Raw genomic sequence first — 122142 nt, forward strand, 5'->3', positions numbered from 1 at the left:
GGTGTCCTCCTTGGGCCTATTTTTCCTGTACACACATTTTAAATGGTCTGGATTGCCTGGTTCAACATATGCAATGTGCAATACTTCAATGTCACTATGTAGACCTATCAACTGGCGTTTCATTGCCATTTGCACCACCGTGTGCTGCAATTTTTATGTGTGCTAGGAATGGAAGTTATACATTTTGAATAAAATATTTAATATAATGACAAATAGAAGAAATTGCATTATATTATCTCTAGGTGTGCAGCTGGCACCAGAAGGTTGTTAGCCATGCAGATTCGCTCAGGCTAATTTCCTGATGTACATGATTTTACCTGAAATGATCACTGCCACAATCTGCCCCAGGTAAAACTGCTTTACATATTTGTGCATGAGAATATTAAGCAAATTGATCTAATTTGTATTCTATCGTTTTTCAAGTTATTTTATAATAACTTTGCATGCATAGGACATTGTGTGATGACATAATGAATGGCCAATTCCAACCAACTGAGGTCTTCCATTTGCAGCTGGAGGCCCCAAGACTAAGGTCAGTAGTTTACATAAACTTATTTGGTATTATGGCATTGAAGGCCGAGCTTACTCACTTAATAGAATCCTGACAGAGGCATTCTTATTGTCATGAAAAAAAATGTTCACACAGAGAGTGGTGAATCTCTGGAATTCTCTGTCGCAGAAGGTAGTTGAGGCCAGTTCATTGGCTATATTTAAGAGGGAGGTTAGATGTGGCCCTTGTGACTAAAAGGATCAGGGGGTATGGAGAGAAGGCAGGTACAGGATACTGAGTTGGATGATCAGCTATGATCATATTGAATGGCGGTGCAGGCTCGAAGGGCCGAATGGCCTATTCCTGCACCTATTTTCTATGTTTCTAAGATGATCCAGAGCTAAATGTAGTGTAGGAGAGATTGTGTCCATAGACCTATATAGTGTCACGGACGAGGACTCCAAATTCTATTTCACCAACCCTTCAATTAACCCAGTGCCAAAGATGTTAACATTCCTTTCTACATAAGAAATAAGCAGTGTCAACATACGCCACACATCATCACTGAAGGTTAATTTATCAAGGAAAAAGTGTTGTAAGCTTTAAGATTAAGTGAGGTGTAAGCAAACAACATATTTTAATTATTATATTTGTAAAATGTAGAAGCAATGCTTCAACTAAAGTGGAGAAAATGGCATGTTGCGATTTTCACAGTCTCTACACATTCCAAGCTCTTTCAACGGTGTGAACAGTGATTATTCCAATTTTAGGTAGCTAAACCTTTCCCCACCCCTTTCTTCTAGCCTTACCTCGCATCCCCCGCGCCCCACCTGCTTCTCCCCTCCCACTACATTCTTTCCTCTAGCCTCATAATTTGCAACTCTTCAGCCCTTTTGTCTCACACCTTTTGTCTTTTCATCTCTGGCCATTATCCAACCATCTGCCTATCAAAACCCTTCCTCACTTGCATTCACCTATTAATTGTCAGGCTTTGTTCTGTCACTTCTCTCTTCCAACTTTCTTACCCCCATCCCGCCACACATTCAACCCGAGAAGGTTCCCAGACCAAAACATCATCTATGTTCTCCAGAGATGCTGACTGACCTGCTGAATTACTCCAGCATTTTGTGTTTCCTTTTGTAAATCAGCAACTAGAGTTACTTGTTTCTATCATTCCGATGTTAAACTGCTGACATGACCTTTCATTTCATGTCATCTGATCAGTCAAGTTGTTAACCAGTGCCCCCATAAACATAGAACTATTGCTTCAGTGAGGCAAAAAAAATTGAATTGCTGGAAGTATATTTAAACTGGTGGCTGTTTAGGTTATTCTTGGGAAGATGCCGGGTAATCTGAAAGGCAAAATCCAACCAAAAAATGGCTTTCTTTCTTTCTATCTAGTTATTAAAAAAAATGTTTGGTGATATTTATTAACATTTTATATGAAGTGTGAGATCTGGTAATGATTCATTTCATACCTGTATGTCTGTCATTATAAATATCTATTTCTGATTTAGTTTTACGTTATTAGGCAAAATATGCAAGTAGAAGTTACCTGCAGTGAGGCACCCTCACATTAAATCTTCACCGAACATATATCATGGTAGCACAATCATATTTGGCAGATTACCTTTCATCATGATTTCTGGATTTCCTTAGTCTAGAAATTCAAATGAAGCTAAATGGGAGATACCCGTAGGTGTTGCATCTGCATGCTCATAACGGTTTCAGTTGTGATCTTATTAATGCAACTTTAAATAACCGTAGCCTCATGTACTGCTAAAAGCATATTGCACTTCTCCATAGCAGAAATTATGGCAACCAAACCCCATTATGGCATCCGGGAGAGGGAGAGGGAGAGGGAGAAGGAGAAGCCAACAGTTTCTTCCAGAGCAATTTGTTCTGATTTCCTTTACAATTATTCAATGATAAATCGCATTGAGGTTACTCTCATTCAATAGGCAACTGACACAAGAACTGGTTCAGACTTGTAAGGGCAAATTATGTTGGAAGACGCCTGGAAAAACTTGCAATGCGATGGAAAACATTACTGAAATGGTCGCTGAAATAGTTGCATTTCGCAGTGAAAAAGATTTTTCATTATTATTGCAATGCTAAATAAAAATGATATGTCTTTCGAGACCACATTGACTTCCTAGGTCACCATCTCAAATATTTCTCCTTTGAATTTCTATTTCCACATATAAAATGCCTCATTAACCCATTTATTTGAGTATTTATCTGTAAGAAAGAATTGCAGACGCTTCCTGTTCCGCCGAGTTACTCCAGCTTTTCGTGTCTATCTTCGGTTTAAACCAGCATTTGCAGTTCCTTCTTGCACGTGTATCACATGCTCTGTATGTATACAGCCTATCATACCTGATGCTTAAAGAACTGTCAGGGGCAATCATTACCATGCCACAATATAACATAATCTGCTGATGGAAAGATGGAATTTTGGAAGCACTGTTTATGTTCGGTGTCTTTCATCTATCATTGAACATGCTGCTTGCTGCATTTTAAATCCTGGAAATGTGAGGCTGCCATTATGAACTCAGACTGAAAATGACAAGATTCCCAACATTCAATTGATTCAGTGTTCATGTTACTTTCATTTTTGACTCCAGATCTCCTTACTTTCCTGTAAATCACAAGAATTTCCGCAGAGATGGAAGTAATGTAATATCAGTTTGATTGCACAGAATATTTTCAAAAGCACGACATCTGCAGAAGAATGGTGGAAAGATCAAACATTGTCCTGACAGGAACAGTTTTAAGAGATGTATAAATAAAAGAAGAAAAAAAGTAACCATGCTTCTATGAAGCTTTTCATACCCATAGGACACATTGAAGCGCAACACACCCTTTCAAAATGTAATCAGTATAAGAATGTGGGAAATATGGCTAAATCTAAATCTTTATTGTGTGTTCCTTTTTTTTTAAAAATCATGCATTTTTTGATGTAAAGGCATTAAAAAGCACTGTGACATGATATCATAAACACGATTGAAATAGCCAGTTGTGTCAGTTGCTCAGAATCAAGGAGAATCTTCAGCACAGGTAATTCTAAGATAACACCCACACATTTGCAACCGATCCATGCAAATGTTCAGTGGGCAAACATCTGTAAATGTTGTCGCCTTTCCCATATCCCCCTTCAGCCCCCCCCCCCCCCCCCATTGTATTCCCTATATTCATTCCTTACCTATATTTATTCCATTCACCTACCCACACATTTCACCTATCAGAATCCTATCCCCATCCGGTTCCATCAGTCTTCCATTTCTACCTTAATGGTTACCCTTAGAACCTTCCTTACCAGACTACAACAGTGGTAGCCATCGAGTCCCTGTTCTCTCACCCACCAACAGCTATCTCCATCTCTTTCACCCTCCTCCCTCCATCCGATTGCATCTTCCTTTATTTTTCCTTGACTGCTTCTACCTTGCCTCTTCATCCCAATTCCACCCCTCCCCATCCAGCTCCATCTATCCCTTTATCCTTCACAGCTCCTCAGTCCACCTTTCACCTACTGGTCCCTATCACCCCGCCCCTCTTTATATTAGCCCTGTAGTATCTAAGTCCTGATGGAGGGTCTCAACCCAAAACGTCAATAATTCCTTGACCTCCAGCAGTTTGGTTTTTGTCCAGATTCAGCATCTGCTGTCTCTTGTGCTTCCACGTGTAATAAGTGCATGGAGAAAGGGTTCAACAGCAGGTGATTAAGGGAATTTCGAAGATGGAAATAGTCTTCGTAATGGAGTGGAAAATTGGACTAAATCTCAGCTCCATGTCTGGAAGTTGTCCGATTCAGGTCGATTAGAAATTACTGGGAGCTGATTTTAGGCAACTACCAATGATAATATAAAAGCAAAAAATGCTGATGCTAGAAATTTGAAATGGGAGTGGAAAATGTAGGAAATATTCAGATGGTCAAGCAGCATCTGTGGACAGGGAAAATAAATTAATGTTCTAAGTTGAAGATTTTTCACCAAAACAGAAAATGCTCTCCTACTTTGATCTCTCGGTCTTGAGCTACTGGACTATTCCAATGAAGCCAAAAGACTCAGGGAACAGTACCTCCGTCCGGTGGTGCAGCCCTCAGAATTCAACCAATTTTAGATAACAATCCTTTTCTGGTTTTATTACAAAAGATAATAAATTCACTCCCCTTCATTTGGATTGTAAAATGTTTCCTCTCATTCAATATTGGATGCAAGGTAATCAATGTTAGAAATCTAGAGTGATGTTCGGAAGAAAGGGTGAAGTGACATCTATATAAATACTAGACTAAGTGGGACCCGTTGGGTCCCAGCATCACAGGAGGGCTGGTCATCCAACGCAATATTCCACCTCTCCACCAATTCTAATATTGGTGGCGAGTTGGGGGGGGGGGGGAGCTTTCTGGAGCGCTAGTATGGGTGTTGTGGGCTGAAGGGACTGGTTTCCAGAGGGCTAGTATGCAAATTGTGCACCAAATGGATTATTGGGCTGGCATCAGTCAATCAAGCCTGTTGTGCTGGAAACTCACTCACGGCTGGTGGGTAGAACAAGACCCGGAGCTTGGCCTTGCATCACCCGACGCGGCGTTAATGGCCGCGAGACAATTGCCATCGCCCGCCGGAGGCTTTGACTGACATCGGGAGGGGAATGGGGAGTCCAGGGGTGAGATAAGTTTTTTTGCCTTCCATCACAGCGAGGAGGAGATGCGCTGTGATGGATGTCTGTGTAAATTGTGTTATGCCTTGGGTCTTTTTTTCTTGTGTGTATGACTGCAGAAACAACATTTCATTTGAGCCTCTATGAGGTTCAAGTAACAAATAAATTGTATTGTGTATTGTGTAGGCTGGTAGTTGACTCAAGGCTAATCCGTGAAATTCTATTTCAAGCAGGGTATAAGGCCACCAAATTCAAGTGCAGTTTCTTACCATTTGAAGTAGGGTGCAAAGCCACTAAAGACAGCGAGTCATGACCTCTCCCTACTCCATCTTGCAGAGACAGAGCCACACCCACATTCCCGGGTTTTATAACCCCTCCCCCCCCCGGAAAAGGTGTGGCTTTCATGGAGTGATTGACAGGAGAGAGATTCTCAACATTTTTAAAAAAACTAATAACACTTTTATTTTTCATTGATGGGAAGAATTCTCTGCACCTGCTCAGCGGAGGGGGGACTGAGTAAGATGGCCAAAAATCACAGCCGTAAGTGGTAGCGTTTTATCTAAAATCAATATACAGTGCAAACAGGAAGTAAGTGCATTTGCAGTAGTGCCTTTTAACTTCAAGCCACACCCAAGCCATCATTTGCAGTAAGTAGTGCCTTTCAACTTCAAAGCTCCCAAGCCACCATTTGCAGTAAGTAGTGTATTTCAACTTCAAGCCATACCCGCCATCATTTGCAGTAAGTGGTGTCTTTCAACTTCAAGCCACACCCAAGCCACCATTTCCAGTAAGTAGTGCCTTTTAACTTCAAGCCAAAGCAACCAAGCCACCATTTGCAGTAATAGTGCCTTTCAAATTCATGCCAATGAACCCACGCCCCCCATTTGCAGTTAGTAGTGCCTTTCAACTTCAAGCCACACCCAAGCCATCATTTGCAGGAAGTAGTGCCTTTCAACTTCAAGCCACCATTTGCAGTAAGTGGTGCCTTTCAACTTCAAGCCAAAACAACCAAGTCACCATTTGCAGTAATAGTGCCTTTCAACTTCAAGCCAAAGCTTCTAAGCCACCATTTGCAGTAAGTAGTGCCTTTCAACATATGGGACTAGGGGAGATTATGTGTTCGGCACGGACTAGAAGGGTCGAGATGGCCTGTTTCCGTGCTGTAATTGTTATATGGTTATATGGTTAACTTCATGCCACCATTTGCAGTATGTAGTGCCTTTCAATTTCAAGACACACCCAAGCCATAGTATGAACCATTTTAAAACCAATAGACAGTTTTTTTGCAAGCTTTAGAACCAATAGACATTTTTTGTAAGCTTTAGAACCAATAGAGACATTTTTTGTAAGCTTTAGAACCAATAGACACATTCTGCAAGCATTTTAGAACCACTAAGATCACATTTGAGTTGACATGTGTTCAGTGTTATTCATAGCTCAGAGAAACATGACCCTCTGCCTTCCTCCAGCTTGCAGACACTGATTGAGGCACACCACTTCCTGGTTTTATAGTCCCTCCCCCTTGCCGCCAGCGGGGGCAGCAGAGAGAATGGGGAATTTTGTAAAAACATAATATCTCCGTCATTTTTAATCAACGGGAAAAATCCTCGGCACATATGCGGCGGAGGGGGGCTCTGAGCAAGGTGGCCAAAATTGATGGCCGTAGATGGCGACGTTCTCTCGGAAATCGCAGCACAGATGGCCAAAACCGGTCAAGAACAGACTTTTAGTAATATATATATATATACACTAGACTAAGTGGGACCCGTTGGGTCCCAGCATCACACAGGAGGGCTGGTCCCCCCAATGCAATATCCCACCTCTTCAACAATTCCAATATTGGTGGCCAGTGGGGGGGGGGGGGGCTTTTTGGAGCGCTAGTATGGGTGTTGTGGGCTGAAGGGACTGGTTTCCAGAGGGCTAGTATGGACATTGTGGGCCGAATGGATTATTTGGTTGGCAGCTCAGTCAATCAAGCCTGTTGTGCTGGCAGCTCACCCACGGCTATTCCTTGAAATTCCATTTCAAGCAGGGTGCAAAGCCACCAAATTCAAGTGCAGTTTCATACTATTTCAAGCAAGGTGCAAGGCCACTAAAGACAGTGAGTCATGTTCTCTCCCTCCTCCATCTTGCAGAGACTGAGCCACACCCACACCTGTTTTTATAGTCCCTCCTCCCCTCCCACCAGAATGGGCATAGCCATGGCATGATTGACAGGAGAGAGAATCTCAACAATTTTTTTAAACACTAATAACTATTTTTATTTTCATGAAAAATCCTCGGCACCTGATGAGCAAGATGGGCTCCGAGTAGGCTGGCCAAAAAGCACAGCCGTACATGTAGCGTATTTTCTAAAATCAATATAAAGCGCAAACAGGAAGTGGTCAAGATTAGACTTTTAATTATATAGAAGGCAAGGCAACTTTAATTAGGCAAGGCAACTTTAATTAGCCAACACAGCTTTAGCATTTCCAAACCAAAGGCAACACAGCTTTAGCATTTCCAAACCAAAGGCAACACAGCTTTAGTATTTCCAAACCAAAGGCAACACAGCTTTAGTATTTCCAAACCAAAGGCAACACATCTTTAGCATTTCCAAACTATATTTTCAAACCATACAAGGGCACTGACAGGTCAGTAAAACCACTCACAGTTTAGTAGACATGTGTTCAGTGTTATTCACAGCTCAGCCCGAGAAGCATAACCCCCTTGCTCCCACATCTTGCAGAGACTGACTGAGGCACTCAACACTTCCGGGTTTTATAGTCCCTCCGGAAGGGGCGTGGCCGACAGGAGAGAGAATCTCAACATTTTTTAAACACTAATAACTCTTTTATTTTTCATGGATGGGAAATTTCCTCTTGTCCTGCGCAGCGGAGTGGGACTCTGAGTAAGATGGCCAAAAATCACAGCCGTAAGTGGCAGCGTTTTTTCTAAAATCAATATACAGAACAACAGGAAATGGTCAAGATCAGACTTTTAGTAATATAGATAAGAAGATGTATTATGATGGCTTCAAATAACAAAGGAAAAAGGAGGAGCCCGAAGGCTGAGGCTCCTCCATTTTCCTTCCTTCCTTCTCCCCGCCACCCCCTATCGGTCTGAAGAAGGGTTTCGGCCCGAAACGCTGCCTATTTCTTTAGCTCCATAGATGCTGTTGCACCCGCTGAGTTTCTCCAGCTTTTTTGCATAACTTCGATTTTCCAGCATCTGCAGTTCCTTCTTGAACCCAAAAGTAATTTGCCAACAGCTATTCGATAAAAAAGACTGAAACAAAGTAACAGCCTGGCAATGGAGATAATAGATGTTAAAAATTAAACAGAAGTAAAATACAAATGAATAATTTAATCCCGCCATGAGGTTAAAATAGGTTTCAGGTTAACTTTTATACCATTAGTAAATGGTATAAAATTAGTAAAATAGGTTTCAGGTTAACTTTTATACCATTAGTAAATGGTATAAAATACAGTCGTGTGGTTTGCAAATAATGTTAACTCCTTAAAATGTTACTTTTGTACTAGCACAATTAATGATTTTCAAATGACCTTTGGGAAAGAAGATGCTTAAGTGACACAAATCCTAAAAAAACAATTAAAAGCAAATAAAAAATCATATGATACCCAACCTCATCCACAATTTCGTCTATGGAGAACTGCAGAGATTCAAACACACTGCCACCTGATCTACATACGATTCCATACAGCAATAGAAACAATTGTCTAGATATCAGCACAGATACCAGTGCAGACATCTTAGCTTGGAAGCATACAATCTCAGATGTTAAAAAGCCTTTACGAAAACAATAGTGTCTTTGGTATAAGCCAGTATATACAGTTCTTTGTTATTATGTCTCCTATCCATGTTTTCCAGAGATGCTGGCTGACCAGCTGAGTTCCTCAGTTTTAGGTTTGTTTTTCATGGTTGATTAGGAGATGGGGTATAAAAGGTAATGCATATTCATTTTCTAGATAGACACAACATGCTGGAGTAACTCAACGGGATAGGTAGTATTTCTGGATGGAAGGATCCCTTCTATCCAGAGATGTTGTCTGTCCCGCTGAGTTCCTCCTCCAGCACGTTATGTCTTGATAATAACTTCCCATGACCGTCCCTCTTGCACTGACCCAGTCTGCTGTGGGGGGGGAGAGGACGTCCAGCGCTTCGGTCTTGTGATGTCCAGCGGGCGGGGCTCGAGCGCCGACCGTGGGGTGGGGGGGAGAAGGAGAAGAGCCCGCCACCTCGGTAGTGAGGAGTCGAGCTAGGCCGGGCCAGTCCAGTCCACAGACAACCGGGCCAAACTTGCAAGAAGCACCGCTCCTCAGAGCCAGGAACTCCGCGTGGCGGCACCCTTTCTGCATTCCGAACAGCGAAGAGGGCGGGAAGCCGAGGAGCCGGCGGACAACCTGTGATTGAATCTCCATGTGAGTGAGGGCAAGGAGTTATGTCGCTGGTCGCCGGGCCCAGTTGCTGCTGCTGCTGCTGCGCTTGGCGGCCTCGGGCAGGGGAGGGGAGGGGCGAGCCATGGCTCCCCAATGCACAGAAACTTCACCCCCAATGATTAACCTTTCATCAAATTGTTAATCCACGAGAAAAGCTTTTGAACATTACAACAAACCATGAGGCAAAACATTACTTTGCACTCAGAGAATGGTGGGTTTGTAGTGTGAGCTGCCGGACGAGGTAGTAGAGGCAGGTCAGGTGCTATAACAGCATTTAAAAGGCACTTAAACAATTATGATGTGAACGATTTAAGGGGATATGGGCCAAAGGTGTGCAAATGAGACTAGCGTTGTTGGGGTATCTTGGTCGACAAGGACAAGTTGAGCTGAAAGGCCTGTTTCTGTGCTGTGTGTCTAGAACACTTTCTAGCTTTGGCCATTTTCATTTATTAGTTGCAATAATACAGGTAACCAGGATAAATTAACCTTTAAAGCAAACGTAGCTCAATTAATCTTGAATCTCGCTATTTTGATGTTAAAGAGTGTTGTCATCATTTATGCACATGGCTCTTATATCACAATCACAATAATACTTTATTAGCCAAGTATGTTTCGCAACATATGAGGAATTTAATTTGTCAAGTCGGTCATACAAATAAAAAACAACGGAACACACAAAACACATTTTAACATAAACATCCATCACAGTGACTCCTCCACATTGCTCACTGTGATGGAAGGCGAAAAAAAAGGTCAATCTCTTCCCTTTGCTCTCCCGAGGTCGGAGGTCTCGAGCCCTCTGTTGACGGAATGATCTTGACTCCCGTAGCCAGCGGCAGGACCTCCGTGTTGAGCATCGTCAGCTCTCCCGTGCCGGACGATCGAACTCCGTGTCGGGGCTGGTTGAACCTTCCGTGGATGGAGCTCCAGACATCCACGGCCTCTCCTGAGACTGAGCTCCCGATGTAAAGTCCGCAGGCCGCGCCCAGGTAAGGGATCGACTACGATGTCAGTCCACGACCCACGGTGGGGCCCAAGGTTAGTCCAAGGAGGCCTCCAGCTCCATCGATGGTAGGCCGCGGAGCGACTGGAGAATGCGATCCAAAAATTAATCGCATCTCCGGCAAGGTAAGAAATTGAAAAAAAAGTTTCCCCCGACCCCTCCCCCGCCCCCAACATAAAACAAACCGGAGGACATTTACACGGACTTTTAACACGCTGCCAATCGTGCGGCGCCCCTATTTGCTAACAGTTCAGCTCTGGTTGGAATATAGAAAACAGTACACCACACAAACAGACCACATGATGCCAGTTTAAACTAATCTTTACCTGTATGTGATCCATATCCCTCCATTACCTGCATATCCATGTGCCTATTAAAAAGTCTTAAATGTCACATATTTGCCTCCACCGCTAACCCTGGCAGCTCATTTGCAATTCACCCCACACTTGGTAAAAGAAATTTGCCCTACACATCTCCCTTAAATGTTATACCTCTAACCCAGTGGTTCCCAACCTTTTTTTGGCCATGCCCCACCTAATCACCTCTAAAATCCTGATGCCCCTCCCCATGTGGTGATATATAATTCTTATCATTTAAAAAGTGAACTCCGTTTCAGCTGAAGAAGCTTAAAACGCCAATACCTTGGTTTAACCAAGCTTCAAAAGAACATGGCATCCATGAAAAAGAAAAATGAAATAAACAAAAGACAGTTAAAGTTCTGAGCAAGACCATAAAGACCTTTTTTTACCCCCAAAAAATTATTTACTCAAAATAACATCTGAAACATAAACTACACATGTTTACCTGATGGAAAATCCAAAAAAATTAAAATCGAAAATTTGGACCCAGACCTCCTCAGTCGCGCTCAATTGCCCCCCTTAAAAATCAAATTGCCCCCCTGTGGGGCGTACGCCCCACGTTGGGAACCACTGCTCTAACCTTAAAGCATTGCCCACTTGTCTTTGGCATTTCCACCTGGGGGGAAGGTTCCCAATCTCGGCCTCATGATGTACAGCAGTGGGGCTCGAGCGCCAGCCATGTGTGGTGCCATCGGTGATTGAACCGTCCGTCACCTCGGAATGAGGAGCAGGCCCAGGCCAGGCTAGTCCAAGAAGCAAACTTGCATGAGGCTTGCAAGGACCCTGCTTCTGAAATTTGGTTATTTGACTGATACAACAACATTTTAGAAACAGAGTAACACAAGCACCCAGAACTACATCTGGGTTTTTTTAGTTTTTGAGATACAGCGCGGAAACAGACACTTCGTTCCACCGAGTCCGCACCAACCAGCGATCCCCGCACATTAACACTATCCTACATACAAACACACTAGGGACAATTTAGACATAGACCAAGTGAATTAATCTGCAAATCTGTACGTCTTTGAAATGTGGGAGGAAACGGAAGATCTCGGAGAAAACCCACGAGGTCACGGAGAGAAAGTGCAATTTCCGTACAGATAGCACCCATAGCCAGGATCGAACCCGGGGCTCTGGCACTGTATGGCAGCAACTCTACCACTGCGTCACCATGCCACCCACTGCACCACCATGCCGCCCACAGTGTTTAGTCATTCTGGGTGTTTAGTCATTCTGACTGGAAGATAGATTTTCAGGCATAACTCTTGCTCTGCTTAACTGCTACGTACCTTGGCTCATATAAAGCCTGGCAACTAAAGGGACACAAGGCTTTTTGGAAAAGAAAAGTGCTTTTCACCCTGTGCCAGCAGAATAGAATCATAAAACACAAGAAGGCCATTTGGCCTCTGCTGCTTGAAAAGAGCCACCAGCCCACTTCCCAGCTCTTAGTCAAAAGCCCTGTGGGCAATGCCATGCCAAGTACTTTTTAAGCATGCCAAGGATTTCTATTTCCATAATTTTTCAAGCAGTAGGCCCTACTCTGAATGAATTTATTTATTAGCCTCTAATCCTTTAGCCAATTACCATTAGTGCTAAAAAAAGGTCCTTCCCATTCACCCTTTCGATGGCTTCTAAATTTGTGTGCCTAACTTCATAGAGTCATACAGCATGGAATAGACTCTTCGGCCCATCTCGTCTATGCCAACCAAGATGCTCCATCTAAGCTAGTTCCATTTGCCTGTGTTTTTTCCTCATAACCCTCTAAATCTTTCCAATCGTATCTCAATTAAATCCCTCCTTAGCCTTCGCTTTTACAACGAAACAAATCCCAGGAACACCAAATTTCTTTTAATGCTAAATTCTCCAATTGTGGTAAAATCCTTGTCAATCCTCCCCATATACTTTCTCATACTATCATATTCTTCCTGTAATGTGACGAGGACCTGCATGCAGTAGTCATTCTAGCCTGATTATTATATTTTATTTTATGCTTTAGTAAATAAAGGAAAGTTATCCACATCTCTTTATAACCACCTTGTCTACCTATACAGACCGTAAAGGAATAGAGGTATCCTTTCCAGCAGTTTTAATAACACTCCCTTCCCATATTAACTTACAGAATTCTGTTCCACAGTTTAATGGGACTTGAATTCATGGCCTCCGATTGAGTGTCATATCAAAATCATGCCATTCAGTAATGTGTTATAAATGTCTTCAAAAAGAATGAATGTATGAGTTGGCTATCACTATTCCTGCCTTATGTTCTTAACAATAAATGTAATGCTATTCATTTGCGAGGAAGATGACACACTCCCAATTTTAAATGGTTTAGATGAAACAAATGTTGGAAGTGTGAAATGAAAATAAAGCAATAAACACAGTCCCAATAAAGTGCATGTGAACATTCAGGTACAGACTTCTGACCTAAAAGAATAACCTCTCCTTTCAAGTTGTCTGTAATGTTTTTTTGTTTTGTTTTTCTTTTACAGGTTTGCTTTCGGCTTGAATAATGAAGAATTTTGATTCTATTTGAATTAGTTTAGAGGAAGTGGTTTTGCATGCAAGATGCTTGAATTTGAAGAGGATTGTTTGCTCCCCTTGGATTCTTTGTTTTTTGAAAAGCCTTCACCAAGAAACAAGTGCGTACCCTGTGTTTTACCTCATAAAAATTCTTTATGTTGGCATATGCTGTCTAGAGATCAAACATGCCAAAGACCCAAATTACTTTGAACTTGGCCTGCTTCAGCTGTTATGACATATTCAGTTAAGTTCCTGCTGAAACATAGAATATACCATAGCTGAGACATGGTAAATACTCCCAAAAGTGACATTGACCTGACAACACACCAAAGCAAGTCAAGTTAGAAGATCACAATTGATCATATTCCTCTCTTGCCTGCAGCATGTTCTACCAGTGTTTTCAACTGACATACATCAGTTTAATTACTATTTTTTATAACTTAGCTTATTTAAGCTGGTTTACAATGGAGCTGAAACATAATTAGCCCGAGTAGATTCTGTAATTTAAAAGACTGCTGCATATTTGTACAGTTTTCTGCATACTTTCATTGGGATATATACCACTTTATTTAACACTTCTGCATCTTCATTGCTCCAATCTTGTTGACAACCATTTACATTTTTTTCCATATTTTTCTACATTAGTAAATTAACAACACATAAATAATTTATGTTGCATGAAGCTCTGGGATATTTTTATAAAATTAAACTATATTTAAATACCAGTCGTTGAACAACTTGTGAGCCCATTTTTTTCAGATCATCCTTCTCTACACACATGAATTGATTTGCAGTATCAAAATTGATAGAAAGAGGAACATAAGTTATTTTTCATGAATTCTAAGCCAAATTATGTGATGCTAACGACAACAAATTATTTTAGATGGTGCAAGATGCAAACCACTGGTTAGCCGCAAAAATAGGATGGCCAGGTTACATTTTGCCAAGAAGTACTTAAAAGAGCAACCACAGTTCTGGAAAAAGGTCTTGTGGACAGATGAGACGAAGATTAACATATCAGAGTGATGGCAAGGGCAAAGTATGGAGGAGAGAAGGAACTGCCCAAGATCCAAAGCAAACCACCTTACCTGTGAAACACGGTGGTGGGGGTGTTATGGCCTGGGCATGTATGGCTGCTGAAGGAACTGGCTCACTTATCGTCATTGATGATACAACTGCTGATGGTAGTAGCATAATGAATTCTGAAGTGTATAGACATCCTATCTGCTCAAGTTCAAGCAAATGCCTCAAAACTCATTGGCTGGCAGTTCATTTCCACAGCAAGACAATAATCCCAAACATACTGCTAAAGCAACAAAGGAGTTTTTCAAAGCCAAAAAATGGTCAATTCTTGAGGGTCCAAGTCAATCAACCGATCTGAACCCAATTGAGCATGCCTTTTATATGCTGAAGAGAAAACTGAAGAGGACTAGCCCCCAAAACAAGCATACGCTAAAGATGGGCTGCAATACATGCCTGGCAGAGCATCACCAGAGACAACACCCAGCAACTGGTGATGTCCATGAATCGCAGACTTCACGCAGTTATTGTATGCAACAGATATGTAACAAAATACTAAACATGACTACTTTCATTTACATGACATTATTGTGTCCCAAACATTATGGTGCCCTGAAATAGGGGGGGGGACTATGTATAAACACTGCTGTAATTTCTACATGGTGAAACCAAAATGTATACAAATAGTCTTTATTAAAATCTGACAATGTGCACTTTAACCACATGTGATTTTTTCTATTACAAATCTCAAATTGTGGAGTACAGAGGCAAATAAATAAGTGATCGGTCTTTGTCCCAAACATTACGGAGGGCACTGTATCGTAAAAAACAGAGTAGGAGAAATTTGAGGAAATGTAAATCTATAGTGAGACCATGCTTGATTATAGCATTTTATGAGTTGAGAATGATAACTGTCAGATTTGCAGTGTTCTGGACTTGAGTTGGTAGTCATAACGATGTTGGCATTATTCAAAGAAGACATAGTAAGATGAATCTGATGAGGTTTGTTAAATTAAAAAATTTCCAAAATTATTTAGTTTCAATCACTGTAATATGTAATATGGCCCCACACTGCCTCCATTTTATCTTACCTGATGTCGAAACCTGTATAGGTGGGTTTTCACCCATAAGCATTCCCTGCGGTTGCAAGGGAAAGTACCCGGGGAGGGGGTGGTTTTGGTGGGAAGGGACGAATTGACCAGGGCGTTACGGACAGAACGGTCTCTGCGTAAAGCAGTAAGGGGTGGAGATATGGCCCTTTGGAGGTGGCGAAAATGTCGGAGGATTATATGTTGCCTCCGTACCTCCCTGGTCAATTCGTCCCTTCCAACTGCAGGAAATGCTACACTTGTCGCTTTACCTCCCCCCTCGACTCCATCCAAGGACCCAAGCAGTCTTTCCAGGTGAGGCAGAGGTTCACCTGCACCTCCTCCAACCTCATCTACTGCATTCACTGTTCCAGGTGTCAACTTCTCTACATCGGTGAGACCAAGCGCAGGCTTGGCGATCGCTTCGCGCAACAACGCTCTAAGTTCGCAATAACCAACCTGATCTCCCGGTGGCTCAGCACTTCAACTCCACCTCCCATTCCGAATCCGACCTTTCTCTCCTGGGCCTCGTCCATTGCCAGAGTGAGGCCCAGCGCGCAAATTTACACCCCAGCGGTATGAATATTGACTTTTCCAATTTCAGATAGTTCTAGCTTTCTCCCTCCTTCTCCCCCCTTTCCCCTCCCACAAGCTTACTGTCTCCGCCTCCACCTTTCTTTTTTCCGCCGCCCCCCGACATCAGTCTGAAGAAGGGTCTCGACCCGAAACGTCGCCTATTCCTTCTCTCCATAGATGCTGCCTCACCCGCTGAGTTTCTCCAGCATTTTTGTCCACCTTCGATTTTTCCAGCATCTGCAGTTCTTTCTTAAACAAATATTGGTAAACATTCATAGTTCTGCACTAGCTCAAACCTATACCATTCATCATTATTTTCATATTCCTCATGATCTCATGCCAATCTATATTACTAATCTCCCAAACTCTGTAACCTTTGAAATAATTGTGTTTTCTAATTCTGGTCATTTGTACAAATGAAAAAAGAGGCAGAATGATTTATGTATAGAATTTCAAAGCTTAGGCCTTGTTGGAGCTTGCCAAGATCACTGGCGATAAACTGAGGAGCACAGAGATATCTCCAAGCGATATAGAGCTGCCAAAAGTAGCCTTTTGCTTCCTCATTTTGGTTCACATATCTGTATGCTGTTTAGTTTAGAGATAGAGCGCGGAAACAGGCCCTTCAGCCCACTGGGTCCGCACCGACCAGTGATTCCCGCATATTAACACTATTTGACACACACTAGGGACAATTTTTACATTTACCAAGCCAATTAACCGACAAGCCTGTATCTCTTTGGAGTGTGGGAGGAAACCGAAGATCTCGGGGAAAAAACCCACCCAGGTCAAGGGGAGAACGTACAAACTCCATACAGACAGCACCTGTAGTCGGGTTCGAACCCGGGTCTCTGGCGCTGCAAGCACTGTAAGGCAGCTATTCTACCGCTGCGCCACCGTGCTGCCCACCTGTTATTTGATATGGTGTCAATTTTTGTTTGCTAAAGCTCCCCAAACTACTTTGCGATATTTTGTGAAAAGGAACATCCGAGTTTTCGGAACGTAAAATCCTCATTTTTAAAAACTTCTCTAGTTCTACAATTAGCAATAACTTTGTAAAGTTTTGAATACAGTGAGTGGTAAAAATATCAGTTTTTTGATTAAACGGAACAAGTACTATTTAAGTGGAGATGACGTTCCAATTAACTTCATCTAATTCCTTTTTCAATAATACTGAGGTGAAGTCATGTAATAATTTAGGAAAGCATTTATTTGACAAACCAAAGTAAGAGTTGTATTCTTAATATTTTGTTAGGAAACTTGTCTATAAAGAAACATCAAGTTGGCAGATATCCCCACCACCACCAATTTCCGAATTACCAGCTGCTCAGGAATTGCAGGAAGAGCTAGAAAGGCTAAGATCATCAGGTATAATGTAGAGATTTAACATTTCAAAATCCCTTTTTGTATTTTTTAAAATGTATTGCTATATCTGTAATTTTTGAATGAATTTTAAAAATCATTGTTCAGCTATTTCCATTGTTTACCAGTCACTTCACCCTATTGTTGACCTTGCTTTCTTTGGAGTAGAAAGTAGAGTCAGGCAATTATATTGTAGTGGCTAATCAAAATTATGTCCCCTGAAGAACAAGTATTTGTAATGGATATTATTTATAAAAATTGTATTAATCTATTTTTATTACTTTTAATCTATTTTTATTACATTGATAGTTAATTTATTACAATGTTCATTTTTTTGTTGTTCTTACTGTTGAGAGCTATCAAACAGAGTATCATGGTGACACAACAGTTGGAACTGCCTCCTTCCAGCTCCAGAAATGTGTTCGATCCTAACCATAGGCATTATCTGTGTGTGGAGTTTGCACTTTTGCCTGTGATCACATGGGTTTCCACTGGGGGTCCTGTTTCCTCCACATGCCAAAAACTCACTGGTAGGTAAATTGACCACTGTAGATTATCCTCTGCAGTAAGAGTCAAGAGTGTTTTATTGTCATATGTCCCGGATGGGACAATGAAATTCTTACTTGCTGCAGCACAACAGAATATGTGTATATGGAAACATAGTGCATAATGGGGGTAAGAGAAAAAAAAAACAAAAGTTCAATAAATAACAAATATAGTGCAATAATAATAGTCTTTTGCAGTTCAGAGCTCAGAGCTTATTCGTTGTTGTGTTTAATAGCCTGATTGCTGTAGGGAAGAAGCTGTTCCTGAACCTGGACGTTATAGTTTTCAGGCTCCTGTACCTTCTTCCTGATGGCAATGGTGAAATGGTGTGTGGCCAGGATGGTGCGGGTCTTTGATGATTTTGGCTGCCTTTTTGAGGCAGCGACTACGATAAATCCCTTCGATGGTGGGGAGGTCAAAGCCGGTGATGGACTGGGCAGTGGTCACAACTTTTTGTAGTCTTTTTCGCTCCTGGACGTTCAAGTTGCCGAATCAGGCCACGATGCAACCAGTCAGAATGCTCTCTACTATGCACCTGTAGAAGCTTAGGAGAATCCTCTTTGACATGCTAAATCTCCGTAATCTTCTCAGGAAGTAGAATCGCTGATGTGCCTTCTTCATAATTGCATCAATGTGCTGGGTCCAGGAAAGATCTTCGGAGATATGCACGCCCAGGAATTTGAAGTTATTGACCCTCTCCACCATCGTCCCATTGATGTGAACAGGATTGTGGGTCCCCATCCTTCCCCTACCAAAGTCCACAATCAGTTCCTTGGTCTTACTGATATTGAGAGCCAGGTTGTTGTGCTGGCACCATTTGGTCAGTCGGTCGATCTCACCTCTATACTGTGATTCATCCCCATCTGTGATTCATCCGACAACAGTGGTGTAATCGGCGAACTTGATGGAGTTCACACCATGTCCAGCTACACCGTCGTGAGTATAGAGTGAGTTGAGCAGAGGGCTGAGCACGCAGCCTTGAGGTACTCCTGTAATGATTATCACTGAGGATGAAGTGTTTCTTCCAATTCGAACAGACTGTGGTCTGTGGGTGAGGAAGTCGAGGATCCAATTGCAGAGGGATGCACAGAGACACAGTTTCGTGAGTTTTGTAACCAGCTTGGAAGGGATGATGGTATTAAATGCCGAGCTGTAATCGATAAACAACATCCTGACGCAAGTGTTTTTATTGTCCAAGTGGTCCAATGCAGAGTGAAGAGCCAGTGAAATTGCATCCTCCGTTGACCTGTTGTGGCGTAAGCGAACTGTAGTGGGTTTAGATTCTTGTCGAGGTAGGAACTGATGTGCACCATAACCAACCTCTCAAAGCACTTCATCACCGCAGACGTTAGTGCCACTGGTCGATAGTCATTGAGGCACGTCACACTCTTCTTGGGCACCGGTATTATTGATGGCGTCTTAACGCCTCCTGATTCATAATAAGTAAGTCAGTCAATACAAACTGAAAGTTTGAATGCACCAATATAGGAAACATCAGTTTTAAAATGCCCATTTTAACCTCAACAATCTAATTTTTTTTATTCAATAGATTGTCCAAATTGAATTTTGGAAATGTTACAAATATACATTAGGTTTGCACGGACACTTAAAAAAATCTGGTATTTTGTTTTGAGACTTTTTGATATAACGTTTTGAACTTCAGACAAATAGATTATATGTTTTTCCTAATTTCTCAATCTATATCCGAAATATACTGTTGTTCCCCGACTTACGTTATCGGTGTTTTACGTAAACTCGCACTTATGTAAGCAATTCTTTAAGCCCATTCCTTTGTTTCAGAGTTGTGTGTCTCTGTAGCAATGCAAGCGGCCATTTCCGCAAGTCAGTCAGCGGTTTTCGCGGATGCTCCCACGTGTTCTCCAGGTTGGAGTTCCCTTGTGGTCTCCCACTGGTACTACACAGTATGAATAGTAAATTCCATTTCCAACTCGCATAACATCTGACTGCCCGCAAGGGTCTGCGGGGTCATAATCCTTACGTGAGTTGAGGAGCATCTGTGCTGTGCATTTAGAAACATAGAAACATAGAAATTAGGTGCAGGAGTAGGCCATTCGGCCCTTCGAGCCTGCACCGCCATTCAATATGATCATGGCTGATCATCCAACTCAGTATCCCGTACCTGCCTTCTCTCCATACCCCCCTGATCCCCTTAGCCACAAGGGCCACATCTAACTCCCTCTTAAATATAGCCAATGAACTGGCCTCAACTACCCTCTGTGGCAGAGAGTTCCAGAGATTCACCACTCTCTGCGTGAAAAAAGTTCTTCTCATCTCGGTTTTAAAGGATTTCCCCTTTATCCTTAAGCTGTGACCCCTTGTCCTGGACTTCCCCAACATCGGGAACAATCTTCCTGCATCTAGCCTGTCCAACCCCTTAAGAATTTTGTAAGTTTTCTATAAGATCCCCTCTCAATCTTCTAAATTCTAGAGAGTATAAACCAAGTCTATCCAGTCTTTCTTCATAAGACAGTCCTGACATCCCAGGAATCAGTCTGTGTGAACCGTCTCTGCACTCCCTCTATGGCAATAATGTCCTTCCTCAGATTTGGAGACCAAAACTGTACGCAATACTCCAGGTGTGGTCTCACCAAGACCCTGTACAACTGCAGTAGAACCTCTCTGCTCCTATACTCAAATCCTTTTGCAATGAAAGCTAACATACCATTCGCTTTCTTTACTGCCTGCTGCACCTGCATGCCTACCTTCAATGACTGGTGTACCATGACACCCAGGTCTCGCTGCATCTCCCCCTTTCCCAATCGGCCACCATTTAGTAAGCGTCTGTTTCCTGTTTTTAGATAACCTCACATTGTCCACATTATACTGCATCTGCCAAACATTTGCCCACTCACCCAGCCTATCCAAACCCTGCAGTCTCCTAGCATCCTCCTCACACCTAACCCTGCCCCCCAGCTTAGTGTCATCCGCAATCTTGGAGATATTGCCTTCAATTCCCTCATCCAGATCATTAATATATATTGTAAATAGCGGGGGTCCCAGTACTGAGCCTTGGGGTACCCACTAGTCACTGCCTGCCATTGTGAAAAGGACCCGTTTACTCCTACTCTTTGCTTCCTGTTTGCCAGCCAGTTCTCTATCCACATCAATACTGAACCCCCAATGCCTTGTGCTTTAAGTTTGTATACAAACTGGGAAGTTGTCGAAAGCCTTCTGGAAGTCCAGAACACCACATCCACTGGTTTCCCCTATCCCGCTACTTTACATCCTCAAAAATTCTATAAGATTTTTTTTACCTTTCGTAAATCCATGCTGACTTTGTCCAATGATTTCACCATTTCCAAATGTGCTGCTATCCCATCTTTAATAACTGACTTAGCAGTTTCCCCACTACCGATGGACTAACTGGTCTGTAATTCCCCAAAAAAGTGGGGTTACGTTTGCTACCCGCGCAATCTTCAGGAACTACTCCAGAATCTAAAGAGTTTTGAAAGATTATTACTAATGCATCCACTATTTCTGGAGCTACTTCCTTAAGTACTCTGGGATGCAGCCTATCTGGCCCTGGGGATTTATCGGCCTTTAATCCATTCAATTTACCCAACACCACTTCCCGGCTAACCTGGATTTCACTCAATTCCTCCAACTCCTTTGACCTGCGGTCCCCTGCTATTTCCGGCAAATTATTTATGTCTTCCTTAGTGAAGACGGAACCAAAGTAGTTATTCAATTGGTCAGCCATATCCTTGTTCCCCATGATCAACTCCCCTGTTTCTGACTGCAAGGGACCTACATTTGTTTTAACTAATCTCTTTCTTTTCACATATCTGTAAAAACTTTTGCAGTCAGTTTTTATGTTCCCTGCCAGTTTTCTTTCATAATCTATTTTTCCTTTCCTAATTAAGCCCTTTGTCCTCCTCTGCTGGTCTTTGAATTTCTCCCAGTCCTCCGGTATGCTGCTTTTTCTGGCTAATTTGTACGCATCATCCTTAGCTTTGATACTATCCCTGATTTCCCTTGTTATCCATGGATGTACTACCTTCCCTGATTTATTCTTTTGCCAAACTGGGATGAACAATTTTTGTAGTTCATCCATGCAGTCTTTAAATGTCTTCCATTGCATATCCACCGTCAACCCTTTTAGAATTAATTGCCAGTCAATCTTGGCCAATTCACGTCTCATACCCTCAAAGTTACCTTTCTATAGTTTCTAAAGTTCATTTATACAGAATACATATTTTTTTTCTTCAGATTTATGATATTTGCAATATTTTCATTACGTTGATCGTTAATACATGTATAATATTTTATTTCCGAATTTTAACAGCTGTAATTTTCACTCTCATTATATAGATTGTTTTACCAATATGATCTCAATATTTTCTGAATTTTAAGTTTTCTTCAGGAACCAGCGCAGTTTCATGTAACTATAGTCTGCCCTCAGAGAACTATTTAATGTTCTTGCAGTGGCCCCCAGTGGTTGGAAAATGGGTGAAGAGCTGTCTTTGTTGAAAATTAACTGTGATGACAAAATTCAGATTCTCTCCATGCAATAGTTAATCTAATGAAGTGTTCTGGAATTTGAGACAAAGCCAAATATATATTTTTCACCCATTCTGACAATATCAACCTCTTAATTTATTATATTTAGGGTCAATGTAGACTGCATGTCTGCCCCCTACAGATAATGCTTGTCCTTACTTCCAATCAATTCTTAAAAGACTGCTCATATTTGTACATTCTGGAAGAAACGCAGCACTTTCTCTGGTTCAATGTTCGAACATTTTATAATAGTCTGCAGTGACAGACTGTCACTTGATAGCCAAATCATGCCCCTTATATTGTCAATCAGAGAAGGGCTTTTCAAACAGCATGCTAAATTCATAGTACTGGCTTAATTATCATATGATCAGTGGATTTTATGATCTCAAGATTCAATGACGAACATAACAGTTTCATTATATTTCTGAGATGATGGAAAATCAAAGAAAGACTGGATCGACGGAAGTAAATTTGATCACGGCTATCTTAGTTTTATTAGGAACACACTTAACAAAATCCCCTGTTCAATAAGTAAAATAAATATATGTATAGAAACTATCAGGCAGGGTTTGGTAGTTAAAGCACCCACTACGACTGTAATCTATATCCTTTGACTGCAGTGATATAGCTCATTGATACCACTTTGCAATTTTTATTTGAATAGACAATTACATATACAGTAATGTAAAAGCTACTGCCTCCTCCAAGGCTTTTGTATGATGATTATTATTCTGTACTTATTGCAGGATCAAATGTAATTTATGTCCTATACGTAAATCTTTCCAGGCTGTTTCATTTTTACAGTGTTCTAATTCATGGGTGACAATATGTGCACGTCTACGTTTTACAATTGCAATGATTGGAGCTCAAAGGGCAGATCGTTTTTTCAGCCTATCTTGCACCATATTGAAATGGCTGCCTAATTTTTGGTGGATTATGCCCTTTGAAAAATTGACATAACTTTGCAGCAAAGTTAGTCTTTAGTCTTTAAGCTGGTTGCTTGCTGTGGCCCCTCATAAAATGTAATTATCTGAAAGACTACATGCCTTAATAAGGGAAAAATATTGTTTTAGGATTCATCAGGTTTAAAACAATCTGTTTAATTGAATTGAAAAAACAGAAAATCCATTCAAGATGCACAAAATGAACCATATGCTTAAATAATGCTCTGTTTGACTCAAGTCCCATGGTATTCGCGCGTTTCCATAAGATTGCCCTTCTAGTTAAATAAAGGTATCATATCCAGCAGACAGCAGGATACTTTGATTGTGAATGGACAGTGGCCAAGTTCACTTATCCATGCAATGCATTTTTTTAAATTCATTTGTAAGAAGTGCATTTGATAGCCCAGTCAGCATCTAATGACATCATTGATGCCTTTGAGAAGCTCATGAGTTATAGAATCATACAATACTAAAACAGACCCTTCAGCCCAACTCATGAATGGTGACCAGGTTTTATAACTGGGCTAGTCCCACTGTTTCAGTTTGGGCCAAACCTTCGCGATCCATTCACCTGTCTAAATGTCTTTTAAATGTCACCATTGTTCCCATCTCTGCAGCTTCTTCTGGCAACTTGTTCCATTAATGCACAACCCTTTGTGTGAAGAAATTGACCCTCAAGTCTCTTTTAAATCTTTCCCCTCTCACCTTAAATCTTTTGCCCTCTAGTGCTAGACTCTCTACCCTGGGTAAAATAGTGTGACCATTCACTTTGTCAGTGCCCTTCATGATTTTGTATACTTTTATAAGGTCACCCATCAGCCTCCTACGCTCCAAGAAAAAATACTAGCCTACCCTGATCTGCTTTTAACTCAAGACTGAGTCTTGTTAATATCCTGGTTAATAGCTTTTTCACCTTTTCTAGTTTTATGACATTCTTCTCAGAGCACGACAACCAGATCTGCAAACAATTTTCCAAATGTGATCTCACCAACATTTAGTGCAACTGTAGCATGATATCCCAAATCCTTACTCAATATCCTTACAGATAAATACATGCATATCAAACATCTTCTTCACCACGTTCAAGAAGGAACTGCAGATGCTGGAGAATCGAAGGTAGACAGAATTGCCAGAGAAACTCTGCGGGTGCGGCAGCATCTATGGAGTGAAGGAAATAGGCAACGTTTCGGGCCGAAACTCTCCAGCAATCTTGACTAACTTATTTCCTTCGCTCCATAGATGCTGCTGCACCCGCTGAGTTTCTCCAGCAATCTTGTCTACCTTTGATCAGTCTGAAGAAGGGTTATCGGCCCGAAACGTTGCCTATTTCCTTCGCTCCATAGATGCTGCCGCACCCTCTGAGTTTCTCCAGCAATCTTGTCTATCTTCTTCACCACTCTGTCTACATGTGCAACCACCTTCAGTGAAAGTGAAAATAAGTTGTCACCTTGAATCACTGCAGTTTTCAGGTTAAAGTATTTCTGCAGTTTTGGTGGTTAGATAATTACAGGATTTAGAACCACCAATTATGGAAAACTGGCAACATAGTACCTAGTCAGTGTTGTGTGTGATTTGGAGGGGAACTTGCAGGTTGTCTTATTCCCTGGCCTTTTTAATGGTAATAGGTTAGCAAAAAGGACAGGAGGTCGAGGGCTTGGGAAGTGCATTGAAGCAGCCAACTTGGGTCACGCAATCATTTTGTTGGTGGAGCACAGTATGCTTTTGAGCAGAAAATTTATATTTAAGATGGCATACATGATATTTTGCCCCAGGTGGCATTGGGCTTCTTGAATGTTGTTGGGTTCTTCTCAATTCTCAGCCAAATATTCCATCTCATGCTTCATTTATGCCTTCCAAATGGAGCAAAGTTTGTAGGGAGGCAGTTGTCACGAGATGCTAATTTCTGATTTGTTCTTGCATCATCAACTGCATGTATTTGGTTGATGTGTTTTTTCTGGTTGTTCGTGAATAACCTCAGGATAGTAGGAGACTCTTCAATGCTAATGTCAGTGGTCAAGTTTAGATGTTACACTCTATTTGGTGGAAGATAGTGTGGCATGAATGTTACTTATCAATGTTGCTTTGGTTTAACTACAGAGGTATGGAATGTTTCATTGTCTGAGGAATGTCGAAAGAGCACAAGAACATGAAATAGGAGCATGAATAGGCAATATGGTTGCTGAAGCCTGCTCCATTACAAAGTAAGAACAAGGCTGATCTGATCTTGGACTAGGCTTCACTTTTTAATTATTCCTCATAACCCCTGACGGGTCTAAAAATGATCGCATCCTATGCAGTGATTCAATCTCCACATCTCTTGAAGGTGGAGAATTCCAGAATCATGGCCATCTGATAGAAAATAAACCAGCTCTTCACCATCTTAAATGTACAACCCTTTATTCTGAAACTATGACTCCTAGTTTTAGATTCCACCAGCACGGACCTCTTAGCATCTACTTTGTAAATCCTTCTCAGAATCTCAAATGGTGCCACAACAACAACCTCTCGGTCAACATCGACGAGACGAGAAAGACGAATATGTGACTTTAGAAAGGGGAAGTCAGGAGACCACATGGCAATTTTTATTGGTGGGTCAGTGATTGTGAGCGTTAGCAGCTTCAAATTCCAAGGTGTTCACATCTTGGATGGCCTATTCATGAAAAAAAACCTCCCACTCCGATTTCCTATTCAAAGTTGCAGTGTGACTGTCCCGAATGTTGGCACAGAGATGTGATTATGAAGAAGGCATGCCAGTACCTCTACTTTCAAAGAAGTTTAAAGATACTTGGTTTGGCTCTGAAGGGCACAGTCCTCTCCTCTATTGAAAGCATCTACTGGTGGTGCTGCATCAAGAGGGACGCATCTATCATCAACGATACTCGCCATCCAGGTCATGACCTCTTCTTACTGCTTCCATCATGTGGAGGCACAGTAGCCAAAATCCCACACCAGCAGGTTCAGGAACAACTACATTCCTACAATTAACAGATTCTTGAACCAATCTGCACAACCCTTATCCTAACCTTGGTAACAGAAACTATGGTCAATTCTTACTTTTTTTTAACTAATTATGTTTTTGCACTCATCATTATTTTTTGCACGGTGTTCATTGTACCTGTACGTTACCATACTCGTGCATATGACAATAAACTCAATTTGCCTTGAGAATGTGAAGGGCTGTCAAGAGTTGAAGAGTTATACCATTGCAGTCATAGAATCATACAGCATGGAAACAAGCGCTTTGGTCCAATTTGCCCATGCTGACCAAGATGCCTCAACTACACGAGTCCCACCTGCCTATGTTTGGCCCATGTCCCTCTAAATCTCTCTTATCCATGCACCTGTCCAAATGTGTTTCAAATTATGTCTGTACCTGCCTCAGCTACCTCCTCTGGCAGCACGGTACAATGGGTTCAATAGCTTTCTATGCCAAAATGATTTAGTCCATGCCCCCCAAATCAAAAGGAATTATCACTTATCATTTTTCTTTTTTTCTCTTTTTTGTATGGCTTTGTAAATATTTGATTAGTGTATAAATGTAAATAATTTAGTGTACATATAGCTGCTGGTGTATATATCGTGTACATATAGCTGCTAAATTTGTATAAGATAATTATAAGCAGTTGAATAAAGGGTGTGAATTAATAAGCTTTGGCTTCTTCCTGCTTTTCGGACACCTACGATTTCATTTATTTATAAATATTGTTTATGACACTTTATAAATATTCTTGTTTTGTTTTTTGTTTTTTGTATGCTGTTTCACACTTGCTTTTTATTCTTTTATTCTGTTCGAAATAAAGAATTAAATAAAAATAAAAATAAATTGACTAAGTTATTGGTGAGTAAGTCCCACTTCAAGGCAATGTCAACAACTTCTGTTACAATTAAATATAAACTGTTCGGCCCATTGATTAAAAGTGGGTTGAGAGGGCCATAGTTAACTCAGTTGGAGATGTCTTGCTTTTTGTAGACAGGTCATGCCTTGTCAATTCTCCATATTGTAGAGGTTGACCTTTGTCTATGGAACTGATGTACTATAATGCTGAAAACTATTCTGCACTCTGTATCTTCCCCTTAGCTTTATCTATGGTATGGAGAGTTATGGTCTGAACGCAGGTGTATGGGACTAGGGGAGAATACTTGTTCGGCACGGACTAGAAGGGTCGAGATGGCCTGTTTCCGTGCTGTAATTGTTATATGGTTATTGAGTTTGACGATTATATTTATGTATGGTAGATTCATTCTGTTTGGATAGCATGCAAAACAAAGCTTTCCACCATACCTCAGTACACATGACAAAAATAAACCTAAACATAAACCTAAACCCTAGATGTCAGTGTTCTAACTGTACTGAAACAGCTTGGCCAAAGGTGATGCTGTTGCTATAACAGAAGCCTTCAGTAACATGACAGAGATGTTGTCAGGCCCCATAACCAGTACTTTCTGTCATTTCCTGAAATCAAACTTGCTTTCAGATTGTGAAAGAATGCACTTTAGGAAGGTGTCAAGATGAATAATTCACTCAACACTTCCGGGTAACTGCAAATGCCTGGGTTTCAGCAACTAAGTTACAGAGAAAGGTTGAACAAGTTAGGGCTTTATTCTTTGGAGCGCAGAAGGTTAAGGTGGACTTGATATAGGTTTTTAAAATGATGAGAGGGATAGACAGAGTTGACATGGAAAAGCTTTTCCCACTGAGAGTAGGGAAGATTCAAACAAGGGGACATGACATGAGAATTAAGGGACTGAAGTTTAGGGGTATCATGAGGGGGAACTTCTTTACTCAGAGAGTGGTAGCTGTGTGGAATGAGCTTGTTGAAGGTGGTGGAGGCAGGTTCGTTTTTATCATTTAAAAAATAATTGGATAGTTATATGGATGGGAAGGGAATGGAATGGTCTGAGCGCAGGTATATGGGACTAGGGGAGATTATGTGTTCGGCACGGACTAGAAGGGTCGAGATGGCCTGTTTCGTGCTGTAATTGCATGGTTATAAATGCTTCACTTCAATTTTGAGCATTAACATGCTGGGCTCCGCCATCTTTGAGGATTGGTCAATTTTAGGATCCTAATCTCCCATAAACTGATCCGTTGTCTGTCAGTGTATGTTGTCAACTACGGAGGTTTGTTCTGATTTATTTGTTTTGGGATTGCTTTGCCCTGTCTATTGCATACCGCTATTGCTAGTTAAGCTCCATTTTAATTGTCTATTACAGGTTCAACGGTTGGGACAACATTTTTAAGTACAGGTAGTTCTGCTATAACCTGATAGTTGTGTTCCTAAGAAATCTCGTGCTATAGAAAATCACATGATACAACTGTCAGTGAGGAAAACATGGTTAGGGGCTGGAGAGTATCAGATTCATAACAATAAAGTTATTTTTCTCTGCAGAATTTTCAGTGAAGGTATTTTTACCAATAATAAGTTTGTTTATGTTACTGCAAGCTAAAAATACTAAAGACTGCATGTTACATTGTTTAATGGAATGATACTGCAGAAGAGTCAATAGAATTGATCACCTATTTGTTTAAGCATAATGCAGATGATTTTATTAATTTAATATAAATCTCACAGTTGGTTTGGTAGAATTTGTAATTTATATATATGGATTTTTAGTCCAGAGCTCTAATTACAACTCAGTAAATTAAGCACTATGACATAGTCCACATCGCTTGTGCTATCCAGGAGTTTGGGATTTGGGGGAAATGGCTTTTTGAATTGTTGTCTATTTTCCACAGCAAAAATAATAAATACGTTGTTTATTCCGAAAGAAAGTCCTTGTCATCTATTTGAGGTTTCTGGGGGTAGTTGACTGACTGATTTGACATGCAGCGCCACATCTTGATTGTGTGCTGGTTGAAGAATGGGCATCCAAAATAATAGACAAGTGGGTTCATGATTGTGCATCTTCAATCCTTGCTCTTCTTCCAAATTTAGTGGTTCCCTTTGAACTCCCAAAGGAGCTTCCATTTTGTTTGTGTTTTTTATTTTAGTTTGAAAATATAGCATCAAGAAGCAAACAGAAATATTATATATAATGGAAATGATAATGACAGTCGTCTTTTAAGAGCTTTTTTCCATGGGTCAAGCTGTAGACATGTGGCAGCATTAATTAACAAGCGTAATTATTGCTTTCAGTGAGAAAACAATAAAGAAACCACAATATCAATAAAGGATCTATTTGAATAATTGTATGAGACTTGAGAGGTTTATGCTGGTCACCACTGCAGACGGAAAAATATTGGAGTTTCTCCTGGCCAGGAAATCCAGCCCACTGAATCGGGCATGCTAGTCTAAATGGTCAGATTTGTATCCTGCCCTCATACCAGCAGGACCTTGTATTGTATTATCCGTGTGATGATGATGTTGAGGAAATGCAGCAGTGCAAACTGATTATAGTTTAACTTTTTTGCCCAAATTCTTCTTTTATTAAAATGCCACTATGCTTTGGGACTATGCCACGCTACAATTCAATTTTGGGTGTTTTACTGTATGTTAACTGGATTCAAGGGTATGATGTCTAAATATGAAATACATCTACTGATAGTAAAGAAGAACTTGCCAAATGCTTGATGATAAGTAGATAGAATAGCAATGTTACAAAATTTTGAGATTTAAAAAATCAAGTCTGCAATTTATCCCATCAGATAAAGCATAACAATAAGTTTAATTTGACACCTAATTCACTTTCATATCTCAAGTAATAAAAATGTTATGGCCATTTTCATACTCGGAAATTAGCATCTTGTTCCCTATTGATTTTCTATGGACATAACAAAAAAGCTGTGATCGTGGACAGTCAAAAGCCCATAACCTTCTTAAAAATTAAGAGAACTGAATGAAATTTTCAGTTATCATAGATTGAAGCATTCTGAAACAAATATAAAATAATCTTACTTGGATTACCTGAAATTAAAGCATATAATTAGTTAGTTACCCAATTGTAGCTAATTTCAAACTTCAATTACTAGATCTAAACATCTATCCATTTCTTAATAAATGATTAACATTTTTAAATAGCCCAAGTGTCCAAATAATATTCACAAATAATTCACAATAAAACATGATTTTTAAATCTCATTTACATCAATTTATAGGCCAAATGGAAGGAATTTAGTGTTCATTTGCTGTAAATTAAAGTCAATTTAAATCGGCTTTCTAGTGGGTTCCTGTGAACGCGCTGGTTTAGAACGTTCACATTGCGCTGGATTTGTGCCCTCAAGTGCCCAGAAAAATACTGCGGGATATAAAGAGCCCAAAATGAACTACTCGCTATAGAAAACTTTATACACAGGGTTATATATAAGCCCCATTTAATGTAAAAATAAGGTACATACCTTTAATTGTTTGCTTTATAAAACCCTGGGGCTGCGAGAGGTTGCGGAGTGAGAGAGTGATTTTTAAACTACTATAAATATTATACAAGGCCATAAAAACTAATAATACCTTTTGCGACGGGGTCTTTCAGCGATTTTCCGTTAATGATTTACTAGGCTGAACATTTTCGATTGGAACAGCCTAGTAAAAATCGCGTTTTAAACCCGCCCCCTCTAAACAGCGCCAAAATCACACACACGGGGTAGGGCAGATGCTCAGCCACGATTCAGGTAGGTTTTGTAACATACCTAGATAGAAGGGAAACTAGAATGAATCCAGTGTGAAGTAACTTGAAGTACAAAAAATCAAATAATCAGAATAAGTGCAGATTTTAAATGAATCCAGTGTACTAGAATTCCTTTTGGAATTATTGCATTTAGTTGCATAAAACAAATTGCATAGTTCACAAGAAAAAACACAACATTTATTATTAGGCCCACGTGTCCAGCACCATCTTCCTGAAAACGTAAGTCACATTATCTTGTTCTATCTTTTCCCATAACTTTTAACTTCAGATATTTAAAAAAATTAATGAGTTGTGCTTTCCTCTAAAACCCAGATTTCTGCCAACCTGGAAACTTGATCTGAAATCTAATAATATGGAAAAAATGTGTCATTAGCTAATGTCGGTTATTGCTTAGTCTTTACTTACTACTGATGACAAGCAAACTCGCTGCATTCGTGCCAACACTATATGTTTTAAAAAAATTGTTTATTCTAGTCTCCACCTGTTATTACCGACCTCTTTATAACGGATTTTGGTCATAGTCTCCATGGTAATCAGACACCACTGTCTCCTTAAGAACGCAGGCTGCCAGTTACACTGTAGGAGACCATTCAAATTGACAAGCAATTGCTTTCATCAACGCTTGAGCAACGACACTCTATTAAACAGTGCAACAAACAGTCTTTAGTATTTTTAGCTTACAAAAACAAAATATATTTTTAAATTGTTAAAAAGAACTTTACACTCAGCGTCTTTGGAGGGAGAAACAGAGTTAATGTTTAAGGTTGATGTCTTTCACCCTGACCTCTGGGTGGGCTGTTGGTTGAGAGAGTCTCATTTACAGTGGGACGGGGTTTTTCCACCCCGCCACGCCACCCACCCCTGACCTTCCATTTTGCTCTCAATCTCTGTGGGAATTAGCAGGTGGGGCAGTGGTTATTGCCATTCTCCAGCTGCGCTGGACAAAATGGTGCTGGCTGGCCTTCTTGGGCCTCTGCGCTCCATGTGATGAAAGAGGTCCCACTGGGCTCTCAATGATGGGGCTCCAGGATTCTGACCCGGCACAGTGATGTCAATGTGGGAAAAACTCTTACTTGGTTATTGCGGACAATCGGCAATAACGGAGACGATTCCTCCCCCCATCCCCCCCCACTTTAACAACAGTTATCTACAATTTGACTGAGAAAAATGTCTAATATTTAAACAATTAAATCTTGTTGATCATGATTTAATGCTTGCTCTTTCAGATTATATCTTACATTTTGCTTTATCTTTCCAGGCATAAAACATTCAAAGAAATTTGTACCACCTATAAAGAAGAAGACTGAAAATGATTCCCAGTCACAGCCGGTTTTTGATTCCCAATATATGCATACCCCAATCAAACGTAAAACATTTGAAATAGGGTTAAATAACTCCCTTAAAGATCAATCTCAGTTTAGATTCAGAAGTGACAATTCTATTCCTTCAACAGTCCTGTTAAATGACAACAGTAAAGGTCACAGCAGACATCAGAATGAAGAGACATTTGATCATTTGAATTGTCTTAGTACTTCACATCATAACCCTGAGAAGAAAGATGAAAGTGATAACTCTTTGTTCAGAAAAAGGTAATCTACTTCATTTTATATTATGCAGGACACCCAGTGTTTTTTTGAAACAAGACTTGACAATAACTGTTCCCCTCTGGAATTACATTTCCAAAGAAAAGAGGTTTTGCTTTAGGAAGTATGTGTCAATATGCAGTATCAAGGAAGCTTATTTCGAGGGAATTTCCAAATAAGTATTTCAGTCAGTCATCTGGAGAATATGCTAAAGGAAATAGATGCCTCATTCTAACTTTTTCTTAAATTGATAGGTTTGGAGCATCAGCCTATTTTACAGACTACCTGTTTTCACGTTCCATTGATTTCAATGAAAATAACAAAGGGGTAGGGATAAGGATAGAATAGTGGTAAAATGAGTTATGTCCAATACTATTAGTTCCCAGCAAGTGGATTATTACACTTTGAGCAACATACAGTGAAACCAGATGGATATTTGTGATTAATTTTCTCGTGAAGTGTCAAGTGTTTAATTGTCATATGAAAAGAGATCAGAACAATTTGTTTCTTATTTGCCGCAGCTTTGCGAGCATATTAATCACGACAGTGCAACAAGTAAATATTCAATTAATCTTGGCGTTCCACACCATGGGAGTGCAAGCCAAAGTACATAGTGCAACCTTAGTAGCACAAAGTCTATAGTAGTTTGGTGTTGATGTAGGGTGATACAAGAGCTTTATATTTGATGGGAAGAAGCTTATCTTGAATCTGAAGGTAACAGTTCTCAGGCTCCAGTAGCTTCTTTCCAATGGTAGCAGCAAGATGAGATGCTGAATCTCCTCAACCTCTGAGTAAGTAGAGACATTGGTGAGTTTTGTAATTGCATCAATTTCCTAGGACAGAACATCAGAGATTGTTTAGTTTAGAGATACAGTGTAGAAACAGGCCCTCTGGCCCACCGAGTCTGCACTGACCAACGATCACTGGTACACTGGTTCTATCCTACACACTAGGGACAATTTACAGAAACCAATTAACGTGCACATCTTTGGAATGTGGGAGGAAACCAGAACTCATAGAAAAAATCTACACAGTCACAGGGAGAATGTACAAAATCCATCCAGACAGCACCAGTACTCAGGATTGTATCTGGGTTTCTGACCATGTAAGCCAGCTACTCTACTCTGCGCCACCGTATCCACCCAGGAACATAAAGCTGTGGACTCTTTCCATTGCTGTCCCACTGACGAAGATAGGGGGTTTATCGTCCCTTGACATTCATTTCCTGAAGTTAACAATCAGCTCAAATTAGGTAGATTTAAGAGTAAGAATATGTGTGACACGTGCCTTCATGATAATAAGGTAATCGGTTCCAAAGCAATCATTTATCTTCCTTTGCATTGAAATCTCTATTGGAATCAGAGTGATGGTATTTTTTTCTTCAGGCTAACGGCACCTCAGAACCACAGATTTGCAGCTGCCTTGAGGGTGGAGGTGTCATAATACTGCTAGTGGCAGAAGGGTATAATTATAGATTGATAAGTTTACATTGCTGGTTTTAATGTTAAATATTAATCAAATAAGATAAAATTGAGATAAAAGTGGATGAATGTATGATTTTATAATGGAAACCAAATTACATATTTATGACCTGTTCCAGTTATCATCAGAAATGGTAAGCTGCTCTATCACAAATGGTAGGCTGCTCTCTCATAAATGGAAGGCTGCTCTGGAAAGTTTGATCACATGGTATTCAGGGATAGCTAGCAAACTGGATACAGAAATGGCTTCATAGAAGGAAGCAGAGGGTAGTGGTAGAAGGATGTTTTTCGGGTTGGAGGCCTGTGAAGAATGCTGTGCCTCAGGGATCGGTACTGGGCCCATTGTTATCTGTGGTTTATATCACCAATTTGGATGAGAATTTACAAAGCATGATTAATAAGTTTACAGTTAATACTAAAGCTGGTGATGTAGTAGATAGTGAGGATGGATATTTTAAAAAAAAGGCTTTTGATCAGCTGGGGAAGTGGGCTGAAGAATGGCTGATGGAGTTTAATGCAGATAAGTGACATTCATAGTGAATGCTAGGGCCCTGGGGAATGTTGTAGAGCAGAGGGATCGAGGAGTGCAGGTACATTGTTTCCTGAAAGTAGTGTCACAGGTAGATAGGGTGGGAAAGAAGGCTTTTGGTACATTGGCCTTCATTAGTCAGGGTATTGAGAATAAATGGAGAGATGTTATGTTGTGTTGTACAAGATGTTGATGAGACCACACTTGGAGTACTATGTTCAGTTTTGGTCACCCTGCTGTAGAAGGGTTGTTATTAAGCTGAAAAGAGTGCAGAGAAGATTTATGAGGATGTTGCCAGGACTTGAGGCGCTGAGCTACAGGGAGTGGTTGGGCAGGCTGGGACATTATTTCTTGGAGCACATGGGGCTGAGACGTGATCTTATAGAGGTCTATAAAATCATGAGGGGAATAGACAGTGTGATGGAACGGTGTATTTTACCTAGTGTAGAGGGATCAAAAACAAGAGGACATGTGCTTAACATGAGAGGGACAAGATTTAATAGGCCCAGAGGGTCAATTTTTTCACTCAGAAGGTGGTGGGTATATGGAACGAGCTGCCAGAGGAGATAGTTGAGGAAAATGCTACAACATAATTTAAAAGACAATTGGACAGGTCCGTGGAAAAGAAATGTTTAGAGGAATATGGGCCAAATGCAGGCAGGAGGAACTAATATAGATTGGGCATCTTGGTCGTCATGGACGAGTTGTGCCACAGGGTCTGTGGTACGGTTCTATGACATACTTAATGTTTATTGGACTGCTTACTGATTGAATCAAGCAGAAATATTTCCTAAAGGACCCAGTGGATTGTCTCTTGCATTAGGTGACATATGAGTATCCTACGATGTCCCATCCTTGCAATTAACCAGACTATCCTCAACTTTCCTTACTTAGAGCACCACAAAGCCCATTCATTTGGCATGTGAAATATTTTTAAAATATCTATATTACTAAAAGTCTCTATATTACTAAAAGTCTCATCTTGACCACTTCCTGTTGTTCTGTATATTGATTTTAGAAAAAGCGCCTCCACTTACGGCTGTGATGTTTGGCCATCTTACTCAGAGCCCCCCTCCGCTGCGCAGGACAAGAGGATGTTTCCCATTGATTAAAAATAAAAGAGTTATTAGTTTAAAAAATGTTGAGATTCTCTCTCCTGAAGGTCACGCCCCTTCCAGAGGGACTATAAAACCCGGAAGTGTGGAGGTGCCTCGGTTCTCTGCAAGATGGGGGAACGAGAGGTCGCAATTCTCAGTCTGAGCTGTGAATAACACTGAACACATGTCTACTAAACTGTGTTAAAGCTGTGTTGCCTTTGGTTTGAAAGTGCTAATGCTTTGTAGCCTTTGGTTTGAAAGTGCTAAAACTGTGTTGCCTTTGGTTTGAAAGTGCTAAAGCTGTGTAGCCTTTGGTTTGAAAGTGCTAAAGCTGCATTCCCTTGGATTGAAAGTGCTAAAGTTGCGTTGCCTTCGGTTTGAAAGTGCTAAAGCTGGGTTGCCTTTGGTTTGAAAGTGCTAAAGCTGTGTTGCCTTCGGTTTGAAAGTGCTAAACCTTTGTTGCCTTTGGTTTGAAAGTGCTAAAGGCGCCTTGCCTAATTAAAGCTGCCTTGCCTAATTAAAGCTGCCTTTCCTAATTAAAGCTGCCTTGCCTTCTATATATAATTAAAAGTTTAATCTTGACCACTTCCTGTTTGCGCTTTATATTGATTTTAGAAAATACGCTACCAGGTACGGCTGTGATTTTTGGCCATCTAACTCAGAGTCCCTCTCTGCTCATCAGCTGCCGAGGATTTTTCTCATCGATGAAAGATAATAGTTATTAGTGTTTAAAAAAATGTTGAGATTCTCTCCTGTCAGTCACGGCATGAAGGCCATGCCCCTTCTGCTGGGAGTGGGGAGGGACTATAAAACCCAGAAGTGGGCGTGGCTCAGTCTCTGCAAGATGGGGGAGGGCGAGGTCACGACTCGCTGTCTTTAGTGGCCTTGCACCCTGCTTGAAATGGTATGAAACTGCACTTGAATTTGGTGGCCTTGCACTCTGCATGAAGTGGTATGACACTGCACTTGAATTTGGTGGACTTGCACCTGCTTGAAATGGAACTGCGAGCCCACCAGGCTTGAGTGACAGCTGCCAGCCCAAGAATCCATTCGGCTCACAATGTCCATACTAGCCCTCTGGAAACCAGTCCCTGCAGCCCACAACACCCATACTAGTGCTCCAGAAAGCCCCCCCCCTTCTCTCCCCCCCCCCCCACTGGCCACCAATATTGGATTGGTGGAGAGGTGGAATATTGCGTTGAGGGATCAGCCCTCCCATGTGATGCTGGGACCCAACGTGTCCCACTTAGTCTAGTTTTATTATATATTTATAATAACATATATTAATATTATTTATATATATATATTACCTATCCACTCACGATTGCTTCTCAATTCCCAATATCCCACAATGTCAGACTCACCTGGTGTTCATTCTGTGCAGCATTCCCATTCATTGCTGGACAGCACATTAATCTGCCTGACTGGTCAGAAACATTTTTCTCAATGGTTCTCAGGTTTCTGCAGGATATGCTGGAAATAAATCCTCACTTCCAGATTTTCAGTCCACAAATCACATTCACTTTTCCAAACCCAACACAAGCCTCCAACGCACGGATGCCCTCCCAAATCAAGCTATTCCTACCGCTGAGAAAATATCAAGGTTGTAGATTCTAATATGATTAATACTGAGGTTTCACAATTTTCCTTCTTAATTACAAATCTAAAGTCTAAAATATTTTGTAAAATATTTTGTATTTTAAAAAGCTTGAAAAATGATTTCATTACTTGGTAGTTGAATCAAAATAATATTACATAAAGTCATGAATATGAAACATTTCTCAATATATGCTATTCTTCCTGCAGATTATTTAAAATGCCATCGCCAAACAACGCAGCAAATAATCCAACAATTGGAAACTGTCCAGCATTTCTTGAAAAGTCCCTTTTACGTGATGAAAGACATGAACTTGGAACTTTTACAGAAAATCACAATGAGTTTGATATAACAGACTACATCAGACCAATACAGCAGAATGCTACTCAGTATGTGTTAAAAGCACATGTACCCCCAATGATGCCACTGTCATTTAATGTAAAAGGTAAAATATATAAAGTGAACAAAAATGCAAATACATGTTTCAAAAATAAATGATGACTGGAATACTATCCCATTTTCATTGATTCTTCAAATATTTTAAAATTTCTCCTTGCAGATGCACATGGCAGGAGTTCGGGAACTTTGAGGGCAGTTACTGAAATTCGTATCTTTTCAATGTTATTAGAGTCGTAGGATCACACAGTGTGGGAACAGGCCCCTCAGCCATGCCAACAAAGTTACCCCATCTAAGCTAATCCCCTTTGCCTGTGTTTGGCCAATATCCCTCTAAATCTTTCCTATCCGTGTACCTGTCCAGATGTCTTTTAAATGTGTTATTGTATCTACCTCAAATACCTCCTCTAGCAGCTCACCCAGTGAAAAAGTTGCCCCTCAGGTTCTTATTAAATTTGCCTCTCTCACTTTAAGCCTATGTCCTTCGGGTTCTTGATTTCTCTACCTTGGTAAAAGACTCTGTACATTCACCATATTTCCCTCATGCAACATCCTTGTAAATTTTCTTTGCACTCTTTCAAGTTTAATGACATTTAATGAAATGCTTAATAGCTTAATGACATGGCTTTCTATTGTTAATGATCAAAGACAGGGGATTAATTGTTAAAAGATTAATTTGGTTCTGAATAGATATAGCACTATGCTTATACCCTGTACTTTTTTCTTTGGATTTAACATATCTTTTGCTGTAATGCAGGCATAATTTCCATGTGAAGCTGTATATTGTATTAAGGTGAAACGAATCATTTGAGAAATTATTTTAAAATATTTCACAATGATGTAGAAAAGTCTTGAAAATCGGCAACAGGACCCACAACAGTAATAGGCTATGTGTGCTATCATGTTTCTTGATGGAAATATTGCCACTAGATGGCAAGAGCTGCACATGTTATAATATTATTTTTTAAATGTCTGCTTATTGTTGAAAACAAAGTTTGTTGAAAAAAGAACAGACTGTACATTATTAACTTTTCTATTTAATTACTATACATGTAACAATGTTTTAATTAATAACTATTGTAATTGAAATGGCATGAACTTAATCCTTAACAAGATTGTACAAAGCGGTACAATTCAGAAGCATTTTCAAGGAATTTCCTTATTTCAACTACATACAATCCAAAGTATTAGATGATGTATGTTCATGATTAATAGCTTTATAATGTTATTTATAAAATTAAGGCTGCTTAGAAAATTTAGGTGTATATTTGGAAGAAATGCAAAGGAAAAGTTAGCACTATTAGTTGAGTAGGGCTTCACATAATGATTATTTTCAAAATATATCTTGCCAGTATTTTTGCAAAACACATACAATGCCCTCCATAATATTTTGGACAGACCCATCATTTATTGATTTGCCTCTGTACTCCACAATTTGAGATTTATACTAGAACAAATCACATGTAGTTAAATTGCACATTGTCACCATTTTATTAAAAGCGTTTTTTATACATTGTGGGTTTCACCATATAGAAATTACAGCTGTGTTTTTACATAGTCACCCCCATTTCAGGCACCATAATGTTTGGGACACATGGCTTCACAGGTGTTTGTAATTGCTCGGGTGTGTTTAAATGCCCACCTTAATGCGGGTATAAGAGAGCTCTCTAGTCTTTCCTCCAGCCTTTCCATCACTTTTGGAAACTTTTATTGCTGTTTAGCAACATGAGGACCAAAGTTGTGACAATGAAAGTCAAAGAAGCCGTTATGAGACTGAGAAACAAGAATAAAACTGTTAGAGCCATTAGCCAAACCTCAGGCTCTTCAAAATCAATTGTTTGGAACATCATTAAGAAGAAAGAGAGCACTGGTAAGCTTACTAATTACAAAGGGACGGGCAGGCCAAGGAAGACCACCTCAGCTGATGACAGAATAATTCTTTCTATAATAAAGAAAAATCCCCAAACATCTGTCCGACAGATCAGAAACACTCTTCAGGTATGGATTTGGCAATGACCACTGCCCGCAGAAGACTTCATGAACAGAAATACAGAGGCTACAATGCCAAGATGCAAACCACTGGTTATCTGCAAAAATAGGATGGCCAGGTTACAGTTTGCCAAGAAGTACTTAAAAGAGCAACCACAGTTCTGGAAAAAAGGTCTTGTAGACAAGTGAGACGATTAACTTATATCAGAGTGATGGCAAGAGTAAAGTATGGAGAGAAGGAACTGCCCAAGATCCAAAGCATACCACCTCATCTGTGAAAAACTGTGGTGGGGGTGTTATGGCCTGGGCATGTATGGCTGCTGAAGGTACTGGCTCCTTTATCTTCATTGATAATGCATGATAGTAGCATTACCCTTTGCTTGAAGAATTTTCTTTTCATCTCTTTCCCTCAATGGTTGACATCTTATTTTGAGACTGTGGTTCTAGACACCACAGCCAGTGGAAACATCAAGCCCACAATACCCATGTTCAGTAAATTAAGATATTTCTGTGTTTCAATGACATCAACCCTCATCCTTTGGATCTTGCATATAGGCCCATTCTGTTTAATTTCTCCTGCCCTCTCAGGAATCTATGAGCCTTGTTGTACTCCCTATATTGTTGGTATATTTTTACATAGATGGGAAGATCAGAGCAGTACACAATATTCCAGACACAGTCTCTCCAGGATTCTATGTAAGTGGAGCAAGACATCCCTGCAATTAAGGTCAATATACTGCTTGCCTTCCTAATTGCTTGCACTATCAGCAGGTTAATGTTCAGTGATTTGTGTTCAAAACGTAAAGGTCCATCTGAGCACAGTTCAACCTCTCATCAATTAAAAATGACTCTTCCTTTCTATTTATTTGGCTGAAGTGGTTAATTTTACATTTTGGTTTGGGTGGGAAGGGACGAGTTGACCAGGGAGTTGCGGAGGGAATGGTCTCTGCGGAAAGCAGAAAAGGGTGGAGATGGGAAGATGCGGCCAGTAGTGCGATCCCGTTGGAGGTGGTGAAAATGTTGGAGGATTATATGCTGTATATAATCCTCCAACAGCATACAATCCTCCAACAGTTTTGCCACTTCCAATGGGATCCCACTCCCACTCAGTCCACCTTAATCTACCTGATCTCCCGGTTGCTCAGCACTTTAACTCCCCCTCACAATCTGACCTTTCTGTCTGGGGCCTCCTCCATTGTCAGAGTGAGGCCCAACACAAATTGGAGGAACAGCACCTCATATTTTGCTTGGATGGCTTACACCCCAGTGGTATGAACATTGAGTTTTCTATCTTCAAATAGCCCTTGCCTTCCCTCTCTCTCCATCCCCTCCCCCTTCCCAGTTCTCCCACCAGTCTCATTGTCTCTGACTACATTCTATCTCTGACATCAGTATGAAGAAGGGTCTCGACCCAAAGCGCCACCCTTTCCTTCTCTCCAGAGATGCTGCCTAAGTTACTCTAGCATTTTGTGTCTACCTCCCATTTATTTAGTAATGGGTTCCAGCATTTTCTTGACAACCAACATTAGACTAACTGGGCAAATGGTTCATTTTCTCCCTAACTCCTTTCTTAAATAGTGTAGTGACATCCGCTACTTTCCAATCAATTGGACTATTCTGGAATTTATGAAATTTTGGAGTGCACCAATTATCTTCATAGCCATCTCTGGAAGTCAAGAATGCAGTTCACCCGGTCCTAGAGATTTAATGCCTTCCAGCTCATTCATTTATCCAATATTAGTATCATGGAACCTCTCAACATTTATGCCCACACACAGTTCAAATAGATTTTCTCAAACTCCACCTAATCTCCATTGCTACAATTTGTGCAACAGATTCCAGCACAGGATGTCCAATCCTTTTCTAGAATCGATTGTTCCCTCTTCAGTACTACAGCTGTCAGAGGGATTTCATGAAGATCCATTGCATTCAGCTTGGAAAATTAATGTCTCCTTGTGACCTCCTGGAATAAAAACCCATTATCTTGAGGACCTTGATAATGCATACAGTTTCACTATATAGTATTAATAATAATTTCCTTAGGCTCCCCATTCTCTCTATACTTGTCTTTGTTCACTATTTTCCACACTTTTCTGTGCTTTCTATGAAGACAAGCCAAAAAAATGTTCATTTCTCTACCATTTCCTTATTCCCAATATAATTTCTCCTCCCTTAGACTGTAAGGGACCCACATTAAATTTTCCTAATCTTTACTTTTTCACAGTAAAAAACGTTTTAATTGGTTTTCCATTAAATTCTGAAATATTCTTAATCTCCAGGTTTAGTACTTTTTTGGCGCCGCTGGATTTTGAAAAGTTCAAAATCTTTTGGCGACACTGATGTGACGCCGGCAGTCGCCGAAAAAAATCACCAAGTTGGACAGGCCCTTTAAGGTGCCACCATTCTAATCCAACAACTTCTCAGCCCCTAGTGGAGGAGTCCAGAAGTTTTTGAGATGATGTGGATGCATTGGTGAGTTGCAGCAATGCAATTCTGTGAATGTGGTACATTGCAGCCACAGTGCACTAGTGGTGGAAAGAGGACTAATTAAATTGGCAGATGAAATAAATGGAAATTGACATGTTCTTTAAATGATGGTTGGTACTGTAGTGTCTGGAAGTGACCCAATGATCTGTCATGGCCCAATCACTTTGCTGCAACAGCCAAGAAGACATGTCAATGCCTCTATTTATTGAGGGGACTGAGGACATTTGGCATGTCTCCAATGGCGCTTACAAACTTCTTCTGATGCATCGTAGAATGCATACGGTTGAGTTGCAGCACAGCTCGGTTTTGGAACAGCCCTGCCCAAGACCGCAAGAAATTGCAGAGTGTTTTAGACGTAGTCCAGTCCATCAAGACTCCCTATTATTGACTCCATCTACATTTCACGCTGCCTTGGAAAAAAAAGTAAACGTAATCAAAAACTTGTCCCACCCCCGTCATTTGTACTTGCTCCTGTTAGGGTAAAAGAGACACCGAAGCTTCAAAGCGCACAGCACCAGATTCAAGAACACCTGTTATCATGCTTCTGAATGGTCCTTCAACAAACCAGGATACTGTCCAATTCCGCTCTACCCCATTGGGTATATTGGACTTCGTCAATGGAACTGACATGCTATAATGCTCAGAATTATATTCTGCACTCTGTATCTTCCCCTTTGTTCTACCTATTATACTTGAGTTTGACGATTGTGTTTAATATAAACTACCTGATCTGATGGGATAATATGCTAAACAAAGCTTTTCACTGTTCCTTGGAACATGTGACTAATAAATCTAAACCTAAACCTAAGATATGATTCATAAAAAAACATAGTCTTTTTCTTTGTGTTGTTGCTGTAGTATTTATGTAGCTGGTTCAGTTGAGTTTCTAGTTAATTACAACACTCCAACATGCTGGAGGGTGTTTTTGTGATTATAATGTGATTGAATGTCAAGTTAAAATAGTTAGATTCTACCTTGCCCAGTAGTTGATGGGATAAACATTACTTGACACATTAGCTGAAGGTAAGATATTGTTCAGATTTTGATACATGCAGACATAATTGTTTTATTAGATATATATAAGGAGCTTTGTTTAGAGCTAACAAAGGTTGAGGACAGACGATTCCCTTCAGCCATATCCAAGGGCTGAGACAATTGACAAACACCAGCATCTCCCTTGTGCTGTGCATTACACGAGTTGTATAACAGTTTCCGACAAACCCATTGCGTTCACTTTTATCAGATCATCTTGTTGCCATACACAGTCAAATGCTGCCATAACATTAAGGCAATCAGCTTGACTTTACCACTGGAATTTTGTTCCTTTTCTCTGGAAAAGATCACTGCAGTGAGATATGAAGCTGACTAATCAAGACAGGCTTTTAGTATGCAGGTTATAGGAATAAATATTGTTAAATACACAATTAATGATTGTTTCCAGCGTTTTGCTGATGATTGAGAGTTGGATAACAGAATGATAAATGGCCATGAGTTAAAAACAATCTGCTGGAGGAACTCAGCTGATGAAGCAGCAATTGCGAGAAACGGGCAGACGATTTTTTGAGCCGAGACCTTTCTTTAGACTGATAATTGGCTATTTGTATTTATTTTGGATTTTGTGGTAATCTTATGTACAATGATTATCTGCAAGTGTTATGATTTTGGTTGGCTAGAGCCATAGCATCGGGATCATCCAGAAGGTGATCGTGAACTTCATGTTATGTAACAGAGCGCCTGTATTTAAAGTTTACAAAAGAATGAGCAGATGCTATTGGGTTAATTATCGCAGCTGGAGACTTCTAGCTTGAGCAGGGAAAACAAAAGAGGCATTGTAAATGAATAATCCATTGTTTTAATTGCATGGGGAATTGGAGAGGAATAATATTATAAGCCAGCCAAAATCTCCAGTCATCATGGTCTGCTTTTTTTTTGCTTTTTTGCCATCTCACAATAAATGAGTCTGTTGAGAAATGAAGAAGGAAAGGAAAGAAAAAGGAAAAAAAATACTTGAGGGCAAATTTTCAGGGCAGAAGAACAGAATTAATAATATACTTTCAAACAGCACAAGATAATTGCCTTAATCTGTGCTGCATGGTGACATAATAAGGTGACCTGACACGCAGAGCCACCTCAAGCAGAGTTAACATGAACCACTGTGATTGAGAACTTTGAATGGGATAACCTGTGATTTTTTTAATGAAAATTTACTAGCTCTTTAATTTTATTTTTTTTAATCATCCTGTTTATATGCTATATTTTTTCTTTCCCCTCCTCCTTGCAATATTTATAGTGTTTTTCTTTATTTCATAATTTGTTAAACTGTTCAACAAACATAGCGTTGATCAGAAACGTCAACAATTCCTTTTTCCTCATAGATGGTGCTCGACACGTTGAATTTTTCTCGTAGTTTGATTTTTGTTCCAGTTTCCAGCATTTGCAGTGTCTTGTTTTTTCTTAAGATATTCTTATTAGACTGATGTTTCTAATCACTAATAAGGATTTATGCTATGTACTTATCATTATTCCCTTGCGATTCCTCAGAAATAATGCATGTTCTTTTTTTGTTGATTTCTGCACGCATACTATTTGGAAAATAGAATAGGTAAAAACGTGTGATCCAACTGTGGCGTGATACTTTAGAAGATAATATTTGTGCATCATGATTAGTGGGAGCGAATTTTACTAATGTCATGGACAGACTTACAGTTGTTACCCATTCCCAATTATCAAAACTCATGCCTTGCAAATTATTTGTCCAGACCGCTGATAATATGAATAAACTGCTCAATTCTGGACATGCAAAAATAAGTTACAGGTCAGACCCAAAACGTCACCTACCCATGTACCGCTGACTGACCCGTTGAGTTACTCCAGCTTTTTGTGTCCTTTTATGTATTAATCAGCATCTGCAGTTCAAGTTATAGATTCTTGGCTTCAGAAGTTTAATTAACTAGGTCTAAAATGTTTTGATTCGCTTCAGCTTCTTTACAGTGAAAAGAATTTTGTGATATGCTCCCCAACTGGTTCTGGAAAAACTGTGATATTTGAACTAGCCATCGTCAGAATATTGATGGAAGTTACAAAACCGTGGTCCAATATAAAAATTGTATACAGTAAGTTTAATACAAAAGTGTAATTTGATTCATTTCATACTGATACAAAACACTTTATTTCTATTGTAACTTTTGGAAATAAATACAAAAAGCAATGATGTTTTTCCGTCTATTGATGTTTCATTTAGTACGTTCAGCTGGCATATTTTGACCAAAATGATTTATTCACAATGGAATTTGTACATAGAAGGGATTGTAAGACACACAATTGCAGAAATACAGCCAAACCATTTTAACATTCCCAATAAGGAATGATTTGCATTTTTAGAGAATAATTCTGATCTCTATTACAAAGTGAATACTGTCATATACAATATATCATTGTGCTTTATCCATTAATTTTGAAAGAAACATATCCAATTTGTTCCATGACTTTTCTTCAAGATATGTGATGAATCTTTCATTTTCCTAGTGGCTCCCATCAAAGCTTTGTGTAACCAGCGATATGAAGATTGGAAAGAAAAATTTGGACCGATTGGACTGATGTGCAAAGAGCTCACTGGAGATACAGAAATGGACGATTATTTTGAGATCCAAGATGCACATATAATCATAACTACTCCTGTAGGTTTCTGCAATGAGGAAACAATACTAATATTAAAAGTATAAATTTAATGATAATTCAGGTGAAGCGACATTTATAAGAATTATTTTCAGAATTGATGTTTTTGGCATTCCTTATTATATTATTTATTTATCTCCTTCCACAACACTGTGGGGTGGCACAGCGGTAGAGTTGCCTTACAGCGCCAAAAACCGGGGTTCGATCCTGACTACTGGTGCTTGTCTGTACGGAGTTTGTATGTTCTCCCTGTGACTGCGTGGGTTTACTCCAGGTGCTCTGATTTCCTCCCACAATCCAAAGGCGTACAGGTTTGCAGTTGATTAATTCCTATAAACTGTTCCTGCTGTGTAGAAAAGTGCTAGTGTACAGGTGATCGCTGGTCGGTGTGAACTCGGTGGGCGAAGGTCCTGTTTCCACGCTGTATCTCTAAAATCTAAAATAAAGTCTAATAACAAGATATCCCAATGGACTTCATCGACATTTAAGTACTCTTGATGTATTAACTAAATGGGATCAATAGAATCTCTGGTAATATTAACATTCTGGCAAAAACATTCAGGCACTGAGCCTTGTTCATAGCATAGTTTAAGGCAGTTCTAGATTACAGAATATAATCATTCCGAGCAAATAACACCAAGAAGAGTCTTTGAAAATAGAAGACTGACATCTTTGAATAACATAAACTTATAGCAAGGAAGGAAGCCATTCAATTCTGAAGCAAAAGAATCGCTTCAGAATTCAGTTGATTCTCTTTTAGATCAAGCCAAAACTTGGCCATGATAAATGGCAGTGCTTTCAACCCTCCACTGTTTACTTGATCATAAACTGTAACCTATTACTCTTGAATGCAGTATGCCTTCCTTTTATCAACATTCAATGGACGGCATCGTCAAATGCCTTGAAAATTCAAATGTAAAGCGTTTTTTAATCAATTTGCTCAACTTTGTTTACATTCAAATTGAGTATCCTTTATTATCTGCTGTCAATTTAGGTGTGTATCCATTTTATATTACTCCATGCCCTCTGGAAGGTTATCCACTAATAATAAAACAACCAAATAATCCTAGTTATCGTCTTCATACCTATAATGCATATTGGATAAAATATGTTTTAGTGATCATGGCCAAAACCTCTTCTATTTCCTTGTTGCAAAAGATATTTTGAAAAAGCAGAATCCTGATGTTCATATGTAAAGTAATATAAGTTTAATGAATGTTTTTCTGCATAAGTATCATTTCATTGTCAATAAGTATGATTCAGAATTCCAATTATAGAATGACAATAATTATGGAGTGTAGCACACTGACATAAGAAAACTTGCACACTCAAAAACTGATTTGACAAAACAAAGTATATTTCAGGAGGTTATAATGTTCCCACTAATTGTTGTAACTCTGTGTTGTATCTGAACAAATATCTGACACATTTTGCCCTATTAGGAAAAATGGGACACTATGACGAGAAAGTGGAGAGATAATTCATTAGTACAGCTGGTGCGGCTTTTCCTAATTGATGAGGTAATGGTCTGTACTTTACACAATGAATTTTATAGTTTTTAGGTAATTAAACGCAGATTTTGTACACCTATTAAAATCATGTCAAAGTATTGTTCTATTTGAGAGCCCTGGCATCAAAGTTAAAAAGGCAAATGAAGCTCAAGTTGTCATTGGAGAAAGACCAAAATACATTTATTGAGCTGTGGATTATGGGGGTGGAGATGTGACATAATTGAGAGGATTGGAAGAATGTAGTGGTCAATCCTCTGCTGCTAGTATGCTTTGGAAATTCAGGCTAAGATTGCTTAAATTGATAATGAAATAGTAGAAAGAGCAGAGAGTTGCTCAGCGTGGGCTAAGATGGTGAACACCACATTTGCTTAGTTGAGAATAGTGGGGTTAGATGGGCAGATAATCAGCGATTGATACTGAAGAAGGGTTGGCTGGATGGATAGATGATTGATTAATAACTGGACGGAATGGTGAGATAAAGTGGGTGGGCATTCAGATCCTGACGACTTTGACAGAAGGGATGGGGAAGGTTGCAAGGATTGTAGTCTTTGCAAGAAAGGAAGAATATATAGTGCTGGATTGTACATTGGTAGGTATCTGAATGAAGAACTTCTAGCTAGGGACTCCTCAAGGGTCAACTTGCCTCTCTCTACACTTGAACATTGGAAAATGAAACAGGAACCAGCTGAAATAAGATGTGATACTGGAGCATCTTACCTTGTGTTATATGTCTCAGCTTATCAGTCATATGAAAATAATTTTGCTTTTTCACAGTGACAAGCTATGAAAATGTCATCAGAATATTCTTGGGGCAAATCTCATGGATTTGCATGATTCTGATTATTCAGCCCATTAAGCAAGCCATTGAAGCCGTACCTACCAGGAAATTAATGAATGTTAAAATTTATTGGCTGCAATCCAGGAAAGGTCAACCTACTTTAACTAACTCAACAGCAGGGCTCTTTTATTCAGGGTTGCTTTAGTATGATGGCCAAGACTTTTCTTGGGCCTCATCAATGCAGAAGAATTTTGTGCAAGTGATATCAAAAAATACATTGCATCCTGCTTGTCATCCTTCTGAATGGTCGATAATGTCCAATCTATTATGTGCTTTATTTTGTTTAGCAATCTGGTTTTGTGGTGCACAAAGACAATGCTATAAACAGTTGAATTTCCAAATATTGCTCATTATAATTTCCTGCTCTTTTCATTGATTAACTATTTATTCTTAAGTTCTGAGAAACTTCAATGTACTTCTAGGCATTTTATATGCATAGACGTTTTTATTTCATTTTTTTTTGAAGTGGCAAATTTCTTTTATTGTAGGCTCATGTTGTGAAAGATGAAAGTCGTGGTGCAACCCTTGAAGTAGTTGTCAGCAGAATGAAAACAGTTCAGTTAGCTGTCCTGCGTTCATCTAATCAGCCTGCAGATAAAGCACTGAGATTTGTTGCAGTTTCTGCAACGATTCCAAATGTTGAAGATGTAAGTCTATTCACATCTTAGTGGATAAAATAAGATGTCAAAAAGAAAGCAGGATCATTTATTATGATGCGTACATTTAATTTTATTTGTACTTGTTTTGTTTTATTTTCTAAGATTGCAGAATGGTTATCAGATGGAAAGGGACCAGGAATTTCCATGAAGATAGATGAAAGTCATCGACCTGTAAAGCTTCGCAAAGTTGTACTTGGATTTCCTTGCTCGAATACTCAATCTGAATTCAAATTTGACCTATGCCTTAATTACAGAACAGCTAGTGTCATCCAGACATACTCTGAACAGAAACCTACTCTTGTGGTAATTTGCTCTTTTAATTCGGATTCAAATTAATTTAAAGTTATCTTACCAATAGTTCAATAACATTTTATTAAAAGTAATTTTTAACTTTTAGTTCTGTGCTACAAGGAAAGGTGTACAGCAGTCTGCATCCATACTTGCAAAAGATGCCAAATTCATTATGACCATGGAACATAAGCAAAGGTAATACTGAAATCATGTTGAAATGTATATTTTTTTAAGTTTGGAAGTGAATATGTAACTATTTGGAACGGGAAGAAATGTTAAAATATCCAATATTACGTGACGTTTTGATATAATGAGGCAGTAAATAACTAGTGAATATAAATTAAATAAAGCTTGCATGAAGTCATTTGTTTTTGGTTAGAGATGTTATGTGTGACTATATTAGGTACTAAAACAAAATTGACACATAGCTTTAGGCAAAATACTTGTCTTGTCACATCTATTTATATAATTTGTATATGACATATATGGAGAGAATGTTGTGATTTGGTTTATGCATTGGGTTAGTAATGACTGTTTTCTTTTCAATGTTTTTTTAATTTGTGAGGAATAATATATGCATAGAATGAAAACGGTAAAAAAAGAATTAGATAAATTCTCAAAGATAAATCTACCCTAAGTTTAGTGTTTTTTTCCAATTTAATGTGTAAGAGCAATGTGACTAGACCTATTTTGAGTGCTATAACAGTATGTTTTTTGCTTCATGGTTTACAATATTACGTAATATTAAATTTACAGGGAACATACATAAAGTATGACACTTACATATCTTCATAATAATATTAAAATAAGATCATCCTGAATTTGTTAAGGAAAATCACATTTGATTGTTTCAAAATGTAATTTCTGAATTTATTATTTTATCCAATTATTCTGAACACAATAGACTGCAAAAATACACAAACTCAATTAAGGATGCAAAGCTCAGAGGTATGTTTTTTTAAATATTTTGAATTATTTTATTAAAAAAGCTGCATTCTCTAAAACCTGGACATAAATCTTAATAGATCTATTAACATATGGAGTTGGTTATCATCATGCTGGCATGGATCTATCTGATCGGAAAGCTACTGAAGCTGCCTTTACAGCAGGAGATTTACCAGTACTTTGTAAGTTACATTTTTGTTCCGTCTTTGGGTTCAGAAAGCATTTTTTCTTGTTTTTCTTTTTCTCTTATTTTATTTTCGTTTTTTGTTTACCGTTTTAGGGCAGAATTGCCCAAAGTTAAAGGAGGCAATTTTATCAATCATAATCTAGAGTGCATTATTACTTTCAGATGTCGTAGAAAACAACAGCAAGGCTTGGGGATTGCAACAGAGATCCCTTCATTAAGCACCAGCAACCACAAAGTAACGTGCTGCCACATGACTATGCAATCTCATAATTGAACCTAATAAAAAACAACAAACTCTGAAGCAATAAAATAGTTTCTGTAAATTAAACAGATAAATGAGCACTTTACAAAAACAGCATGTTTTTTGAACTCATTAAAAGTCTGATTGTACATTAAGTTGAGTAGTTGCACAAAACAGGGATCAGACGGCCTGCATAGCCCATTGTGGAGATCAGTGCTTGCTTTGTGACTTTATGGAAAGTAAGATTCCCATCAGTAGAAGTGACCTGATCTGCTAGGAGCTGCACATTTCAAATGCATCTGCAGTTCCTTCCTACACAAGAGCAAGAATATTTCTGGATCTACCACATTTCCTCTTAGTCCACTTTTCCCTGCCCTGCCTTTCTGTGTTTTGAACTTACAGAACTTATATCCTGACAATACTGAAATAAAGTTATTCAGCCAAAAGGATTGCCTCTGAAGGCATGGTACAGTGCCCTCCATAATGTTTGGGACAAAGACCCATCAATTATATATTTGCCTCTGTACTCCACAATTTGAGATTTGCAATGGAAAAAAAAATTAAAGCGCACATTGTCATATTTTATTAAAGGGTATTTTTATACATTTTGGTTTCACCATGTAGAAATTACAGCTGTGAAATTACATTGTCCCCCCAGTTCAGGGCACCATAATGTTTGGGACACATGGCTTCACAGGGGTTTGTCATTGCTCAGGTGTGTTTAATTGCCTCCTTAATGCGGGTATAAGAGAGCTCTCAGCACCTCGTCTTTCCACCAGTCTTACCATTACCTTTGGAAACTTTTATTGCTGTTTATCAACATAGGACCAAAGTTGTGCCCATTAAAGTCATAGAAGCCATTATGAGACTGAGAAACAAGAATAAAATTGCCAGAGACATCAGCCAAACCTTAGGCTTACCAAAATCAACTGTTTGCAACATCATTAAGAAGAAAGAGAGCACTGGTGAGCTTACTAATCGCAAAGGGACTGGTAGGCCAAGGAAGACCTCCTCAGCTGATGACAGAAGAATTCGCTCTATAATAAAGAAAAATCCCCAAACACCTGTCCGACAGATCAGAAACACTCTCAGGAGTCTGGTGTGGATTTGTCAATGACCACTGTCTGCAAAAGACTTAATGAACAGAAATATAGAGGCTACACTGCAAGATGCAAACCACTGGCTAGCCACAAAAATACGATGGCCAGTTACATTTTGCCAAGAAGTACTTAAAAGAGCAACCATACTTCTGGAAAAAGGTCTTGCGGACAGATGAGACGAAGATTAACTTATATCAGAGTCTTGGCAAGAGCAAAGTATGGAGGAGAGAAGGAACTGCCCAAGTTCCAAAGCATACCACCTCATCTGTGAAACACGGTGGTGGGGGTGTTATGGCCTGGGCATGTATGGCTGCTGAACTGTCTCACTTATCTTCATTGATGATACAACTGCTGATGGTAGTATCATAATGAATTCTGAAGTATATAGACACATCCTATCTCAAGAGTCAAGAGAGTCAAGAGTCAAGAGTCAATTTAATTGTCATTTGGACCCCTGGGGGTCCAAACGAAATGCTGTTTCTGCAGCCATACATTACGCACAAATAGACCCCAGACACAACATAATTACATTTTACATAAACATCCATCACATAGCTGTGCTGGCAGGCCAAAAAAACGTATCTCTCCACTGGACTCTCCCCCCCCCAAGAGTCAAAGAAAGGCTGGCGATGGCGATTGTCCCGGGCCATTGAAGGCAGCGGGTGGGCGAGGTCGCACACCGGGTCTTGGTGTTGGAGCGGCGCTCGCAAAGTCTTTCGGCGGCGTTCCAGCCGCGCGCGGGGCAATGGTGTTAGGCCCCGCTCCGAGGCTTCGACTCCGACGGGCGGGGAATTCGCCGTTGCAGTAGCCCGAAAAGCGGTCTCCCTCCAGGAGCTGGGTCGTCCGAGCCGTCCGCGGCCTGTAGCAGCCTCCGCTCAGCAGGGCGGGCGGCCCGGCAGCGGAGCGACTGCGCTCCTCCTGGAGCGGCGACTGCGGGGCCCGGAGCTGGTGTGGCGGCCCGGAGCTGGGTGGGCTGCCTGGAGCTCCTCGTTGCGGCCTCAACGACACCTGAGACCCGACGAGAAAGGTCGGGTCTCCAGTGCAGGGAGAGATTCAAAAGTTTCCCCCCCCCCCTCCCACCCCACCCCCATGCACACACCCGGAACATAAAATAACAAAAACTACACAGAAACACAGACAAAAAAATAACAAAAACGCGGACAGGCTGCAGAGGCCGCTGCTGGCCAGAGCCGCGCCGCCTACCGGACTATCTGCTCAAGTTCAAACAAAGTTCGACCGACCCAGAGGCTCTGGAGGCAGAGCCAACCAGGACTTCCCAACGAGAGGCTGGCCGTCTTCGGGGCTAAGGCAGCGGTGGCCCGACTTGCTGGAGCGGCGTTCTGGCTTTCGGCGGCGGCCTAGGGCTGATGCAGCGAGGCTTGGAGCTGGGACTGCGGGACCCCGGAGCTGGGGCAGCGGCCTGGGGCTGGGGCGGCGGCCCGGGGCGGAGACTGCGGGACCTGGAGCGGCGACTGCGGGGCCCGGAGCTGGGGCGGCAGCCTGGAGCTGGGGCGGCGGCCCGGAGCAGAGACTGCGTGACCTGGAGTGGAGACTGTGGGACCCGGAGCTGGGGGGGGGGGCCTGAGACGGCGGACTAAGACTTTGGCCCGTAGCTGACAGTGGCGGGCTGTGCTCAGAGCGGAGATGCGTTGGCTTTCACTGTGGCGAGATCACCACAGAGGTTGTGTTTATTGTAGAGCGGCATCTTCGGCGTATTGATTCTGTGTATGACTGCAGGACAACATAATTTCGTTCCTCCATCACCGAGAGGATGTGCTTGGTGAACAATAAAGGTGGTAGATTTATCTATCTATCTATTGTATGTTTTGTTATTATTGATTCTGTGTATGACTGCAGGCAACATAATTTCGTTCAGACCGAAAGGTCTGAATGACAATAAAGGATCTATCTATCTATCTATCTATCTATCTATCTATCTATCTATCTATCTATCTATCTATCTACCTCAAAACTCATTGGCCGGCGGTTCATTCTACAGCAAGACAATGATCTTCGAGGACTGGCAAAGTTTGTGCCTTCCACCACGATTTATTGTGGTTGTGTGTTCTTTATTATTGTATCGCTGCTGACAACCCAAATTCCACCAACCCTGGTTGTGTGGCAAATAAATTCTATCTATCTATCTATCCCAAACAATGATCTGAAGAAGGGTTTCGGACCGAAACGTTGCCTATTTCCTTCGCTCCATAGATGCTGCTGCACCCGCTGAGTTTCTCCAGCTTTTTTGTGTACCAATGATCCCAAACATACTGCTAAAGCAACAAAGCAGTTTTTCAAAGCTACAAAAATGGTCAATTCTTGAGTGGCCAAGTCAATCACCTGTTCTGAACTCAATTGAGCATGCCTTTTAAATGCTGAAGAGAAAACTGAAGGTGACAAGCCCCCCAAAACAAGCATAATCTAAAGATGGCTGCAATACAGGCCTGGCAGAGCATCACCAGAGAAGACACTGAGCAACTGGTGATGTCCATGAATCGCAGACTTCAAGCAGTCAGTGGATGCAAAGGATATGCAACAAAATACTAAACATTACTATTTTCATTTACATGACATTGCTGTGTCCCAATCAGGGGAGTATGTATAAATACTGCTGTAATTTCTACATGGTGAAACCAACATGTATAAAAATGGCCTTTATTGTTCTCAAATTGTGGAGTACAAATAAATGATGGGTCTTTGTCCCAAACTTTAAGGAGGGCACTGCATATAGTAGCTGATTGACATGATTGGTTAAGTGAGGCTTTGGCATTATATTCTTATAGGTTGCCTTCTTCAGCCTTCTTCCATAGGCGATATTTGCAATGGAACAGGAAATTTGTGATCATTTAATTCAATTTAAGGGTGGCACGGTGGTGAGTTGCTACCTTACAGCGCTTGCAGCGCCAGAGACTCAGGATCGTTCCCGACTATGGATGCTGTCTGTAAGGAGTTTGTACGTTCTCCCCGTGACCGCGTGGATTTTCTTCGAGATTTTCGGTTTCCTCCCGCACTCCAAAGTAACATACCCTTGTCAGAATGTGATGATATGTCAAGATTGTCTCTGGCCAGTAGGATACCAATTTTGGCTGCACTTGCACCTGTACAACCCACGGGGAGGGAGGTGGTGAGGTGGGGTGTGAGTTGGGGATGCAATTGTGTGCCACACCGTGTTGCCAGGTCTGTGCGACAGACCTTGATCTCCAGTCATCGTAGACCTCCTTACATAGCCTCATTTTACTAAAACACTGGTAGTCAGTGTACGGCAACAAGGACACCATAAACGAATACATGCTCAAACATTCCCACCCTTATGAAATGGAGTGGAAACAAGTCACTCTCCACCATGAGAGACTGTTCCAAAAGACGGTTCCTCAATAATCTGTACACACTAAGGACAACTTAACTTTTAAGAGGCATTGGTTTGTGTTTGAACTTTTCCAAAATGATGATTGACAGTTTTCTTCTGTAATTAATTTCAGTTACTACCAGCACTTTAGCCATGGGAGTTAACTTGCCAGCCCACTTAGTGGTCATTAAATCAACAATGCATTACGCAGGAGGAATGTTTCAAGAATACTGTGAAACTGATATACTTCAAATGATGGGCCGAGCTGGCCGACCTCAGGTGGGCAACACAAAATGCTGGAAGTGATGTAACAAATAATGGATCTTCAGGAATCTGTACTAGGGCCTAACTTTTGCATCATGTATATCAATGACCTGAATGGAAGATTATAAGGCTCGATGTCTAACTTTTCAATTGCATTATCAGAGGATGACAGAGATCCTGATAATATTGGGGGTCTATCTGCATATTAAGGGCTTTGCCCTGGAACCCGATCATTACTGTTGGGAAGTTATTTGTCTTGAACTTTAATGCTTGTTCTTTAATCATCCGGGGTGACCAAGTAACATTAAATGTACTAAGGTAGACAAAATTGCTGGAGAAACTCAGAGGGTGCGGCAGCATCTATGGAACAAAATAAATATTTCCTTCGCTCCATTGATGCTGCCGCACCCGCTGAGTTTCTCCAGCACTTTTGTCTACCTTCGATTTTCCAGAATCTGCAGTTCCTTCTTAAACATTAAATGTATGGTACAGTTTGCACCATAATATTCACCGCTGTGTGGGTGTGGGTCTGTCTGTTTGACAGTCACTTGCATTCTAGGAAGCAATATGTTGAAACGGCAACTGAAAAATGTGAGGAAGAGCAGAAACTCGGGGAAGGGAAGACCTGCTTGGCCAGCTCTCCCCTCCCTCCGATGGTTCCATTGCCTCCACTGCACCCTCTTTTCTTTCCCTCTGCAGTTCCTTCTTAAACATTAAATGTATGGTACAGTTTGCACCATAATATTCACCTCTGTGTGTGTGTGTGTCTGTCTGTTTGACAGTCACTTGCATTCTAGGAAGCAATATGTGTGAAACGGCAACTGAAAAATGTGAGGAAGAGCAGAAACTCGGGGAAGGGAAGACCTGCTTGGCCAGCTCTCCCCTCCCTCTGATGGTTCCATTGCCTCTACTGCACCCTCTTTTCTTTCCCTTGCTGGACCTTCTTGAGGCCACATATAAATTATCAGGAAACTAGGTACTGGCAAATCCCAACAAAAAAAATATTATATTACTGCGCAAATATTACTTGCCATTTATCACAACTAAACCATGCCTTTCTGTGAGGGAATTAGAATCCTTTTCTGGACTGTCTCCAATTGCCTTAAATTAGGGGGTAAAAACCGATCCTGTGACTCAAGGTAGTTTAACCATGCCTTGTTCAGTAAAGGGCCTGTCCCACTTGGGCGTCAATTGCGCATCACGCAGGTGGCGCGCGAGGATTTTGAGAATCTCAAAATCCTGGGGCGCCGCGGCTACTGTGCGTCACTGCCTATGCCACCACGTCTCACCACGCGCCACACGAGCGTAAATGCACGCGTCGTGACGCATGAATGATGTCGCGTAAATGATGCGCAGATTACGCCCAAGTGGGACAGCCCATTAAGACTTCCCTACTTTTATTCTCCACTCCCCTTGAAATAAATATCACCACAAGCCTTTCCAATTACCTATTTCACCTCGTTGCTGGTCTTCTGTGTTGTCTGAGCAGACCCTCAACTGCTTTTCTTCATTTATATCTACTTTTATTGTACTTTCCCTAAATTAAACAATTTAATATTTTCCCAGTCCAACCCAAAGCTTCACCTATCTATGTTCTCTAGAGATATTTTAGTGTGATGCAAAACGGACACGACATAATGAAACTTTGGTAATGTGCACCAATCATGTACCTCGGTACACGTGACAATAAACTAAACTGAAACTGAGGTTTTAAGGTGTTTAGATAAAAAGGTGGTCATTTGATGTGATCACATGATCAAAAGTCATAGTCAGATTTAGTTATCGAGGTAATGAAACTTTTAGAAATATATCCAAAATACTTGGCTAACCTCAACCTCGCAGAATATTAAGGGAGATTTGATTCCTGATTGAAGAAAAGTGTTCCAGGTATTGCAGGATCAAAAGTATGGGAAGAAGCTTTACGGGCCTGTCCCACTTAGGCTATTTTTTAGGCATCTGCCGGCGACTGTCAGAGTCGTAGCAGGTCGCCGCAAAAACGGCGACTGGACCCCCCTACGATATAAAATTTGAAATTGTTTATAATAAATCTATAAAGAATCATCACTTTAACAACAAAAAAAACCCGAAGTCAACACCGGCGACAACCAACTGACGTTAACCTACGTTAACCTGTCGACAATCTATGACAGCACCTACGTCATTAGAAGTCAAGCTACGCTCATTGGCGTCAAACCCACTGTCGTCGAAAAATGTTCAACATGTTGAAAATCCAGCGGCGACCAGAAAAACGCTACGACTTTTTGGGCGACTGAGGAGACTCCTCGCGACCATACAGGCGACATCCCGGCGACCATGTGGCGACAGCCTAGTCCCCTATAGTCGCCTAAAAAATTGACTAAGTGGGACAGGCCCATAAGTCTGTAAAGGTGACTTCCTGACTCCTTGATGTACACATATAAAGCTATGAAGAATGTTCCCAGTTCTTGAATATTGTCTGCAATTTCTTTCAGTTTGATACCACAGCCACGGTAGTCATAATGACAAGGAATCAAACAAAGGATAAGTACACACAGATGTTAAATGGAGCATATACCATTGAAAGCAGGTAAATCATTCTATATGATAGACAACATATGACAGAAAAGTAGTGTAATTGTTCAATATCATGTTCTGGTGACTTTCTGGGACAATATTCAAGGTCATCAACCCGAGATCATCTTGTGTTTCTTTCTGTACAGATGGAGTCTGACCAACTCATTCTCAGAATGTAAAAAAATTATTAATAGTTATATTCAAGAAGTCTAAACCGTCTAAGTATTCTGAAGTTTGGAGGGTGTCCCATTTTATGTAACACCTGAAATTTAATGTCTTTATTGTAAATACATGAAATTTCAGCTGCTACATGCAGTTGATCAAATATTGAAAGATACTTACAAATTCTGCAGATTAATTTCTGGTCTCAATTATTTCCAAAATTGTTTTTACTGGAAGTTCTGGGTGATAAGTATTAAAGTTGATGGATTTTGAAATCTCACATTTCTTTCTATTGGTAGTTTACACAAGCACCTTGTTGAACATTTGAATGCAGAGATAATACTAAATACCATCACTGATGTCAATGTTGCTTTGGAGTGGATACGATCAACATTTCTTTACATTAGAGCTCTTAAAAATCCAAATCATTACGGTAAGATTTAATATTCTTAATAGACGATGTGCCACTGAATTTTGTCTTTCCTTGAACTGGATTTCCCTTCAATGTCTGAGATTCAGATTCAGATTCAATTTTAATTGTCCAGTGTACAGTGACAACTGGATTTCCCTTCGATTTGAATAAATAATAATAATGTCAGGGGGGGGGGGGGGGGGGGGGTGGTGATTGGCAGTCACCGAGGTACGTTGTTGAGTAGAGTGACAGCCGCGGAAAGAAGCTGTGCCTCAACCTGCTGGTTCGGCAAAGGAGAGACCTGTAGCGCCTCCCGGATGGTAGGAGGGTAAACAGTCCATGGTTGGGGTGAGAGCAGTCCTTGGCAATGCTGAGCGCCCTCCGCAGACAGCGCTTGCTTTGGACAGACTCAATGGAGGGGAGCGAGGAACCGGTGATGCGTTGGGCAATTTTCACCACCCTCTGCAATGCCTTCCGGTCGGAGACAGAGCAGTTGCCATACCATACTATGATGCAGTTGGTAAGGATGCTCTCGATGGTGCAGCGGTAGAAGTTCACCAGGATCTGAGGAGATTACAGTTGTATACCTGCAAATTATGACTGACTAATGTGCAAATTTTAGCAAACATGATTATTTATGGATACAAGCAAACTTCATGCAATTCAACATTTTAGGATGGCAATAAAACGCTGGTTATAATTCCTTTAATTCTGAGGCTATGAACATCTAGTCCTAAACTCTCCCACTAATGGAAACATCCTCTCCACATCCACTCTATCCAAACCTTTCACTATTCTGTACGTTTCAATAAGTTCCCCCCTCATCAGTACAGGCCTAGTGCCGTCAAACACTCATCATATGTTAACCCACTAATTCCTGGGAACATTCTTGTAAACCTCCTCTGGACCCTCTCCAGAGCCAGCACATCCTTCCTCAAATATGGTGCCCAAAATTGCTCACAATACTCCAAATGCAGTCTCACCGGTGCCTTATAGAGCTTCAGCGTTACATCCCTGTTTTTATATTCTAGCACTCTTGAAATAACTGCTGGCATTGCATTTGCTTTCTTTATACCGATTTTGCTTGCAGATTAACTTTTTGGGAATCCTGCACCAGCACTCACAAGTCCCTTTGCACCGTCGATTTCTGGATTCTCTCCCCATTTAGAAAATGATCTGTGCCTTTATTCCCACTACTAAAATGCATGACTCCACACTCTGCCCACTCTCCCAACCCATCCAAGTTCCTCTGCAGAGTCCCTGTTTTCTCTACACTGTTTTCCCTCCACCTATTTTCGTATCATCTGCAAAATTGCCCACAAAGCCTTCAATTCCTTCATCTAAATCATTAATATACAACGCTGGCTTTAACGCAATGAAGATCTCTCTGATGGAGATATTATTCTGAAGATCAGTGGTGCAGTATTTAGATCGTTTAAAGGAATGCCCACAATGTATTGGATCAGTATCAAAATACAGTATTTAAAAAAAAAATTATTAAGTTATCTCTGTTAATATAACAGTAAAGGAATTTCAATGTTGTTATATTAAACTAATAACCAACCAGTTGCTACTTAGTAATAGCCATCCAGCACAATGGGTTTTATTATGATCTAATCATTAAATGTAATATGTTTATGGAAAAATGAAAATAGAAAATTAAAAACTCACCAAAATGTACAATGATCTCAAACACTTTTTTTCCTGAGGTTTTGCTGCTGGTCTTGACAAAAGTGGAATTGAAGCAAAGTTGCAAGGTACTATATTTAATCTTTGCCATTGAAACAGATTGTGAGTATCTATTTACCAGAAAACACTAAAGAATTCAGTAAATTATTAAATGAGATGAAAGGTGTCTGGAGTGCAATGACTGTAATATAATTGACATTATAATTTACATTGAATAATACCAGTATTGCAAATAAGTATGATGCAAAAGGTTTTACTTTGGTTTGTCAAGACAGCTGAGGTCAACCTGATCTTTAATCTTTAATATTTCAGTCAGTTAGAATTAATCAGTTTATTAGTGTGTACTTTGTACTTACAACAACTTGCCTACGAGCACTGAGTGTAAGGAAAATCAAAAATCTGCAACCGTTTTAACACCTTTGAATTAAGAAATGGTGAATCTTTGGTTGGGGGAGAGAGGGGAGTGGATTTCAGTGTTTGCAGTTAGAATTATAATCCTTGTCATCATATTGATCCATAATCTACCCCTCCTTGTATTTGAAATCTACTCCTGAAATTAAGCCTTTGAGATATTTGTGTTCAGAAATGTTGTTTTGTTGCATATTTTTTAATTTATTTGTTCCATACTTTCATAATTTCTAATATACATTCCAAAAGGGCGGAGCTTTATTTGGATACTCTGGTACAGTCCATTTCAAAGTTGCCATCTCAAATATAGCCTTATTTGCAGTGCTAATGTGAAAAACTGTACATGACTGAAAATCGTTTATTCATAAGATTTGACAAACAGGTTATTAAATGAGTAATTAAATGTCTTTCTTATTATTGAAACAGAACTGTGCCTGAAGAATTTGCAGGCATTGGCATCCATTGGTTTGTTAAGAATGGATGAAGAAATCAATTTCAAACCTACAGGTGAAAGTTTATTTATATATACAAAGCATCTCTGAAGGATCAATGCAAAATGGTAACTTTTTCTTTTACCTTTAATAGAAACGGGGAAATTAATGGCCCGCTATTCCATTGCATTTGAAACAATGAAGCTCTTCTTCTTGGTCAATGGAAATGAAAATCTTACTGAACTGGTAATTAATTAATTTTAAAAATACCAGAATCATCTAATAGATTTTTTTTAATGTAGAAGCATTTATTTTGTGTTGCAATTTGTGAAAAGAGTGTGTGTAGTGGTATAGTGGTTAAATTACTGAGTTAATTCCCAAAGTTTAGGGATGCATATTCTAAAATAGTAGCTGGGAGATTCAAATTCAAAGGTTGAGAGATATTGCACAGCCCCAGTGACTCAGCATTCGATCTTGATGTCTGGTGCTGCTTTTGAGGAATTTGCATGTTCTCCCTGTGATTGTGTGTGTTTTTCCCCAGGTGCTACAGTTAATTCCCACATCCCAAAGATGTGCTGGATTGTTAATTGATTGGTTAGAGTAAATTGCCCATAATGGGCACTTTACAGGGAAATATGTGGGTGAATGGGATTCTGCGCTATTTATCTTGCATTGATTTTATGGGCCAAATGGCTCCTACATCATGAGAAAATGTAATCTTCCATTTATATATATGATAAATTTCCAACCTCATATTTGTTATGTACAAATAAGAGAAAAAAAGGTTCAGAGAAATTTGAGCATATCAGTATCAACAAAATAGGCAAAACCCCCTAAAGACTTGGGTGGAAAGATTAACTACTAGATGAGGTGGGATTAGTGTAAAAGTACCTTAAATAAGGGCCCAATGATCAGCACAAACTAAGTGGGCGTATGTCTTAGGTTTAGCAAAGGGCTAACAAATAATGAAGAAATTGAGACTACAGTCCAATACATTGGCCCAGAATTTCCATGAGAAAGCTGACAGTTGTGTGCAAAATTCCCTCTATACCCGTGCAGATATTGGGGACTCTCACAAGGTTATCAGTTCCCGAGCACTTGCATCAACTGACACATGATAAATGACCCCATTAAATGATCAACAGAAGGAAATGGTTGGGAGGGTTAGAAGCAAGTTATTTTATATTTTATTAAATATATCTAAAGATGGAAATTTTGTGGGTCATATATATTCACAAACATTCAAGCTCTTTGAAATGGTTCAGCTTAAGCATCATTTAATGTCTCTCAAAGTATTGCTAGGTGTGGAGGGGCATTCAGGGTTAGAACCCTGCTGATCAGCCCAAAGAAAGCTTCCTTGCAGACGTATATGTATCTTTTTACAATACTGCACACAAAAATGTGACAAAGGAGGTCAAATTTCAATTTCCTTCAAAAACGTTGACAAGCACTTTATTGGGTTCATGACTAACATCAACAAAAAACTAGTATCAACAAAAAATATAAGAAAATATAGCATATTGATTGCAAGTTTCCAAAAATGGCATCAGAATACACAAATACATTTAGTGTAACGGTTGTCGCGTGGTGTCCACCAGTGACCTGGTTGGCACAGTATGTGCACATATTTCTTATTCCTTTCTGTTTATGAATACCACATGGAACAATAAAATTGCAAACACCGTTTCCACTTCATTCACATGATCATGTAGTAGAATACTGCAACCATCTGAGTGGACACCACACGCGCGTTGCACATCATACACACAAACGTACGTTGAGGTGGACACTAAAAGGTTTGCAGTCCCAGAAAACGCACGTTACATTATTAGCGAAAACCAAACATTTTCACCAATGTGATCTAAACGGTACATTACCTTATGGATTTGAGGTATATTGATGGCCGATGATTCCTCAGAACATTTGATTTGCGCTGATATTTTGATAAATAAAATGTCTCCGTAATGGTCGTTGCGGAGCTTTGCGAAGTTGACACGAAGGAACGAACTTAGCGACTTGGTCTGTACGAAAGGTAAGCAAGAGACAGTGTGTTGCCAAATTGAAGATTGGCGCAGTTTCTTAGTTTTGATGACCAATTTATGTCCAAAATTTTTTTATTTAATTTATTTTAAAAAGTCAGAAAATATATCATAAATGGTTGTTGCATTTTTGACACCACGTTATTTTTGATATATTAAATAATGAACTCGCCTAAAAATCGCTACTACCACAGGATACCTCGTTGCGTTTTTGAAAAGCATTGGAGGTTTAACTTACGGAGGTACCGACCCCGATAATGGTGCTTGTGACAATGGACACCAAGCACAATGACCGTTGCTCTTTGCTGCACTGTATTATGTTTATGTTACTGTATTTTTCTCCTGGTATTGACAAAGATATTTCCCTAGATCATTATCAAAACATATATGTATGAGGGGCCATATGAAGTTTATTTATGAATTAAATATAACCATATAACAATTACAGCACGGAAACAGGCCAACTCAGCCCTTCTAGTCCGTGCCGAACACTTATTCTCCCCTAGTCCCATCTACCTGCACTCAGACCATAACCCTCCATTCCTTTCCCGTCCATATACCTATCCAATTTATTTTTAAATGATAAAATTGAACCTGCCTCCACCACTTCCACTGGAAGCTCATTCCACACAGCTACCACTCTCTGAGTAAAGAAGTTCCCCCTCATGTTACCCCTAAACTTCTGTCCCATAATTCTCAAGTCATGTCCTCTTGTTTGAATCTTCCCTACTCTCAATGGGAAAAGCTTATCCACGTCAACTCTGTCTATCCCTCTCATCATTTTAAAGATCTCTATCAAGTCCCCCCCCTTAACCTTCTGCGCTCCAAAGAATAAAGACCTAACTTGTTCAACCTTTCTCTGTAACTTAGTTGCTGAAACCCAGGCAACATTCTAGTAAATCTCCTCTGTACTCGCTCTATTTTGTTGACATCCTTCCTATAATTAGGCGACCAAAATTGTACACCATACTCCAGAATTGGCCTCACCAATGCCTTGTACAATTTTAACATTACATCCCAACGTCTATACTCAATGCTCTGATTTATAAAGGCCAGCACACCAAAAGCTTTCTTTACCACCCTATCTACATGAGATTCCACCTTCAGGGAACTGTGCAGTTATTCCTAGATCCCTCTGTTCAACTGCATTCCTCAACTCACTACCATTTACCATGTACGTCCTATTTTGATTTGTCCTGCCAAGACGTAGCACCTCACACTTATCAGCATTAAACTCCATCTGCCATCTTTCAGCCCACTCTTCCAACTGGCATAAATCTCTCTGTAGACTTTGAAAATCTATTTCATTATCCACAACACCACCTATCTTAGTATCATGTGCATACTTACTAATCCAATTTACCACACCATCATCTAGATCATTGATGTACATGACAAACAACAGTGGACCCAACACAGACCCCTGTGGCACCCCAAATATTCATGACTAAATGTGGCAGTGTTTTTTATGTCACATTTTTGGTGTCCAAATTGGTGGTAAAACAATGAAGATTTGACTGTCATGAAAATAGTTTTTGACTTTCGGTCTTGAAGATCTAATTAATATCTGTTATTTATAAGATTTCACATAATGGGTCGATTTTTGTTAAGAACAGTGTGTTGATTGGTGTAAAAAACGGAATAATATTCTTGTTCCTCAAAATCTCTCCAGTATTGTAAAAATACACATATGGAAGGGGCCTATTCTAGGTCTGAGAGTTGCAACAGATAGACATCCTGCACTCGTAAGTGTCAGACAGTTCTATAGAAATTCTGAGCCATTGTTTGAATGGATGACTAATGTATTCACATTGTTTGTCACTGATTATGCAGTTCAAGATTGAAATGTGTACAAAACTGCAATATTTTGGGGACTTTGTTGTACCAGGTCCACCACCGATTTTTCGGTGTCCTTGGTTCCAGAGCGTTGCTGATTTATCCATTTTGCTGGGACAATAGACGTCATGGCATCCAAGAGGAACCAAATGTTACCGGAACAGTTCACCTCGGGCATCGGGGGGCCAAGATACCGGCCCGCAAGGTTGGGCTCTGAAGTCAGCATAGGGAAAGGATCCGGCGGCTCCGGCCAGGCTGGAGTTCCAGAGCCTCGGCCGCAAGGGGCAAATTTGATCCACCGATCGTAAATCTGGCCGCGGAAGTCCCAATGAGTTTACGATTGGCCGTTTCACCCAGCCACATTTTTGGGGGGACCTCTGGGGTGGATTTCAAGTGCACTCTGGTAATTTTGTCCAGATTAAAGGAGGTTCCGGACATCAGTTGCCAGAAAATCGGTGGTGGATCCGTATTTATTTATCGATCATTTTTTATAAAGTGGAAATAAATTGCAGATCTTTTTCTGTTTTCTTGCAAGAAAATAATATGTGCTGTCAATAGGGTTATTAGCATACAAACAGTGTAATATCTAAAAAAATGCACAGGTACTTTAAGAGTGATAGCAAAAGGCTATTAATTCTCTCGCGCTTATTCTGCCATTTAATTTCAAAGTGCAGGAGGATGAGGGGAGATCTTATAGAGGTGTACAAAATCATGAGAGGAATAGATCGGGAAGATGCCCAGAGTATTTTACCCAGTGTAGGGGAATCGAGTACCAGAGGACATAGGTTCAAGCAGAAGGGGAAAAGATTTAATAGGAATCTGAAGGGTAACTTTTTCACACAAAGGGTGGTGGGTGTATGGAACAATCTGCCAGAGGAGGTAGTTGAGGCTGGGACTATCCCGTCGTTTAAGAAACAGTTAGACAGGTATATGGATAGGACAGGTTTGTAGGGATATGGACCAAGCGCAGGCAAGTGGGACTGGGGTAGCTGGGACATTGTTGGCCAGTGTGGGTGAATTGGGCTGAAGGACCTGGTCCCACGCTGTATCACTCTATGACTCCACCTGAAAAAAATAAACCTTTCAGCTGTAATTGACAATTTGGTATGTAGTTGTAGTCAAAGTATATCTCTTGAGATATTTTAAATCATGCAATATATTTATATAATAGGTCACAATAATCTCCAGATGCAAGGAATTTGCAGATATTCAACTAAGGGTCAATGAGAAGAAAATTCTTAATACTCTGAACAAAGACAAAAACAGAGTCACCATCAGGTAATGCCAATCATGTTCTTTACAACTCCTGGATATTTATAGATGCTCTGACAATATGTGAGATAAACATACACTTAAGAAAGATGGGAATTACCGTGAGATGATTTGACAAGGGTACGTATGAGGTGGTTCTTGGTTGGTTCTTGATTCTTGGGTCCTCCAAAATATTCCAACTGGAATTTAAACTGGAGGTGGTGAAGGGAGGGATTAAGCCAGAAAGGGTATAAAGAACACACACTATAGAATTTGACATAAAACATCCCCACACAGCAGAATCAAAGTTTCCCACCAAAGTCAGTCTCTTCCTCCACTGTTCCTCGTGGTCAGGGACTCCCCAAGCCCTCCGCAGTTGCAGCTACGGGCGGCCCGATGTCCAGGACCGCTCGCCGGGGTGATACAAGTCCGACGTCGGGGCTGCGGGACGTCCTCAGCGGCGTGGACACCAGAGTCGGCCCCCTCCTACCGGAGTCGGCGGCTTCCAAAGTCCGCAGGCCGCGCCGGGTGGAGACTGCTGCTGTAGACCCTCTGCAAGGCGCCCCAGGACTACACGATGTTGTTCAGCGCTGCCCGCGTTGGAAGCTCTCCGCACCAGAGCTCCACGATGTTGGAGCAGCGGCCCAACGCTCCGGAGCTCCAAACGGCGACCCAGGTAGGCATCGCCCGCTCCGCGGTGACTCCAGCGCTGCGCCGCCGCTGTAGCAGCCCTGGTCCGGTTCCTGGTCCCCGGCAGGAAAGGCCGCTCCGATCCAGCTGGTAGGCCGCGAGGTGGGGGGCGAGGACGCGACTCGGAGAAATAGTCGCGTCCCCACCAGGAAGAGACTGGGAAACGGTTTCCCCCTTACCCTACCCCCCTCCCCCACATAGAAAAGTTAAAGTTTCCCCCAACACAAAACTTTAGACTAACTAAAAATAAAAAAAGATTGAAATAACAGTTGAAATAACAGTAGGTAGAGGCTGCTGCAGTGCAGCGCCCCCTCCGTCCCAGGTGCTTTGGATTGTGAATTGCGTTTGCATTAGCAATTAATCTAACATTTTAAGAAACTCTTTTAAAAGTGACTGGTTTAGATACCTTCTATGGGGAATTTAATTTTACCAGTGTTGAAATGTATACATTAGGTTTGCCACCTTTAATTTTGAAATTTGCAAAGGACACAAAACATGGAAGTATGACCATCCATAAGGATCATGTTAGTGAGCAATTATAAAGATGATTGGTGAGATAACACCTGGTGTATTGTGTACAGTTTCGGTCTTCCTTACCTAAAGAAAGATAGAATTCCATATAAGGCTGCAACAAATATTCACTGAATTGATTCCAGAGATGTGAGCCACATGAAAAGAGATTGGGTGGACTGGGTATCTCTTTATTCTCTGAAATTTGGGTAAATGAGTGGCAATCCCATTGAAACCTCTAAACTTCCTACAGACTTGACAGATAGGAATAAGGGAGGATAGAACCAGGGATCACAATCTCAGAATAGCGAGTAGGCCATTTTGGACTGAGATGAGGAGAAATGAATTTACACAGAGTATTGTGAATTTTTTTAATTCTGTACCCAAAAGAGTTCGTAATTCATTTATTGGGTTCATTCAAAACTGACCAATCAATTTCTAAGTATGGAAGGATATGAGGATTTTGCAGAAAACTGTAGAGAGAAATTAGCCTTTAGAAGTTTTCCCGCAGTTAGTAATATAATAGTTATTTTCAAAATAATATATCATCGCAATTTTCCCCTGTGATAGAGTTACTCATTTTATACATGGTTAAACATTAACTGTCTTAATGTTCCACCAATCTTTAATGTAGGTTTCCTATAGAAGGAAAGATTAAAACAAATGAAATGAAAGTTTACTGGTAAGACAATTTTGCAAGCATGTTGTTTATTTAACACATTGTTTAGATATCTGAATGAAAAGAGAACTAGCTTCACCATCTAGTCATTATTGGATAAGCTGTTTAGTAAAAAGTTAGCTAATGCAAAGGATCAGATTTGCTCAAGATGGATACACCTAGGTGGATTTTTAAGTTCAAGGCTAGTTTGGGAATTGAATTAAACAAATAAATGTATAGTTCTTCAGCCCGAGCAAGATACAGTCTTCAGTGGAAGTTATCCAATTGCACCAGGGTAAACAAGTTCAAGACAGCTTATTGGGCTACAGCCTTCCCATCACAACAGCAGGTTCTTTATTACTGCATCTGCTGACCCTTTCAGAATGCCGTTGCACCCCCTCCCAAATATTGGACTTTATATCTTTATGAAGATGAATTGAAATAAATTCAAAACAAAATTCAAGGTCTTTATGGAACCAGATTAAAAAATAAATGAGGATACTTTTTGCTGAATGGCAACCATGTAACATCCTTTCCAAAATATTAGCCTTTTGGTCGTGTGTTTGGAGTCAAATTAACATTTATTCACAAACATATCCTTGCACTTATACCTCCCTACTCACTGGCCACCCTAAACTATCATGAATCACTGGCACAACAGGCAGCATGTGCAGAGCAAAAAACTGCAGATGCTAAAAATCTGAAATGGAAAATGATGGAAACTTTCAGGTCAGGCATCGTCACAGGAAAGACAAACAGAATCGATGTTGTATGTCAAGGGCCCTGCATCATAATCGGAAGAGTGAGAAATCAAGCATATTTTAAAGTACACAGAGGCAGGAACGGAGATAATATATCTCAAATGTATTTTTAAAGTCAGATGCAAATAATGTAGGAAAAGAAAAGAAGCACAATTGAAATAGAAAAGTAGCGCCACATCTGCGGGGGAGAAATATGAGATGCTGTTATGAGCCTGTGCTGGATATCATTAGGGCAATATAAGAGGCTGAAGTCAGAAGGATCAGAGAGGGAGGAGAACACTATACTTGTTGTGGTGAGAGGGGCTGAGAGCAGAAGCGGGGAGAGGATTGAAGAGCCAATTAGTTATGGTCGAGTCAAATGCTTAATTAAGGAGAAGGGAAGACATTTTAAAGACACTGATGAAGAAAGGCTCATTTCGGAGTGATTATATAGATAAACTAGAATAGAATGGGATCCTTACAGGAGGGAGGATGGGAGGAGTTTTAGCCAATCTGACAGCCAGTGCTGATGGTCCTATAATGGATATTGGTAGCTGAGATGGAAATGTTAAGAAGTGAAAGGGAAGAGAGAGCACAATGAAAATTGTTGGCAAAAGTAATGAAAAGTTTTAGTTCTGTACAAGTATAGGTGGCAGTATCAGTCTTCATTGTAATGGGAAAAAAGTTGAGGAAGGGGCCCTTAACAGGACTGAAACTATGACTGTATAGATGTCCAACTACGCGACAAAGTTGCACTGAATTTTCTCATAAGGGCCTTCAAGATTAACTGGTCTGGAGCAATTTTGCCTTGGACAATGCTTTAATGCAGCAGATTGTTGAAACTGAGTGCTGAGCCATTTAAGTTTGGAGTTCATGAATGGAATAAATCAAGTAGGTACACAAAAATGCAGGAGAAACTCAGCGGGTGTAGCAGCATCTATGGAGCGAAGGAGATAGGCAACGTTTCGGGCCGACACCCTCCTTCAGAATAAATCAAGTAATTGTGTGCCAAATCTGTCACAAAGAGTGGCAGATTTCCTTCCCTGGATGACATTAGTGAATCTTTTTTTATAACGATTCAATAATTTTGGTATCATTGTTGTTCAGACCTTCTTTGAAATTCCAGATTATTAATTGAACTTCAATTCCATAGCTACCGTGCTGTGATTTGAACGTATTTCTGGACCTTTAGTTCGTATATCTGGATTCTTGGTCTGCTAACTTAACTTGTACCTTTCTCATGATCATTGGAGTGCTACTACAGTATTTCTATTCCTTTGTTTTTTTAAAATAATTATTTTGCTTTGTTAACTGCAAATATATTTCATGTTTTACAGTCTAATACAAGCCCAGTTAGGTTGTATTCCCATTCAAGAATTTGCATTAACTCAAGACATGGCCAAGATATTTAAATGTGGCGTAAGAGTCACCAAATGTAAGCAGAAACAAAATGTTGCCTTTTGCACTGTATATTGTTTGCAGTTCTTTCCTAATTGCTAGAAAAGTATTAGAATTATATGTTCACCAAGTATAAATGTTGAACATTAATCATGAGTACTGGCAATCTAACTTTAATTATGAATACAAATAGATTAGTAGTGCTTTCACAAAATCACCCATCCACCACAATCTTGCTAAATTTGTTTATTTTTACCCCAGTTTACATACTGCCTATAAACAATTAAAAAGTAAGAATGGAAATTAGATATTGAATCTGGAACTGGATTCATGTTTGTTTTGTTGCATTCTTAATACTTACAAACTAATGTGTGAAGGTACATTAAATAATGAAACATTTACTGTGCCTTCTAATTAACTATGTTGTGTAAATGCTTAACCAACAGGCCTTTCAGAATTGCTTATGCAACAAGACAAGAAGAACTTTTCAACATTGTTGAATTCACTGATCTTAGCCAAATGTTTTAGGGCTAAACTTTGGGAGAACTCCTCGTATATATCAAGACAACTTGAAAAAATCGGTATGTTTATATCAAAATAATGTTGTTAGAAAGCTTATTCTTTTACTTTCATAGCATTTACATTTCATAAATTAATTAAAGTTACTGGTAGTGAACTTTACATTGTATTATCTGTATGACCAGTCATGTTGCCTGTAAATTTATCCCAAGTCAGTGAAATAAATATGGTGCTTAGTATTGACTGGACACTCTGCAATTTTGTTGAAACTCTTCCAGAATGAAATTGAATTTTGGAAACCAGATATCAGGCATTTCACCCACGCAATTTTTTTCTGTTCCTCATTAACCAACTGCAACCCATTTAGTATGGTATTTAATATTCATAGCTTCCCCTTAAATACTACATTTTGATTATTCCTTGTGGTAGCGAATTTTACCTTTGAACCATTCTCTGGGTTGGGAAATTCATCCTTTATCCTCCACAGGATTTAGTAGTGACTATCTCATGTATAATGGCATCTGGTTTTGGTCACCCAGAAATGGAAATAGTTTCTTTATCCAGTTTATTAAACAAATTTGTTTTGTGAAGATCATTACGTAACCCTTCTACCTGGCAAAGAGAAACTTAATTTGTTCAATCCCTCCTGATATTTACAATTTCTAAGTTTTCTTCTATTGCCCATGAGCTGCTTTGTAACTTATTGTGCCTCTAAATCATTTGCACAGTATATGTAAACAATAACTATGTACTTTCAGCCAACTGTTGCCAAGCCATTGTTAAAATTACCCTAATTAAAATAACTTCTTTCTTCATCACCAAGTGTTGTTATGTAGTTAAAAGCGGCAGCTGCTTTTAACACATCAAAAGCTCAAGGTCCCACATAACATCATGGAATAATTTAGTATTTTGATGGTATTGTTTGAGATAGAATAGAATAGAATAGTTTCTTTATTGTCATTGTAACATGGACCATGTACAACGAAATTTAAAATGTCAGCCAGTCAGTGCAGCATTCAAACATTTCTAAAAGCTAACGATACATACACGGTAAAATAATAAAGATAAACAACTAAATAAATATCACGAACACAGCACGCATGCACACCCAACCCTCCATCCTTCTGTCGATTTCACAGTTACCACAGTCCCTTAGTCTGTATCGCCCCTGCGTTCCTTGGCGGCTACATTTAGTGCCTTTATAGCAGTGGGGTAAAAACTGTTTTTGAGTCTGTTTGTCCTTGTCCTTGTAGATCTGTACCGTCTGCCTGACGGCAACAGTTCAAACAGGGAGTGTCCGGGGTGGGAAATGTCCTTTATGATATTCTGGGTTTTTTTGGTGCAGCAGGGAACTGTGTGTCCTCCACATCCTGGGCGTTGTCAAAAGCTCAAGGTCCCACATAACATTCATGGAATTTTTTAGTATTGTGTAAGTCCTCCAAGGTATTGTTTGAGATGAGATCCTTTGGGCCAGACATGGAGTGGAGTTCTTCTCTCGCTGGATAGGTACCACAGATGTACAAGGGTTAGTGCTCTCAATGGAGCACCGATAAAAGGACAGCAGCAGTCTCTGAGTGATGTTGTTCTTCCTGAGCACCCTCAGGAAGTGCAGTCTCTGCTGGACCTTTTTCAGCAGCGCAGTGGTGTTCACGCTCCACGTCAGGTCCTCCTCAATGTGGATTCCCAGGAAGCGGAAATCCGCCACCCTCTCTACACAGTCCCCTCTGGGATGAGATGTTTTTTCCAGACATGAGTGGAGTTCTTCTCTCATGGATAGGTATGAGATGTAAGGGAGTGAAAGGAGCATGTGAAGTGTCAACTTACCATCCCAGCTTAAAGGTGTTGTGAAAACACAAGACTGAATTGTACTGCAATGAAAAATGAATTCATATTATATGATCAAGTCTCAACATTAGGCCCTTAGCCCACCATGTCTGGGTCTGAGGGAAGACTAGTACTACTGAACAATGCTGACACATGGAGCATTTTATTTTTGTTTGAGAGAAAAACAGTTTGTTGTTTAGGCATTCCCAGTGCTGGGTCCAGTCAATAGCAAACAGCATGCTAGCTGAATGCTGGAAAAGAGGCAGAGAGAGAGAGAGAGAGAGTGCAAAATAAATGTCATTTGTACCCTTTTCTTGAGAATGCAATACCTTGGGGAAAATAATCAGTTCCTTGTGGGGAAAATTACATGAGATCCAAAGCCTTTTAAACAATAAATGCCAGAATTCCCAGAGTAGCCCAAGAACTGCTCCAAATGCTTATCCCCGAGGCAAAAATCAATAACTCGTGGAGTACATGTGTTTTAGGGCCTAGTCTACGAGTGATGACATTTGCAAATATATTTCTCAAGGAGAAATTTATGATGATAAACTATCTTAAACTATTTAGTTTGCCCTGCAGTCAGACAGGCACAAAATATTGCATCCAAAGTTCATTAATTTCACATGTTGGTTTGGCCATTTCTCATAAGAATTTAATATAAGAAATAGCCTCCTGAGCCTATTTTGCTGTTAAATAAGATCATGGTTGCTCTAATCTTGGCCTCAGTTCCACTTTGCTGCCTGTTCTCCATAACTCCTGATGTTCCTATAGACCTAGAAGCACTTTGTTTTGTCCTATATATAGTAGAAAAATAACCTATAGTGTCATTGAACAAGCCTAATAACTAATATTATAGTTTGGTGTCATTTAAAAAAAGTCATACTCTGCCTGTGAGGATTCTAGACATGTATTTTGTATTCTAAAGCCACTACCAAATTAGAAGATCTTGTTGGCAAATACAATCCAAAAAACACATATTTGTAAAAATATCCTAATAGGTTCCAAGTACAAGGTGTTTATGAAATCATAATTGCAGCACTGCATGGAGTTTTGGTTTCCCTATGTACCAACCTTTTGAATTGAAGTACGCAATGGTGGTGTAGCAACAAAACTATCTTGTATACATAAGCCCATTCACCACCATAGTATTCCATTGCACACAAAGCCCAAGAACCATTGGGATTTCCACGTGGTCACATAGAAACATCATGGTGTAGACCATTCGGCCCTTCGAGCCAGCACCTCCATTCAATATGATCATGCCTGATCATCCAAAATCAGTATCCCGTTCCTGCTTTCTCCCCATATCCTGTGATTCCATTAACCCTAAGAGCTGGATCTAACAGTCTCTTGAAAACATCCAATGAATTGGCCTCCACTGCCTTCTGTGGCAGAGAATTCCACAGATTCACAACTCTCTGTGTGAAAATGTTTTTCCTCATCTCAGTCCTAAATGGCCTACCCCTTATTCTTAAACTGTGACCCCTGGTTCTGGACTCCCCCAACATAGGGAACAGTTTTCCTGCATCTAGCCTGTCCAATCCCTTAAGAATTTTATGTTTCTTCTCATCTCATTCTCATCCTTCTAACTATGAGCCCAGTCGACCCATTATTTCAATCACACATGAGCTTCGAGACTTGATCGGCTGAGGATGAGCATTGGAGGCTCCGATCACCTCAGAATCATATGCGATGGACATCTCTGCCAAGGGATGAATACAAATTGTAAAGGGAATCTGACTGTAGGAGAATCCATTTGTTGCATTCCACTGTCACAAACCAGATCAGATAGATGTCTAACTTGGATGTAACTTCCCCAGTTTCCCTCTAACTTCGATCCTCTTTAATCACATTGGAATTTTGAATCAATGTCTTTGTATGATGCAAAATAAAAATCCTGAACCATAGGTTTTAAGAAACCAAGGAAGAGAATTACATGGTGCAGAGTCTTACCTACTGAAGTCTCAATCACCAATATTGATGCAGTTAAAATCAAGGCCAGAATTGGAGACCACAGAGGACTTGAAAACAAGGATAGGAATTTTAAGATGAAGGGATTATTTAGGTGGAATTCAATAACACTCAGGAAACATAGAGGTAATAATAGCATGCTACTGTCAAACTCTCATTATGTGCAGGATGATTGTCAGCTTTCATATAGACATAAATATTTCTGAAGCATTTGATAACTAAGTGTACAACACAAATACTATTGTTGATATATTTACAGGTCCTACTTTGTCCTGTGCCATGGTAAATGCAGGCCTCTCTACATTTCAGAAGATAGAAGATACAAATTCAAGAGAGTTAGAATTGGTATCCGTTTTTCCTTCAAATATTTGTACATCTCATAAGATCTCAGATGTTTCCCACTGTGTTTAGTTTAGCTTAGAGATCCAGCATGCAAAGGAGCCATTTGGCTCACCGAGTCATCACCGACCAATGATCCCTGCACATTAACACTACCTTACACACACTAGGGACAATAATACATTTATACCAAGCCAAACCTGTACCTCTTTGGAGTGTGGAAGGAAACCGAAGTTCTCGGAGAAAACCCACTCAGGTCACGGGGAGAACGTAAAACTCCATACAAACAAGCACCATAGTCAGGATCAAACCCGGGTCTCTCGCAGTAGCTACGCCACTAAGCCACCCATAATGCCCATTAGATAATGTATGTATTATCTCACCTTCTCCTTGTTTCTCTGACTATTCTGTTTCTCTGGTATTGCTTGGGTAGTTATGTGTCATTCTGGTACTTGGTACTTCTGACATAGTCATATTTATACCCTAAAACTAGCTTTCCCAAGCCAACTTATAGTCACCTAGTTAATGTGGAGAGATGTTAGAATTTAAATGCATTATATCCGGCCAGATAAGGTTGGAGTGAGAAACTTATTTCCCTGAAAAATATGAGTGAGGTTCTGATGAGAGAACCAACAGTTTCCACTATTAATGTCTCTCAGCATCTGACATTCATTAAATTATCCTTTGAATTTATTTAGAAATGAATGTATGGCCTTTAAATTGGTAGGACAGCAAGATTATCATTACAGTAACTTTCTTATTGTTCTGACTGTAATGAATTGTGCATTTTTTTAAAACAAAATGTTATAAATGTAAATTTAGTATTTGTATTATAACGGAGCTTGGACCAGTGAATTAAATATCAAACAACAAAATCAAGTTTACTCAAAAGACAATAGACAATAGGTGCAGGAGTGGGCCATTTGGCCCTTTGAGCCAGCCCCACCATTCAATGTGATCATGGCTGATCATCCACAATCAATACCCCGTTCCTGCCTTCTCCCCATATCCCCTGACTCCGCCATCTTTAAGAGCTCTATCTAACTCTCTCTTGAAAACATCCAGCGAACCAGCCTCCACCGCCTTCTGAGGCAGAGAATTCCACAGACTCACAACTCTCTGTGTGAAAAAGTTTTTCCTCATCTCCGTTCTAAATGGCTTACCCCTTATTCTTAAACTGTGGCCCCTGGTTCTGGACTTCCCCCAACATCAGGAACATGTTTCCTGCCTCTAGCGTGTCTAAACCCTTATTAATCTTATATGTTTCAATAAGAATCCCTCTCATCCTTCTAAATTCCAGAGTATACAAGCCCAGCCGCTCCATTCTATCAACATATGACAGTCAACATATGACAGCCATCCCGGGAATTAACCTGGTGAACTTCAATACTCCCTCAATAGCAAGAATGTCCTTGCTCAAATTTGGAGACCAAAACTGAACACAATACTCCAGGTGTGGTCTCACTAGGGCCCTGTACAACAGCAGAAGGACTGAAGTTTGCTGTAACAGAATAACATTTGATGAGGGTTAAATTTAAGAACTTTTTTCTGTTACTTTTTTTGTTCAGCTATTTTTCAGCTTAATTGTTTAACTGTTATTTTCTAAAGTGAATATTGTGGGGTTAATTTGCAAACTTCTGATATTATAACTTTCACCTGATATAAACATTCCCATTAGACTGCAGAATTTTCTAAGCAGCACATCTAATGCTAAATATAACAATTCCTATTTTCTCACATTGCCAATAAACACAAAGAAATATATATTTCAAATATGATGGATGTTGAAATTTAAATGCATTTTATTATGCAGTAAACATGATGGAAATTTGGACATTTTTAAACACTTATTATGCTTAACTTGGCATATCCTGATTAAAATACAATAAAATGTATGGAGGATATTAAAGCAAGAATTATGATCATTATTATTTTGTAGATTGTGAACAGACACCCTCCATTTGGAAATCAGATAAAAGAATCTATTACTCACCTCCCAAAGTACGAACTCAGTGTTGAACAGGTGATTTTCTTTTAGTGGAGTTGAATTTCATTTTCACTCGCGGATGACGAATGATTGCTTAATATTTTGCATATTAAAGAACCACTTCCTGTTCAATGTTATTACAATTATTTATATTTAAGAAAGAACTGCAGATGCTGGAAAAATCGAAGGTAGACAAAAATGCTGGAGAAACTCAGCGGGTGAGGCAGCATCTATGGAGCGAAGGAATAGGTGACGTTTTGGGTCGAGACCCTTCTTCAGACTTAATTATTTATGTTATCGGTTCCCTCCATTATAATTTTTAAGTAATCACAACATACAGTGAAATGGTCTTCTTTTGAGACAATGGTCTCATTGTCTGCAACTCGTTTTCACTCACAGCTAACAATGGCTTGTTTCCTTTATCATCGTTACTTTTTTGCATATCTTTAATTCATATCTCTCTATATCACCGTCTATATCTCTCGTTTCCTTTTGCCCTGACTCTCAGACTGAAGAAGGGTCTTGACCCGAAGCGTCACCTATTCCTTTTCTCCAGAGATGCCGTTTGACCCGCTGAATTACTCCAGCTTTTTGTGTCTATTTTCGGTGTTCTTTTAATGTTTGTAGAGGCACCAAACGTTGTGAATAAATGGTTTCTTTATTCAGGCATTAAAGGTAGATGTACATGCACGTTGGTCCTCTAACACAAAGTTGTTGTCGCTGCTGCGAGGCTGTTGCCTCGTGGGCTCGAGTTGAGCTCTTGCTGAGATGGAAGGACACTCACCCAAAGAGAGAAGAGGGCTGGTCAGCTCAAAGTCAGAGAGAGAGAGAGAGATAGAGAGAGAGAGAGGGTTGTCCCGGGGTTCATTATATATATATACAATGACACACGCCTATACCCTGGGACAGCTTCTGCCTGCTATTGCCCAGTCACGTGACCCTAACCCCGACTGCTGAGGGTTCGTGTAGCTAGTGGCCCAACCACTGGGTGCCAATACAGGACCCCCCCCCCCAGAACCAGAGGCAAGAAAACGAGCAGGCTGACAAAACTTGGCAGCCTGACTCGTAAACTTACAGTCAGACCGTGAGGGTAGACGTCGAAAAGGGATGGAGCGCCCTCACCTTCTATCGGAAGGTGCGCAAGCATGGTCGAGGGCGGCTCTTGCTGTGGGTCGGGGGCACCCCAGCTGTGGGTCGGGACAGTGGGGCCAGCAGGCGCAGTCGACGTTCCCACTGTGAGCCATCCCGGCCGTATGCCGAGGGGTGCAAGGAGACCAACGCAAAAGCCGCAGGACGGACGAGATATAGACTAGTCACGTCGACCAACGGGGGATCGTGTCCTGAGAAAGACGTCGGCAACAAAGCAACAACAAAGAAATAACAAGAAACTAATAGCAATATTAAGCATGGTGATTACAGTGGACAGTGGAAAAAAAACTACAGTGTGCAACAAAGATACAGCAAAGTCCAAAGTGGTCAGATCCGGGAAGGGTCATGAGGGAGAGAAAGCAAGGACCGAGGCTGCTGCGCCGCTGTCTGCTGCGGTGGCCCGGAATGCAGGCGGGCGCCCCAGGCGGCCTGCGATCGGCTAGACCAGGCATAGGCGGGAGTTGAGCGGCCCAACCGCGGCGGCGGGGCACAAGGTGGCGTCCGGGAGCAGCGTAGAGTTGACGGCTGCATCCATAGTGGTCATTACCGTAGAGCTGGGCTGCCGGCTGCAGACATCAGGTCACCACCTGCGTGCGTCGGGAAATCCAAAATCTCCGTTTTGGAACGCCGGGGTCACCAATGTAGAGGCACCAAACGTTGTGAATAAACGGTTTCTTTATTCAGGCCTTAAAGGTAGATATACATGCACGTTGGTCCTCTAACACAAAGTTGTTGATGCTGCTGCGAGGCTGTTGCCTCGTGGGCTCGAGTTGAGCTCTTGCTGTGGTGGAAGGCCACTCACCCAAAACATAGAAACATAGAAATTATGTGCAGCAGTAGGCCATTCGGCCCTTCGAGCCGGCACCGCCACTCAATATGATCATGGCTGATCATCCAACGGTATCCTGTACCTGCCTTCTCTCCATACCCCCTGATCCCTTTAGCCACAAGGGCCACATCTAACTCCCTCTTAAATATAGCCAATGAACTGGCCTCAACTACCTTCTGTGGCAGAGAATTCCAGAGATTCACCACAAAGAGAGATGAGAGCTGGTCAGCTCAAAGTCAGAGAGGGAGAGGGTTGTCCCGGGGTTCGTTATATCTACCAGGACGCACCCCTATACCCTGTGACAGCTTCTCCCTGCTATTGCCCAGTCATGTGACCCTACCCCCCGACTGCTGAGGGTTCGTGTAGCTGGTGTCCCAACCACTGGGTGCCGCCACATGTTTATATTTTTGCAATAAATAGCAAACAGCATAACATTTCCCCCTATAGATTTAATTCTGTTGCATTTGTGTTTTTGATTGTAATAAAGTTTTTAAAATTATTTTTAATTAATTCATTCAGCTGGAGTGTTTTTGTCTTAAAGCTTGCAAAATACCATGCTGGAGTGGCAGAAATCATTGTGACAATCACCTTAACAAATTATGAGCAACTGCTGAAAAAGAGAACAGCATCTGACAATCACCATACATCTCTGATCATAGGAGATGCAGACAACCAAGTTATTTACAAACAAAAAATCACGTAAGTATCTAAATTTATTAAAATACCGAATACATCTATCTGGGTGATGAAAATAGTGATTTTTTTTGATATTTAAAATCTTTCAATATTGTGTCTGTGTTCAATCTACATTAGGAATGTAAAAAATCTTAAATTTGCCAAAATCTCTCTGAAACTTCCTAATGCATATGTGAGCAACCTCCATTGATTCCACATTGTCTGACATTGTATCCAATTTTTGCCTGTTATGGTATTAACATGAACAAGGAGTCAAAATTATTAATCTAACACAGAATTAACTCAATATTCAGTCCAGCCTGAGATTCAGACACAGACACAGAGAAAATCTGTAATGCCAAAAGTTGATAACCTTTGTTGAAATTGTGGGAAAAAGCCACAAGAAAATGTGCTCTAAAACAGCATGCTGTTCCTGAAGTAATATATCAGATGAAATATTTTAATGATTACTTATTTGTATGTTCACACTGTGCTTCTCTATGGAAGAATGATAATGAACTGGATTACAGACAAAAATGCTAGAAGAACTCAGCAGGTGAGGCAGCATCTATGGAGAGAAGGAATAGGCGACGTTTCGGGTCGAGACCCTTCTTCAGACTGATGTTGGGGGGGGTGCGGGGGAAAAGAAAGGAAGAGGCGGAGACAATAGGCTTGTGGGAGAGCTAAGAAGGGTGAGGGGAAAGAGGGAGAAAGCAAGGACTAACCGAAATTAGAGAAGTCAATGTTCATACCGCTGGGGTGTAAACTACCTAAGCGAAATATGAGGTGCAATTTAGGAGCCCAGACAGAAAGGTCATTCGGAATGGGAGGGGAGTTGAAGTGCTGAGCCACCGGAAGATCAGGTTTGATTAGTGCAAACTGAGCGGAGGTGTTGGGCGAAGCGATCGCCGAGCCTGCACTTGGTCTCTCCGATGTAGAGAAGTAGAGAATTGGATTACATAATTTTGATCTGAACACAGTTCTCATATTTATCTTTGTTTGTTTAGATACTGAACACAGAGTCATTCAAATTTAAAAGGAGGAAAAGGATAAAATGTTTAATCGGTTTTAAACATGAAATAAAATGTAATTTGTTTCCATGGAAGTCTGAAGCCAAACTTAAAATAATCCTGCTCCACCAGCTAATATTAATTGAATTGGCATTGCACTGATGTGAATGCATCAGAATCCCCTTGTGCTCAGAACCATGTGAATCCAATGTAGTTCTCTGGGTTGCAGAATGGACTGCTCTTGGGAACTTCACCATTAAGAGATAAACTATTCTGTAGGAAGAAAAAGAAATCTATCACCACAACATATCATCCATGAAAACTAAATTAATAAACAATAGACAATCAATGACAAGCATGAAAAAGCTTGGATCCTTTTCCAATAAATATTAGGGTTGTAATAGAGTGAAAGTTATCCCTGAAAGTAATTCTCTTTTTTGGTTAGTACTATTTTATGTTGTCATTCTGTGGCATCCAGTGGTGACCTTCAGAAGTAGCACAAACTAGATTTCATGCTCCTCCTGCACCATGTTCAGCTGCAAGTGAGGAAAGAATCACTCTTGGCAGCTTTGGCAGGGGAACGAGATGAGCTCTCAGGTGCAGTATGCCTTGCCATCCGAGTACCATTCAAACACCTAATATCAAGATAGAGTATGAAGGAAAGTTCAAGTACAGATATTAAGAAGGCCCATGTAGCATATCCAAAGTTAAATGTTTAAATATGCTCAGAAATATTATGAAAATGTTTTTTGTTAAACTACACATTATATGGATCACAAGTAATTGATTTTCCTTCAATTTTCTCCATCAGTTTGATGGAACAAAACATAGAGGCACCCAGCCATGGACAGTAGCATTGCCAAGTGTGTAATTCATACCTGATGGCAGGCTTTCTGACGGGGTTGGCAGGTGACAGGTGGCAGGGTTTCACACCATATGTGTAGCATGATTATTGTTATTGAAGGAAACTAGCCAGAATAAGTCCTAAACTATGGGTTCTGATGCTAGGAATCCATTTTAGATACGTCCACCACGTTAAAAAGTTTCTCTTGCCATCTTTCACTTCGGCCACTCACAATCCAATCACAACCCGGTAGCAATCCAAATACACACTGCCAGATATCTTATAGTGACCCAACTCTGCCTTCCCCAGTGAACCTCTGGTCATGATTTCACCCTCCCAGTCCACATCTCATCTGTCTTACCCCATATATTTCACCATGGCAGTCCCCATGGACTTTTTAATGTACCAGACCTATCTACAACATTTGAAGTACTGTAATAGATGTAGTGCCAACACCTTGAATGAAATCACGCGTTCTCGATTTAGTGACATTTCTAGGCACTGATGAATACTATGACATGCAATTTCTGTTCCATTTAACTGAATACTGATTCCACTAATCCCAAAAGATGCTAACCTTGTTTTCCTTTAACATAGGGATTCAGCTCTACTTAAAACTGGAAGTTGGTCAAAGAAAATTGAAGTTAAACGACCTCTCAAAGGTGAAGAACTGAGTGTCAATCTTATCAGTTCAGACTACGGTAAGTTAAGTTTTATATTTAATACATACAAGAAAAGTGTGTGTCCCAAACATTATGGAGAGCACTGTAGATTCACATATTAGGTCTCAAAGTTGTTGGTTCAGACCTAGTATTCCATACCATTTGTAAAAATGATACATTATTACCGTTCATACTCAGAATATACATATAGATTCCTAGACAGTAGCATGTAGCTTATTACAGTTCTGAAAGATTATTAAATATGTTAATAGTTGAACACCAGGGATAGACTATTCTTGTTCTGGGTTTGGAGGAGTGTCAGACCAGACATGCAGAAAATAAATCATGAAAGAATTGGGACAAAAATCTAATCCTTATATCACTGAAGGAAGGTGAATTTTCAGTCTGAAACGTCAACCACCAGTTTGCCTTCACAGATGCTGCTTGACCTACTGAGTTTTTCCAGCAGTTTATTTTTTGTCCAGATTCCAGCGTGTGCAGTCTCTGGTGCCGGGGTGGTAGGAAAAAGATAAGTTAAACAAACAAACTTTATTTTTTATTAAATAAATATAATTTATAATATCTCATTGAAACTGATTTTCTTTAGCTCTTTTGGGTGGTTTGACAGGCCTTTCAAAAGTTGATTGGGTGAGGCTGTTTGCAGTAAAGGGATGACTAGTAAGTGGGAGGATTTTAAGCATGAGATAACGAGTGTTCATGGTTCAACAAGTGTTATATGGTTCAGAGCCGACATGTAGGCTGGTCTGGAAGATTAGATCACATAGGATTCAGTGTGAGCTAGCCATTTGTATAGAGGTCAGTGGTGGTGGTAGAGGGTTGTTTGTTCAATCGGGAGGCCTGTAATGGGTGGTGTATCCACTAGCATCTGTGCTGGATAAGCTGTTGCTATTTTATATTAATGATTTGGATGTCAGTGTAGGTTAGTAAGTTTGTTGATGATACTGAAATTGGTGTATAGTGGACAGTGAAGAAAATTATAGCTATACTCTGCGTTTACATAAAAATACTTTAGTGGAAAGTTCTTACAATCTTTTAATTTTACTTTTTCCATCTAGTTGGATTGGATATTCAGCAAAAGTATACCGTCTTTTACTCAGGACCAAAGAGGTTTGGAACACATATTATTAATGGAAAATCTGATGTACAAAACACACCATTAACAAAACGGAATAGCACAGAAAATTCATTAACAAGTTCCTCTCTTGGTACAATTAAAGGTATATTTTAAAATTATTTCTTGAAGTCAGTGTGGAAAATGATTTGAATCGCAGAAGTTGTTTTACAGGATAGCTATTTGTATTGTAGTTGTTTGTGTTGAAAAAAGCAAGGATACCTAGAGCAGGATGTTTTGTTATAAGACCTTACAGGAAGCATTTCCTCTGATGTGAACTAAAGTTTAAGTCCTGTGAAAAATTAAGATTGCCAAATTAATAATTCCTTTTATTTATTTTTTTCAAGATGCTGATTTTCTTTTATGTAAATTATGGTTATTTCTCTGTATGTATTTAGTGAGACTATATTTCCCTTTGTAAAACTTTTGCTGTTTGCTTGTTAGCTAGGAGTTAATGTTTGAAATTCAGAAGAACTGGCATCAGGACCTGGAAATCAAAGAGGCATGCAAAAAGTTGGCACGCAAACCGTTTCATAATCCAAATAGACAAATTTAATATGTGGTTTAGTTTAGAGATAAAGCATGAAAACAGGCCCTTTTGCCCATCAAGTCCACACCAACCATCGATCACCTGTTCCTACCTGTTCTATGTCATCCCACCATCTCGTTCGCTCCCTACAAATTTGGGGGAATTTTAAAGAGGTCAATTAAACCTACAAACGTACAAATCTTTGGGATGTGGGGAGAAACCCACACATGCAGCATCCGTGGTCAGGATCAAATCCAGATCTCTGGCACTGCAAGGCAACAGTTCTATCAGCTGTACTGCCCTAACTAGTTAAGGAAAATAGTATTTAGATATTTTATTGCAAGGGTAATGAAATACTAGAAGGAAATCTTGCTACATCTATTCATGGTTTTGCAGAGTCCACAGTGGAATATTGTGTTGATCTTAGTCTCCTTAATTAAGTAAGGATATTCTTCACTTTAAAGTAATTGCAGCAATTCTCAGAACAAGAGAATTATCTTATGGGGAAAGATTGAACAGAAGTTTAAAATGAAGAAATGTTGTTGTTCTTGGTGTATAAGACTTTGATGGGACATGACAAGGCAGGAGCTGGGATGATAATGTATATCTTCTGGTCGGGAAATCTAGAATTCAAGACAGAATAAGGACTGGTCACTTATGACTGAAATAAGTTCTACTCCTAGGGTTTTAGTCATAGAGTGATACTGTGTGGAAACAGATCCTTCGGCCCAACTTGCCCACACCATCCAACATGTCCCAGCTACACTAGTCCCACCTGCCTGCGCTTGGTCCATATCCCTCCAAACCTGTCCTATCCATGTGCCTGTCTAACTGTTTCTTAAACGTTGGGATAGTCCCAGCCTCAACTACCTCCTACGGCAACTTGTTCCATACACCCACCACCCTTTGTGTGAAAAAGAAAAACAAAGGGTTGTGAGTCTTTGGAATTTTCTACCCCTAAAAGCTGCAAATACGCAGTCACCAAGTACACTTAGAGGCTGAGATAGATTTCTGGACGATAGTGAAATTGTTGATAATGGGGTTTGGGCAGAAAATAGAGTTGAGCCATCAATCCGTTAGGCTAGGGTTTGGGGGCTATTTGTCAGTCGGGCTTCTGAAAAGGAAGCAATATTGTGGACATTTTGTATTTTTGTTGTGTTGCTATTAACTGAACATTGATTAGACCAGACATGGTGGGTGCAAAGCCATCACTAAGCAATCGTTGACACAGAAAAATATATTATGCTAATTAAATACACAATCTTCAAATCAATAATGGTATAAAAGTCATCAATATCTCTAGGTGGCATTTAAAAAACACTGAGACATAGACATTTGAAGATAAATTTCACATTGAGGTTTTCACATTGAGGTTCCTAATCTGAATCATTGCATCTTAATTATAAATACAGGATGCACCAAAGAAAGCAACAACACTGGACCTCCAAGAAGACTCTGTAATCATTACTGCAAGAATAAAGACAAATGTGGTCATGAATGTTGTAAGTGCTGAAATATCGACCATGGCAGTGTTTTATTGTACATATATATTTTGCAAATTATTTTGGTTGAGTTTTACCTGAAATATAGGCCTGAAATGCAAAGGGTTATTTCATCTCTGTTCTCATTTTGTGGGTGGGTGTTGAAATATGCATGCCATGGCCCTGATGTCTTCCCACTGTGTTCACTTTTAAGTTTCTTTCTTGTGGGTACTTTTGGGGCCCTTTAAGTACGTAACAAGTGTCATGTGATATCTTGGGGACAGGAATCTTGCTCAGGAATGGGTTGTGCCTTTCTTATTAGACCCATCTGTTTCAAGAAAGAAACCCCCAAAAGACGAGCCTTTTTTTTACTAAATCACTCTTGTAAATACCCGCCTGTATTTGACCCATATCCCTCGAAACCTGCCCTAATTGTCTCTTAAACATTGCGATAGAAGTTCCTATGGTTTTTGCTTTGGTTGCAGGTAAATTTGGTGTACCGGTTGTACAGAGTAGTATTACACCACAAACAACAACAAAACTTTCTTCCTATCTCAGTGACCTTAAAAATAGAAGTGATACTTCCTCAGCCCCATCAGTCAAACGACTAAAGGTAACTTTATACACAGTGAAATTTCAACAAACTACAATGATTCAAATAATTTAAAAATTGCATTGTCTTATATCAGGTCGAGATGCAAAATGACTTGGGGTCAGTAAATCTTCAACAGTTTGCTTACTTGCCCAAACCTCCACTGACAACATTACCAAGGTAATAAGATCCATAAAGCAAATAAAAATAAGTTTATTACATTTGACATTTAGGTTAAATTGTATCACGTTATATTTACACGTGCCATTATTTTCAAGGTACTATGAAACAAAACCTGCTCCGACCGCTCAAGAACACAACTGGGATCAATTAGACATCTGTATAAGTAATTGTCAACAACAGCATACAGATGATGATGAAGGTATATTGTTGATGAGGAAGAATGTTCTTTAACATGCTAATTGTAATAACATGTATGCCATTTTGTATTCTAAAGAGAGAGAGAGAGAGAGAGAGAGTTACGTTCTGGTTTCTCAACTTTACATTGAAACATAGAAAAGTACAGCACAGTATCAGGCCCTTCTGCCCATCATGTTTGCACTGCCAACAATTCAAAATCACTCCCGTCTGCACATGTCTAATCCCTGCCTATTCATGTTTTTGTCCAAATGCCACATACATTGCTATGTTTGCTTCTACCACCTCCCCGGCATCATATCCCAGGTGCCTACCACTCTCTATATTAAAAATCTTGCCTTGCAAGTATTTTTTTAATTTAAACTTTTCCCCTCTTATCCTAAACCCTCTAGTATTTGACACTTCTACTCCAGCAAAAAGACTATTTATAAACAATAGGTGCAGGAGTAAGCCTTGGCCCTTCGAGCCAGCACCACCTTTCAATGTGATCATGGCTGATCATCCCCAATCAGTACACTGTTCTTGCCTTCTCCACATATCCCCATAACTCCGCTTTCTTTAAGAGCCCTATCTAGCTCTATCTTGAAAGTATCCAGAGAACCTGCCTCCACCGCCCTCTGAGACAACTGTCTGTGAGAGAGTTTACCCACTCTGTTTCACATAATTTTATACAGTTCAATCAAGTCATCCCTCAATCTCTGATGCTCCAGAGGAAAAATTGCAAGTTTATTCAACCTCTCCTTATCTATATTACTAAAAGTCTGATCTTGACCACTTCATGTTGAGTGCCTCAGTCAGTCTCTGCAAGATGGGGGAGCGAGAGGGCCATGTCTCTCAGTCTGTGCTGTGAATAACACTGAACACATGCCTACTAAATTGTCAGTGGTTTTACTGGCCTGTCAGTGCCTTTAATGTGGTTTGAAAATATAGTTTGGAATTGCTAAAGCTGTGTTGCCTTTGGTTTGGAAATGGCTAAAGCTGTGTTGCCTTTGGTTTGGAAATGCTAAAACTGTGTTGCCTAATTAAAGTTGCCTTGCCTAATTAAAGTTGCTTTGCCTAATTAAAATTGCCTTGCCTAATTAAAGTTGCCTTGCCTAATTAAAGTTGCCTTGCCTTCTATTTAATTAAAAGTCTAATCTTGACCACTTCCTGTTTGCGCTTTATATTGATTTTAGAAAAAACGCTACCATGTACGGCTGTAATTTTACTCAGAGTCCCCCTCCGCTCATCAGGTACCGAGGATTTTTCTCATCGATGAAAAATAAAAGAGTTATTAGTGTTTAAAAAATGTTGAGATTCTCTCCCCTATCAATCACGCCATGAAGCCCATTCTGGTGGGAGGGGGGGAGAGCCTATAAAACCCAGAAGTGTGGGCATGGCTCAGTCTCTGCAAGATTGAGAAGGGAGAGGTCACGATTCGCTGTCTTTAGTGGCCTTGCACCCTGCTTGAAATGGTATGAAACTGCACTTGAATTTGGTGGCCTTGCACCCTGCTTGAAGTGGTAAGAAACTGCACTTGAATTTGGTGGCCTTGCACTCTGCTTGAAATGGGATTTCAAGGAATAGCCGTGAGTCAACTGCCAGCCCACCAGCCGTGAGTAAGTGAGCTGCCAGCACAACGGGATTGAGTGTCTGAGCCGCCAGCCCAAGAATCCATTCGGCCCACAATGTCCATTCTGGCCGTCTGAAAGCCAGCCCCTTCAGCCCACAACACCCATACTAGGACTCCAGAAAGCCCCTCCCCCCCACTGGCCACCAATATTGTAATTGGTGGAGAGGTGAAATATTGCGTTGGGGGACCAGCCCTCCCGTGGTTTGCTGGGACCCAACGGGTCCCACTTAGTCTAGTAACTAATATGCCTCAATCAGATGGCATCCTGATGAACCAACTCCAAAGCCTCCACATCCTTCCAATGGTGTAGCAACCAGAACTGCAGACAATACTCTTGAAAATTGATTGCCCAAACTGATGAAGGCAAGCATGTTGTATGCCTTCTCTGCCACTCTGTCCACTTATGTTGCCACTTACAGGACTGGCACTGCAAGATCCCTCTGTACATAAATGTCGCTTAGGATCCTGCCATTTCCTGTATCTTCCTAATATATATCACGTTTTAACTTTAATTATCTTCCTTACAATGAACAAAATTATGTTATTGACAATAAACTGCATAACTTTGTATGTCAGGCTCATCCTTATTTTAAAATGGCAGAGAGCAATTACCCAGGCCTGGAATATTATGCACATGCATTTTGAAACTTTTGCTTAGAATTAATAATATTGTATTAAGATTCCTTTTCCATTATTTTAACAAAAGCAATGGTTTGTTTGTTATAAATTGATTAGAATCATGTTAATTTAAAGCAGAATAGGAGTACGTTAACCTACAAGAAACTTTAATTCTGCCCTTGGGGCCTCCTTAGCGTGACTTTAGATCTCCAATGCTTACAACATAATTTTGATGTTGGCGTCAATGAATCAAGATGTCTCATAAATTTGCTCCCAGTGAATCAAGATGTCTCATACATTTGCTCTCTCATACATTCGCTCTGATAATAATTCCCTCTAGTCCACCCAAGCTGCCTTCTTACTTCCAACAATATTGGACTATGTTATCTCCTCCCTTTTTAAATAACGCAAACAAAATATTAGTCAGCAGTTGTTAATTTTAATAGCAGTTCAGGATTTCTGAAATTACTCACGCCTAGCAGACATTAATGGCACCTCCAAAGCACAGAGTGCTAACCAAAGGATGTGTGCATTAAAAAAATCACATATTCTTGCCACCTATATACACTGGCAAGAATCCCATATGCAGCATAACTTTACCTCTCATTTTTAAAACTCTATAAATTTCTAGCCCATGTTTGCATTTCCTTAAAAGGAAATCTTTCATATTACTTAGACAGTTATTCAGACATTCAGTCAATATGGTGCGGAAAGAGGCCACTTTAATCTTGCCAGGTTCATATTGAATTTACATTAAGAAATTAATTGTGGGCAATAGACGACAATAAAGAGATATATAGCCAACTATGGGTTACAGAAATTCTCCCTTACAGAATTCACAAATCGCTACCTAAAATTTTGAGATGAAATAAAATTCATTCCCACAGGATATATTTGAAAAATAATTATCACAAAATATTTGTTTTTAACCCGCATTTCTTGATGCGTGTTTAGATGATGCATCTTTGCGTCATGGAAAATTACACTAAGGTTTGTTTTCAAGGAATGTGACCCCCCCCCCCCCCCCCCTTGTAATGGGAAGGTCATCTGAAGTCTCTTATGAAGACCCCATCTGTATAATGGAAATTGCAGATTTCCCAGTTTCTGGCTTCCACCACAATGGGCTGGATTGTTTCGCTCAGTTCTACTTCCAGGTTGTCTGACCTTCACGGTCACTTTCCGGGTTTCTGGCCTCCCTTATGCCCTCTCGTGGGGCTTGCTGCTGTCCAGTCATTCACAGACCCCAGGCTCATGTTCCTGCAGCAGATGAATCAAACCAAACAAATCTATGCAGTGAAGCAATCAACTGCAGTGCCCCAAAGAATATGTTTAGTTTAACAATACAGCGGGAAACAGATCCTTCGGCCCACCGAGTTTGAGGTGACCAGCGATCGTCATGTACTGGCACTGTCCTATACTCCAGGGACAATTTACCAGTTTATCAAAGCCAATTAATCTACAAACCTGTACGTCTTTGGAATGTGGGAGGAAACTGGAGCACTAGGGGAAAACCCATGCAGTCATAGGGAGAACGTGCAAACTCCATACAGACAGCACCCATAGTCAGGATCGAACCCAGGTCTCTGGCGCTGTAAGGCAGCTGTGCCTGTGCCACCCCAAACGTATTGTGGAAAAAAAAACTTACTGAGGTTAAACTCTCCATGAAAATAATTTCATGGTATGATTTAAATGTATTAAAAATGTATAAAAGGTTTAATGTATTAAAGCTATTTAACCTCCAGAAAGCCAATTAACATTTGAAAAATTCTGTAATTAATAAACTTTACTTTTCCACAATTCTGCTACATAGCAGCAGATGTTTGAGGCTCATCTTGCCGTTTAGGTAGAACATTAGATTTCATGCAGATTCTTTCTTGCTAAGTGGGCCTTTGGGAACAAGTATGCAGATCAGGTTCTAAAAGAGGTCCAAAATAAATTTCTATTTGTCATTGTTGCTAATTGATATTTGGTGTGAATATACTACAGGTATTGTCAAAATAATTATTTAATTTAGCTTTTTTTTGTTAGGCAAATATTCTTTGACATCATCAAAACCCAGTTCAGCTGCGATTCTGCCACAGCAAAATATGTTGAGGGCTTTTAATTGTGACTCCACTGATGCAAACGAAAGTGGTTACTGGTCAGCAGAAGGCATAAATGTGACTTTTGACCTCGGAGATGATTTATGGGGTGACTTTGATGATGAGAAACTGGTGCAAGCAAGCAATGTAGTCATTTCAGAGAAAACCAACATTAATTATCAAAAAGGTAATAGGATGAGAATAATATGGCAATACCCAGAGAGATACGATGTTGATCTTGAAATAGTACTATTTTTGAATGAAGCAATATTGCACACTCTTCTGAGTATCTTGATACCAATCAATACAGGTACCATTGTATTTTTTTATTTTTTTGTGAGATTCCCTATTCACTAGCATGATTTTAATGCCATCAAACTTACCCAAATAACATGACCAGCAGTATGATGTCCAAAATTCCCAAAACAGTAAGATTTTCAACCACTTTGTTATGAAGTTTGACAATCACTGTTTACAAAATAACCTTTTCCTATTATTGAAGGGAGAAAGCTGATTTGATGGCCATATCACACCAACCTTCATTGGGAAGGGTATTGAATACAAAAGCTGATACAACACGATGCAGCTTTACAAGTCATTGACCGCACTTCTGGTGGCCCAGCTATGGGAAGGATGTCATTAATTTGGAAAGAGTGCAGAAGAGGTTCACCAGAATGTGGCCACGACTTGCGGACTTGAGTTATTCGGAGGGTTTGGATAGGTCGGAACTTTCTCTTTGGAGCGTAGGAGGCTGTGGTGACGTTATTGAGGTGTACAAGATCATAAGAGGCATGGATAAAGTGAATACTCAGTCTTTTTCCCAGGGTGGAAGATTCCAAAATTATAGAGTATAGATTTAAAGTGAGATGGCAGAGATTTAAGAGTCAACGTTTTCATCCATATCTGGTTTGTGCTGCCAGAGGAAGCTATAGAAGTGGGTACAATTATGACTTTCAAAGGCCTTTAAACAGATTTATGAACAGAAAGGGTATAGAGGGATATGGGCCAAAAACAGACAATTGATTCTAGCTCACAATGCCAACTTGGTCAGTATGGACAAGGTGAGCCAAGGGACCTATTCCCATGCTGTATAGCTCTTTGACTCACTTTCTTTAGGAATTGAGAGGTTAAGTTACTGAGCCTAAAAGAGATAATTAAAAGCAAGTCTAAAATGTTAGATTTCCCAAAATTTCTTGGTGATAGGAGGACCTGAGTCTTCAAGCCTACCCGACTGGATTCAGACCACCCTCAGCAGGATCACCATGCTAAATTTGCCGTGTCCACAAAGAGTGAGCAGCATTTCAGCATTCATATTTGCACCTCAATAGTTCTAAGCAGCTTGAAACTGTTATCCTACACTGCCATACTAAAATGTATATTTATCTACTTTTGCTTATTTGGTAAGATGTAATGCACATAATGTATTTAAAACAATCTCAATTTCAATCCATGGTGCTATTATTTTTCTATCAAAAAATGGAATGACTTTTATCTTTATCCTTGATTTATAATAAGGATATCATTGTAAAATAGACACAAAAAGCTGGAGTAACTCAGCGACACAGGCAGCAGTCGAGACCTCGACCCGAAACCTCACCCATTCCTTCTCTCCAAAGATGCTGCCCATCCCGCTGAGTTACCCCAGCTTTTTGTGTCTATTTTCGGTTTAAACCAGCATCTGCAGTTCCTTCTTACATATATTCGTAATACACTGTTTAAATGTAATTTCATAAATTAAAAAGGCTGGATGAAAGGTATTTAGGGCACAGTCCAGTCATGTGGGCAGAAAATGGTTCACAACACATGACAGCAAAAAAAATAAATTTGTAAATTAAAGAAATGTACCATAAAGAGTCAATCATGTTACAACAAAGATAATAAACTAACTGTTTGTAAATCAAGGATTACTAGAAGTGGATATGCAGTGAGCTTTAACATTTTTGGTTTCATCTTGAGTCCTAATTTAATGTTTTTACATGCTGACTCTACCTTATCAAGTACACATTGTTTAAATGTTGAAGACAAAAAAGATCAATATTTCATCAAGTTTCTATTAGTAAAGCCTTTTACCATGTGTCCAGTGAATGTATAAGTGTTCTGACCTTTGTATTATTGACACAGATTCGCCTTTTAGTATGTACCAAAAAATTTCAGAATACAATCAACAGAATACAATGCCTGAACGTCCATTCAAAAAGTTCCAGTACCAAACTATAAGCAGTAAAGGCAATTGGTAAGATTTACAAAATAGTAACTTTTTCATTAGTTGTCTAATTTTCTGTAGTCTGTAAATAACATGATGTTTAAATTAGATTCATTCAAATCAAAGGGCATCAATAATACCACTGTCCAAGAAGAGTAAGGTAACATGCCTCAATGAAATCGGACCAGTGGCAGTAATGTACGTGGTGATCAAGTGCCTAGACTGGTTGGTTAAGGCACATATCAACACCTACAGCAAGAACCTGTACCCACTACAATTTGCTTACTGCCACAATAGATTAACGGGGGATGCAATCTCGCTAGCTCTCCAATTTGCACTGGACCATTTGGACAATAAAACGCAAATGTCACTCTGTTGTTCATAGACTGCACCTCGGCTTTCAACGCCATCACCCCTGCACATTTGTTACCAAGCTCAGGGAACTGGATCTCTACACAACTGGAATCTTGACTTCCTCATTAACAGAACACAATTGGTACGATTTGGCAACAACATTTCCTCAATAACCATCAGCTCAGGGGCATCTCGAGGCCCTTTGAGGGGCATCAAAAACAGGATTAAATTGTAGATTACCTAAAAGAGGTTTTATTGTGATTGTAACGATCTGCAAAGGAAGTTTGCAGAGAATCCAATCAGCAGGGACTGCCTGTTAATCTTGGTTCATGAAAGAAAAAATTAATAGTGTGAACCTTTTTCTGAGCACTGAGTTTTGAGTGTGGTTCCCGTCAGTGTTAAACTAGGATATCAACCTATATCTCACTAGAGAGGCCCAGCATAGTCCTCATAATGGTTTTGACTGCGAATGAGGCCCTACCCACCTCCCAGGATTCACAGCAGATGCTTTAATTGAATGCACACGAATGACTGACATCTACAAACAACCAGAAATACCCAGGCAATATGGTAAAATAATATTAAATATATTACATTTGCTAATTTTTGAAAAACTGAAATGCAATTAAAGGCAATTACATATCTTTACTTCAAGTGAAGCATATTGACATTTTACTTCACATTCTCTCCAGTTATTTTTCCCATCGATTTTACTGGACTCACTAGAGCTGGCATAGGGTCAGCAGATAGATATCCCAGCCTAAGTACTTGAAAATCTAAAGAAGTCTGCTGGCAGCTAACCAGAGTTGAAGTCTGGATTTCAGTTCCTGCTCAGTTCATACTGAACTGCCACGCCATTAAAAGAGTAAAGCCCAGCTTATTCAAACACAACTCCCAGCTTACAGCCAGAAAATCAAGGTCACTCACTCTTGGGATGTGGTTCTCACTGCCAATGTATTGCCTGTCCCTGTTTGCCCAGAAAACAAGCATAGATACAATCTGCAAATCAGTTTCATATCAAAACTGAGATTTAACACTTAGGTTGGATTGAAATAATAAATAGCTTGACAGGCAAAGGACTACAGATTTCTATCCTCCAATTATTATATCAGTCTGATAGTTTTGTGCTCATGTTTGCTCTCAGTGTGTATTACTTGTTCTATAACTAGGTTCGGGTTTGCATACTCGATTTAGGAACTGCATTCAATTGGCAGAAGGTTTAAATTCTAATCTACTTACATTAATATAATGTTACACCTTTAGTCCATGAATTCGTAACAATGAGTCTGATGATCAATACAAATTTCAGAACATCTCAATGTAAATATAATGTAGAAGAGTCCCAACACGAAACATCACATATCTATGTTCTCCAAAGATGCTGCCTGATCCACTGAGTTACTCCAGCACTTTGGGTCTCTTATTGCAAGTACATTTTGTATAAAGAAAAGATAATGAACAGCAGCTCACAAGAATTAGGTGATCATTTGGGAAGGCAATGTGCAAAATTATTTAAGAAATAATCTTATATTGCTGTCTTACTACATTCACAAACAAGCACCAGAAACACTGAATATTTCAGGCAATGGAGAAAGAAACCAGAGTAAATATTTCAGTTCAAGGATCTTCCACCAATTCTAGAAAAATGAGAAAACAAGCAAATGTTAAGATGCAGCAAAGGGAAGTGGAATAGAACACAAAGTATGGATGCCTTTGAACTTCTGAACTTCCACATTGATGCCTGAGGTATGGTCAAACAGACTATGAGGTAATGTTGCTCAAGCTTACATGAGGTGTTTTTGCAACCTTAACAGAGGGACAAAACACAGACCTCAGAGTGGGATGGATAGTTAATGTGAGACCATAATTTCAGGGTCACCATTGTAGATTGTTCTGCAAAACGGTCATCCAATCTGCATTTGGATTTTCCACCCCAGAGAAAAACAGTTTCTTGCAGGGATGGCTGAGACGGCTGGCTCTGATGTGATGCCATGCATCTGCAACATTATATTTAATCTAAGTCGTCTGAAGAAGGGTCTCAACCTGAAACATCGCCCATTCCTTCTCTGCAGAAATGCTGCCTCACCCGCTGAGTTACTCCAGCATTTTGTGTCTACATTACATTTCATCTGACAGTCCCAACATGTTCTTTTGTATCATTTTACACTTTAACTACTGGCATCAAAAATATAGGGCAGCATCATAGACTCTTCAACTTGCAACACACTTGTTTAGTCACTTTTCAATTTCTGATGGAGGATCAGTGATCTGAAATGTGAATGGATTTTTTCCCACAGGTGCTGCCTAACGTGCTAAACATTTCAGCATTTTATGTTTTTGTTTCAGATTTCTTACGTGCAGATTTGTTTCAAATGCATTCTAAAAATTTAATACTTCTAATGTGTATAAGGATTATGTTTTTCAAAACATATTTGTCATTGACGCTTTTAGGCATGGGAACCTCCCAACAATGGAACAGCCCTATTCTTTACCAGTTAACTCAACAGTTCACGGAACAGTAAGTTATAATATCAAAGAAATTAAACACATTTAACAATCCCGTTGTATAACAAACAATTAATTTCCTCAGAGCCCAGGTTGTAGTTTGAATCCTAAAATTGCTATTCTTATTTGCCAGTACCAATGACAGTCTCTGTTTTAATTCTTGATGTACTGATTTGCCACAGTGTGGCACCTAACCATTTTAGGAATGAAAATAAAAGTCTGCTGCTAATGTTTTGTTGAATTTGTACCAGTGCCTGCGCACGTTTATCATTGAATTGGTGCTTTTATTTTAAATATGTGGATTAAAAATATTTATACATCATCAAACATGATAAACTAGCACATAAATAGTCTGGTTTGTGATCATGTTTTCAGTAGATCATCCAGTATTTCTGATTCTGATCAAAATCCGATGATATTTGCTACCTCAGCTCTCCTCCCCGACCCCACCTCCCCTCCTACTCACTCTTTTTCATTGAGATAGTCTGTATTGTAATTTCTCCCAGGGAATTAGTGAATTGATTAGCCTGCTTTCCTGTAGCTTACTAACTTACTAACAGTATGATCACTCTAAAAAGCACAATACTTACCAGTGCATTCATGTTATATTGTAAAAATGTTTAATTCGTACCCTTGTTATTTTAATATTTTGAGCGGCACGGTGGCGCAGCGGTAGAGTCGCTGCCTTACAGCACTTGTGGCGCCAGAGACCCGGGTTCGATCCCGATTACGGGTGCCATCTGTACAAAGTTTGTACGTTCTCCCTGTGACTGCGTGGGTTTTCTCCGAGATCTTCGGTTTTCTCCCACAATCCAAAGACGTACATGTTTGTAGGTTAATTGGTTTGGTATAAGTGTAAATTGTCCCTTGTGTGTGTAGGATAGTGTTAATACATAGACACATAGACAATAGGTGAAGGAGTTGGCCATTCGGCTCTTGGAGCCAGCACCACCGTTCAATGTGATCATGGCTGATCATCCACAATCTGTACCCCGTTCCTGCCTTCTCCCCATATCCCTTGATTCTGCAAGCCCTAAGAGCTATATCTTAACTCCCTTGTGAATGCATTCGGGGAATTGGCCTCCACTGCCTTCTGAGGCAGAGAATTCCACAAATTCACAACTCTCTGGGTGAAAAAGTTTTTCCTCATCTCAGTTCTAAATGGCCTACCCCTTATTCTTAAACTGTGGCCCCTGGTTCTGGACTCCCCCAACATTGGGAACATGTTTCCTGCGTCTAGCATGTCCAATCCCTTAATAATTTTATATGTTTCTATAAGATCTCCACTCATCCTTCTAAATTCCAGTGAATACAAATCCAGTCGCTCCATTCTTTCTTCATATGAAAGTCCTGCCATTAACCTCATGAACCTATGCTGCACTCTCTCAATAGCAAGAATGTCCTTCCTCAAATTAAGAGACCAAAACTGCACACAATACTCCAGGTGTGGTCTCACCAGGGCCCTGTACAACTGCAGAAGGTCTTCTTTGCTCCTATACTCAACTCTTGTTATGAAGGCCAACATTAGGCATTAGGTTTCATCACTGCCTGATGTACCTGCATGCTTACTTTCAGTGACTGATGTACAAGGACACCCAGGTCTCGTGGTACTTCTTCCCCTTTTCATAACCTGATACCATTTAAATAATAATCTACCTTCCTGGTCTTGCCACCAAAGTGGATAACCTCACGTTAATGTGCTGGGATGGCTGATCGGTGTGGACTCGGTGGGTTGAAGGGCCTTTTTCCGCGCTGTATCTCTAAACTAAACTAAACTAAGTGTGAGCCAGTTCAGTTTTATTTATGTTCACACTACAATAGCATGTAAATAATCATCATATGGATGCATTCTTTATATATTAGACTCAACTGTGCAATATCAGTGGTAAAGAATGTTTTTGAAATACTTTTTTAAAAAAATTAACAAGATGTCTACGACATGTCAACTTCTCATTACTGAACTTACAATAATTTAACAATAACAATCACGAGATTGATCCCTGGGATGGCGGGACAGTCATATGAAGAAAGATTGAAAAGACTAGGCTTGTATTCACTGGAGTTTAGAAGAATGATGGGACATCTTATAGAAACATATAAAATTATAAAAGGACTGGACAAGCTAGATGCAGGAAAAACGTTCCCAATGTTGGTGAGAACCAGGGACCACAGTCTTAGAATAAAGGCGAGGCCATTTAAGACAGGTGAGAAAAAACGTTTTCTCCCAGAGAGCTGTGAATTTGTGAAATTTCCTGCCACAGAGGGCAGTGGAGGTCAAATATCTGGATGGATTTAAGAGAGAGTTAGATAGAGCTCTAGGGGCTAGTGGAATCAAAGGGTATGGGAAGAAGGCAGGCATGGGTTATTGATTGGGGACAATCAGCTATGATCACAATGAATGGCGGTGTTGGCTCGAAGGGCTGAATGGCCTCCTCCTGCACCTATTTTCTATGTTTCTATGTAACAATATAACAATAACATAGTTGTTGTGCACAGAAACAGGCCCTTTGGCCCAATCCGACCATGCCAACCAAGATGTCTGTCTGTCTGTGTTAAACCCATTTATCTGCATATGGCCCTTAATCCGCTAAACCTTTCCTATCCATGTATCTGCCCATATGCCTTCTAAACATTGTAATTGTACCTTCCTCATTCCTTTGGCAGCTCCGTAGACATGTGGCCATCTGCCTGCTGAACTTGTCCCTTGGATCTGCTTTGAATCTTTCGTCTCTTGCCTTAAACCTATGTCCTCCAGTTTATACTCCCTTACCCTGGGGAAAAGACTGTCACCACCCTACCTATGCTGTGATCTACCCTACCTATGATATTCATAATTTTATCATCTCTAAGATGCCACTTCTCAATGCATTTGCTCCAGATAAAACCAACTCAGCCTATCCAATGTCTTCTTATAACTCAAGCCTTCCCGTCAAGGCAACATTCCCATGAATCAAGTTTAAATGCATCCTTTGGTGTGATCAGAACTGCATACAGTATTCAAAGTGTGGCCTAACCAAGGATTTCTATATCTAACATATCGTACCTGCTCCTAAACACAATGACCCGACCAATGAAGGCAAGCATACCATACACATTCTTTACTAGTCTATCCACTTGGGTCACCACTTTCTGGGAACTATGTATTTGTAGCCCATTGCTATCTTACAACTAACAGAATTATGCTAAATAATTGAAATATGCAAAGGTTTAAAAAATATATGGTTAATGTTTGGGGATACAAAGATAACTAGAATAAAATGGCATTTTAATGATTTTACTTCAATAAAGATGTTATTGTTCTATTTAGTCCAAAATTCTTGGAACTATTCATCACACAACTCAAGGTGCAAAGGAAGAGTTGAGTTCTGCACCTTTCGATGTAGATGCACTGAAGTATCCTAAAGGTCGAGGCCCTTCGGGCTGCTACCAACAATTGGCTACACCTACTGCAAGAGATCCCAGGTAGCAGTTATTTCATTGTGTGTGCTCAATACACCAGAAATCAGTTAGCGAACCAAATTTGTGAGAATCTAGGATATTTCATAATAAACACTTTCAGATTTATTTTTGTGTTTTAGATTATTTTGCATTTCATTGTGAACTTATGTATTTCAGATATTCTTCTGAAGAAGAGTACGATACTCTGGTCAGCATTTTTGATGGAATATTTTAGGACAGCATATAACTCCTGGTATTCTAAATATGTTTTCATTATATCAATGATATCATTATACCATTATACCAAAGCTTACAATTTGCTAATTGCTTAACTAGAACACAATTTCAAATTGGTAAATTAAAAAATATATATATTCCTTGCTTTTGTTGTCAGTTTTTATATCGAATTTGATATTTTATTCAGTCTAGAGATCAAATCATTTTAAATATTATATTTATGAGCTGAAAAGACAGATAATGTAAGGTACGAGTTAACATGTTTAAATTGTGCACCTGAACACATTCTTTATTATTGTAGCAGAGGTGTCAATCTATTTAGTTTTGATGGATTGGTATTTCTAGTTAAAAACAGGGATTTTCGGATGAAAATCGTTTTTGTTCCTAAGTTTCTTAAAGTTTGTTGTCAAACCATGAGATTACATTCCTTTATTATTAAATAATGACTGTTCTTTTTGTGAAGGATATTTGACACATGCGATTTCTCAACACTCTTAATTGAATGTAAAGTATAAAATATTTCCTTTAATTTTCAAAACTTAGTGACAGTTAATTTATGCCAGCTGTGGAAGTATTCCAACTGCTGTTGGGAACCGATGGACCCGGCTACTTTTATGCAACGCTTAGACTGACTGGTTGAAAAGTAACCTGCAGGTACCTGGGAGCACAAGAACTGCATCTACCCTACTGGAAAAAATGTGCTTAAAAATGAATGCACATTTTGTGTGTTTAAACATCAAAATTATTACATAAATGCTGACCCATGTAAACTAATTTAATGATTTAATGATTATATTTTCTTGTTCATGTCACCTTATTGTATTGATATTTGTTCAAATTGAATGTTTAACTACAGATAAGAATATTGGATAAATAAAGTTCCCTCAAATGTCAGCCCAGTTTACTGAAGTTCTATGTTCAATCTATTATATAGCAAGATACATTCTTTTCTATGGGTGGGAATATTGGCCATCTCATTTTTCTGGTTACTTATTGGCAACGGGATTCTTTCTTAAACATTCTGCTTTTTTTTTTCTATTTTCCCCCTTTCTCGTTCCAGTCCTATCCCATACGTATTGATTGCACAAGGACTGGAGTTTTCTCAAATTGGCTTTTTTCATAGATGAAACTAGAGAGTGCCACAAATTCGATTCACTAACTAATTTCTGCTGTATTGAGCACACACAATGGAATAAATGCTTCCACTGGGAGCAACACAGTTGAGCTAAATGCTATTTTCATCCAACTTTCTGGAGGACTGATATGAAGGTTGGAGAAGTGAGGTTGGCAAGAGTGGGGTTGCCACAGTTGCCGAACATCCGCCGCATCCTCCAGCTTTGAGTGGAAGTCCCTTTTGGCCTTTGTCAAGGTCGTATTTGGAGTTCTTATAAACCTCTGCGTCACCAGACCTGAATGCCCAGGATCTGGTCCTCATAAAAATGCAAATCTCCTGGTTCATCCAAGGCTTCTGATTAGGAAACACTCGGAAGGTTTTTGTAGGAACACAGTCCTCCGCACATTTCCTTATGAAGTCTGTAACGACTGTGGCGTATTCATTCAGGCCCGTTGACGAGTCCTTGAACATTACCCAGTCTACTGACTCCAAGCAGTCCTGTAGTTGTTCCTCTGCCTCCCCAGACCAGCTCTGTGCAGTCCTCATCTCTGGGGGTGCACTCTTCAGTTGCTGCCTTTATGCAGGAAGAAGCAGCACCACTGAATGGTCAGATTTCCCGAAGTGAGGGCGAGGGATAGAGCGATAGGCATCATTGATGGTCGTGTAGCAGAGGTCAAGGGGGTTTAATCCTCTGCTGCTGCAGGCGATATGTAGTTGGGAGTGAAGTCCTCGGCTATGGTGGTAAAGGCTTCGGGGTACGTTGTCTGGTGCTTGTTGACCACAGCGTGCAGCTCCTCCAATGCTAGACAGACGTCTGCCTGGGGTTTGGATGTAGACCGCGATGGAGGTGAATTCCCTCGGGAGGTAGAAGGGGCGGCACTTCACCGCATGATGTTCCAGGTGCGGATAGCAGGAGTTACACAGAACTGCCATGTCTGAGCACCACGAAGAGTTGACCATGAGGCAGAAGCCCCCACCTTTCCCTTTCCCAGATCCCTGCGTACAGTCCATATGATGGATGGAGAAACCTTCAGGCTGGACGGCTGAGTCTGGGGAGCTGGGGTGAGCCCAGTATAAACTAAACTAACTAATTTCTCCCAGTACCCAGAGCCCATGATTGCCTTGCTCCCACTATAGATTTTCCCTGACATCATGGCAGTGGTTAAAAATATTGGACCAGCTGACAGCGATCTGGCACAAAAACATATTTAAAAAGTGGTCCAAGTATGGATTAAAGGAAAATGAAAATCAAAAAACTGCAGATACTATCAGGCAACATCTATGGAAAAAGAGACAGAATTCAACAGTTCTGAGTGATTCTCATTTTTTGAGGTGTCAGAACTATCCAGGTCTACTGAAGGTTAAATTTGCAACGTTAATTCTGCTGTTCTCTCACCTTCAACAATGCCTGATCTGCTTATTTTTCTGTAGTCATATGCTACCTCGCAGCTTTTACATGTTTCTTTGCTTGATTTCTTTCTAATTGTCTTAATTACCAGTTAACATTAACCATTCATTAACAAAGGTTGGATCAATAACTCATGCAACTCTGCCTAGTATTAACAAGAGATATTCCCTTTGTCGTTTTCATTCCTCCCCACACTTCCTGCAACTTAAAGCTAACTTGTTTTCTTTTTTCCTCGTTCTGACGAAGGATCTTTGACCTGAAACCATCTTCCCTCACCCCCTTACTCCTTCGACTCACTGATGGGACTATCCTCATGCTATTCTTATGCAGCACGTCAGAACAAAGAATGACAAGCAAATAAAAACACAAAATTATAGAAACTAATGAAGAGTCTGCCAGCTGAAACATGAATCTATTTTGTTTTCCGCAGATGCTACCTGACCTGTTGAGCAAAGATCGTAGAGGGACAAGATAGACCACTCCTCGAAAAACGCGTAGTATGACGTGTGTGACCGTCGACGCCATATTGTTAAGCATTTATTGGGCTGTAATGGCGTCCTCAGCTAAATCTACATCTCACTGCTCCGCTATCAACTGTTCTAATCTTAAATCTAAACGACCAGAGCTGTCATTCTTTAGGTTCCCCAATAAAAAAGAAAGGTAAGAATATATTATTATAATTTTCAGTCGATATTCTGTCGTGAAAATGTTATTTTCTGTTCTCCCATCAACAGCCATTGGGAAATGGGTTTGTCGGTACATTATAAAGTTATTAGACTTATGTTTAATAGATCTTTACTTACCATAATAATAAAGACAGTTTTAACACTTCTGTACATTTTAGGTTTTGTTCTTGTAAGGGATTTATTTCCAAAATATGGCCCGCGGACACATTAGGCCCAGTGGCCACGGGATTTTTCGAGCTCAGATTCGTGTCCGAGAATGCGGCGGCTGTTACCTATTATATCCCTCGAATTGCCGAGACATCACAAGCAAAGATCACAAGCCCGCCGTGATCACAAGCCCGCCCATTCAAATATTATACAACTCTGCTCTATCATCTTTGGGTGCAATGGTGGGTCGGGGGGTTAGGCGGCGGCGGCCGCAATCAAAGATACGAGAGCAGCTCTGCTCTATAATCTTTGGTCGGAATGGGACGGCTGCGCGTTATAATGTGCTATCGTTCCACTCCCTCTCCCCCTTCTCCCTGTCCCCCATCTCCCTGTCCCCCTTCTCCCTCTCCCCCCTTCTCCCTCTCCCCCCTTCTCCCCTCCCCCCCTTTTCCCCCTCTCTCCCTCTCCCCGCCCCCCCCCTCTCCCTATCCCCCTCCCCCTCTCCCCCTCCCCCCTCCCTCTCCCTCTCCCCATCTCCCTCTCCCCCTTCTCCCTCTCTTCTGTCTCCCCTCTCTTTCGATCTCTCTCTCCCCTCTTTTCTCTCGATCTCTCTCTCTCCCTCTCTTCTCTCGATCTGCCTCCCTTCCCTCTCTCCCTCCCTTACCTCTTCGTGAGAGTTGGCAGCTCTGCTATGCCTTGGGTCCAAAAGAGGATAGAAAGAAAATACTTAATGGTCTTTGTAAGAAGATTTTAATAAGCTCTTCTACATTTAAGGTAAATTGACATATTAGAGGCAAAATACATCTTCAACATACAGATCTCCACACAACTGAAAACAATTGCATTTAAGTGATATATCATCCATTGTTCAGGCATGTAGTTATGATCATCTTTCTTCTTATTAGTTAATCCTAAATGATATCTCCTGTAATTTCAGATGTCAACAGTGGGTCCAGAATACTCATCGACAAGATCTCCTGCACCGAACTGCAGAGTATTTGTCAAATAACTGCCGTCTTATGTACATTGTGTGAAATTGTGATTTGTTAACTGCACAAAACTAATGCAAATGGCGATACATGCCTGCATTTGGCCCATACCCCTCTAAACCTGTCCTAACCATCAAATAACCTAACAGAACTGTCATGAGGAAAGATTTAAAAGACTAGGCTTGTATTCACTGGAGTTTAGAAGGATGAGGGGGGATCTTATCATATTGTTTACAGTGTACTATGTTTACAGATTCTGTTGTGCTGCTGAAAGTAAGAATTTAATTGTTCTATCTGGGACAAGCTAGATGCAGGAAAATTGTTCTACATGACAATAAAACCCTCTTGTTAGATGCAAGGGGATCTTATAGAAACATCTAAATGAATAAAAGGACTGAACAAGCTAGATACAGGAAAAATGTTCCCAATGTTGGGCGAGTCCAGAACCAGGGGCCACAGTCTTAGAACAAGGGGGAGGCCATTTAAGACTGAGGTGAGAAAAAACTTTTTCACCCAGAGAGTTGTGAATTTGTGGAATTCCCTGCCACAGAGGGCAGTGGAGGCCAAATCACTGGGTGGATTTAAGAGAGAGTTAGATAGACCTCTAGGGGCTAGTGGAATCAAGGGGTATGGGGAGAAGGCAGGCATGGGTTATCGATTGGGGCTGATCAGCCATGATCACAATGAATGGCGGTGTTGGGTCGAAGTGCCAAATGGCCTCCTCCTGCACCTATTTTCTATATTTCTAAAACACTCATCCAGCAATCCTCGAGCCCACCAGCTCATCCCGTAGTCAATTCATCAGCTTTTCCATAAGAACTTCCATCAGTTCTTGCAAAAGAATGACAATCAGCCAATCTCGATTACCCTCAGCCCATCAAGCAGTCCCTTAATTCGCACAGAAGTCTGAACTATTGAATGCTCACTGCATCTCTTTCCATGTCAGCAAGTTAATATCCAGCTGCATATGAACCATGTGAAAAATGAATAAATAGATGCATGTGGTGCAGTGATTTGTGCAGCACTATAGGCCTGGAGACCAAGAGGAGTTCACCATTGAACGGAGTTTGAACGGGGGGCTTGAGGCCCCCGACCGAGGAAGAACAAAAGGAAGGGACTTGAACTTTATTTCGCCTTCCATCACAGTGAGGAATGTGTAGGAGTCACTTTGGTGAATGTCCGTATTAAAATGTGTTTTTGAGTGCTGTTGCTTTTAATTGTATGACTGACCTGGCCAATGAAATTCCTCGTATATTGCAAAACATACTTGGAAAATAAAATCTGATTATGATTCTGAAAAGTCTTTTCCCTTCCATACTCTTTCCTCTCTTTGATCTTTTTGCAGCTGACTGCCTTTCTGTACATGTTGCAAGAGATTGTCGCGGCATCCAGCATCCTCGGAGAATGTAGAATTAAAGGCAGTTTTAAAGATGGTTATTTGCCTCAAAATTGGGTTATTGTATCTCCAGAACCTCCCCAGAGGCTCTGGGAGACACAAGGTTCAAGAGGGAACACAAAAAGCCTAATTAGGAAGAATATTAAGAGTAAGATTTTCAATTAAAATACTGTAATTGATGGAAACTTGCCTTTAAATTGGTTCCTGGATGAAACCCTGATGGTTCTCACATTGTCTCTTTAAATTTACTCTCCTTTTCACACTTGCATTAAAACACACAGCCACCACCATTCACAGTGATACTGCCCGGCAGTCTCATAATTACAGTCTACACAGCTACCTTGACAGCCACACAAAATGATGTAAATAAAAATTGTTTTCCTGTTTAAGAAGTTCAATTGAGAATTATTTGAAATTGTGGGGGTTGATACAAAATACTGTTGACCCACAAATGTGTTGATATGAGACATTCACATTTAAAAAATCCATGTCGCAAAAAAAGCAAGAAGGTGCCCATGTTATTTGACCAACTTGCCAGATTAATTTAAATATACACAATACAATTTATTTGTCACTTGAACCTCATAGAGGTTGTTGGAGCCCCCGGCGTGCGCTAGAAAAGTGCCGCAGCCATTTAAGCCACGCCGGGCGATGATGTAAGGCCCCGCTCCAGGTCATCCTCGACCCCCGCTACTCGGGCGGAATAATTTGCCGTTGCGGAAGCCCCGAAAAGCGGTCTCCCAGCAGGGACCCGCAGGCTCCGATATTACTGTCTGCCAGGCCTGCGGTTGGAGCCTCCGAATCTCCGGGGCTCGGGTCACAGCAGCGCATGGGTACATATGTAGGTATGTATGCATTAGTTTTGCTCCTAATTCCCTTTTCAAAATCATTAATATATATGGTAAACAGTTGCAGCCCCAACACCAAGCCTTGTGGCAAAAAAATCCAGAAGATTAGTCAAACATGATTTTCCTTTCATAAATCCATGTTGACTTGGACAGATCCTTTTACTGCTATCCAAATGCCCCATTATTGCATCTTTAATAATTGACTCCAGCATCTTTCACACCACCAAAGTCGGGCTAACTGGTCTGTAATTTTCCGTTTTCTCTCACGCTCCTTTCTTGAAAAGTGGGATAGCATTAGCTATCCTCCAATCCACAGGAGCTGATCGTAAATCTATTGATCGTTGGAAAATGATAATATATATAAATATATATGTATGTGTATATATGCATGTATGTGTATATATGCATGTATATGTGTGTATATACGCATGTGTATATATATATATGTTTATATATGTGTATATATGTATGCATATAAATGTATCAATATGTATGTGCATTTGTGTATGTGTGTGTATATATGTGTGTGTATAAATATATATATATGCATATATTTATTATTACTATATAATTATATATATAATTGCCTTTATGGTTTATGTATATCATCTTACAAGACAAATACATTAATAGTGATGATTTAAATCAAAGTTGCTTCTGATACATGAGAATAAACTATTATCTCTAACTTGCCTCTCACACACAGACACACATTCATATAAATATATTAAATATATATACGTTAAATTTAATTTTTTGCAGTGTGTGTTAAAGCAATACAATGCAAGGGAAACTACACAAAGGAGGGGTCTGTTCCCGCTACAAGATACTTGAGGATCTTTGCTTTGGATCAAAGATTATAGCGGAGCTCTATAATCTTTGCTTTGAATCACAGCGGGTGGAATACCGGAAGTCGAGTGTCGCTGTAACAAATGGCGGCCGTGACGTTCCGTTGCGTACTACACGTCAGCCCATTGAATTTCGAAGGAGTGGTCTATCTTGTCCCTCTACGATCTTTGCTGTTGAGTGCTTCCAGCATTATTTGCTTTTATTTTGAATTTGAGGAAAATGTAAATATAGGATTCAATCTAAGAAAAAGGCCTAGAAAATTGTCAGTAAAAGTAATACACCCCAGGATCAGGAACATTTTATAATTCAACAGAAAATGGGCAATAAAGAATAGAAAAAAAAAAGATGAGAGGAAGCCAAGAGCAAACAAACTGCAGGAGTTTATTTAATTATGTAATAAGGAAACAATTAGAAATGGCAAATATGGGTCTTGTACAAATGAGCAGGAAAATTTAAAATGGGGAATATGAAATGATTCCTTCCAAAAAAAATTATGTCGTGGAAAGTTCAGTGCAATCAGGAAAGGAGGGAAAGTATTTGTAAAAAATATAGTGCTGGAGAAGTTACTGAACCCAAAAGCTGATAAATCTCAAAGTCCTAATGATGTGCATCCCAGAATCATAAAATAAGTGATGTCTGTGTAGATAATAGATGCTCTGGTTACCATCTCGTAAATTCTGGAAGGGTTTCTGTAGTTTGAAAGCAACCTCATTATTGACCACACTATTTAAGAGACTCGGGGAAAAGAAAATAGAGAAACACTGACCAGTTTGTCTGACATTGGTAGTTGGGAAAACATTAGAATTGTTTAAAAAATATATAATATCAGGATACTTAAAAATAGTAAAAAGGATTGTGCTAAATATCAGTATGGATTTATGAAAGTAAAATTATGTTTACTTAATCAAATTGGAAGATTTTCAAATAGGTCCCAGATGAGAGGTTGCTGAACATATAAGCCCACAAAAGATAGGGAGTAATATATTAGCTTGGAGTGAGAGTTGATTAGCAGATGGAAAACAAATAAATATGTCATTCTCGATGTGGTGGGCTGTGATCAGAGGGGTACCACAGGGATCAGTGCTTTGGCTCCAACTTTTCACAATCTTAAATCAACAATTTGGCAGATAAGACCAAATGTAACATTTCCAAGTTTGCTCATGAACCAGAGCTGAGTGGGAACATGATTGAGTAGTGAATGAATTTCAATGGTTCTTTATTATCACATGTACAGAGAAATTATTTTTTTGCATACAGTTCAGTAAAGTATTGCCACACCAAAGCACAATCTCTGATTAGTACAAAGTGCATAGAAACAGTCCACTGAGACCGAGTGCAAGGGTCGCCAGATTTTTGCACCATTTTTTAAGTCGATTCTGGTCCGTGCACTCAGTCATCGGGACTAACGCCCAATCCAGGCGAGCCTCAGGCTGCTGAAGGGCCTCCAGCCGTCACCTCCATCTAGATGGTCCAGCGAACCATCATCCCTTCCCTCATACCTGGCCATCTTCAGCCTTTGTGCCCGGGCACCTCCCGCAACCAGCTCCCTCCTTCCTCCTCTCCAGTTCTCCAGTCTTTGGAGGGACGAGCAGGAGCCCGCTCTGTGGCTACCCTTCCTTCTATGCACAGAACCCCAGGAGTCTTTAGCCCTTTTATTTAACCAGCTTTCTTCTGTTTCAGAACATTATACTTTTAACTAATTTTTAAGTTTATTTAATTTTTCATTTAATTTTAGGAATCAAATGAAAAGTTCTAGTCTCAGCGACCATCCTCAGTTCAGGAATAATAAATGCTGGTATTGACTGCAATATCCACATCCTGGGACTGAAGAAATGTATTTTAAAACAAGCTTATTTCACTTCAATTGCATCTCCAAACTCTTCTGTCAATGTGTCTTAATGCCAAAGGATGCTTAAAAGAAAAACAAACTTACTTTCGCAAAGTACCCTTCATGTTGTTTCAGAACAGTGAAGTATAGTAATAAGGGAACCAGAGCAGCCAAGTCACATATACAAAGGTTACAACAAATACAAATGGTGCCAAAATAATCAGTTGTCAGTAAAGAACTGTGTGGAATAAAAACTGATTGCGAACTTGGAAAAAGTCCCCTCCCCTCCTTTGAAATAATTCACATCTTGAATGACATGGAAGAAAGCCATTTAGCTTAAGGAACTCTGTCTGTTCTTGTGCCTGCCCCTTTAATTGTATTCTCTCTCTATTTCCCTGCAACGTATTCTTTCTCACATGCTCATCACCTCTCCCACCCCTCTCCCCAACCCTCCAGTGCCTCACTTACACAAGGGCCATTTTAAAGCAGCCAACGTAATAGCTAGCCTCTGAGATGTGAGAGAGATCCAGAAAACCGAATGCAAACCAATGTGTTACACTGGGCTATTATATCCACTCGAGAAAGAAAATGGGGCCTCAGTTTAAAGTCTCATTAGGTTTTTGTTTACTTCCTCGTCTCACCCTCACCTCTGCTTGATGCAAACCTCAAGCCAATTTGAACAAGTACAGGAAAACATTTAATTGCTAAATTGATGGACAACTTTGTTCGCCTTCATTTAATCCTTCAAATTGTTGAATCGAGATGCTATTCACTTGCCAATCCGAGCATTTCTTCACTAATGTTTCAACTGGCTTGTCAAGTACTGTGCTCGTAAAGAATTTTAACAATAACTTTTAAAATAGAACAAGAACTTTCCGAACATAATCAGTCAGGATTTTTCTTTATACCAAAACACAATAAAGCATGAAATGATTCATTTCATAGTATTAGAGCCTGCGGAAAGAGAAACACTTAATGTTTGTAGTTCATCACCCTTTATCAGTTCTGGCAAACAATAACTGCTTCATCAGTTTAGTTTCTTCTTCTTTGACAGATGCTGCCTGACCCGCTGAATGTTTCACGCCTTTTCTACTTCTGTTTCAAATTGCAGAACCTATAGTTTTTTTTTTAATTTTTCATTGGCAAGGTCTAAATCAGATGTTAGAAATCTTTCAATTACTAGTAAATAAAAGTAAATCCCGATAATGTATCTTTATTTATTTTATTATTTTATTATTTATTTCGAACAGAATAAAATAATAAAAAGCAAGTGTGAAACAGCATACAAAAAACAAAAACAAAAATATTTATAAAGTGTCATAAACAATATCTATAAATAAATGAAATCATATGTGCCCGAAAAGGAGCAGGAAGAAGCCAAAGCTTATTAATTCCCATCCCTTATTCAACTGCTTGTAATTATCTTATACAAATTTAGCAGCTATATGTACACCATATGTACACCAGCCACTATATGCACACCAAATTATTTACATTTAAACACCAATCAAATATTTACAAAGCCATACAAAAAAGAAAAGAAAAAACCCATGTTCAAGAAAGAAAATACTCTATTCTCCCGTGGTAAAAGGCAGAACAGATTCATCTTCTAATCAGGGGCTTATGTTTTTAGGTACAGTAACTGGTTCATTCCAATGTAAGAATCTTGTTTACATATTTTTAGAAAATAGCTGGTGAGAGCTAGCCATTCCTGAGGAGAGAGGAAAATGCAAGAACTGCATCCATACAAGGTCATCTGGCCATTCTGGCAAATGCCAGAGGCGCTGAAACAGCAGACATTATCAATGTTAAAACAACACATACTCTGCCCACTCTTTCTTTTTAATTACTTTTATTCACTTTGATATTTATCCATTACTTACAATGTTGTGGTGTTGTTAAAAATCATGTGAAGCCTCATCTGTGATTTTCATTAAATGACATAATTAATTCACTGGTGATGGGAAGAACTACATAAACCTAAAGTGGCTGTCACAATAAGACAATAGACAATAGGTGCAGGAGTAGGCCATTCGGCCCTTTGAGCCAGCACCGCCATTCAATGTGATCATGGCTGATCATCCCCAAGCAGTACCCTGTTCCTGCCTTCTCTCCATATCCCCTGACTCCGCGATTTAAAGAGCCCTATCTAGCTCTCTCTTGAAAGCATCCAGAGAACCTGTCTCCAACTGAGGCAGAGAATTCCACAGAATCACCACTCTCTGAGTGAAAAAGTGTTTCCTCGTCTCCGTTCTAAATGGCAATGTCATAAGATCAGAAGTGATAGGAATAGAATTACACCATTCGACCTGTCTACTCCGCCATTCAACCAAGGTTGATCTTTCTTTCCCCTATCCCCATTCTCCTGCCTTCTCCCTGTAACCTCTGACACCTGTACTAATCAAGAATCGTGCCATCTACCTCTGCCTTAAATATATCCACTGACTTTGCCTCCACAGCCTTCTGTGGCAAAGAATTCCACAGATTCATCACCTTCTGACAAAATAAATCCCTTCTCATCTCCTTCCTAAAAGAACATCCTTTAATTCTGAGGCTATGACCTCTAGTCCTAGACTCTCCCACTAGTGGAAACATCCTCTCCACATCCACTCTATCAAAGCCTTTCATTATTCTGTCCTATTCTGTAAACCACCCATAATAGAAAAAGGTGAAACGACAAAAAAAACTTGAGAGCAATGGCGTTAAACACATAAAAACAATTGTATTGTTGTTTCCTCATTCACCAAGTTAATGTAAGTGTGGAGAGAGCACATTCACTGAAGGTATTCATGGGTTTAGAAAAGTCCACTGTAGAAAAAGGCTCTGAAACACAAAATGATCAGCAAGAGATAAATATTATTGGTTGAAAAAAGCAAGCCAGAGAAGGACATAAAGAAATATCAGGAATAGAAACAACCAGTAATGCAACACATCTATTCTATTATTAGTCTGAAGAAGGGTTTCGGCCCGAAACGTTGCCTATTTCCTTCGCTCCTTAGATGCTGCTGCACCCTCTGAGTTTCTCCAGCACTTTTGTCTACCTTCGATTTTCCGGCATCTGCAGTTCCTTCTTAAAAAATATTCTATTATTCTATTTGTTTTTATTTTGTTTGATAACATTTTAAAAATAAATGAAAATTTGCTATTAATGATAGGCAGACCTACAGGCTATAAAATAATTAACAGAGGTAAATAAAAGTAAAGTATGTTTAACTATTTACAGGTTTTTATTATTATTATTAAACATATACTTGAACTCAACACACATATAAATTAAGCGCAGAAAACTATTCTGGCATCGAGCCCAGAGCCTGAATTTGAACCGTGTCTTCTAAATTCTACAGCTGAGTTTCGATTCCAGTCATCAATGGATAATTTCACTCCTCTGCAGGAAATAATTAAATACCACCAAGGAGCGTTTGACGACACTGGGTCTGTATTATCTGGAGTTTCGAAGAATGAGGAAATGATTCTAGGACTAGAGGTCAAAGGCTCAGAATTAAAGGTTGTTTTGGGAAGGAGATGAGGAGGAATTCATTTAGTCAGATGGTGGTGAATCTAGAATTCATTGCCACTGAAGGCTGTGGTGGCTGTCAGTGGATATATTTAAGACAGAGATAGATAGATTCTTGATTAGTACGGGTGTCAGAGGTTATGGGGAGAAGGCAGGAAAATGGGGTTAGGAGGGAGAGATAGATCACCCATGATTGAATGGTGTTGTAGGCTTGATGGGACAAATGGCCTAATACTGCTCCTATCTCTTATGATCTTATGAGAGCTTAAATGGAAGTTCACTATCAATAGTGAGGCATAAAGAAACGTTGCTTGTCTATTCCCTCTACAGATGCTGTCTTACCTGCTGAGTTCCTTCAGCACTTTGTGTTTTGCAATATAATTCTGCCTGCTGCCTGCACAGTTTGCACATTCTCCCTGTGACCGCAGGGGTGTTCTCTCACATCCCAAAGTTGTGCGAGTTTGTAGATTAATTGTAAATTGCCCATGTTGTGTGGGGAAATGATGAGAAATTGAGATAACTTTGAACCAGTGTGAGCGGGAGATCAGTGGTCAGCATGGAGTCGGTGGGCCTAAGGGCCTGATTCCATGCTGTATCTCTAAACTCAACTAAACTCAATCTCTTTGGTCAATTAGATTTTGGAAAAATTGCTCTACAAGAAGAATATAATCTATAATATATCTTAACTGTTATCCTTCCAAAGCAATTTTCTTTTGAAGTTTAGTTTACTTTAATTTAGAGATGCAGTGCGGAAACAGGCCTTTTGGCGAACCGAATCCGCACCGACCAGCAATCCCCGTACACTAACATTATGCTACACTCTAGGGACATTTTTTTTTTACCAAAGCCAATTAACCTACGAACCTGTACATCTTTGGAGGGTGGGAGGAAACCAGAGCACCCAGAGAAAACCCACGAGGTCACGGGGAAAATATACAAATTCTGTACAGTAAACATCCGTAGTTTGGATCTAACCGGGGTCTCTGGCACTGTAATGCCCCTTTCCCACTTAGGACACCTGAACGGAAACCTGAACGGAAACCTTTGGAGACTTTGCACCCCACCCAAGGTTTCCGCGTGGTTCCCGTAGGTTCCCGGAGGTTTTTATCAGTCTCCCTACCTGCTTCCACTACCTGCAACCTCCGGCAACCACCTGCAACCACCGGGAACCGCACGGAAACCTTGGGTGGGGCGCAAAGTCTCCAGAGGTTTCCGTTCAGGTTTCCTAAGTGGGACAGCGGCATAAGGCAGCAACTCTACCGCTGCGCTACCGTGCCGCCCTTGCATTGCAGTCCTTCAATAAATGTCCTATGCAGCTTCAAACTTCAGTCACCACTTAAAACATTATATAATATCAGAGAAAATAGTGATCCACAACAGCTGCAAACGTGAAACACCATGGCCTGGAGCATTTTAAACAGTGGGATGAGTTAACTTTTTAACACCAAAGCCTGACTGAAGACTGCAATCAAAACATGAGTGTAGTTTTTTTCTCCCCCAATGTTGACGGGTTTGCGATTCCAGATATTTCCATTTCTGTTGTTCCCCAACCTTGTTTTTGCGCCATTCTACATCATTTTGCCTGTCGAGGACTTGCAGAGAGTGGTGATGTTTTGATTGCCCATGAGGATAACAACCAGGAAGTTTATTTTATTTTTTTAGAAAATTATGTTTTAGTTGTGGAAACAGCTGGAGTTATGTTTTCATTGAACCCTAACTCCTATTTTATGTTTGACGGACAAATTTGGAAGAAGGAAATTCCTTTGACATTTTTCACTCGGCCAGGACTGAGTTGTAACTTATTTTTAATTGGTAGTGTTGATAGTAGGCCTCTTGCTGTAATGGGAATTTAGATCCAGCAGAGATGGTAATTATTCTGTACCAGCAGTAAGCCAGCACAGCCACAAAAACAAAATTGTGGCTTAAAGGTCCTGTCCCACTTGGGCGTCATGTGCGCGTCATTTACGCGTCACGCCGCACGACGTGTGCGTGGTGACGTAGGCAGTGACGCGCGCAGCGCCCCAGGATTTTGGGATTCACAAAATCTTTGCACGCCACCTGCGTGAAGCGCAAATAACGCCCAAGTGGGACAGGCCCTTCAGTGAGTTATTACTTTTCAGGGCAGAAATAGGTTATTCAGCTCACAGGCACGACTATGCATCCAAACACCCCTCTATTAAATATACCTTCCATTTCCTACCCCCCCTCCCCCCCTTAAGTATTTGGCTAATTATCAGTATAGTTAGCCATGCTAATCTTATGCTGATATTAATTTGCCAATAATTTGCACATTCTTTGCTTATTAATATCTTCTTCCATGTAAATATTGGAATAATACACCTGGAGGAATTTAGGCAATTGAAGAGCATAGTTAAAAAGGGAATCAGGAGGACAAAAAAAGCAGGCATGAAATAGCTCTTAAACATTATATAAGGCAGAAAATAGTGATAGCTGCAGAGAAAGACTTGAAACACAAAATGCCTGGAGTGATTTCAACAGTGGGGTTAGGCACCAAGCCTGGAGTGAATGACTGCAATCAAACCCTTCTTCAAGCCATCTTTTTCCTTCCCCACAAGAAAGACTTGGAGATTAGGGAGGGACAAGGAACTGCAGATGCTGGATTTAACAAAAACGACACATGGTGCTGAAATAACTCAATAGGGCAGGCAGCATGACAGGACATGGAAATGTGACGCTTCAGGTCGGGACCCTTCTTCACACTGACTGCAGTGGGGGGTAACATATGAGAGGTGGGGGTGGGACAAAGCTTGGCAAGTGATGGGTGGATACAGCTGGGGGTGGATTTTGATTGGCAGATTTTGGGATATTCTACGACATCCTCTTTCTTTAGTCAACATGAAGAGAGAGTCAAGAGTGTTTTATTGCCATATGTCCCGGACAGGACAATGATATTCTTACTTGCTGCAGCACATCAGAATATGTGAATATGTAAACATAGTGCATAACGGGGAAAAAAGTAAAAGTTCAATAAGTTAAAAAAAAAGTGCAAATAACAAATAATAATAAAGTATTTTGCAGTTCAGAACTTATTTGTTGTGTTTAATAGCCTGATGGCTGTGGGGAAGAAGCTGTTCCTCAACCTGGACATTACAGTTTTCAGGCTCCTTTACCTTCTTCCTGATGGCAATGGTGAGATGAGTGTGTGGCCAGGATGGTTTGGGTCCTTGATGATTTTGGCTACCTTTTTGAGGCAGCGACTACGATAGATCCCTTCGACGGTGGGGAGGTCAAAGCCGGTGATGGACTGGGCAGTGGTCACAACTTATTGAAGTATTTTCTGTGCCTGAACGTTCACGTTGCCGAACCAGGCCACGATGCAGCCAGTCAGAATGCTCTCTACCGTGCACCTGTAGAAGTTTAGGAGAATCAACCTCGACATGCCGAATCTCCGAAATCTTCTCAGGAAGTAGAGTCACAGATTTGCCTTCTTTACAATTGCATCAGTGTGCTGGGTCCAGGAAAGATCTTCGGAGATATGCACGCCCAGGAATTTGAAGTTATTGACCCTTTCCACCATTCCGTTGAAAAGGGACAATTGATATGTCCCGTTGATATAAACAGGATTGTGGGTCCTCTTCCTTCCTCTACCAAAGTCCACAATCAGTTCCTTGGTCTTACTGATGTTGAGAGCCAGGTTGTTGTGCTGGCACCATTTGGTCAGTCGGTCGATCTCACTTCTATACCCTGACTCGTCCCCATCTGTGATTCGTCCAACCACAGTGGTGTCGTCAGCGAACTTGATGATGCAGTTCGCATTATGTCCGGCTACGCAGTCATGGGTATAGAGAGAGGAAAGCAGGGGGCTGAACACGCAGCCTTGAGGTGCTCCCCTACTAATTGTCACTGAGGATGAAGTGGTTCCTCCAATTCGAATAGATTGTGTTCTGTGGATGAGGAAGTCATCCCCCCTGCTGTCATAGATGGCTCCCTCACCCGCACCTCCTCTGAGTCCTGTAGTTCTAGTCTTGTTACCCCCCCTCACCCCCGAAAGTTCCTCTCGTCCTGACATTTCACCCCACCAGCCTCTGCACCTAACACATCATTCTCCGACATTTCTGATACCTTCAACGTGACCCCACCAAAAGTCAGATCATCCCATCCCCACTTCTTTCTGATTCAATTCAATTCAATTCAATTCAACTTTATTGTCATTGCACAGATACAAGTATGGGTACAACGAAATGCAGTTTAGCGTCAGTAATAGTGCAATATAGAAATAAAAAATACAGAATAAGCAAACAATGTGGACGGAGAGACTGGAGAAATCTATCGGCGGGACTCCGAGTTCAGCAATGTGATAGTGTTGTTGTAGAAGCTGTTCCTCATCCTACTAGTACGAGACCTGAGGCTCCTGTACCGCCTCCCTGATGGGAGGAGAACAAACAGTCCATGGTTAGGGTGGGAGGGGTCTTTGATGATCTTCCCGGCCCGTCTCAGACACCGTTTTCGGTGGAGGGCAGCCATGGCAGGGAGCGGGGCACCGATGATGTACTGAGCGGTTTTCACCACCCGTTGTAATGCCTTCCTGTCCGCTATGGTGCAACTGCTGTACCATACCGTGAAGCAGGTGGTCAGGATGCTTTCGATGGTACAGCGGTAAAAGTTGGTCAGGATCTGGGGGGACAGGTGAGCTTTCTTGAGCCTCCTCAGGAAGTAAAGGCGCTGCTGCGCCTTTTTGATCAGTTTGGAGGTGTTGAGGGACCAGGCCAGATCCTCCGAGATGTGTACCCTGAGGAATTTGCAGTTGGAGATGCGCTCCACCTCAGTCCCGTTTATATGGATGGGGGTATGTCTGCCCCCTCTGTTCTTCCTGAAGTCAACAATAATTTCCTTCGTCTTCTTGGAGTTGAGGACGAGGTTATTGTTGGCCCACCAGGTTGTCAGGTGCTGGACCTCCTCCCTGTAGGCTGACTCGTCGTTGTCACTGATCAGTCCTACCACCGTGTTGTCGTCGGCAAATTTAATGATGGCGTTGGAGCCATTCTTTGGGATGCAGTCATGGGTGAAGAGGGAGTAGAGGAAAGGGCTGAGCACACAGTGTTATAGTGGAGGAGGTGAGGTTGTTGACCCTAACAGACTGTGGTTGGTGAGGATACCAGTGTCCAATTGCAGAGGGAGGTGGAGATGCCAAGTCCGCTGAGTTTGGTGATCAAGCTAGCGGGGATGACAGTGTTAGGCAGAGCTGAAATCAATGAACAGCAGCCTGATGTAGGTGTTATTGCTGTCCAGGTGGGTCAGGGCAGAGTGTAGGGCCGCCGATATGGCGTCCTCTGTAGACCTGTTGGTCCGGTAGGCAAACTGATGGGGGTCCAGTGTGGGGGGGAGGCTGGCTTTGAGGTGGGCCAAGATCAGCCGCTCAAAGCACTTTGCAATGACAGGGGTGAGTGCCACTGGGCGGAAGTCGTTGAGACTCCCTGGAGCTGATTGTTTGGGCACTGGCACAACGGTTGATGTCTTGAGGCAAGTGGAGACGACACCCTGGGCCAGTGACAGATTGAAAATGTCAGTGAGGACTGGGGATAGTTGTCCAGCACATGCCCTGAGCACCCGCCCGGGGATGCCATCAGGGCCGGAAGCTTTGTGCTCATTCACCTTGCTCAGTGCATCTTGTGCAGCAGAGGTGGAAAGACTGATGGGTTGTTCTTTCGGGGGTGGAGCAACTTTGATGGCTGGATGTTTTGTTGTCCCGGTCAAAGCGAGCATAGAACTGGTTTAGCTCGTCAGGAAGGAAGGCGTTGTCTGGGGGGGAGGTGTTAACTTTATGGTAATCGGCAATGGATTTGATTCCTTGCCACATGCGCCTGGGGTCGGACTTGTTTTGGAAATGCTCCTCGATCCGCCGTTTGTGATTGAGTTTAGCATTCCTAATTCCCTTTTTCAGATTGGCCCTGGATGAGCTGTATCCCTCAGCGTTGCCAGATCTGAAAGCGGCATCGCGAGCCTTCAGCAGGAGTCTGACCTCCCTGCTCATCCACGGCTTCTGGTTAGGGAAGGTCTTTATCTGTTTGTGGGTAGTGACGTTGTCAGTGCAGAATTTTATATAGTCCAAAACGGTTGAGGTGTATGAGTTAATGTCCACTTGGGAGTTAAAGGTGGCCTGGGTGGCAAACAATACCTTCTCCCTCACATCTATCCAAGGTCTCCAGCAGTCCTTCCAGATGAAACATAGGTTCACGTGGAACTCCTCTAATCGCATCTACTGCATTTGGTGCTCCCGATGTAGCTTCCTTTATATCAATGAGACCAAGTGTAGACTAGGCAACCATTTTGCCAAAATCATTTGCCGAAATATCACCTATCCATTTTCTCCAGTGTTGCCTGCCTGAGTCGCTCCAGCATTTTTGTCTATCCCAGATTCACTAATCTTCCCGCCAGGATATTGGTCCCCATCTAGTTCAGATGCAACCTGTCCCTCTTGAACAGATCACCTCTGCCCCAGAATGGTCCAAGATTTTGAATCCTTTCCGCCTGCAACAAAACCTCAGCGAATCTGTCCTATCCTCCGATTCCTGCACTTGCTAGCGTGTGACCCTAATAATAATTTATTTGTCATTCGAACATGTAAGTATACATTTTGAACGAAATCTCATTCCTCACGGGGCTGAGGTGCAAGGTGCATAGTGGTTGATATTGATATAAGGTGCCAGTGTGTTTTAGGTGGGGTGTGTGTGTGTGCGTTGGGGTGTTCATCATTCTAACAGCCAGGGGGAAGAAGCTGTTGCACATCCTAGTGGTGCTGGCCTTGATGCTAGTGTACCTCATGCCAGACGGCAGAGGGGCAAAGAGTCCATGGGAGGGGGTAGGAGGAGCCCTTTACAATGTTGGAGGCTTTTCGGAGGCATCTTTTGTTGAAAATGTCCAGAATGGATGGGAGAGGCTCCCTGGTGATCTCCGCTGTGCTGACTAATCGCTGCAGGGTCTTCCTGCCTGGTGCAGTGCAGTTGCCGTACCAGACGGTGATGCAGCTGGTCATAACGATGTCTCTATGATACCTGTGTAGAACATGGAGATGATGGGTGGGGGAAGCCTCGCTCATTTCAGCCTCCTGAGGAAGTTCAGCCTGTGCTGAGCCCTCCCGGCCGGGTGTGTAGTGTTGAGAGACCTGGAGAGGCCATCAACGAGGTGCACCCCTTGGAATTTGATGTTGCTCACCGTCTCCAGGAGATCGATGGAGCCATTGATGAGCAGGGGGGAATGGGCAGCCTGCGTTCTCCTGAAGTCTACCATCATCTCTTTGGTCTTGGTGGCGTTCAGAGACAGATTGTTGTCTATGCACCAGTTCACAAGCTACGCCCCTTCCTCTCTGTAGGCAGTCGCATTGTTGCCTCTGGTGAAGCTCACCACTGTAGTTTCATCTGCGAACTTGATTATTTGTTTGGTGTTGTGTTTGGCGGCACAGTCGTGGGTAAGTAGTGTGAATGGTAATGGACTAAGCACACAGCCTTTGGGGGCTCCGGTGTTCAGGATGATGGTGTTTGATGTTGCCAACATGGACTGACTGGGGATCCAGTTGCAAAGGGGGGTATTGAGGCTGAGCAGGGAGAGCTTCCCCGCCATCATCTGAGTGAGGGATGATCGTGTTGAATGCCGAGCTGGTCGATAATTAGCATTCTAGCATCGATGTTTTTTTTTGTTGCCTATGCGGGAGAGGACAGCGTGGAGGGTGGAGGAGATGGCATCATCTGTCGAGCGGTTAGTGCGGTATGTGAACTGGTGGAGGTCTAGTGAGGTGGGGAGGCTATTCTTGATGTGTCCCATGATGAACCGTTCGAAGCACGTCATCACGGTGAGGATCAGTGCCACGGGACGGCGGCCATTGAGGCAGGAGACAGATGACTTTTTTGGCACCGGGACGATGGTGGCGGCTTTGAAGTAGGTGGGGACAGTAGCCTGGCTCAGGGAGTAATCTGGAGATCACCACCCTAAACATTTGCCTAACTCCCCATGTTCACCCCACATGATCTCATTCCTTTGCCTACCTGTATCATTTGCACCAACATGCACAATGATTTCAGACTGCTCAGCTTCCCCCTTGACAATGTTCTACCGCTGTTCCAAAACATCCTTGACGCTGGCACCAGGGACAAACACCCCATCCCAGAGTCACATTTGTAGCCACAGATTCTCCTGTCTTTCCCACTTACTATTGAGTCTCCGATCATCATAGCCCTGCCTTCCCTCCAGTGCATTGGAGCCAGGCCCAATGTCACAGACTGCTGACTGCTGTTGTTGCTCTCTCTGAACCGACATTGCCCCCAACAGAATACATATTTTTGTCTTCGAGGGGAATGGCCATAGGGTATTCCTGCTCTCTACTCCCTTTCCTGGTGGTCGGTCATCTGTCTCGTTTCTGCCTGTGACCACCTCATTATACAGTTCAGATTAGTTTATTGTTGAGGTACAGTGAAAAGTTTTTGTTGCCTGCTAACGTTTACTGCATGGTAAAGCCATTAAAGTCAGATCAAAGGTAGCCCATTTCACCAATGAGATAGATAGTAGTTCAGGACTGCTTCCCAGTTGCGGTAGTTGCAGCGTAGGTTCACGAGATTGATCCCTGGGATGGCGGGACTGTCATATGAGGAAAGATTGAAAAGACTAGGCTTGTATTCACTGGAGTTTAGAAGGATGAGGGGGATCTTATAGAAGCATATAAAATTATAAAAGGACTGGACAAGCTAGATGCAATAAAAATGTTCCCAATGTTGGGCGAGTCCAGAACCAGTGCATCACAGTCTTAGAATAAAGGGGAGGTCTCTTTAAGACATTGAGGTGAGAAAACAATTTTTTTCATGGCCAGAGAGTTGTGAATTTATGGAATTCCCTGCCACAGAGGGCAGTGGAGGCCAAATCACTGGATGGATTTAAGAGAGAGTTAGATAGAGCTCTAGGGGCTAGTGGAGTCAAGGGATATGGGGAGAAGGCAGGCACGGGTTATTGATAGGGGACGCCCCCATTCAGTCATGATCACAATGAATGGCGGTGCTGGCTTTGCGTGATGGTCTGTGTCCACAATTCGCTGCAATTTCCTGCGTTCTTGGATGGAGCTATAACTTTTACATATGACACTGTAATTCTTCTGGACAGTCCACCAGGGGGCCGCTCTTCCAATAGTCGAAAAAATATATATGAAGAATAAAAAGACAGATTGTACTTTATCCTACCTTCACCCTCTACGCCGAAGCCTCTCGAGCCAAAGCCTCGCACTTACCCTCCACATTGCACTTCACTCCAACACGGCCACTACACTTGTGTCTACCTTTGTTTTATTGTAAAAACAAATTAAACATTTTGTATACAATTTTTATGAAATTGTTACAGCATTTGGAAATTCTGAGATTTAATATATCAAATAGTTTTTTTACATATCCATTTTGAATTTGGTTTCAATAACCTTTACGGTTCATTAAAGTTCATTTCAGTGTAAATGTTTTGTGAGAAATTTCACCTTTAGTTAACCACTTCCCTCAGGAAATGAATTTGACTATGGTAAGTTACAAAAACCGTTGGAAACAAAACCAGATGATATTCTTTCACTGCTTTCAAGGGGGCAGGAAGTTTATTTTCCATGTTTTAATTCAATTTCTCAACTTAGGAGGCTGTGAGAAATCAAACTTTCAAAGGAACATAGCTTATATTGTTAAACTTACAGCGCCAGAGATCCGGGTTTGATCCTGACTACGATGCTTGTTTGTACGGAGTTTGTACGTTCTCCGCCTGATCTGTGTGAGTTTTCTCTGAGATATTCGGTTTCCTCCCACACTCCAAACACGTACAGGTTTGTCGTTTAAATGGCTTGGTATGAATGGAAAATTGTCCCCAGTATGTGTAGGGATGTGTTATTGTGTGGGAATGGATGGTCGGTGCGGACTTGGGCCTGTTTCTGCGCTGTATCTTTAAACTAAAATTAAAATAAACAAATATGGCGCGTAAATTTTAATTGTTAGTATTCGATACATTTAATTACCAAAGTGTTTAAAATTGTTGCTCCTCGGGTTCCTATTAAATCATACCTATCTCACTTACAACCTATGCCCTCCAGTTCTTGGTTTCCCAAACCTGGGAAAAAGACTGTGTGCATCCACCTTTTCTTTGCACCTTATGATTTTATACACAAGTCACACTTAAGGGACCTGAGCACAAACATCTACTGATTCTAGTGCAGTCCTGGGCAACCCAAAGCTTGAAACATTTAACTAAGATCTGAGGGGCAAAGTTTTCATAAAGAGGGTGGTG

At 40.5% G+C, this 122142-nt stretch overlaps 1 protein-coding gene and 1 long non-coding RNA gene across 3 annotated transcripts; both read left to right on the forward strand.

The window, feature by feature from the left end:
• Positions 1–8600: 8600 nt before the first annotated feature.
• Positions 8601–100905, forward strand: hfm1 (helicase for meiosis 1). Of its 2 annotated transcripts, XM_055641384.1 has the most exons (39): positions 8601–9570; positions 13440–13589; positions 17407–17519; positions 32406–32736; positions 37644–37879; positions 37994–38041; positions 38956–39026; positions 45287–45419; positions 45832–45983; positions 47424–47501; positions 48819–48977; positions 49092–49292; positions 49387–49475; positions 50185–50228; positions 50306–50407; positions 55233–55378; positions 57835–57929; positions 58378–58511; positions 60200–60247; positions 61014–61094; positions 61173–61264; positions 66065–66171; positions 67979–68026; positions 70080–70177; positions 70587–70721; positions 74714–74799; positions 76733–76816; positions 79300–79457; positions 81885–81988; positions 83026–83187; positions 85023–85112; positions 85577–85704; positions 85781–85863; positions 85962–86065; positions 90320–90559; positions 92494–92605; positions 95381–95447; positions 98742–98896; positions 99050–100905. In XM_055641384.1, exons 2-39 carry the CDS (start codon positions 13516–13518, stop codon positions 99105–99107), a joined length of 4446 nt encoding a protein of 1481 aa, XP_055497359.1. In that variant the 5' UTR covers positions 8601–9570; positions 13440–13515; the 3' UTR covers positions 99108–100905. The 2 variants fall into 2 exon arrangements, with proteins under 2 accessions (XP_055497359.1, XP_055497361.1); XM_055641386.1 differs by lacking the exon at positions 67979–68026.
• A 1167-nt stretch (positions 100906–102072) lies between these two features.
• On the forward strand, positions 102073–104753 carry LOC129700742 (uncharacterized). The gene is made up of 2 exons (XR_008724093.1): positions 102073–102291; positions 103402–104753. It is a non-coding gene; the product is annotated as an uncharacterized LOC129700742 (long non-coding RNA).
• Positions 104754–122142: the final 17389 nt, after the last annotated feature.

The sequence above is a fragment of the Leucoraja erinacea genome, chromosome 10 (assembly GCF_028641065.1).
Source record: "Leucoraja erinacea ecotype New England chromosome 10, Leri_hhj_1, whole genome shotgun sequence".
Classification (NCBI taxonomy): domain Eukaryota; kingdom Metazoa; phylum Chordata; class Chondrichthyes; order Rajiformes; family Rajidae; genus Leucoraja; species Leucoraja erinaceus.

What these genes read in the sequence shown, in the direction of transcription:
- hfm1 (XM_055641384.1), top strand. Translation starts at nt 13,516, where the DNA reads ATGCTTGAATTTGAAGAGGATTGTTTGCTCCCCTTGGATTCTTTGTTT. An exon ending in TAAGGATGCAAAGCTCAGAG is followed by an intron (nt 50,229 to 50,305) that starts GTATGTTTTTTT and finishes AAATCTTAATAG; the next exon opens with ATCTATTAACATATGGAGTT. An exon ending in ATTCAAGAGAGTTAGAATTG is followed by an intron (nt 74,800 to 76,732) that starts GTATCCGTTTTT and finishes ATTATTTTGTAG; the next exon opens with ATTGTGAACAGACACCCTCC.